At 46.7% G+C, this 121,896-nt stretch overlaps 5 protein-coding genes across 16 annotated transcripts; 1 reads left to right on the top strand and 4 right to left on the bottom strand.

Moving 5' to 3' along the window:
- Nucleotides 1-541: 541 nt before the first annotated feature.
- Nucleotides 542-11,329, bottom strand: VAMP4 (vesicle associated membrane protein 4). The gene is made up of 7 exons (XM_030953308.1): nucleotides 11,066-11,329; nucleotides 9,787-9,833; nucleotides 9,434-9,484; nucleotides 3,003-3,103; nucleotides 2,442-2,521; nucleotides 2,224-2,275; nucleotides 542-1,233 (listed from the first exon to the last, which is right to left on the bottom strand). The coding sequence occupies exons 1-7, from the start codon at nucleotides 11,129-11,131 to the stop codon at nucleotides 1,205-1,207; spliced, it is 426 nt and encodes a 141-aa protein (XP_030809168.1). The 5' UTR covers nucleotides 11,132-11,329; the 3' UTR covers nucleotides 542-1,204.
- Nucleotides 11,330-11,562: 233 nt separating this feature from the next.
- On the top strand, nucleotides 11,563-14,446 carry MYOC (myocilin). Its single transcript, XM_030953456.1, has 3 exons — nucleotides 11,563-12,266; nucleotides 12,688-12,807; nucleotides 12,894-14,446. The coding sequence occupies exons 1-3, from the start codon at nucleotides 11,765-11,767 to the stop codon at nucleotides 13,676-13,678; spliced, it is 1,407 nt and encodes a 468-aa protein (XP_030809316.1). The 5' UTR covers nucleotides 11,563-11,764; the 3' UTR covers nucleotides 13,679-14,446.
- A 3,113-nt stretch (nucleotides 14,447-17,559) lies between these two features.
- PRRC2C (proline rich coiled-coil 2C) lies at nucleotides 17,560-86,975 on the bottom strand. Of its 12 annotated transcripts, none has more exons than XM_030953836.1 (35): nucleotides 86,850-86,975; nucleotides 70,869-71,036; nucleotides 69,597-69,774; nucleotides 66,101-66,204; nucleotides 63,057-63,188; nucleotides 60,970-61,142; nucleotides 60,543-60,622; nucleotides 59,805-59,938; nucleotides 59,636-59,723; nucleotides 59,232-59,373; nucleotides 58,201-58,275; nucleotides 56,878-57,493; nucleotides 55,906-56,075; nucleotides 54,616-54,862; nucleotides 53,342-53,555; nucleotides 50,387-52,750; nucleotides 49,543-49,751; nucleotides 48,798-48,952; nucleotides 47,967-48,300; nucleotides 47,422-47,507; nucleotides 46,353-46,541; nucleotides 43,754-44,005; nucleotides 39,012-39,101; nucleotides 37,191-37,292; nucleotides 33,034-33,241; nucleotides 32,024-32,227; nucleotides 31,191-31,312; nucleotides 30,459-30,595; nucleotides 28,329-28,563; nucleotides 27,832-27,954; nucleotides 26,144-26,362; nucleotides 25,310-25,384; nucleotides 24,055-24,158; nucleotides 22,717-22,843; nucleotides 17,560-19,386 (listed from the first exon to the last, which is right to left on the bottom strand). In XM_030953836.1, exons 2-35 carry the CDS (start codon nucleotides 70,981-70,983, stop codon nucleotides 19,120-19,122), a joined length of 8,070 nt encoding a protein of 2,689 aa, XP_030809696.1. In that variant the 5' UTR covers nucleotides 70,984-71,036; nucleotides 86,850-86,975; the 3' UTR covers nucleotides 17,560-19,119. The 12 variants fall into 12 exon arrangements, with proteins under 12 accessions (XP_030809696.1, XP_030809700.1, XP_030809699.1 ...); XM_030953840.1 differs by having other exon boundaries at nucleotides 27,847-27,954; XM_030953839.1 differs by having other exon boundaries at nucleotides 31,191-31,303.
- A 2,710-nt stretch (nucleotides 86,976-89,685) lies between these two features.
- Nucleotides 89,686-98,888, bottom strand: LOC115906088 (dimethylaniline monooxygenase [N-oxide-forming] 2-like). Its single transcript, XM_030952972.1, has 9 exons — nucleotides 98,550-98,888; nucleotides 97,263-97,432; nucleotides 95,641-95,829; nucleotides 94,535-94,697; nucleotides 94,013-94,158; nucleotides 92,503-92,702; nucleotides 91,971-92,323; nucleotides 91,378-91,447; nucleotides 89,686-90,064 (listed from the first exon to the last, which is right to left on the bottom strand). Exons 1-9 carry the CDS (start codon nucleotides 98,659-98,661, stop codon nucleotides 89,686-89,688), a joined length of 1,782 nt encoding a protein of 593 aa, XP_030808832.1. The 5' UTR covers nucleotides 98,662-98,888.
- An 857-nt stretch (nucleotides 98,889-99,745) lies between these two features.
- FMO1 (flavin containing dimethylaniline monoxygenase 1) lies at nucleotides 99,746-108,433 on the bottom strand. Its single transcript, XM_030953273.1, has 9 exons — nucleotides 108,363-108,433; nucleotides 106,785-106,939; nucleotides 105,358-105,546; nucleotides 104,570-104,732; nucleotides 104,072-104,214; nucleotides 102,584-102,783; nucleotides 101,898-102,253; nucleotides 101,259-101,331; nucleotides 99,746-100,088 (listed from the first exon to the last, which is right to left on the bottom strand). The coding sequence occupies exons 2-9, from the start codon at nucleotides 106,908-106,910 to the stop codon at nucleotides 99,746-99,748; spliced, it is 1,593 nt and encodes a 530-aa protein (XP_030809133.1). The 5' UTR covers nucleotides 106,911-106,939; nucleotides 108,363-108,433.
- Between the last annotated feature and the right edge of the window lie 13,463 nt (nucleotides 108,434-121,896).

Below are 121,896 nucleotides of genomic sequence, written 5' to 3'. Positions count from 1 at the left end.
ATCATTTCAAACACGTGCTCAGCAGGACAACGCCGCTCTCGTCAGAAAAAGAGAACCAGAAGAGCTTGCTCAGCCAAAGGGCCAGGCTCAGGGCTGGAAAGGAGAAGGCTCCCAAAAATAAAGGGCTGACAGAAATGCCACCAGCACTTCTGGTGACACTGAGGCTGAAAATATCAAAACACCACAGTCCCACCCATGGACAGAGGAGCTGAGTTCCTGTTCATTCCAGCACAGGGGTTCCCAGCACAGTGCCCACGTCTGGGAACAACCCCCACCCCACTGGATCACAAGGAAGTGAAACTGGCTGCCATTCAGGACCATGACCACCACATCATGGTGAAGGGCTCTGAATATGAACTGGCCTTCTTCACTGTGGATGGAGTCAGGAGAATTGTTCTCCAGCTGTGTCTTTATATCATGGTACTGCTTGCTGGGTTTTACACACATTTCTTACTTTTGGTTAAGAACACACAGAAACAGGGGCTCCCAGCCTCAGAGAGCCCTGAATGGCCTCCAGAACTTTATGAAGATGTGCAAAAACTCCACGTGTACAGTCAAAAATAGGTTTACTGGAATGTCTTTAGTCACAGCTGTAAGCAGCAATACTGAAAACACTGAGCTTGTGCATTCCCATGGCAGGACCAGAAAGTCTTCTAGATTGTAAAACCTAATTTCACTTTTTCTCTTCTCTTTTTTTTTTGGAACAAGAGAAAAACAACATTCTTGCAGTTGTCCTCAAAAGAATCAGTTCCCTATAATGGTGCATTTCCCTTCAGACATTTATCCCCTCCTTTTCTCTGATTCAGAGTCCCCCCCTGCCTTCCACAGCAGGCAGCAGGGAGCTGCTCAAACCATATTATTATTATTATAATTATTATTATTAATATTACAACTCAACCATATATACAGATAGACCACAGGGGCAAGCAGCCAGCTCCAAACCAGAGACCCAGAATTCCACCAAACAGGTGGTTTGGGACCTGAATCTTGTGTTATAAAAAAAGCCTGACAGCAGGACAGGTACTTGACTGGAAAAGGGCTGTTTGGTAGTTCTTCAAACGCTCCCTTAGAGATGGCTGCTTGCCACCACCTCCTGCTCCCAGGAGAAATAACAACTTCCAGGCTATATACAGACATCTCACTTAAATTACACAGCAGATTGGTTATCCCAGAGGCAGCTCCACCACAGCCTCCAGCTGCCCTGTCAGGAACGGTACTTCAGGACTATGGGCACTGCAAAACATAAAGAAAGAAACTCTCAGCTCTCCCCATCCCTGCCAAGGGGGAGTCCCCCCATTTCTGCAGTGACAAACCCCAGCAGCTGGGAGCTGAAGTGTGTTCCCAGCCCCCAGCTAAAGCAATCTGCTGTCTGCACACATGCTAGACAACACATCCTGCTACCTTCATCTCCTTCCAGCTTCCCCAAACTAAACCAGATGGGATTTTCCATCAGTCTCTCTCTCAACCCTGCTGCCAGCTTTGCCTCTCCCACTGCAGGCTGTGTGTTAGGACAACAGGCCACAAGGGCTTTGCTGAAGGAACAAGAACAGTTACAGAGCTGCCCCTGGACACTTCAGTGGGAGGAAAACCCTCCAGACCCAGTGGCACAGAAGAGCTGCACTGCCATGCTGGACTGCCTGGAGCATGTCCTTCTGCAGGCAGAGGGATCAATTATTCCTGCCTGGAAGAAACATGCTCTGGTCATTCTGAGCTGTTTGGTAGGAAAAGCAGTGACATCCCTGCTCTGGGGAGGCCAGGAAAGGCAGAGAGCATGGGAAAGGACCAATGGCAAAGCCACAACAGCCACTAAATGGAAATTAGGCAGCACATCAACTTTGGGAAGAGCATTTGTACACAGCAGGCTCATTGCAAGGTGCCTGATACAGGTAGAGATGTTTCTGGAAGACACTGCTCTAGCCTGAACCTTTTCCATGTACTCCCACCCACCCTGGGATCAGTCAGTGCCAGCCCTGGGTCAGCACAAGGCTGGCAGGGCACTGCTGGCTTTCTTTGGTCTCAGTCAGCAGGACTTGCTTGGAGCGTGCTCCTGTGTGGAAGAGGAGCACAGAGAGCTCTGCAGGCACCCTTATGGTGACTTAGGGCAGAGGGGAGCCCATGGGGTGGCTCAGGTGCTGTCCCTCAGGGCCAACAGCACCACAGTGTCACTCCCAGCATGGAGGGCCACCAAGATGTCCATGGCTGGGCTGATGTGGAGCTACTCACCGATGATCACCAGCAGGAGAATGACCACCACCATCGCTATGATCGCCTTCATCTGCAAGGGGAGCACACGGGCACCTTACACAGGGAGCCAGGGGCAGCTGCCCTGAAAGGAGCCCTTTGCTCCCAGCTGGGAAGCAGAGCTGCTCCACCTCCTCCCAGGGCAGGCAGCTCAGCACCCTCCCACAACCCCAGCCCTGCCTGCTCCCCTTCCTGCTCACCTTACAGTCTCGCCACCACATCTGTCTCCGGAGATGCTTGGCTCTTTTGCTAAAAGCTGCAGCATTGTCTGACAAACTGTCTGTTAAAGGAAAGAAAAGAGTCAGTTCAGTGGTGCACATACTGTCACAGCACCCACTCACCTCTTCTAACTCAGTTCTATGCAGTAAAAGACCCAACCACAGCATGGTTCACCAAAGCCCCAGCTGGGCCGATGTGACACCCTTCCCCAGAGCACACAAACAAATCCCACCGTGCTCCCTCTGTACTGGCTGCTCTGAGGACAGGAACATGCTCTGCAAGCCAGTGGCCAGTGCCAGAAGACAGACCAATCTACCTTTGCTTGAAGGAACAACTAGATCCCAGCACCTCCAAACTAATGCCTCTGCAAGAGCAGCAGGTGAAGGTGGAGAGAGAGTCAGCAGAAAGTCAGGATCTGCAGCCCGAGGCTGAGCAACACCACTCTCAGGAAGGACAGAAATGTAAGCCCAGGTGTGACATGAGGTGCTTTCAGAACTGAGGCAGGTTAAGCTGGCCCAGCAGAGCTGTGTTTGCCATCACACCTGATTTATCCTGCAGGTCGTCCAGCCGCTCGCCCCTTTCGATCACCTTGGTGATGTTCTCCTGCATGACATCGATGACTTCATCCACCTGGTTCTGGACACTGGGGCAGGCAAAGGCAGCGTGAGAGGCAGAAGTGAGCACCAGAGCTGCCCAGCCTGGCAGGATCTGAGAGCTCACCCACAGAAATGAAAGGGCACAACAGTGCAAAGAGGAACATGGGATGCAGAGAAAGCCAGAGGTGTGGCATGGCATGGGGTGGGGTGGATCTCCAGCACTCCCAGGAAGGGCAAGGGAACACAAGGGGCTCAGAGGGAGCACTGGGAAGTCAGCAGAAGTGGGACACCTTCTCTAACACCTTTAACACACAAATGCAGTATGAAAAGGCACTGATTGTTGTTGGTGGGCACCTCTACAAGCTACAGAAGAGCTCACAAAGGGGAAAGAAGAAGTACAAAAACCATACCTTATCTTTCTACATTTCATAGACCTCCACATCACACCTTTGCTCAATAACTTGTGGTGAAATCAAATCAGTTCCCTCCTCCAGGAACTGAGTTACTAAATTAAACCTACTCTGCCAGGGGCATCGAGAGGATTGCAAAGAAATGGCTGACATGAACTAAACCAAGTTATAATTCATCTTCTCTTAGGTTATGTAACTCTGTGGGTAGTCTTCAGTGAACAGCAGACTAAATCACACCCGTAGGGTTATTAAAAATGCATTTATTCACTCCAGAAAAAAAAAAAATACAGTGGCAAGAGAGAAAAATTTTCCTGGTGGAAAAGTACTGCTCCGTTCTGGTTTGTATTTTGGAGCTAATACACGTTTGTTTTCCTGGAGATAGAAATGAGGATTTTCTTGAGGCCCGGGGGATAACACATTGTTTGAGATATACTGTTCCCAGAAAGGCAACGGCACCAGCAGGATCTTGGAGGCAACAAAACAGAAATAGCTCAGGAGAGAAACAGCGTATCCTCCCCCAAGGCCCAGGAAACTGGAACCAACACAGACTCAAGGCCAGTCAATGGGGCACTGCAGAACCACAAACAGGGCTCTGTCCTCGCCACCATGCCTCTAATTAATTGATTAATTAGAGACATAGGTTCACACTGACCTATTTCTCCTACCAGTGCCTCTCACCTGCAACCAGCAATAGTGGTCACAATACTTGCTCACATTTACTTACTGTTCCAAATACAGGGGAGAATGGTCATTAAAAGGCATTTTCCTTCCCAGAAAGCTCTAGAAAGAGTTCCACATCTCTAAATACGAAGGGGTTTCCCATCTTAGCCTTTCAGGTCGAGCTCTCCAGCACCACTGCACTGTGGCTCCCAGAGCTACAAGAGCCAGGCAACCTCTCTGAAACGTCTGAGTCAACAGCTGTGATAAGGCACATGCTGGACTCCAGCAGCACATGTAAAAATTTGCTTTATTTAGGACAGCATAAGAAAGGAAGCTGCCTTCTCTGCTGCATCGCAGAGTCTGTGGGAGCAGCACCTCTCTGAACCCTCCTACACCATGTGGTGGCAGCTCCTGCCTTCCTTCCACACTGCCAGGAGCTCCTTATCTGGAGGGGAAGGGCACAGACAATGCCCAAAGAGCTCTCAGCAGGAGCTGCCCCGTGCCCAGGATCCTGCTCTGATCCTGTTTGTTTTACACAGCCCGAGGCGAGTGGCAGAGCTGTTGGCAGAGCTCAGAGGGTGGCACTGAGGACAGGGACAGGAACACACAGCAGTGCCCTGGGGAACTGAGTGTCCACCCCACACAGGACACACAGCCCCAGGGCCCGTGCCTGGGCACTGGGGGACAAGCAGGCACGTTCTGCAAGGGGCTTTCCTTACCCTGGCACAACAAATCCCAGTCTGGAGCTGCCAGCAATGCAGCTACAGCTTGGGGCGAGAGGAAAAGCACCAACATCTGCTACCCCAGATGAGCCAACTTGGCAAAACCTCTAAGCCTCAAACATCGACTTCACACACACAAGTCTACATTTGCACTATGTAAATGTTTCTAAAATCATTTTCTGGCTTGAAAATAGAGAGATTTCCTCCCACAACAGATTTGTCACCAAGTTATCCTGGTACAACTAACAAGTGGGAGCACACAAGGTTACAGTGCATCTAGGAACTTGCAGAGCAATGCAACAGCACCTGTAACCCTGCTAGTGCAGGTCAGAGCCCTGAGGGGGCTGCTGCAGTCCTGGGACACCCCAAAGTGCTGCAGGCAGAACAGGCTGGTAACTTCAAGCTGCTGTGGTGGTTAAAAGCATTTGGGGGAGAGCTGTGGAGCACAGACACCCTTACTGCCCAAGCTGCTCTCAGCATCCTGTCTCTTCTCACTTGAGCTGCTGGCAAAATGCTAAGGGCCCTTGTTACCTGCCCAAACCCTGGGCAAGCTGTCAGCTGTCCCCAAGAGAACAAAACATTGCACAGATGAAGAATGGAGGCACAAAGAAATCAAAGCTTATAAACTCCCACAAATGCTGAGGTGTTGACTCCTATGGAACACAAATGCATTTGGGTAGCACAGTTGGCCATCTGGGGGAAAAAAACAACAAAACAAAGCAAAGAACAGGAAGGAAGAGGCCAAGCCAGGGAAATTCAGACCTCCACAGCACTTTAACCAGACTCTAAGCCAGCCCTTTCTTTCTGCTCTCTCCCACCTTTCACTGCTGCCTCTCCAGGAGGGGGCTGAAAAATGCTCAGCCTATGTATTAACCCAGCAGCTTCAGAACAAATTCAAACATTCCCACTAGTCTGGCATGCTTGAGGTAGGAAACTCAAGTCACATCAAGAAGAAAATATTTTCTTGTTTTATTTGGCAAGAGGGAATGAGTCCTCTAATACAAAGTGTATTTCCTCTTGGGGAGCTACAGGCTTTTGACACATACACTTCGTGTGCTTTACTCCTGCCAGATTTCCAAGAGAAATAAAGTGGCATAAATACCTGCCAGGAAAGGGAGCAAGACAAAAACATAAAATATGTCTCCCATGACCTTCTTTCCTACTAATTACTGCAAGTGTGATGCTTTTAACAAGGACAGCAAGTGTACACCACCGAAGCAACGAGATCCAGTGGCACTCAGCTTGCTTTAGACTCCTCTCTTTTGCTGTGCTGTTCCAGAGTGGGAGGAATAAGCCTTTCCATTGTGGCCACTCTGGGTTAGGTACTGAAAACCTGCCTGGGCTGGTCAGGGTGCTGGGCTAACACCAGTGCTGCATTCTCCAGACACTGTAAACAGCCTGTGCACACACATGGGCTGTGCTGCCCAAGGCTGCTGCTTGTCTCCAGGCTGGCTGTTTGCAGCCAGCATGACACTCCATTTTCCACCCCAGTGATATTAACAGTGTGTATTTTGGTGCACATTCCACCCAAACACCCCTGGCTGTGGCAGCCACCCAGGGGAGAGAACAGGAGGAAGAGCCAAGGTAGCTGGAGGGTACAGAGGTAGAGGCCGCACAGCACTCCCCAGCTGTCTGCAGAGAGCCCTGCTGCTCCCAACAATGGGGTAACAGTGCTGAACCCCACCACAAAGCCATGGATTGAGAGGAGAACAGCAGTCTGTGCCTCCCTGAGGCCTTTCAGTCACTGAAAGGATTGTATCCAACAATGATTCCTGTCAGCATGGGCTTGCTATCTCCTTCAGATGAAAGCCTGGACTGTGGCTGGGGTTCACTGCACAACCTGCAAGGAGCCCTGGGAAGCTGCAGTCAGCTCTTGCCTCAAGAGCTCAAACCATTCCCCAAATCTTGCCCCTGCTCAGGGTCTGCAGCCAGCCAGAGCCACTGGGGCTGGCAATGCTGACCCCCCAAAGCTGCACCATGGGGACTCACAGAGACCAAGGGGCTCCTGGGGAACCCCAGCACTGTGCTGAGCCTCAGCAGCAGCATGAACAAGAACCCAATGGCACAGCTCCCTGGAAGCACAAACATCAGCAGTAAAGTGAGTCAAGCAGCGCAGAAAAGGGGCTGATTTTAGCAGAATTTTTGAAAAATATGGTCTGTGATGAGAAGCTCCTTTTCCAAAATAAAGAAATCCAGCTGGAAGATGAACATCCCAGCTTCCCTTGAAAAGACTCTCATGCATACATTCAGCACTTCTTCCAAAGCCTCAGAGCAAAGGCAGAGAAAGGAGAACAGCTCTCCCTTACCTGTTCTTTTGCCTTTGGGGAAAAGGATAAAAGCCCTTTAAAAGCTGTGTCTCAGCTCCAGCCCACCCTGGGCATGGGAGGCCTCAAAGGGACCTCATGTGGCCTCTCAGCTACCAGAGGAGAGTCCACCCCCACCAAGCAGCCTCCAGACACATCAGGACAAAGCTCAGCTTGAAGGGGACTGGCACTTCCTCCTGTCACTGTGGCTGTCACTCATCTCTATCCCCTACAAGGTTTGCAGTGTTCCCCACAGCTGAGCCAGCCTTGAGGGTCTCTGCTGCCAAACTCCACCCTGACCCAATCCATCCCCCTTTCCTGCCAAGGACAATGAGGAAAACTTTCCAGTCTTGCCCCTCACGTTGAACATGTTCCACACCTTTGCTCTCATAATCCCATCACTTTTTCCTCTACCCAATCCTCCACCCAGTTTCCTTTTACGCCCATCTTCACACCTTGTTCCTCCAGCCCCACACTGCCCTGGCCTCTCCAGCTTTGCCCAGCTATCCCTCAGCTCTCCAAATGCTCAAATTCCTCCTTAAAATGTCTTCTCCTTACAGTTTTTCAGCAGCAACTCAACCCTTTCTTTGTTGAAACAAAGAAAACTGAGTCACTATGAGACCAGGCATTGATCCCTACAGCACAGGGGCTGAGCTGATCAGGAACTTCCCAGTGATCTCCATGACAAGAAGTGATGATTGCATGGTGTAAGTGCTCATTAACCAAAGCAATCAACGCTGATGAGAGCAGAAGATAAATTCTGTTTTGTAACAGATGCTCTGGATGCTCCACAGGTGTAGCCCCTTGACAGCCCAAGGGACAATTCCATGCCACATGCACTGTGTCCAGGCAATCTCTGGCAATGGGCAAGCCTGGTGTGTGGGCCATTAGTCACATCACACCTATGGACCCACCAGCTCCTGGCTAAATGCTCCTTTCACTTTTCTTCCTTTTCACAGTGCCATGTCCTCCTCTACCTAATGCACTGCTCCCTTCTGCCAGGCTGAGACAGGGAAGGGAAGAGCTCCTGTTTTCTCCCACCAAGAGGGAGCACAGCAGACACTGCAGGTGCTGTCCAGCAGAGAGGCTGAAGGGATGGACACTACCCCATCTCTACCTTTCTGTGGAGTTGAGACCCCACTCATAAACCCAGCTCTCAGCCTTATCATTCCCTCCAGATCATGCCCTAGAAGGGAGGCTCTATCCACAGTGGCTTACTCCACAGGGCAGCTCCTCTCCACCAGCAGCATCCTCACACTCTGGGGGAACAGAGATGCCCTGAAAACTCAGGGTGCAGCCATCTGCCCTCTGCCTCTTGTGCACCTTGAGCGCCCTTCACCCCTCAAGATAACAAGCACAGCCTAATGCTGATGGTGGCAAGGAGTCATCCCAGAGCTGTGCTGGCTTCTTCCTGCCATGGAAAAAATCCCTAACCAAGAGCCACACACAGGCTGCAAACAATGAACAGCCTGAACAATGCCCAGGCAGCAGTACCCACACAGATCTCTGTCCTGGCTCCACAGACATCAGCAAAGGAGCAGGGCAACACAGACCAGAGCTCTGTGAGTAACCCCACACTTCTGATTAAGTACCACCACCACATCCTTCACAGGAAAAACTGGAGCCCTGAACAAGCTTCATCCAGGAAATGACTCGATGGGAGAATGATCCAGAGTGTTCACTCCTTCCTTCTTGCCCCACTCCTCCTCCAGCTGTAATGGTTTCCTGTTTTCCAGCTGCTTTGACCCCAGTGAGTCACTGCTCATCTCCAGGTGACCTATATCAGGTTTTTATCTGGAGAAGAGGATGCCAGAGCACCAGCTGCTGCCCAAACCCATGGTCCTGGTGTGTTCCTGACCACTCACTTTCTTGAAACGTTAAGGAGCATGTCACAGGATGAGGTAAAAAAAGCTTCAAAAATCAAAAAATAATGCTAGGAAAGGTTAAAATTCAGGGTTAATGCTGTAGAAAAAGAGCCTCACAAAAGCATGGAACAGGTCACCACCAGAACACAGCAAGAGCTTCAGAAACTCCAATAAGCTACTGTGATGTTATCTTATCCCCTTGTCTCTGTCAACACACAATTTCTTGACAGGTTGCATCAGAGCTAAGATCTCCTTTAGCTGTGGACACATGGGGTAGGACAGGTCAGCTAGAAGAACACAGACACAAGGAATGTTCATATGATGAGCTACACAGAAATACTCTGACAAGACAGCAGCAGGAGCTCCCAGTGCCAGAATAAATTATTATCTCTGTGACACTAAGCAACAACAACTTACTGCCTGATCTTGTCATTCCTGGGTCCAAACCTGGTTCCAGAAGGCCCCCTCCTGCAGGCAGAAAAGAGTAATCAGGACAGAAAGTACAATGAAAACATGTTTTTAAACCAGACCCAAAAGGATAGAGAGGAAAGAACCAACGCCTTGTGCACAAAGAATTGTTTTCTGACTCCCATCAGTCCCTCCCACGTCTTAGGATCCATGGGGCATCTCACTCTTACAAAAGGTCACACCTGTTAATTCATGCTCAAGGCCAAGGCTCTGGAAGAACATCCCCAAGGAATCAAAGGTTTTCATTCCCAAGCCCCCAGCCTCAGAGCTGCAGGCAGGTATGACACTGCATTCCAACTCACAAGAAAAAGTCTTCCTCTTCATCCGAGTCTTCCTCCAACAGGTTCCTCTGCAAACACAGAAAAACCATTTCATCAATAAGCACCAATTCACACCCACATTTCCAGCTCTTAGGATTCAGGATTAGCTCTTAGAATTTCAGCTCTGACTGCAGGAAGGCCCTCTCTGCTCAAGGGACAACCCCTAGCCCTGCACCCAAAATCATCAGATCACCCACAGACACGCTGGGCTGTCCCATCCACTCCAGATGTGGAGGATGAGTTTTCTCCACCATCTGATGGCCGCAGGTGTAAGAGGGATGACCCCAAAGGAACCTTGGGCTGGAGGGCAAAGGGGTCTGGCAGCTTCTCTGCTTCACCCCAAAGGGCTCCCCAGGACCCCCCTTTGCTGATCCATTACACTCCATGAGAGGATCCAAAACCTAAATTTAAGGGGAACCCCACAAATCCCACAGAAGCCTGAATGTTCCAGACAAAACCATTTCTGCTTAGGGTCAAAAACAATCAGGAGAAGGAGGTGACACACTAAAGCAGTGGGCCCAGGGACCCAGCAGATGGTGCTTGGGGTACCAACAGTTGCTGCTTTCCCCTGTGTAGCTCTGGGCCCCCACCTGCAAGGCTGATGCTCTGATGGTGCAGCTCACCCACATTTCCATCTACATTTGCTCAACCACCTCAAGCAAGCCTGCAACACCGTGCAATAGTTCCAGCCAGTGCTTCCCACAGGGGAGGAGCAGCCTGCTGTGGCAGCGCGGGCTCTGCTCTCGCTGGCAGCTGTCGGAGCTGCAGCAGCGTTTCCGACCACAGCCCACAGCGAGCTTCAGCACAGCCTGACCCCAGCAGGCTAAATCCACCTCATCCAAGCCAGGCAACTGCTGGGACCTGTACTCAAAGCCTGAAAGTGAGGGGACCGTGGTGACAGGAGAAAAAACCAGCTGTAAAGCACAGGGTGACTTCACTCAGCTCCTTCAGCCAACGTGGGCAGCAGAGCCAGGCCGTGTCCCCGCCCGGCTCTGCGGAAGGGCAGGAGGCTGGGGCGCACCGGCATCTCCTGGCCACGGATGCGGCTCGAAGGAACCGCAACAGGTTCCCAAAGCAGCCGTGCTGAGGCCGGTGTGACACGCACGGACAGCCCTCACCGGCTGAACGGCGCTGTCACGGCGCTCCGGGCCGCTGGGCCCCGCGGCTGAGGCTGCGGCGGCACCGAGACCCGGCCAAGGCCCCCCTGCCGCGGGCACCGAGCCCGGCGAGCCCCGCTCAGTCCCGCAGGAGACGCACTCACCCGCTCGCTCTTCACCGAGCCCGTCACCTCGTCGTCGTTCAGGTGCCGCTTGAATTTGGGAGGCATGGCCGGTCTGTGCCGCGGCTCTGCACCCGCGGAGAGGAGCCTGGAGCGGAGAGCAGGGAGCGCGGGGCAGGCCCAGGACGGGACCCGCCGCCCCCGCGCTCAGCGGGCCGGGCCGGGCCGGGCCGGCGGGAAATGGCCGGTGCCGGAGAGACCGGTCACATCGACCGCTCCGCCCGCCGCGCCGAGCGCCGAGCTGCCGATGGCGGGCGGGCCGGGGCGGAGACACAGAGATACCATCGGGAAACGGGGCGGGACCGGCCCGAGGCGGGGCCGGGCCGTTCTGGGGCGGGGCGGAACCATCCTGCGGTGAGGCGGGGCCGTTCTGGGGCGGGACCGGCCTGAGGCGGGGCCGGGGCGTCCTGGGGCGGGGCCGGGGCCGGGGCCGGCGGGTTCGGTTCAGGCCCCGGCCCCGGCCCCGAGCGGCCCCCGTGGGGTTCGGCCCCGGGCCCGCCCGCCTCGTCACCCCTGGCACACGGCCTCGGCCAGCGGCCCCGGGGAGGCGGCGGGGCAGTGCCGGTGCCCCCGCAGGCATCTGGAAGGTTCCGGCTCGCCCGCCCCCCGCCGCCCCGACCCTCTTGCTCTATAAATGCGGGCGCCGGTGGCCGGCGCGCTCAGAGGGGCGGCACCGGGGCCATGCTGGGGGTCTGGCTGCTGCTCTGGGGTTCCGTGGCCCTGGGCGGCCGGGCGGACACCGCCTTCCTCCGCCGCGCCCATGACAGCTCCGGGCGCTGCACCTACTCCTTCACGGTGGCCAGCCCCGTGGAGGCCGCCTGCCCCGAGGCTGCCGGCGGCGTGCCCGAGCTGCGCGCCGAGCTGGCCGCCCTCGCCGCCCGCCTGAGTCGGCTGGAGAGCCGGGAGCGAGGAGCGGGGGGCTCGGGGCCGCGGGGAGCCGAGCCGGGGGGCGCACGGGACCCCCAGCAAGCGGCCGCGGCCTCCCGCCTGGAGGCTGCGTACGGCGAGCTGCTGCGGGCCAAGTCCCGGCTGGAGGAGGAGAAGGGGCGGCTGGAGCGGGAGAAAGAGGAGCTGGGCAGGCGGCTGGAGAGCAGCGCCCAGGAGATCACCCGGCTGCGGGCCGCCCGCTGCCCCCCCGGCAGAGAGGGGCCCGGCCGGGACACGCTGCGTGCCCCCGCCAAGGGTAAGTGCCGGGGCCGGGAGCCCTGCGCGTCCCTGCCGCCGGCTCCTTCCCTCTGGCCGGGTCCCTGTGCGGCCCCCGTGCTGTGCCCCCACTGCTGCCCCCCGCTCCTGGGGACCCTGGTGGGCTCAGCCTTGCTGGGAGGTCGCAGCCCATTGCCCCGTGCCTCCCTCCCCATCCCGCCCGCCCCGCAGCAGAGGGGGGATGTAGAGTACCGTGCTCATCTGGGCTCTTAGGAATTTCCCCCAAAGAGAACGGTCACAGATGTGCCCTGCTGCAGAGGGAGCGGGCACCGGGCTCCTGCCCAAGGCATCGGCATTTCGGGGGGCAGCAGCGGGGCACGGAGCCCCCGAGGGCGGCAGGGGCAGGCAGGCGCTGCGGGCGCTGGCTGAGCCCGCTCACGCTGTGCCTGGCCCCGCTGCAGCGCCGCGCTGGGAGCCGCAGCCCCTGAGCTACCAGGAGCTGCAGTCGGAGCGGAGCGAGGTTCCCGTGTCCCGGCTGCTGGAGGAGACGGCGCTCGGCCGCCCGGGCAAGGAGGACTCAGGTACGGGCAGCCGGGCCGGCCCCACGCCCCGCCGCTCACGAGGGGCTGGCGGTGACCGCTCCGTGTCCCGTCCTGTCCCCGAGCAGGCTGCGGCCAGCTGCTGTGGGTGGGGGAGCCCGTGGTGTTCGGCCGGGCGGACTCCATCGCGGGCAAGTACGGCGTGTGGATGAAGGACCCCGAGCCCGTGCCGCCCTTCACCCGCGACAACACCTGGCGTGTGGACACCGTGGGCACCGAGGTGCGCCAGCTCTTCCAGTACGAGGAGGCCGAGCAGCTGGCCCGGGGCTACCCCGCCAAGGTGCACATCCTGCCGCGGCCCCTGGAGAGCACGGGGGCCGTCATCTACCGCGGCGGGCTCTTCTTCCAGCCCCGCCAGTCCCGCTCCGTGGCCCGCTACGACCTGCGGGGCGAGAGCATCACGGCCGAGAGGGAGATCCCCGGCGCCGGCTACCACGGGCAGTACCCCTACTCCTGGGGGGGCTACACCGACATCGACCTGGCGGTGGATGAGACGGGGCTCTGGGTCATCTACAGCACCGAGAAGGCCCGGGGAGCTATCGTCCTCTCCAAGCTGGACCCCGAGACGCTGGAGATCCGTCGGACCTGGGAGACCAACATCCGCAAGCGGGGGGTGGCCAACTCCTTCCTCATCTGCGGCACCCTCTACACCGTCAGCAGCTACTCGGCGCCCAACGCCACCATCAACTTTGCCTACGACACCGCCACGGGCACCAGCCGGGCCCTTAGCATCCCCTTCGAGAACCGCTTCCGCTACCTCAGCATGCTGGACTACAACCCTGCCGAGCGGCAGCTCTTCGCCTGGGACAGCTTCAACATGGTCACCTACCCCGTCCGCCTCTCCCGGCCGTGAGCCCAGGCTGGCAGTGCGCCGGCTCAGCCCCCGGGCGCTCGGTGCGTGCCTTGGCACCCCGCTTCCCTCCCCCTTTCCCCGGGAGCGCCGCCTCCCGCAGCCTCGGGGCGTGCTGGGGGCCACACGCTGCCCGGCCACATCGCATTGAGCTCAAGTGCAGCAGAGAGAGACGAGGCGCTCACTGCTCCAGAGCCTGGCAGAGCCAGGGAAGTGCCTCTCACCAGCCTCGGGGTGTTTCGGGTGGTTCCAGCAGTGCCCAGCCCTGAGCTGCTCCAGCACCTCCCTGAGCACCCAGCCCGGCCATGAGTGTGGAGCAGGGAGGGCTCAGGCATGGGAGGGCTGGGCAGAGCAGGTGGTGGAAGGGCTGTGCAGGAGGATCCTGCCTTAAAATAAACGTGTTTCCCCTAGTTGTGAGCAGCGATCCCCTCTGTGGGGTCGGGGTTTGTTGTTTCCAGGCTCCAGCCCTGCAGAGCTCTCATGCAGAGATCCCACAAGCTCCGCTGGCATCCCACACTTCCAGTGCCCAAGGGCATCCTGGACCTCAGCCACCTCCAAAAATCATTGAGTAGGCTCAAAAGCAGCAGAAAACACAGACACACATTGCACAAGCCTTGTTTTATTGAGGGAAAAAAGCAGCCAAGAGAGCAGGGGTGAGGAGTGCTGGCAGAGCACCCTGCAGCCGGGTGGCCTCTCGTACCCAGCCCTCCCCGCCATGTGCTTCAGCTTTGCAGCCATCCCAGGCCAGCAGCTCTCCCCAGGCAGCCCCAACCACACTGTTTTATCTGTTTATTGTAGAAGGCTTCTAGGAGGAGGCTTCTTTCCCCCTCTGGCACCCAGGGCAGCAAGAATCACATTCCCCAGGGGCTGCATGGGGTGCTGGCCCAATAAACACTGCCCAGCACCTCTGCTGCCTCACACCTGGTCTTTCCAAGCCCGTTTTCCAAGGAGTGTGGTGGGCTGGTGCCCCTCTTGATGCAGCTACAGGCTGGAGGTGCTGGGGGGGACCTGCAAAGCCTTGAGCAGGAAAATGCCACAGTTTGGAAGGCAGCTCCTGACAGCAGCACACCAGGTATTGGAGCAGTGGAAAAGGACAGAGAACACAGTGGGACACTTGGGATGCTCACCTGCAGGGATTTTCAGTGAGATGCTTCACCCCTCTGCTGTCCTCCTGACACCAGCACTGTTGTCTTGAGTGTAGCAGCCCTGTATGTTTGCAAATCACAATGAAGCATTTGGTTCATCCATCATCCCCAGGCTTTATTGTGGAAAAACACGAGCTGGATGTAAAAAGTGAGCTGATACATGTGAGGAATGTTTGGTAAGCTGCAGGGGGGAGCCCAGCACGCAGAGGGAGGAGGCTGAAAGACCCATTCCTGCTCCTGGGCAGGCATCTCACCTGAGCCAGGGCCAGTGATGGCCCCAGGAGGGACAGGAACACATCAGCCCTGTCACTGTCACACCAAGAGCTGGGGAGCCCTGGGGCCAGGGCAGGATCTGGTGAGGGCAGGGGAGAGCCAAGCAGGCAGCAGCCAGGGCCAGCAGTGCCCAGCAAACCCACCACCAAGGGTGGAGAGAGGCATTTCTGTCCCAAAGCGGGATGGGAGGCGAGGCTGCAGCCCCGCTTCACCCCGGGATGAAAGGCAGGGCTTGTGCAGAGCCCCGGCAGCGGCAGCGCCTCGCCGGGCCCAGACACCGAGGGCAGACACCGAGGGCAGACACCTCCGCCCCAACCCGGGGCCTTTTCAGGCCGGGAAGTGCATCTCTTAATTGACTGAGAAAATAAAGGAGGACAAGCCAATGTACACAGGATTTCCAGAAAGCTGGGCTGCAGCTGAACAGCGCTGAATGCACTGCTTTACTTAACAGGCTTGGGGAAAACAAGCCCTCCCTGCCCACATCCCAGCAAGAAACCAGCCTGAGCCCGGGGGTTGCTGGATCTGGCCCCAATCACATTTAACCCCCCCTCTGGCTCTCGCCCTGGAGAAAAGTTATGACCTTTTCACAGCCTCAACGTTATTAAGGAAAAAAAAATTTGAATTCCCCAACCAAAATTGTTTCCTAATTTCTGTGAGGTTCAGCACAATCATTTCTGATGACCAGAGTCCTAGAAACGAGATTACAAACCAAATCCCACTCAAATTAAAAAAAAGCAAGAGCTACTCCATTGTAAATAGCCAGGAGCAAAGTTATCTGATTAAACGTCATAAAATATTCAATCAACCGGGGTCAATGACTGAAAGCTCCACCTGGCCTCAAGGCAGCTGGCGTGGTTTGGGGTTTTGGAGAGGCACACACATCAAACCTGGGTTATTTGGAGGCACAAAATGTCCAAGCATTTACTTTAATTAAACTTCTGCAGAAATACTCCCCTTGTTCTGCTCTGAGCACAAAATAGCCCAAAGCCTGGTATATTCCCACAGCCAACTGTGGGAAATTCCTCTGACTTCCCAACGGAATTACTCTTTATTACTACAGAATTGAACATGAATCCTTCCAGCAGCACTTCCTTAAAAATAGAACACTCTGGTGAACGAGTTCCCATTTTTGGGGTCTCCCTTTAAGATGAAACAGGCTGAAGGCAACCTCAAAGCAGGGAAACATCACCACAGCTCAGTTACTTTTATAGCACATTGGTAGATGGAAGCAGTGTTCACATTCACTCGGTGTCCCATGCCCACCCTCCTTCCCAAGCATTTACTGAGCTGTGCTCATACAGATCCTTGTGAAAAAGGTCATTTACCCCGAGTGTGACCTGCCCAGAGGTTCCTTCTGCCCACAGCTCCATTTGTGGATTCCAGCACCTTTGATTTACTCCATATTCCTGCAGGTTTACCCTGAACAAAACCAACCTGGGCAGGAAAGGACTCCAGCTCCTCTGGTGGCCCCAAGCTGCTGCTTCCCAACCCACCCAGGGCTGGCAGCGACACCTCTGAGCAAAGGTGAACCTGCCCCAGGTTGGTGCTTGCAGAGCCAGCCCAACACTCCTGGCTGCAGCCTCCCTTTCTCAGAGGTGCAGAGCCAGCCAGCACCTTCTCCCCAGGCAGGAATTACTTCCCAGAGAGAGACACCAGAAGTTCCTGGTGTTTGTGGGAAGCAAGTTCCCTCTGGTGGCCAGGGCTCCCTGAACTCCTGCCTGTCCCCCGCTGCTGCTGCTGCCTTGGGAGGCTCCCTGGAGCAGAGGCTGGGCAGAGTTAAAGGAATAAAGTAGGGATTTATTAAAGGAATAAAGCAGGGATTTATTAAAGGAATGAAGTAGGGATTTATTAAAGGAATAAAGCAGGGATTTATTAAAGGCCTTCACAGGATACACAAGAGCCCAGCCATGGCTACACCCAAGATGGACCCTGGGTTATGAGTTCTCACACTTTTATAAGTTTTGGTCCATTTCCATCTTGGGGTTCATTGTCCAATTCCAGCTCCAGGTGATGCAGTCCCACCCTCCCAGTTTGCTCTCCTCCATTCCCTGTTGTTTGCACTTTTTCGGCCTGAAGCTGCAGTGGTGCCCTTGGTTCTGGGGCTGGAAAAGGATTGTTCTGTGGGACTGAGCTGTGAGGAGAACCTGCCAGCACTTTATATGGAGTTCAGAGTTATAAACTAACGCAGCACAGAATCTGGAAAATATGAAAGCTCAAATTTAAGGCATCACTGGTCGATGGGACAAGTGGCACACCCCAGCTCCATCAGCTGGAGATGGAATTCCCAGCAAACACCCCCAGGCTCCTGCTGGGGCAAGTGGTGGCCACGTCCTGCGAGCCCCTGGCTGGAGAAGGGCTGGGAAAGTGCCAGGATACACCCAGGAGCTTCTGGGAGCATTTTCCTTCAGGATCCTTTCCCTGGGAGCACTGCTTGCCTCCTGCAGAATCATGAGAGCAGCCAGGGGCTTTATTTAGAGAATACTTTATTAGTTTCTGTAATCAAACCCATGTAAATAAGACCGTACATATTTCATACAGTGCGTTACCCCTGTACAAATGGAAAAAAAATTAAGTTTAACATTTCTAGACCAATATGGCTGTTAATTTCTGTACAATGCCAACTCACACTACAAGTGGGATACTTTTTTCCAAAGTTGACATCACAGCTAGTTTCCAAAAATTCAAATTATATATATATTTATATAAAAAGATAACCAATAGCGATTCACTAGGCATCAATAGCAGCAACAGCCTTTCCAGCTTCTGCAGTCATTTGAACAAAATTATACACATTAGACTTTCAACTCTTCCTTCCAAAAAACGTAAAAAAAAGAAAAAAAATCCCAGAAAAAACCAGCAAATTCTGCTACTGATGTGGTACCTGGTGCTTTTTATTAGCTTTTTCAATCATTGTCTGGAAAAAAACCTCTAGAATAACATTATTAAAAACAGCTCCAGTATAGCACAGTCACTACTACATATCATAAGCAGGTACAGGATATCTTACATTCACAGAAGTATCATACAGTACTGTCCTACAGCTAGAATACTAGAGGATACAATTAAAAAGGCATTTATTTGACTTGATTCTACTTTCCAGCACACTGTGGGCAAGGAGGTGGTGCGACGCAGCTCTGATATAAAGAATGCACCTTTGAGATAAAACTCTCGTTCATCTGATAAGGTTTCTTTTATTCTCGTGGCACAGTTTAAGTGCTCGTTGCTGTGTTACAGACAGAAACTGGAAACCGTTTAGGGACCACTTGCATCATATCAAGACAGCTGGACAGGGGTGAACGGAACAAATCTGACTATTGATGCAACGAACCTTCAACTCCAGGGGTGAGAGCCACTGAGGGGGCAGCGGGTGGAGAGGACACAGGTGGCCAAGTAGCTTTTTCATATGGTGATCTAAATGCAGTAAATTGTCATCCAAGCAGCAGCAGCCAGCAAAGCACTGCCTTCAGAGGGAAATCCAACACTGCCAGTGTTACTCTGTGTTAGGTTAAGCCTCGTGTGGCAAGTGCGTGGATCCCTCTGTTTATACAAGATAGAAGCTTCTTAAGTCACTAAAAACTTAACACACATTACTTGGCCCAGCACCATCTTCAGATCTGCATGTTCTCCTACTCACGGGTTTATAAAAAGATAAATAGCAGCTGAAGATCAGAGCCTGAAGAGAATAAGGGGTCATTGTGTCAGCTAGGAAATGCCTCCCCACCGCCGCTGCTGCTCCGGGCCGTGGCTTTGGGAAGCAGGCGGGTGTGAGCCAAAGGGGGCACACACGTGTGGCACGTGCACACCCCAAAGCAGCCTTCATGCTGTTAGAGCAGGTGTGACCCCAAGAGCCAGGGCTCAGCTGGCACCACAGCAGCTGGCACCACCTCTGCTGCTGGCACCCAGGCCCCATGGGGCCGCCCAGAGCCCGGCAGGGAGGGCAGGCTGCTCTTCATCCTTCGGGCCACCAATTGATGCTGCTGACACCTCGCCCACCCTCCCCTCTCCCCCTCCACGGGAACACAGCCTCTAAGATTTTGTTTCCTCGGTTTTGATTGCCTGAGGTTTGATTGGTCCAGTTCTGACGGGCTTGGGTGTGGCAGCAGGCGCAGGGGCGGCCTTTTCCTCGCCTTTGTCCTGGCACACTCCTGCAGAGTCAGCAATCGCCTCGCTGGGTTTGCTCCCGTTCTCCTCCACTTTGGGGGCTTTGCCTCCTATGGGTTTGTTCTGCTGCTGCTGCTGCTGCTCAGAAAAGAACCTCTGGGTGGACTGAAGGACCTCTGCTCTTTGCTTTGCCTTAAGAGAGGGAGAAAGTAAGTTTACTGCAGAGAGGGCATTGGAACTGCAGTGACTTCACAAGCATTTCACATATGAAAGGGGAAGGACTGACCACAGTGGCCAGGTCTGCCGAGACAGGCAGTGTCCATCCTGCTGCTGCCCTGATGTCACCAGGGCTGGGTGCCTGGCTCCTCAGCAGTAATTTACCATCATGCCTAGGCTTCCCTTGCTCTTCCTAACCCTTCCCCAAAAAAGAGGATCAGGGACAACAGTTTGAAGTACTACCCAAGCTCTTCTCATGCCACTGCTATTGCAGAGCTGTACAAGCAGGAGCACTGCTGACAGCAGCCTGAGCTGCTCACAGGTCACACAGGAGCAGAGCAGCTGTGCCTGCACAACCCCACCTGGGCCAACCCCAGCTGTCCCTGCTGCTGCTGCCCTGCAGAGCACAGGGCTCTCCCTCCCAGCAGCACAGTCTGAGCACCCCCTTCCCTCCCGTGGCTCTGGGCACCGACTGAGCCTGCACTGGGATGAAATGAACCAGGTCAGAGCTGTGCTCTGGGTGAGCTGAAGCCTGATCTGCCTCCTGCTCCGAGCAATCCCAGGCAGCACACACTGCCTGCCTTCCTTCCTTCCTTCCCTCCTCTGAGTCCTGCCAGCACACACTGCCTGCCTTCCTTCCTTCCTTCCCTCCTCTGAGTCCTACCAGCACACACTGCCTGCCTTCCTTCCTTCCCTCCTCTGAGTCCTGCCAGCAACCCTGACCTGCACCTGTGCAATTCCCCCTGTGACACCTTCCAGTTACAGTTTGGGTGCTGATCAGGCACTTCAGAGCAAGCACTTGTCTGTCCTGCCCAGACTGCAGAGATTCCATCAAGAGTTCAATCATTCAGAAGTTGAACAATAAAGCCCAGTGCAGTCAAACACTTTTTTATTTTAAATTAGAAAGGAATACCTTAACACAAGGAACCCCAACTACAATACAGGCACTAAACCTCCCTGTACCTCTCTGAATATTTTCTGCTTTTTTACAAGAAAGAGGGCTGGGACACACACACACAACAACAGGGAGACAAAACAGCAGAAGGCCGGAACAAGAGGCTTTGGCTCTCCTGCTTTGTAGTTGCTCCAAGTAAGTCAAGCAGCAACAGAACAGAAAACAAACCTGTGAACTCTCATTTGCAGGACTGCAGCAACAGCCTGATTTCACTGGAGTCAGATGGACACCTGAAACCTTCTGCCCAAATTTCATCCCCTGAGGTTAAGGCTGGATGACTTGATCACCAGTAACCAAGCATGGCAGATAACTCTCACTGCTCTCAGCAGTGTTTGCAGGAGACTGAAGACACCAGAGCTGTGTCAGTATTTGTCTGACTGGCTACATTCAGTGCACACTCAGGACAATCTGTTAATCATCACCTGTTAAGCATCTACAGGCTGCACGAACTGGTGGTAGGAAACGAACCAACCACCTGGAATTGAAGGGTTAATCACTCCTCCCCCAGCCAGGCACAACCAGAACAACTCTGTCCTGCTCTGACACCTCAGGGCACAGGTTCCAGGAATGGAAGCAGACAAAGGAGCCCCCTGAGCACCATCATTTCAAGCATCTTTTCTGCAGCAGACAGGCTCAGTGTCCAGCAGGGTCCCCACACAGACCTCCCACCCTGCACTCCTGCCTTGGGAGAAGAGTTTGCCTTGAACTGAAGGGTCTCAAAGTGCTGTAACAAGCTAGGGTGACTGTCATCACCTGCTACTGAAATGCAGCCCCCTGTCCTGCAGAGAGCTCCAGGTACTGCATTCTAGCACCGAGAATTCACCACAGGCACTTCAAACCACGGGGAAAGACTCTCCAGAGTGCCCAAGGAGTGGGGCTGGCTGCAACAGGAGGAGCTGGGGGTGAAGGGACAGCCAACAGCCAGCTGTGCAGCCCCACTGCTCATTCCTGACACCTCCCTCTGCCCTGGACAGCAGTGGCTCCTCCACAGCTGCTGAGCACAAGGCTGCTTGAGACAGGAACTCCCTAGAAATATTTCAGTCTAAAACTCTTATTAAAAACCACGAGGGCTCAGAGAAGGTCTGTTAAGAGCCTGGCTGCTGCCTTGGGGTCCAGAGGCACTTTTTAAAGCCATGATTGCAGACCAGGCCTTCACAGACTGACCTTCCCATCTTGCTCAGCCTTCAGCAAGCCTGGGCCTGAGTGCCCCTGGCTCCAGGCACTGATCCACAGGGACCTCTGGCCACACGTGGTGCCTGAGGGGGGCTCATGAGGCCTGTGCTCATCTGAGATGGCATCTGACTATGCAGAACCCCCAGCAGCCCCCGAACAGGCGCTGGGAAGGTGTTAGTAAATGGGGCTCTTACCAATGCAGGGAGCAGGTTAGGCTGAGAGACGATCTAAGTGGGGGAAAAACGACAAAAAGAGACATTTCTCAATTAGAAAACTGCCAACTCCACTGCAGGTTGGTGTTATGTCAAAGGGGGAAAAGCTGCTGCTCTGCTATGAATGAATGTCAGGAGAACAGGCTGGAACTGCAAAAGCAGAACAGCCCTGCAGTGCCTGAAAGCAGCACCAACAACTTCAGCACCCACAACTTCAACCCAGCCTGAGAGCAGGGAGAAGACCTCACCAGGCAGTGGAGCAGCCACTGGTGAAAGGCAGCCCCAGGAAGGTGAGGCAGTTCCTGGCAGTGACAATGCAGAAATCAAAGCTCAAGTGCTGCAGTCAAACACTCCAAATGCTAAAGGAAGACAGAAATGTACTGCACTTTTAGAAAGGGTACATCTCCCTAGCAGCCTGGCTGCAGTCACCTGCAGCAGCCTGGCAAGCTGTGCTCCCTGCAATGCCAGAGCACATCAGCCCCTCTGCCATCAGCCCTGCCTTGTATGGACTGGGTGACCTCAGGGATCCTTTCCAACCCCAACTGCTCCTTCCACACTTCAGGGCTGCAAATCTGCTTTGTCTCTACACGTGTAAAATATGCACTGGGACCCTTGTGAGACACAAAGCTTCTCCCCTTCCCAAGCTGATGACCAGTTTGTGCAGGATGAGGTGCATTACAGCTGCCTGGGGAAGCCACAGCACCATCTGTTCTACATCACTCACAACCTGTGCTGAACTCCTCAGCGTGCACAGAACTCTAAATTAAACACCACAAAATCAGCACTACTTGTAAGCAAGATCAGAGAGGTAATTTTTTGCTTTGATCTTGGTTTCTTATGCCATTTCATTTTAAGGATTCCATTTTGTATCTCCCCATGACAGAGCCTGAGGAGACAGAGCCGAGTCAGAGGCACCAGGTGACACAGAGGAACAGATCTGTCTGCAGGAAGCCACCAATCACCTACCTGTGGTGCAAACTGTGCAGGAAAGGGCTGTGTCATTCTCACAGCTGCAGCTGCTGACTGGAACTGCTTCTGGTACACAATGCTGTTCATTTTATTGGACTGATTGTTAGGACTTGTAGAACTGGCCCTAAAAGAAAGAACTCCAGTTAAAATCAACTGCTTTCATTCAGAGGATGTTTCTGTCCCTAGTTACAACTTAACTAGAAATTCAGTACTGGAGGGGAGGAGAATCAATCTCTGAATTAAAAAAAAAGAAGTGTGAAACTTTTTCTCTATAGAAGCTCAAAAAACCTCAGAACTTCAGAATTCAAAGAGAAAGCATAATCAGAAATATTTAGGCTATGAAGAGGGTCCAGGGCACGTCTGTATGAAAGAGCCCTTTCCCCCAAGCACTCATGACACAAACACTGATGTTAAGATTTGTGATGTTTGTGATGTTAGATGCAGTTTCCATCCCTGCTATCTTATGTTCAGTCCTGCTCCTTTGCAGTCACTCTTTGCTCTCTCATGGCAAGTTCAGAGCTTGTCCCAGCAGGCAGGGAACATGCAGCTGCTTCTACTCTGACCTGCTGCCCTATGTTTCAAAATGCACTTGAACAGATTTCAAGAATTCACACAAAATGCTCTCCCTGTTTTATCTGGCTGAGAACGTGACCCTCCACTAAAACTCCCAAGGTGTTGAATCACCAGGAATTACATGAAGCTTGACTGATTATCTGGGGGAAGGGCAGCAAACAGCCCTCAAAGAGAAAAGAGTGAAGAGAAAAAGAAGAAAGAGTGAGGAGCCTCCTTCAGGAAACAGAGCTTGCCTTGCACAGGGTGTGAGTGATGCACTCCTGAGAAAATGAGCAGAGGGGCACCACTGGCAGGGACGCCAGCTAAGCTCCACACATCAATATTCTGTAAGCTTAAAGGAGTCTGTTTTGTTTATTAATTGCACTTGTGAGCAGCTTACAGACCTGGCAACAACACTTACTCCTCTAACAGAACTGTTGCCACAATTGCTGTCTAAGCCTTTAAGTGTTTTTTTACTTTGAACACCACAATTCAGATGAACTCTTACAGTTTTACCCCAAACCACAACTTCCCTGTCACTTCTTGTTTAGCTTCATTTACCCAAAAAAGTTATTTTCCACCTTTTATTTCAGAGCCATTTCCTTCTGTTTAATACAGCAGCTGTGATGACCTACTGGAATGCTGCTCATGAGCTCAGATCAAGCAGCATCTCATGTATCAGTGGCCCCTCACCTCATACCCTCCAGAAAAGGCTGCTCATGCATGACTAGGTACATTTTCTAGCTCTGGTTTGAAGGAATTTTGAGCTGAAGGGAGATTTACCGGAAGGGACTGGAGGTTGGGGTCGTGCTCCTGCCAGTAACTGGTGGTGTTCCAGGTTTAACATCAATGCCACCTCCAAAGGCCTTCAGGTCCATTTCTGATATCTGAAAAACACAGCAATTGACATGTTAATTCTAATTAAAAAAATTACATTTGCTAAGCAGCTGTTAGCTTACCTCAATGAAAAGAGGTCACTTAAGTGGAGATGAAAGCCTGACTGCAGAACAGCCTCTTATAATTAGGACAGGCCCAGCACCACAAGCACCTCTGTGTACAATTTTCCTGCCCTATCTGGCACTTGCAGCAATGGTACTGGCTTTCTAACTTGCTCCTCCTGCATAATGACAGGGGGTTTGAGAGTCATTTCATCTATTTGGTCCTAAAAAAAAGAAAAAAAAATGTTCTGGAGTTGAGATTTCCTTCTCCAAGACTCCCATCTCAGGTACCACATGAAAATATTTAGAAATAATCCTGAAAAACGCTGAGAAGAAGAATATCACCGAATAGTCCAGGTCTATAAAAATAAACAAACCCAAAGCACAGCAAAAATGGAGCTGTCACTCATGCAAAACAACCTCCAGACTGACTGGAGCAGTGACTCTTGAATGCTATTTTGCAGATACACTCAACAGAATAAATTAGTCTTTGGAACAGTGTATTTCCACACATGGCCATGAAGCATAACAGCAACAATAAATCACTTAGAAATGAGAGGCTGTTTTAAGTTGACTTTCTTTAGCAGCAACATGATGGGAATCTCAGAGCAGGGCAGGAAAGTCATCCAAGGCCAGCATTCCACTGCAGCTCTTCCCTCATTTTTTGCTGAAATGAGCAATCATTTTCCAGTGACAACTGCAGCAACAAACATGCTGCTGTTTGCAAAATGGGCTCCTAACAACTGCCAGGCTGAAAAGATTTGGCCAGATCCCATGAAACTGGAAAACTGCATGGTGCAAAAACCACCATACACACTCTGGGGGTGAGGAGATGCAAGCTTCATCTAAGTGGTCTGAAATTCTGGTTGCCATTACTGTCCAAGACGTGGAATTAACACCTGAGATTTTTCGTATTGCAGCTGTAAATCACTGCGTGGGACTGTGGGGTTATTTTATATTCACAAGCACCCTAAAATGGAGGCCAGAAGCTGCAGGGATTTCAGGTGCAGAGGTGGATCAGTCCCCCAGGTGGGAGGACCTTGCTGTTGCTGCCAGCCAGCTGAGCTGTGTCCATGTCCAGGGTGTCACCCACTGCTCACCTGGAAGCGAACTGCAACTGCCGAGTGCTGCACACTATCCGAAAATCCCCGGTGCCTGTAAAGCTGGGATTCCATCTAAGACAAGAGACCTTGTGATTGGAAGCCAGCTCCACACATCCCCTCATCAGCAATTACCTTAGCAGCTTCACATAAAGGAGAGGAGAGAATGCCCCCCATGATACACGAGTTTCTTGCACTGGTTTAGTGTTATTTCCTTCCTAGACCTGTTGCTGCAAGACCAGACTTTTCTTTTTTCATTACAGAAAGATCCTGTCTTGCAGACAATGCTACATTCTTAATGTGCACCATGCTGTGCTGTTCAGGAAGGCAGATCCCCAGCAATAATTACAGAATTCAATTCTTAAGGTCATGGCTGATACAGAGTCCACTGAAGCCCCTAAAACTCCCCATTTTGTACTGGAAACCCCTGAACCCAAACAGCTTGCCCTGGTTTGAGTCCAGAAGCAAAGCAACCAACTCAGACAAGCCCAGAATCTGCCACCAGCCCTGACAGAGTCCTGCTGCTCCCACAACATCTCAGTACTGTTTTCCACATGGCTTCTGCATGAAATCCCCTACTAGTCCATGGTGTCACTATCAAACCAGGTATTCCTGCAGTGCAAATGGAGCAGCACCAAGTTAGCTACAAAACCTCAGCTAAATGCACAGACCCAGTCACAGGCATTAACTCTGACTGGCTTTTTTATCTTTTAAAGCTGAGGCAGATTTTTAAGATGCAAGAAGTCAGCATGAATTGCTGTGCTGGTTACATAAACCAAAAACCAGCTGTGCTTCACATGAATTTGTGTCCTGTAGCTGCGGCAGTGCTGTTACCTTCCCAGTTGCAGCAATCATGCTGTGCTGAGTTCCTGCTGGGATCAATCCTCTGAAGGGCTGGGTCACCTGGGCAGGTCTGCTCAGGTTCTGAGCCTGAGCTTGTGGTGGGGTGTGCTGTAGTGGAGGCTGCAGGGACTGGGGCAGGGCTATCAGTGGCTGGGCTGTGGATCCAAAGTTGGGCAGGGAAATCTGTGATCCTGGCAAAGGTACTGTCACCTGGAGAGAGAGCACATAATCACCAGTAACAGAGACACAAAGGCCATTATGTCACTGTCATTGCTAGCTCCAGCTCAGCTTTATCCCAGGCAAATGCCTTAATGAGTTCATTTATTTAACCAGAGACCTGCAAGCAACTAAGTGAATTTATTGCCCAGTTTGCCTTTATAATCAGTTGTAATGGCATTTGGGTCTTTGCTTTTCAGAAACAAAGGTGCATGAGATCTCCTGCCTCCAACATCATTCACCATGATTTCACTGTGTGACAGGGAATTTAATTCAACTCAGAAAATAAAAGCAGTTCTGGCACAGGTAGGGACAGGACAGGACTGGCTTATTTGTTTACTTCAAACAATTCTAGTCAAAGGACACTGGGATAAAAATTAGATTTTACATTCCAGGAGTTCAACAACCAGCAGTTTGAGCTTAAAAACAATGACAAAAATACACAGCCTGTCCCTTGCTTGCATTTACCAGGAGTGCTGTGGGCTGAAAACAGCTGAGAGTGGTAAACATGGAAATACAACAGCAGTGACCCAACTGGCAGGAGTTACTGCATACCTTGGTCTGACAATCCACTACCTGCAAAATCATATTCTAAGGGTGACAAGGAGAATGATGAGAGATTCCCAAATGTGAAAGGCTTACAAGGATTCTGCTCTGAAGGGTGACAGATAAAAATCAGAGAGACAACCAGAACTGATCACATTGGAAGTACCAACTCTTCTAAAAGGTCCTTAAAACTGTGCTAGATTTCCAACAGACAACATCCAATCTTTTACAACCCTTCTAGATTTCTGTCTTGGCAGCTTTTCCAGTGTAGGAGGTAGGCTACTATAATAAATCAATCCATCCCAAGTTTGGTTTTGAAAGCCATTTCAATAAAAAGAAAACCAACCAGGAGATGGAAACCACTAGACAGCATCCTGTAACTATGACAGAATGCTTCCACAGAACAGTTTAGCAGTTCTTTCACAAAAGAGTGAAAAAGCCCTCAAATCAGTGGAGTTATTTTACTGACCTGCCTGTCCTGCATGATCTGCTGAGTTCTCAGTTATTTTCTGTGAGCACTCCCGGGTTCCAGCTCAGAGAACTGGTATTAACAATTAAGCTGCACTGAGCACCTGGACTTTGTCCCTCTCTCTCTCTCTCCACCACTCCAGGCATCTGCTTCCATAAAGGCATCATGTGCCTCAGTCAATTAGCAATAGCACTGTGCCAATTAAGTATCTGCCCATTACTGAAAAATGAACTATTCAAGGGAAGGATGCCAGGGACAAATGATCAACGTGACCTGCAGGCCATCCAACCTCTGAGCCACCCAGTTTGTGCAGTGCTCCTTCACTGCTAACATTCCAATTTTATTTTGGAAGGATTAGAGGCTGTCTCAGGCCTCCCCTCTATTCCCACCCCACAGACATCACCAACCACGACATGCTTTTAGGAAGAATACAATGCAGGAAATTTACCATGCCATAGTTTACCTGCTGGAGAGCACTGGGAGACTGTGCAGTGTTGTAGAAATTGCTCTGGCCAGGCTGCTGAACCTGCCCAGAGTAGAGATTTGAAGCCTGAGTGAGGGTAGCTCTGGCCTAGGAAGAGAAGAGACACCTCCCATGAGGAGAGCAGCTCTGGTGCAGCAACCAGTGCCAGAGAAAGCCCAGCAAGGGAAGCTGACAAATGTGAAGGTTTCACTTTGTGATAAAGCTTTCATTTGCAGCTGGTGGAACAGCCCTTTATCACAATTTAGAGAATTTACACCTGAAGCTCTAATTAATGACAGAAGCACAAGGAGCTCTGTAATTTGGGGAACAAGCCTCAATTCATAGATTATGCTAATATACATTTATTAAATTAAAAGAACATTCTCCTCCAAGTGTTTGAAGTTTGCTGCCACCCAAACTGAGCAAGACCTGATGTCCTGTAGCAGCCCAGAGCAGAAGGGCTGCATGGGAGCATTTCTTACCTGCAGGATGTGGGTATCAATGAGCTGAGAGCCTCCCAGCCCTGAAGCCTGCCCAAGCTGATGCTCATACAGGATGGGAATAGGCTGAGTATTGGAGGTCTGCTGGAATGCCAGGCTGGACTGGGCCTTGGCCAGCTCCTGGTGCTGCACTGCTGGGAAGTTGTGTAAGGCTGTGCCAGACAGAACCACTGGTGATGGCTGAGACAAACCACTCTGCATGAAAGCTTGCTGGGATCTGCAAGAGATTCAAGCGGCATTCGTAAAAATTCTGACGGAGCTCAACAGTGAAACACCAAAATGAAGAGCACATCTTATATTCTTTAAACAGAATTAGGATGCTTAGCTCTATTGAACACATTTTCACCTGAGAAAGGTAGATTTTTTTCAATTTACTCTGCACACAACAGAGTAACAGCTGCTATTAAAGGCCACAGGAAAAAACAATGAGGCTTCCTACTAAAATCTTAAACCACAATTGGCTATTTAGATGTTCATGCTGCAGTAATTCTTGGATAATTAACTCTAACACAGAAAAGCTGCCAGTTGTTAGTTCCTGTGCTCCAAAGTGGGATGGGAAAGCACCTGTGAGTAGCCCCACTCAGTCATTAAGGGAAATGCTTTGTTCTCTTGACTCCACAGTCCAACTTCTACTACAGCTTAAATCACTGGATGCTGACCATGGTAGCTTCCAAATGGATGTTCTGATTTCAAAAGACCTCCCAGCCTTTAATTTTAACCAGCTATTCAACTCCTCTGTCAGCAGCATGGGGAAGCTGCAGTTTGTTTAAAGAAGACCAAAGCCAGCACAGCAAAGCACCACACACAGGTTTAGTCCATCAGAAGTGTTTATCTGAACATCCCCACTAGGAACTTGATGAGTGGCCACCTTCAGCCTGAAGAATCAAGAATTTTTAAATAACTGCTCCTCTCAAAGCTTTTGAGCTCAGAGGAGAGTGTTTCTGGTGTGAAAACACCTTTTACTTGGCCTGGTGCTGGCTGTGTGTGAGCACAGCACTGCTCCTGCTCATCTGCTGCTGTGGTGGGGTTTGCTTGTGCCCACACCTGGGTGAGCTTTGCTCTGCATCCTCCCCTCACTGCAGAACACTGGGAAAACTCTTCCAGATGGGATGCAAAGGATGGAGACAAATTTTTTTTTCACAATTTTTTTTTAGCTCACTTTTAACTTTTGGTTGTAATGTTTTAAATCAGCAACCTGTGCATCTCCAAGCTTCTCCTCCTCTGCACATTTTCTATGTGGGAGAAGCACTCCCAATGTTAGAACTCCATTAATGCCATGTTTGTGTGTGATCAGATTTATTTAATCTGGACCACATGCCAGCCTGATTGTGTTTTTGCAATTAGCCAACTGTTTGCAACAGCTTTTGTCAGCTGTAGCAGGACAAGCAATATTTGGTCCCACAAAGTCAGCCAAGCACCAAAGTCAGGATACAAATGTGGTTAATTAAACCTTCTGTGGCCTCAGCCTTCTACATTGCAACAAGCAGATTTAACTACAGCCCATGCAAAACCCTCTAATTAAACTTCCAAAGCAGCTTTCTCAAAGTGGAACTAACAACATTTGTCACAATCACCCTGCTGTGGAGCAGCTTTCCTAGGAAGGGCAAGGGAGCTTTGAGAGGCTTCCAGTGGAAGTTGTCTGGCCATCAGGGCCAGTGCAGAGATACTGGTGCTACCTTCTGCAGCAAACAGAAATATTCTGAAACATACCCTGCATCCCCTCACACATCTGCAATGAGGGTTTTACTACCTAGGAGCTCAAACTGGAACTTCACAGTGTTTCAAGACTCCAGTGTTGGTTTGACTAGAAAAAACAAATTGCTGAACTAAAGGGACAGACATTTTCTGTTCTCTTACTATGACAGACTGAGGCTCTCAGCTCTTTAGCCTGGGTGTCTAAAGATACAAATACCATGCATCAGCTTTTAAGCCAGATTTCACAACTACATCTGTACAAGGCAGACAATTTGCACACAGAGTTCTCAGACAAAAGAGATTTTGGGGAAGACAGCAAGATGAGGCAGCTATGGAGCACATATCACAAGTCTGCAGGGAACCAAATTCAATAATTCTGACACTAAAACCCCAGAGAAATGTGCATATGCTACCTACCTGTAAGGTTGTAAAGAGGAATTGAACAACTCTTGGGCTTGTGAAACAGCTGGTGCTGCTCCTAAACTCAGCTGGGCTTGATGCTGTCCCTGCAGGGGTGCATAGATGGGGATGGGGATCTGCTGAACTGAAGCAGGCTGCACAGAAAAGAAAACATTAAAATTAAGTTAGAAAGAAGAGAAAGCATTAAGTTAGAAAGAAGAGAAAACATTAAAATTAAGTTAGAAAAGCTACAGCTGAATGTGTGTGAGGATTTGTGTAGCATTATGAAAAGTAAAATAAGAATGTCAAATCCCCAAGGCTGCATGCAGAGCTAGCATTGCTGCCCTCATGAAAATTACTTTCTAGTTGAATTTTATACTTTTCCTCACAACCAACCAGCAGAAACTGAGTGAAATAGTCAGATCTGCATATAAAACAATTACTTGAGATTGCACAGGATTTTGTACGACAGAAGTTGAGTAAGCCTGCACTCACAAGGCCACAGAAACATGTCCCAGGAATACAAATTTCCCCATATATTTTTGAGTAAAAGCTTATTCGGTCAACTTCCATGGCAAACAATCAAGCACTGCCTGCATGCACCAGAACAGACAGACATCAAGGGCAGGCATGATCTCATTTTTTGCAGTCTTCAGTCTCACTCTCCCCTGCCCCCATCAAACCATTAGTGGAACTTTAAAGGCAATAAGCACAGGGAGGGAACAAGGTGAATGAGGAATCCCCAGATACCTGAGAAAGGCCTGGCTGAAAGCCTTGCTGCTGGGCCAGGGAAGGTGGTGCCAAACGGGCGTGCTGGGTGTTGAACAGGTGACTTGTATCCATGTAGAATGCTGGGATTTGAGCTGCAGTGCCTCAGGAAGAGCAATACCATTAGTACCTGATTTTAGGACCTGATTCCCAACACCACCCCTCTAGAAAGGTTTTCATCAAGAATTGGAGATGCAGCTGCTGTCAGTCCTTTCCCCTGTAACAGCTACAGAGGGCCTGGGAGAAGGAGCAGCACTGCAGAGCTGGCTGCCTCAAAAGCTTTGGTATCTTTTCCAATTCACCCCCAGAATCTATCAGTCTTGCACAGGTATCATTAACCTCACACCATTTTGGAGGGATGAACAACAGATTCTGGGCAAAAACGGCATTTGGGTGAAGGAAGGGTTAGAATGTGTTACACTGCCATGTAATTTAACTAGATTGTTAATTAGATGTAGGATTTTCCTTAAAGAAAAAATGGCACAACTCTCAACTACTGTAGCATCTTAAGAAAGAAAACTAAATCACTCCTGGTCTTAAACAGCAATTTACAATTCTGCAACAGAAAATTGGTACATTAAGAGACTCAAACTTACTTTCTTCAACAATCTATATAGCACCACCTTTGTAATTCCTGGTAAAAGCAGTGCAGATTTACAGTAAGACAATTAGTGATTCTGAGTACAGAACACTCTTTATCATTCTGTCTTTATTGCAGAGCAAAACCAGAACCAAATTAAACTCTCCAGCTTCAAAATTAAAAAAAAAAAACCCCAAAAGCAGATGTGTGGCTTCTCAGCCACAAACACCATTACCTGCTGCAGACTGAGACACATAGACCTGGGGACTTTGCTGCTGCTGGGCAATGAGGGATGGCATGCAGCTCAGCTGGGAGAAGTGGCTGGCAGAAGCCAGGCTGCTTGTCTGCAGCTGCTGGGGTTTCACTTTGCAGATGTTAGGAGGGTCTGAGGTGCTTGCAGTCTTTGTACTCAGTGAAGAGGTTGTGTATGTTCCAGCTCCTAGGAGGAGAGAAGCCAGGGATGCAACAATCAAAGACATTTCAGAGCCTCCTCATTCACAGGTCAAAGTTTTGGGGCAGCTCTGTGAGCACAGAACTGGTAAAGAACACTGAAACCTAATGCAGCTGCTTCCAGCAACACAAGTAAAACATGGAGCCAATTCTGTGCAGTTCACTGTGGGAAGTGCTGCAACCCTGCTACATCTCCCCTCTCAGGAGCACACAGAGCTACTGAAGGAGGCAGCTGGGTCAGTTATTCAGCAAAATATTGCAACCCACAGTGGTTGTGCCTCTCATGGAAATATCTTTTAATATTCCAAGGGATGAAGACTTAACCAGATTTAGCATCTTTTCTTTGCTGCAAAGAACCAAGGTGACAACCAAGCACTGGTTGTGAAGAGCAGCTGGACATTTGCTCTGCTTTTTGCAAATAGGCTCTGATATGAGTTCCTGAAGCTTTAATTTATAAAGCAAGAGTACAAATAGAAGTAAAACATCAGAATTATCCTCTGCCCCAAAATCTACGTGCTTGCCTCCATTTGGCTGAACAAAATTAAACCAGAGACAAGAGAAGTTTACCTCCTCCTTAGGCAGAGAGTAGTTTAATATTATTTTCAGGTGACTGAAGTGAAACAGGTGAAGCCAGTTACAGATTATTTGGGAAGTTGCTGCTCAGATCTGACATTCCATTTCTAGCACAAACCTTTTGTTAGCTTTGCATTAAACAATTCCAAAAGGAATCCAATCCCTGGAGAAACATAAGCAAGGAACAACACAAGGGGACAGCACTGCTTTGGCATGAGTTACCTGAGAGGGATGTTGTGGGGGTAACTGAGGCCACAGGAATAGGAGGCATTGATGCACTTGAGAAAGAGCTGTAGGTGCCACTGCTTGGCCCAGTGTTGCTGCTGCTGCTGCTGCTGCCACCAGCAATGGGAGATGCTGCTGAGGTCACTGGTGAACTCTTCTCCCCCATGTTTGGGGAATTCTCCCATGCTTTGCGTGCAGACTCCATCTATTTAAAAGAAAACAAAAATGTCCTCATCTATTAGGAAGTTTCAAGCAGTTCCTGTTCCTCTTTTAACAGTTCTTTTTAGTTAAAAGGCAACTGGGGCTTCATGCCAGCCTCTTTTGGAAATCGCTGTCATCGTGCAACTCTGTTCATGCAAAAAGCAAACAGCCTCAAGTTGGAGCTGCTCATCTGCTCCAACTGCACATGTGCACAGTTCATCATCTTACAGCCAATGCTCAGGAGAGAATTCACTCACATTAATTTGGCTTGGTTTTGTTTGACATGAAGAGCAAAGACACAGTGAGCAAAAGAAAGGGAAAACCCCCTCTAAATATTTCCATCAAGTCCTTTACTTCCAGGTTACTTGGGCCATTTCAATGAAGCAGCCCTTTGCTTTCTTGGTCCATCATCCACTTTGAGTGACCAAAGATACCCACTGCACTCTTCAGTGAACATGAAGCAGTCAAGTTTGGATTTCCAAAGCAACTCCTGCTCAAGAAGCAACCACAAGCTCACACAGCTTGTGTGTGCTGCTTTAGGTTAAAGCTAAAAAATGCTTCGTGCTCCTCTATTTCTATAATTATGAGTCTATGTCTTGCACAGCAAGGGAGATGAAACTTTAAATATTATAGACACAGTTACCTTCCCCCAGAAGTGGAAACAACCATTGTTTTACTGCAGCCAGTAAAATCTAATTCTTGCTACATTAGCCACACAACATGAAATCTAAATTGAGACACTTCTGAGGGTCCAATGAACAAGAAATATTAATGTTTATACTGCACTCACTAATTTAAAAGCTTAAACATGGTCCATAGACTTCTGCACAACTTTCAGCTGTCTCCAGTGGAAACACAAGTTTAGCTAGCAGAGCTAAATTGCTCACTGTCAGTTTTTCAAGGCTAGGTGGTGCCTTTAATGGTGGATATTAAGGGGCAGATATATCCTCAGCACACACCTGTCCTCAGTGCCTGTTCCAGAGAGCCCCCCCAGCTCAGTCTCTCAAAGCCACACCTGTCACCCTGCCCTGCTTCACATGAGTTAGGCAGAGTCTGGACAGACCAAACATGGCTCGGGTTATTTGTCTAGATGCTTCAGAAATGATAAAAAAGCAGAGCAGTATCAAAAGAAGTGGGTCACAGGTGATCAACAGCCGCCCATGTGGAAAATGAAGTTCAGGATTCCTGAAGAGAATAAAGGGGGAGGAGGGAAACTTAAGTTACACATTAAGTCCTCTAGGGGCAAGCCACCTATTTTCATTTTTGAGATCATCTTCCCCAGCAATCATTCACTGTTTCCCCTTCACAACATTCTCCTCCAAACTGGTTCTGATTCTTACAGACAAGGCAAGGTTAATTCACCACTGATGTGCTGGAAAGGATTTTGTTTAGGCACTGAGAGAAACTGAGTAAATACCTGTGACTGTCAGGCTACAGAAGGTGTAGAAGGTTCTCTGTTCACTGTTTTTCATGATGTCCTGGAGAAACTACTGATAGCAAAAGCTACACACTGCATTTTGTCACATCTAGAGCATATCACAGAGTCCTCCAGTTTTCTTTTGGAAAGCCTCTTAGCAACCTCTAACTTTTATAAGCTAGAGAAAGAGATGCAAGAGAGATTGATACTCTAGGAATGCCTATTCAGCACCAACTACAGACCAGATATGGAGGAATAAGAGGCTCTAAATGAAGTGAGACTGGGGACAGTGTTGTAGTTTCACTGCTCACTTAGGGAGAAAGGAGGGCAACAAGGAGATCATGGCTGCCTGAGGCTTCTCTTCATCACTGATCCATTGGGGCCCTCACACTGCAGAACAGCCCTGCCCATGTTACCCAAACCTCCACTGGAGACAAACCCCAGTGTGCCTCTCCTTAAATACACCAAAGTCTCAATGGTTAGAAAAACAAAGTTCAAACGTGTCAGTCTCTTGACCAGATGCCTACAGAGGAATTTTAGATGAAATCTCAGACATGCAGAGGGCCAAGCAGCTCAGTTTGAGATTGCTTTGGACTTTATTCTGCTCAGCTCCTTACCTACAACATCCCTATGAGCAAAGTCCTTCAGAGGATGACTGAGTAAAGGTGTCTTTAGCAAAGTTACTCCAAGGAAACAAGACCTCAACAAGGAGCACCTTATATCCCACTGAAGAATGATGCCAAGCAGTGGGAGCAACTGTGGCCAAGTGCCCTACAAGTCTCTTACAGACAGCTTTCTGTGACAGGGGATGGAGGGAAGAGCAGGTGAAAGGACTGATCCTTTACGCAGGCAGAACCTGGACATTTTGTTCTTTTAAGAAAATGAAGGAAATGTTTTCCTCTCTCCTGCTGCAGAAGTATCCTTTGAGAGATGCAAGGGCTGTACTGGAAGAGGATGACAAAGAGCAGAGCTGTGCCTGCTGGGACACTGACAGTCTCAGAGTGTGCTTCAGAACAAGCCTGCTGCCTTCTGTGTTTGTGAAAAGGAGGTAGAGCTCCAGTGGCTGGAATGAAGAAATCAGGGACAAAGCTGCTTCCAAATAGTTTTCCATCCAGATTTCAGTCAGAGGGTTCTTCAAGACAGCCTCAAAACATGGATCTTTGACCTACTTTGTTACCACACATCCAAAAATCTATCACCCACTGAGAAATCACTGACACCACAAGAGCAGGAAAAGAAATGCAGGCTGAATGACACAGACACCACAGTTTGCTCTGTAACTGGGCACTGTCCCACACTTTGAGGTAACTTTCAGGTAACTGAGCCCTACCTGTGTGACACAGGACTGCATTTCCAGTCAGAGACTATTTCAGAACACTTTCAGACGCCAGAAAGTCACATTGGGATAACTCATTACACAAGAATGTACCAGAAACTCAGTTTTTCTTAAACTACTTGTCCCTCCACAGTGCTCTCCCCGTTTCTGTAGATCTACTGTTTGAAAGAGGTGTTATACTCTTTTTAGGAAATAAAAGTGTTAACAAAAGAAAAGCAGAGATTCAAAGAGAACATGAATATTTCTCATCTGTAGAGAACACAAGCAAGCAGCTGTCAAACCAAGCCAGTGAGACAAGTCTCACTGGGATTGACAAGCAAGTTCCTCCAAAGCATTAGCTCTGCATCCAATCAAGTTTCATTTCTTCTTTTAAAAACTTAGACAAACCAAGGTCAAACACCACTATTCCTTAATACGAGAAGCAGCAACAACACTTCTACTGGCTCAGTCACCTGCAGTCACAATGACAAAGCAGATCTAGGATACCAAAAGAAGAAAAAACCCAACAACTTCTAAAAATACAGCAGCAAAGCTAGAGCCCAACTCTGTGTTAGTGAGTTATACAATGCACACAGTCCAAAATCCATCAAAATGGGAAAACAGCACTCAAAATATTCTCCACACTTGCTCTGCACTGGAAAGCAGGAAACAACAAAACATTTACAACACTACAGAACATATTCTAACTTGCTGATCTAACTGCATTTCAGAGACACCAACACACCACTACATGTCACTACTTGGAACCTCAGCCATCCAACTCAAAACCACATTATCACTGCACCTAAGTCTTAGAACTAAGAAGAAATCAAGCTTGGCTTATCAAGCAAATCCCTCAAGCCTTTCCACCAAACCAGGCAACTTATTTTAAGCTCAACACTCAAAAAACCTCAGCCAGATTCTGATGGTTTGCCATGAGCACTGTGGTCCAATGCTAAAACTCTAGGATCTTGGTTTTTCAGGGCAGTGGGAGCCAAGATTGGTTGAGATGCCAAGTGTTAATGCAAAACGGGGTTAGAAATTTATGGTTTAAATGCATCCTTTGACAGAGTCTGTGTTTCAGCCATCCATTTATATGCAAAAGCAGTTCAGCAGAGGAAACAAAGGAAGGCTCTAAAAAAAGGTTCACCAGCAAGTTCTCCAATAACTTTTTTTCCCCTGCATGCAAGAAAACGACCCTTAGAGGGATGTGGTACATACCTTGAGGGTGAGGTCGACGGTAGCGGGAGAAACTGGAGTTAGGCTGGAGCTCTGTTGTAAAGTCTCCCTCCTAGGGAGGGGAAGGGTGTGGGGCAGGGGCACCTGAAAGGCAGGCAACACACATCACATTCTAACTAAGTCTACTAGAAAAGCCCCAGAAAGCAAAGCTCAAGCTTTATCAAGTGAGCTACAATTTCTTCAAGGCTTGAGCATTTGGCAGGGAGACTGATAAAATAAGGTGAAAATTTGGTAGGCAAGGAAAGGCCACTCAGCAGGTGCCAAGATGCTTCTCATCTCTCAAAGAGGCTGAAGATTAAGGTTTTAAGGTGTCCATGTCCTCTGCATAAACAAACACCATTTGTCTGTTTGGGGATTTAATTTCAAGTACCATTTCACTTTACTGATATGCAAAAATTCTTCCCAAGCCAGGTTTGTTCCTTTTTGTACCAATACAGTACAGGGGGCTTCATGAACCTTGAGTTCTGAGATGCAGTTTCTGAAAAGAGGAAGCTTTTATAGACCTGCAAAATCACAGGACCATGAAACAAACGACAACAGATTTGCCATCCAATAATTGAATTCAGTTATTTTCTCTTTCAAAAGATGAAAGATGTGATACTTGGGGAAATAAATCTGACATAATGCTATTGCTGTCTTTGCCTATGAAAACTCCAATGGATTTCCTAGAAGTTTTAAAGGAAATGAATCAAAAATACTGCAGTGCCCAGTCTGTTACTCCTAACTATTCCTTTCTCTATCCATAGCTTAACTAATGGACTTCCACTGGATGAGATAAGGCTAATCCACAAGACAGATCCTGAAGCTTTGAAGCAGGGGATGGCACAGATCCTTTGTGGCCAGGAACCCCTAATTCCCGTGTTAGAAATTCAACTCTAACATCCACAAGGATTGGACTTCATTAACACAAAAGAATTCAGTCTTCCACACTAACCACCAAAGTCAAAAACCACAACACTACCAGGAAAGCCAGCAGAAGAGTAAGAAGTTCAATCAGTACTGCTTCAAAACAGTGCTGCAGTAAGTTGAAAAGTGTTTTTAGATGGAATTCACAAGACATCTTCATAAAAAACTGAGATCCTACTGCATGATTCTACCTTCCCACACCAACAAGTGACTCAACCCTGAGCTAATTCTGTTACTCAAACAACAAGAATCACAAGATCCAAGCTCCCTGATGCCCCAGCACACTCAAGACAAACTTGATTTTGCTACAAGTCACAACCCAGCTGGTTCTCTCAATCACTGTGCCACGCTCACAAGTCAGGACCACTGCACTAGCTTTGAGGGCTGCAAACATCTCCTCTCCATGGCAACTGAACACCTGGAGCCTGCTGTCTGCTCTCACAACCATTCAGCTGCTCCCTCTGCATGCAGTTGCTGTGATTTCAGGCTACAGCTCAAAACTCCTTTGTTTGCAAGAGCCTTTCTTCAAACTCAGCCTCCAGAGCTTTGCTCCTGGTACCAGGCTCAAGTGCCAACTGCTGCCAAGAACACACTCCCTCATTATTAAAAAAGCCTATCCTTGCTTTTTTTAGAATTGTCCCTACAAACATCTCCACTTTCTGTGCTCTTTAGCTCACTGTGATTGTTCAAAAGACAAGAAAACACCTGAAGAATTCCAGAGCAGGTACTAATCAAACCAAATGTCCTTCAGAGTAAGATTACTGGAAAAAGCCCAGCTAGTTCACATGAAAGGAACCCTGTGGACTTGCCCACTGAAGGCATTATTTGCTGCTTTAAAAGAAGTGTGAAAATATTTTCTTGTCTTCAAAGTCAAGACGATCACTGCAATGGACTTACGTTCGTCACCAAAGTCTCCTCCATTTTTGTACTGCTAGTAGCCACTGTGTTAGGATGAGAAGAAGGTGTAGTGTAGTCTGTTACAGACTCCTGTGAAGAAAAACAATTCCATTAAAATATCTCCCTTACCTAAATTCCATTTCAATTTCTTGGACAGATGTCAGCCTTTCTACAGGAGGAGTTCAGCACGCGACAGAAGATTAGAATTTCACACAGCTTTTTTCTTACAAGTCATGTCTAGCAATCCTTGCTGCAGAATTGCTACTGAGGTCAGGAGGATTCTGAGAAGATTACAGTTTGCCTCATGACCTCACAATGAACATCTGGAGAAAAGTCAAAATACTTTGTAATACTTGCATAAGGCAAGAACATACAGAGCAATGTATCTCCTGGGCACTGTAAAACTGGACTGTGGTGGTGCAGCCAATTATCATTTGTCACCCTAGGTGCTTCAGCCACCTGCAGGCCCTTTCACTCTGCTTAAAAAGTAAAATACCTTAGCTGAAAGCTTTCTGTAGCTTGAAATCAATACAGAAATTTCTTAGTATGACAAGAAAGGCCCTCCAGATTAAAAAGAACACAAAGGGATGGTTGCAATTTGCAAAATTATTTTCTTTCCTGTAAATTTTGTCTCTGAAAATCACAAGACTCAGATTCTCTGGATGGTGCAGGCTACCTTCTGATTTCTGCACTGCTTAATGACTTCAAGGAAGAAAAGGACTGAGGTTTCCAGTGTGCTCAGAGGCTTTCCTTGAAGCTTTTTTGTCACAGTTAAGTGGCCCTTCATGTGCTCAGCAAACAAGGTCCTTTCAGTGCTGGCTGTAGGCAGTGACTCCTGCAGCTGTAGAAGTTGAAATGTCTGAAGTTTTACATCCCTGAAGCCCAGGAAAGGCTCCACCATCTAGACAGAACCAAACACCACAAAAGAACTGAAGGACAAATCAGCAGCAGAACTGTTACTGAGCGTCTGGACTTGCCAACCCATAATGATTTTGAAGACACAAGCCATATAATGCTTGTTTAATTGCATCCAACCAGTAGGATGATAAGCTACTAAAAAAAATGCACACTTGATTTACTCCTTAGGCCTGTGGCAATGCCTCTAGAAAAGCAATTAGAGCACTGAGATAGTAATTGACAAATGACACAGACTCCTCCTTAAAAGGATGAGCTCATTTTGGTCAAAGACCAGAACAAGCTAAACCCTAACAGGGTGTGAGAACAATGTGCACAGTGATTTGTTTCTATAATTTACTAAGAAAATAAAGAACTCTTTTCTCCATTTATTTACTTCCTTTACTTGTTAAACTGGTGAAATACAAGATATATGGTGCTTCCCACAATGCCAACCACCTAACTGCAAGTTGCACATTTGCGCTGGATTCCAACAGGCAAATTAAATCTGGGTGAAACAAGGCAAGCACGCAAAGCTGCTTTAATCACAAAAGCCTTCTAATGAATAAATTAAATGGCTCCATATTTTTTTAAGGATGCATCACTGCATAAGAAAGAGGAAGTGTTTTTATTAAATTTCCTTCAAGGTCTAGATGTCATTTTTTCAGGGTTTGAGCAGTGAAATTCTTTATGAAAGAAGATGGATCAAGACTACTGCCAACTTTCTTACTTTGCAAACCCACAGCACAAAAAGAGCTTTTTCACTAGAATTAAACCCAAACCACTGTACCAGCTCTGGTGCCCTTACAAGTGCATGTGCAATGCTGAAGCACAAGGGTGGTTTACAGGCTGAACATGCAGACAAGACAGAGCTTTAACCACATGAACACCACCCCATAAACTGCCGATTAATCTCCATCTTTCATTTCCTAGTACATTAAATCCAGGATTCTGTTAGATGTGGTTTAGCACCATAAGCTTTTGCAATTCAGTTCAAGTGATTCTCCTGTACAACTCTTTGACTGAAGAAACCAACTGATTACTTTATTAATAACTAGCTAGAGCAAAAAGCTCATATTTATGCTTTTTCTGGAGTTCTCCACAAATTGTTTGCACCTGAAGTAAAAGAACAGGCAGACTTCTTGTGACTACCTCCTTGAAAAGAAGAGATCACAAAACCTCCAGTGACTGATGAACAAAGCACAAGGCAGACCTCAGAGCTGACCCTGCTGTAAAGGATCAGGGTACTTTATGGGATGAATTAGCTATTTGATTGGTTCCTGATATACATAAATCTCCCAAATTAGAGCTTGAAAGAGACTCAAAATCTTCTGAAAACCAGTCTGTGTGTCCTTTTAGCCATGATCTGTAAGACACAGCTGTTGCTGCCTGTACAAATACTTGACTGGCATCCACAGCCAGGTATTGATCTTGCTGGGATTTGACAGGTTCAAGTGGAAGGCTGGGAAAGGCAAGGGCTAAGATGTTTTACCCAATTCAGAAAGTTACACATCAGACTGCCTTTACTATAAAAATACTGCCAAATCCAAGAGAAACAGCTGCAATGGCTTCTGAGCATCATACTTATGTACTAAACTTAAACATCTCACTGTAGGAGTTCATTTATATTTATACAGTTTCTAAGCAGTCTTGCATGATTAAAAGCACACGCTCTTATCAAGATGTTTGTTTTGGAATGGATGGGGTACTCTCACAAAGCTTCTGAAGGAGGACAGCTGGCTTTTACAGACATTTAAATCAAATACACCACAAGTGTGCATTCCTAGAAGCTGAGCAGGAATCTCTGAGAGGGATGTTTAAGATTTTCAAAAGAAAAGACATTTAGGTTTGCCAAAACTTCAACATTTGACATTGAAACAACAGGCTAAAGATGTCAACACCTCTTCCCTCATGAACAAGCAACAGAAAGAATACCAAGACAAGAAAAAGCAATTGCAATGTACATCAGTACAAGAACTCCAAGGCTGGAGCAGTATTTGAACCCTTTTTAAAAGCCTCTTAAGAAAGAAGGGACATTTATTGTACGTTTATTCCTGTAAAACCTACATGAAGGTTATCTTATCCAGTAAATTTGCAGGTTGTTGGTTTAACTTCCACTTCTTTCCTAGAAAAAACAACTTACTATTGCCTCAGGAACCATTCCTAACAAAGGAATTTAAAAGCAAACCTGGTGCTGTTAAGGCAGGAGTATTTAGCCTATTATTAAAGGCTTCTTTAAGCAACCACTCAGTAAAGAATTTCATATGCAGCACAAACTGGAAAGCCTCTTCCCACTCTGGTTTTCCTTCCAGAAGACAGAACCTCAGTGCTTTAGTACTGTGGTAGTTCAAAGAACCTTTGCAACCCCAGTTAAACTAAACCTAGACTGGCACGAAGTCCAGACTCCCCTTCTGAAAAACTGATACTTCAAAAATACAATTGCAGAGAGGAAATGTTGCTGATTTTAGCAGAGCTACTTAACTGCACTGAGTCAGGTTGCAGTAATCAAAGCTCTGTTTCCTATTCTGTTTGTAGCTCAGAAGAAGTCTCTTCTCCTCTCTTGAGTTCTGGCCACAGGAGTTTGTGGGAAGCACAGGATCCAAACAGGCTCACCAAACACCTGAGCAAGGTATTTACTGCTCTGCACTTCTGATCCTTATACAAGGACTCTTTACCAATTTCTGGTAGGAACACAAACCACTCACACCTACCTACAAGATGGAAAATGTCAGGAAGGATGAGAAATCCCTGCACTGAATTTTCTTAAGCCTGCAGCTTCCATGTTGGACACAAACACCCTTCCACTTGTTCTGTAGCAACACTTCATTGAGATAGTATCTTTTATGGCAAAAAGCTGCCTAAAAAGTTTGTTTTGGGGTTCTTTCCCTAGTTGTGGGTGACAAAGATGAATTGGGATCCACACTCCATATTCTTCAACTATTAATGGAACTCTTAAAGAGAACCAGTTTTCCTAAATGGCATCAGAAGATTTCTGTTTAAAACCAGGATGGTTGAGACAGCAGGCAACCAACCTGGGTCTGTGCTTAGCAAACTGCTTTTCAAACCTACAAGGAGAATTTTTCCTGTACCAAAGCAGGTGTAACTACTAAGCAGTAGCTACTCAAACTGAGAGAGCTACTCAAACATTTGAGAGATGACAACCAGAGTACCTGCTCAAGACATAGGCAGAAAGGAGATGCCTCTGGGGATGTTTTTTAGCCCCATCTAAGAACTGACCTGTGGAACACAATGAATCCCAACACCAGATCACCATCTCACCACAGAGCAGTTATAAAGAAAACAGGGGACTTTGATGAGTCCTAAATATTGTGAAGTTCTGCAAGGAATATCTAGACAATATCCAAGCCAAGAGGATACACATGACCATCTAGGGACACAGAACAAGCCTTATCTAAAGTTTTAGCACATTCCCAGTATAGAGATCTTTTTTTCACAGAACAAGCACTTAACTCACAGCTTGAGGTCATCCATACACTCATCCAGCAATCATGCACGACTTCACTTCTCTGCTGGAAGTCATCCTGCATTCATCACATTGACCTGAGTCTACAGACTCTGCCTACACCAGGCTCCAGTGCCACTCTCCACAGCAGTGCTCAGGAATGAGTTTTGCCATTCAGCAGAACAGATTTCCAAGCTAATCTGTGCTCAGGGACAAGACAGCACATCTCTGCAGCACTTTTTAATTCAAGCAGCACCAATGTTTCCTATCAGCCACTCAGTGGGCTCTGCTGCCAAGCACCACTAGCAGGCAACCAAGTGTCAACCACTTCACTGTAATCACATTTTACATCCAGTGCTCAGTAATCTGGCAGGATTTTTCTTACCTTTGTGCTTGTCCCAAACTCTGGAGCAGACACAGATATCATGGTTCCTATCTCGGTGCTCAGCTCGCTTGCTGCTTTGGTCTCCTTTGCAGTGACAGGCTCTGGGCTTCTGACAGAGGTGGGAGATGGCTTCTCCTGTCCCTCAGGCTCTCCCTGCTGGGCATCCTTCACCTTCCTGTTCTTTAAAGAACGCTCTTTCCCAATAGGGCCGGGTTTGTACTCTTTGTTTTCTACCGGGCTCAAGTCTGGAAGCTAAGTTATTGTTAACTTGTCAGTCATGCCTTCCTCTCTGGGTCCTATCCAACAAAAATACTTAAACATGCTAAAAGTCATTGTTTAAACAGAACAAAGCTTTTTCTAGCAGGTAAAGAATTTGAGACTAAGTCATAAATGCATTGATTTTGAATATCAGGAATCTAAACCATTGTTTTCAAGCAATGAATTTTTTATGTGAAGTGGCAGAGTTCAAATAAAATACAAAATAATGTCAGTTTGATTGTCTTTACAAGAAAAGCACAAAAAAATACAGAAACCCCATGACTTTGTATAGCTACAGGTTATTGTAATTTTCAGTGATTCAAGATTTTATGGGAGCCCAGGAAACTACAACAGAATTATTTGAAATTATCTTGACATGTGGATGTTGGCAGCATTTTTCATGGAAACTGATCACTAAAGGGATCCAGAAAAAATAAAACACCTACACACAAGTGTTGCCTTATACTGCAGACACCATGGCTGGATCCCTGCTGCAATTCAGCAGTTCCTTTCTGTGCAGCTGAATTACAGCAGCATGAAGGGCCCTAGGGAACCTGAATGCTCTGCTGTTTCAACAGCCATGTCCTTCCTGGCTGAGACTCTCAGTCCACTTCACTGCTGAGCAGCACTAAAATCCCTTCAAGGCAGTCCTGAAAATCCAATTCCTTAAGCTTTGATAGCAGAAAGACAGAAGCTGCTGGTAATTGTTTTTCTCAATACAAACCAGGTATTTTGGGAGTGGATGAAGACTCTCTAAAATACTCCAAATAATTTTTTTCTCTTAATAGTTTAGAGAGGCTGAAATTCCTCCAGACACTTTAAGGTCACTTAAACCTTCACACTTCACCTTGGAAAGGAAAATTGCTTTGTTTCAAGTATGGTCCTCTTACATTGTCCATATTAATTCAACAATACCAACCTCCAATCTTGAATGTAAGCTTGCATTTAGGCTCCACAGCAAACAATATCACCACAGGGGTGGGTGAGGGTATAAGAATTGTTTGTTTGTTTGTTGGGATTTATTTTTTGTCATCAAGGCAGTTAGATTTACAGCTGCCTCACTCAAAGGAGTGTAAACAATATTACTCTCCAATGCATTTAGTATTTAGTCACATATGTGTCTTTCAATAAAATCTGCAGCAGTCTTGAGAGCTCTAACCAAGCAGAAAAAAGGAATTTTCTACACAGTGTCAAGTCGACTGTCTCTCTATATATTTAACTTTGGAGTTGAGTATCTGAAAGTGATTTTACTGGGCAGTTTTAGGCATGCTGCAGTGTATCTGAGACATGGAGTACTGCAATTCACCAGCAGTTTTAATCAGTGCATATTGCTCTGCTGAACAGCTTTTATATTCTGCAGTGAAAGCCATGAACTGCAACACATCCACTCAGTGTCTCATACAGCAGAAGTTAAATTCATTCTGTGACTGAACTTCCAGATTTCAGCTCTTTTTTTGGGGGGATCCCAACAAACAACCAAAACTTAAACAACCAACACAAAGAAACACCCAGTCTTCCAGAAAGACAAAAGGGCTTTAAGTACATCAGGACTGCTGCCAAATCTCAGCCATCTAGAGGGACTGGAATAGCTGATGCTCTAAGTCACCAGACAAGTTTATCTGCTATAACCTTTTCTTTCTGAGAATTAGAAGCTGGTGCTGAGTGCTAGTGATGCACAGATTAGTGCGCACTGGAGGTGGAAATAACAGAAAATCTCTGGAAGGCAACACACTTATTTTTTTAAGCTGATGTAAGTTTAATTAACTGTTTAGTATTAGTTGGAAAAAAATTAATTATTCAGACATCTGAATTCCCCAGTTCATCCATTTGAACTGGAGACCTCCAACTAATGTCCTTAACATTCCTCCCCTCCCTCAGAACACTTCTTTTTCTGCAACTTCATGTACTGATCAGTTATAACCTGGTTACAAAACTATGCAGGGCACCATTCATCACTTTAGGGGGCAGGAAGAACCAACTGCCAGGGCAGCACTGCAATGCTGCTTCCAAACAGCTCTCAAGGCCTGAGCGAGTCAAGCTCAAGAAAAACCAGAAAACTCAAACTACAAACAAAACCAGAGCACTCCAGCACATCCACAGCTTCCCAACAAAGCCCCCACAAATCCATACTGCCATCCTTGGCTCCCAACACAGAACCAACGTGCAGAGGTGCTGTTTAATTACCTTGCACATCTTCTCTGCAACAATCACCTTGCTGATTGTATTAGAAATATAAAAAGGGATACAATTTTCATGGGTCTAGTCCTAACCCAGTGTATTCTATTCTGCTATTTGTAACCCTTTTTTGATTGAACTTTGTACTGCAATTATGACCTTTTACCTTTTGTGCTTTGATGGGTCCAGCCCGAGGCTGTTTCTGTCTCTGCTCTTTGGGTTCTGGTAATTTGTCAGCGGACTTCTCAGACAGCACAGGACCAACTTCATTGTCACTGCCACTGGAAGCTGGGGCTCCAAACTGAATGGTTTCTATACCAAGATCGACTCCACCTTCTTGTCCAGGCTTTGTCCCCTGGTTAAAAAGCAAACATTTAACCCATTCTGAAAAATTTCTGTGTCAGTACAATGACAATTCAAAAAAGAGAAAAGAACACACAACATGCTCAGCTGAAAACCACCAGAAGGGTACTTTTATCTTTTGCACTGCAACAGATTTGCAAGAATAAACAATATCTGAACGTACACTTCCTCCTCCTCAAGTCTCTATTGTTAAAGGAGCTCAAAAGAAAAGCAGTGAAGAAATATGTAAACATCACCAAGATCAAGAGGAACAAGTGCAATTCGGGTTCACAACATTCTCTGGGAAGTTCAAAACTTAATGCTCAATTCAAGAGAAGCAGTAAGAAATGTAAAAGTATTTCCAGATCTCTTGTGCAGTTCAAATGGTCTCCTACATTCTTGCTGTTTAAAACAATTAAGACCAAAAAAATACCAAGGAAGTAAGACCACAACATTTTAAATGTAAAATTTAAGGCTATGCAAACTCCATGGGAATACCCACAGATAATAATGTCATAAAGCACTGACTGCTTTTCTATCTTCAACTGAAGGAACACAAAACCCCTTTAGTTCCTTGGAGACATCCTGTTTCTGCCTACATTACTGAACCCTACACAAACAGGGCAATATTTTTCCTTTGGAAATGCAATAACAGCTATCAATAGAATCTGTGAATAGATGAGTTATTATCAAGAGAACAGCTTTTCCCTGCTGCAACTATAAAACCACCAGCCTATATCCCATGCTTCTGTACTATCTCCTGACTTCATGGAATTCTACACATTAGCTTAAGTATTTGCACTCCTGGATAAATGGATAATCTGCACCCAACCCCAGTGAGATATAATTTGGGTGACTTCACACACGGCTTCTCTTCTTCCCCTCACTCTTACCTCTGGAGATGGAGCTGAACCAAAAGATGTCAGAGGCTTGTTCCAGGCACTGACTGAAGGTGGCTGAGGTGGGCTAATGGGTCCCACTGGTAATTAAGAAAAGAAAGAGAGTTCAAAAACCCCTCAGTGTTGCTAGAGGTATTCAAATCAATGTATCAACTGAGAAGTAAATTACAGATGTCTGGAGTAAATAAGCTTTAATTAACCTATTCACTGGTTAAAAATGTGCTACCTGCTCAGTTGCTTTCAAGTGGGGCAACTAACATGGAACAACGACCAAGTCTGACAAAACAGACTCCTCAAGGGAGTGACAGTTGCTCATTTTCTGCGAGTGAAGAACACAGTAACATAAAATATTGACTAATACTCCACTGCAACTCCCTCTTTTTGGAGGTTACTATGCTGCACTTGGGTATGCTGCCCTCATTCCCTGTGCAGAATCCATCTGCAGGTAAAAACACAACCAGAGAGCCAGCTGGCCCATCAGCCTTCTCTAAATACAATGCTTGCTTGCCCCCACTTTAAATCCAGAAGCCAGCACTTACATTTTTTGGAGATGTCATTCAGAACTGCTGTAGGAGGCACTTTGTTGTCCCATAATTCAGCTCCCAGGCCGTTGTGAGGCTGGGTGTTCTGCAGGACTTTGCCTGACACGCTGTAGTCTGTGCTGGCTGTCCCTCCTGCAGCCTGGCTCTGTGCTGCAACAGGAGCCTGGGGCTGGGCTGGAGACTGGGCTGGGCACGGAGGCTGAGCCTGAGCTTGAGCCTGAGCCTGCTGTGCAGCTGCAGCTGCTGCCTGCTGCTGCTTTTTGGCAAATCTGGGGGGCAGCTTGGAATTCTGACCTCGGCCTTTTTCGCTGGATCCTTTTTTGGTCCAAACCTGTAAGGAGAAGGCAGTTTTATTCTTCCAGGTGACAACGTGTACAGACAGCAATTGCAGAGTGCAAAATGCAAAAAGCAAACTGATTAACCCAGCCTTACAGGAAATTTTATTTTTTTTTTTGGGGGCGGTATTTAACCACAAGAGCAATGATTTCTCATCCATTTTCTTCTTGGAATCAACTGATATACAAGCAACAGGGTAAATCTTTATCACAGTATGAAAACATGGTGTTTTCATCAGTTGGCCAATTCCACCTGCCTGACAGTGCCCAATTGAGAACTACAGAATCCCAAGGTGACTAAATAAAAATTAATTTTATTTACTAAATAGGAACAACTTTAAATACAACTAAGTAGTTGTTTATTTATTTAGAGGGAGTTGTTTATTTATTTGGAGGGAGAAAATACAGCTTTTTTGGGAGGAAGTTTCTGCACCCCTGACAATCCCAGTACTGCAAGCAGCTTTTTCCCCCACTATAAATGCTGGTCTTGTACCTGCACTGTTTGTTCTTCCTTCTTTCTGCGCTCTTCATCTTGCAAACGTTTTTGCTGCTTCTTAGACACCACTTCTGTGAAACCATCATCATTCAAGTTAGATTGGGAGTCTTCAACTACTGTCACTTCAGGGTGATCATCAATGATCACAACACCTATAGGAAAAGGAAAGGTATAGATGCTGCTGTTTCAACAGCTTCAGGTGCAATGCACCAAGCCAAAATTGGCTTTGGAGTGGAAGTTACTTCCCCACAGACACAGATGGGGGCCCTGATCAATGGCAAGCTTCTGCTTGCCAAGTGCTTTGCTGCTGAGCTCAAAGGCAAGGAGTTCATATTTAAGAATTTTAAAACTGGAGCTCCCTGTACTAGATTCTCCAGGAAATTACTGAAACACAGTAATGACTAATGAACAGCCCTCCCTGATATCAAGTCTAAGCCTAGCAGTGATAACCACTGCCCTTACTTTTGAAAATTAACTAAATTATGGGAATGTGATGGAGAATGGTAGGAATGAATTATGATTATACAGAATTGTTCTCATCTACACATAACACACAATTAGGTTTGCCACCTTTTAGAGGCACCTACATTATTAGGTATCACAAAGATAGCCATGCTCAAGCGCACAGTTATTCTGGTGTTTTAAAAAAATCCCCTTCTCTTAAAGTTTTCAAACATCTAGCTCTATATGCAACAAAACTAGCAGAACTATCAAAAATTATTAGGATGTTATCAATACATACTTGCATAATTATTAAGATCAAATTGAGACAAGGCATCCACTTTTTCCTTAGGCTTCTTTGGACCAGCCTTTGGTTCTTCTCTCTTTTTGCCACTTGCATCCTTGGTTGTCTTCTGTCCTGCAGCAGTGACACCTCCATCCTCCTGATGTACAGTGGTGCCATTGGCAGGATCAACCCCAGGCACAGGTGCTGCCTGCTCTTCAAATGGCCTGTGTTAGAAAAAAACATTTGAAAATTAAGCCACAGAGAATGCTCAGGAGGGAGCCAGCAACCTAATCCAGATCCCACTGTAGGGCTGTACATGTTTACTGACTTCTTAGTAGGGTCCAGACTTTTTACTTTCAGCTCCTAATGAGAAGCTCAACAGCAAAAGCTGTTTTGGGGAAAGATCATGTGCCCTGCTAAATCTTCCATCAAATTAAGCATATGGAAAAATGAATTTCAGTCTAAATGGTAAGCATCTCTCAACCTGCTTGTCTGTGTTAGGTGACTGATCTAAAATTCAATGTAGTGATTTAGAGAGATTAACTGCAAAACTGCTCACATGAACATTTCTGCTTGCACCCAAATCTTGAGAAACATGGCTCAACTCAGAAACAGCAAAACCATTTTTTAAATTAGGCTTTTTTAGCATTGTGCATACAAGAACACCTCACTCTCAGCTTCAGGTTCCAGGTGTCTGTACATAAACAGAAAAAACAGAAAGTACAGAGACACGGCTGCACACATCAGTGTCTTTTCTACAGCTCTACAGATCTAAACTAGCTGCTTATGGTTTCAAACCACAAGAGGACAACAGAAGGCCATCACTCCGTGTGCATCCTCACAGAGGCTGGGTACTCACCCTCTTTTTCCACTTCTGGGGGGAGGACCACTCCGCCTTTCACTCCGGGGCCCTGAGAAGTTCCTCCCTGGCTTAGCTGGCCCGTTGTTGCCACGTCGGTTCTGACGGTCTATGCCAGGCCGCTGACTAGAGAAGCTTCTCTTGGCTATTTCCCTTTTTGGAGCTCCAGCATTTTCTCCTGCCTTTGCAGCAACCTGTGCTGCTGCATCTGCTGTTTTCTTCTCATCCCTTTCCCGTCTCTCATTGAAGTCGCTGCTTTCTGAGGCTGTTTCCCACTCTTCATTTGCCTGGTCTGAAGAATTCTGGTTGGACAAGTCTGGTGTCTTACTTCCTGATACATCCAGAGCAGGGTTGGAGGGCTCATTAACTGCATTATTAACTGTGGCACTCGTTGTGGAGCTGGTCACCACCTCACTGATCTTGGATGCAGCCTCTCTCTCCTTTAGGCGCCTGAAGCGTGGTGGCTTGTCCTGCCTTGGAGGCCGGGCAGGCCTCTGTCTTCGTGGCCTCTCTCTGTTTGGATCAAACTTTCTCTCAAACTTTGGAGGTCTTTTATCAATTGGTATAGGACCATAATGCTCATTTCTTCTTGGAGGCTCTCCATCTTCTGGTTTAATGATCTCTGTTTGCCTGGGGTTCCACTGATTGTCCCTGTAGGCTGGTCTCCTTATTGTGGATGGACGTGGAGGACGTCCCCCGGGATCCCGGCCACCACGCCTGTACATTCCCCCTCTGCCTCGTCTGGAAGGCTCTCCTTTAGGAAGAAATCCTGGTTTGGGCTTGTTCTCATAATCTCTGATGTAGGTTTTTTCTAGGGATCTGTTGTCTACTCTGATATTATTCTCAGGTTTGAATGACAGGGGCTTTGGAGGCTTCTTGCCATCAGCTCTTTCTTCTCTTTTCGGGTGCTTGCCCTTGATGATGCTGTCTTTGTCTGAGAGCAGGGTGTCGCTGGCGCTCTCGTGCACTTCGCTGTCAGAATCTGTCTCCGAGCCATGCTGGCGCCGCCGCTTCGGGATCACTTCAAAGTCAGAACTCTCACTACGAGTTTCACTCTCTTCTCTTTGCCTAACAGGCCCTGAAGGCACATGCTCTGATCTAGGCTTAGGGTCTCTGTAGTGTGGGTACTCTCTGTTATGGCCTCTACTGCCCCGACCACGTCCTCCGTAAGAACCCCTGTAGCTACGGCCCCTAGAATAATACTCACCCCGACCTCTGCCTCTGTACCCCTGATCTGGGAACCAGTCCCTATCCCTGGCCTCCTTCCAGTATGTCCTAGGTGGTAAGCCAGGCTCTCTTTTCACTGGCCTGGTTTCTAGGCGTGGTTTCTCCACCACCTCCTTGCTCACCACCTTCTCAGCCTGTTTGTCCTCCTTGCTGGGGGGCACGGGGGGCTGTGTGTGGGGCGGGGGCTGAGCGGCCGGCGGGGCGGCCGGGGGCTGTGGGAGGGCTGGGGGCAGCTGGGCAGTGGCAGGCTGGGCAGCTGGGAGCTGCTGCTGGACTGCAGGGGCTGAGGGCTGCACCACAGCTTTAGCTGCTGCCTCGGGCTGACTGCTCTCCTGGCTTGCTGGTGCTGGGGCAGCATCCTGGGTTATCTTCTTAGCCAGAGGAGCGCTGCTGGAGGCAGATCTCTCGGGCTCAGCCTGAGACAGTGGCACTTGAGGTGATTCCTTTTTGTCACTTTTTTCAGGTTTGCTTGGTTTTTCATTAGCTGTCTTTTCTCCTTCCTTCTCCTTTCTCTGCTCACGCTCTTCTCTCTGCTCACGCTCTTCCTTCATGTCCCTAAGCACAGGTTTCTTAATAGGACCCGATCTTCTCACTGGTCTGTCACCACCTTCGTCTCGCCTGCCATAACCTGGCCTAGGACCCCATCTTGTTTCAGACTTAGGTTTGAAAGTTTTCTCAGGTTTTGGTCCTTCTGATGTTCTATTAGTGATCAAAATTTCTTTTTTCGGTTTAATCTCAAGTCTCTCAATTGTCTCCTTTGTCTCAATGGGTCTGTTACTTAATTTAGGGATATTTGCTGCTGTTTCACTCCTCTGGTCTTCTGATTTTAGAGAGTGGCTTGAACCATGGGAAATGCTTCTCTTTAATGAAGAGTGACTTTCCCCCATAGGCACCAATTCTTCTGGAGAACTACGTGTAACCTTCTCACTCACTCCTTCAAAATTAACTGCTGTGTTAGATGTGTCAGTTTGGAGAGGTTGTACATCTTCCAAAGGCCTGCTTGGGAACTTCTGTATCTCTACCTCTCCCGATTCTCTGAAAAATTCTGTCTTTGGATGAGAGTCCAACTGGTTGTGTTCTACAGGATAAGCACTGGCAGGGACAGCAACTCGTTCTTGCTCCAAGTGTGCCTCAGACCTAAGCAGAAAGCCATTAAGAGTATTAGAATATGGGGGAAAAGTTTATTCATACATAATTACTCAAATCAAATAATTTTCTATTAAGGATCCATGTTGCCTCTAAGAAGTAACAGGAAATAATTTTTAATGGAGCCACCAACTATTATCCAGATAGCAGCAGAACAAAAAGAATTTCTGAATACTTCTAAGAATCAAAGGAAAATCCTGACCATTCACCATGGATCAAAGGCCAAAAAGGACTTTTGCTTTATACCACTTGTACTTAACACACCACTTCTGAAACAAGTACACTTTGGACAAAAGTTCTCTAAAACGGGGAGAACTGAGCGAAAATGGAGGAGAACATTATTCTGCAAAATTGCAACTTCAAAATATTCTGGCAAATACCATTCATCTAGGCTAAACAAGGACTAAAATGTCTTTCTAGACTCTGCCACAGAGTGGGGTCTTCTGTTTTGTACAACAGCACCAAGGACTCTGCATCCCCCAGTCACAACTTCTCCTTTCAAGTTCTGAGTGAAGCTACAACCCAGTCAGTCCAAACTGGATTTTACAACCTGTGTGACTTGGAGAATGGCACAAGGCTTACCTCAAATCATCAGGCTCTTCTAAGACCTTGGGAGGAGAAGTGGACTGCTGAGATTCTGTGTGGGGATAGGGCTCTGAGCCCCACATCATGCGTGGCTCTGACAGAGGCACACTGTGCTCCCTCGCAGAGCGAGCCATGTGCTCAAAGGAATCTGAACCAGCTGCTGAGCCCTCCAGCTGCTCTCTTCTCATCAGTGGCTTGGGAGGCATAATTCCTGTGGCAGAGAGAAGTTCAACAATTGAAACACATTTAACACTAGCAAAGAAACCAACCTCAATACAAACAAAGCCTGTCAGGAGGTACCAAGAAATGCTGTTCTCTCCCCTCCAGTCTCCTTCCCTTTGAAACCAAATGTCTATTCCCTGCCTGCCGACCTCAGACTGACTAAATCACACTCAACACTTGTATCCCATGTCCCAACAAAAGGAAAAAGCTGTCTGCTTTCACTATAATGGGAAGAACCAAGCCTGTGGACCTGTAAACTGATGGATGAAGATCGTGCTGTAACACCTGAATGGCAAAAGGCAAGATGAGTGTACAAACAGGCAGTTTTTTATACCCTATTATTCCAGCTTTTTCCTTTGTACCATTTCAAAGAAATTCTACAGTTTTCACTATCTCTGCTAATTCCTCCATTCCTGCCATCTCCTCCATTCATTCCTTGCACTCACTGAGGATACCCTTTCACTTGCTCTTTAGTTGGGCAGGTATCTTCATTACATTACATGACAGACTTCTATTATTTATGCCCAACAGCTTTCCTAACTGCAAATCAGATGGCCATTCCACAAATTAAAAAGGACTTTTTAGGGTCAAGAATCTGAAACCACATATTTATTAAAATTCTGAAGCTGTTAATATGTAATGTAAAAATAGCGAAGTTTCATGGATTTTTTAGGAAGCAATGTAGTGCCAAGTGCTAAGAAGTAATGAAACACAAATGGTAATTACACTTTTTCTCAGTTCAACCCAACTCTTGCCAGCTTTCTGTCTATAACAAAGAAAGGCTTATGCTGACATTCTCAATCATCTTAACTGTCACTCACATGCCTGCAGTGTGACAGCTGGGATTTTACTTTATAGTCAAAGGTATACATTCTCATCGGACTACAATTTTAGTCACATATGACTACACTCTGTTTTGTCTCAAACAATAATATAATGTAGATTTCTTCTTAAAAACCCACCCATTCACTAAACAAAGAGTGGCCAAGGAAAGACTTCTAGCTCAAAATCAAAGAAGTTCAACAGCAAAAAAACGTTTCCAGGTTTACCTGGATGAATAGGAGGCATATCCATGGCAGGTCTTCCTGACATCATCCGTGGGTCCATGTAGGATTGCATCATGAGCCAGCGGGGGTCGAAGCCCATGGAAGCCAAATGCTGGGGATGGGGCTGCATGGGCTGGTAGAGGGGTCTGTGCTGGGGGGGTGGGACAGGGCCACTGGAAGGCTGGGAGGGAGCAGACTGTGGAAGGACACCTTGCTGCTGCTGCTGCCACTGCTGCTGTTTCATTTGCTCCTGCAGATGAAAAACCAGTATTACAAAAAAAACAGCTTCTTGTTGATGAAGTGACATAACTATTTTTTGTCGTCTTAAAAAGGAAAGAAGCTTAGAAGTTTTTCTTTTCGGTTAGGTGAAAAAGATATCTCATAGGCCTAAAGGACTTTACCTCAAACTTAAGGATAGTTAATTGGACAGAAGCCAAAAAATCTTGCTTAGGCAATTGTCTAGAAAAAGAAGTGAATAAAAGAAACTAATAATTTTTGTGAGGTATTTTACTAAGAGTAAAGACCTCTTACACTTAGCTTAGTTTTTCTCTGTTTGTTATTTTGCCTTTTATTAAACTTTTGTGTTTCCAACACTGTAACAGAAGCCATCCTGCTGATTTTTATCATCCTGCCTTCAAAAGTAGCTGAGCTATCTTGGGTGTGTTATAGGCCTCTGAGAGCTTATTAGACCTAGCTTGAGGAGGCTACTATAACATCACAGGACTTTTTGATAAGATGAAGACTTGAGCACAGCTCTAATAATCCTTGGGAACAACAAGTACAATTATCTCCAGGACAGCAAGTATTCTGAAAGTTAATTGTGAACATGCCTCAGGATGATGTAGGAGAAAAGGGAGAAAACCAGACTGGACAATTTACAATAGCTACAGCTTCACTGGTGTGCAGCTGAGACACAGAATAACCAATACTTTGTACATGTCATTAATGCAAAGTGCTCCTCAGACCACAGTACCCAAGTTAAATGTGAGTGTCACACCCTTTTAGGATAGGCTGCAGAAATAATCAAGCATCAGACTTCAGGTTTCACAGGCAAGCCCAGGGCAATGCCAGTGTGGGCCAGTTTCAAAGCCTCTCCAGCCTTCTGCTCACTTACAGACCTTACAAGTGACAAGAAGTGTTTCAGGCAGAGCAAGTCCTGCCAATATGATTTTCTAGAAGCTGGGAAGCAAAAACTCAGGATTTCTGAAACTCCTTTGGTCACCTTCTTCTTCAGAATGAAGCAGAACACAGCATTTTTTAAAAGAGCCTCCTTTTAATGAGCTGGTTTGTTACCTGCTGCCTCTGAAATCTTGGTGGTAATGACTTCTGGAACTGCTTAGAATAGCCTGAGGAAACAGCAGGACGAGGCTGGGATCCTGAGTCTGGCTCATTCTCATGAGTCACCTGTGAAACCTCCTTCTCATTCCGACCACTGTCTTGGCGAGTAAAGACTGCTTGATCTTCTGAAAAAAACCCAACAAAACCCCCACCTATGTGAGACAACAGTCAATCTTAAAACTGACAATTTCACTAGAATATCAGCTAAAGAATGTTCTAAAATGCCTGATTTCTCTGACTTGACAGTTACCAAAACCAGTAAAGGCACAAAAAGTCAAGGACAACCCCTCAAAACAGAAGAACTGCTGTTAATACACCTGTGTCTTTTTAAAACTTAGATACATTGGGAAATCAACCACTGGCATTCAGGTTGCAGCTATTATATGATTTAAGAAGTGCTGTATCAATGACACCATATTGCACTTGGATCAACTTTTTTTCACTATGTAAGGTTTGGTTTTACAATCAATTTTATCCACTTAAATTTATATAACCTTACCAAGCACAGTCTAACAGTTTTCTCATGGCATTCAAGTTTCAGTACAAAAAAGGCACCACATTTAAATACGTGCCCTTTGTGTCTACTTCTCTAGGCTTGGTGAAAGAACAGAATAGCTGAAATAATTTGCACTGCTTTTTAAACAACATGGGTGGCTGACCCTTCTTTAGGAAGAGAAGAAAGCCTGCTTTTCTTTCTGTATTCCTCAAAGTCCAGCCTAAATCACAGAAGCCATTTTCCCCCTAATCTTTTGATGAGCTGGGCAAACAGGCTTAGCTCAAAGGACAGTTATCAGCTGTAATGCGCCATGAAAATAATTGGTCTAGATGCACTAGGTTAATTAGGTATGCAAATGAGACTTCTAGACAACAGCTATGCTCTGTGACTCAGCTTTAAGAAGGACAACTCCTACTTGTGTGCAAGCATACCTTTTTCTTCCTTGTTATTCTTGGTTTCACTTTCTTGTTTTTCTACTACAGGTGTTGCCACAGGTTCTACAGGCTCAGGAACCTCATGTGCTGGTTTCTCTTCTTCTTTCTCTTTCTCATTCTCCTTCTCTTCTTTTTCCACCTCTTTTTCTTTCTCTTTCTCCACTTCTTGTTCTTTTGCCTTCTCCAGTTTTTCTTTTTCTTCTTTTTCCTTTTCCTTCTCCTTTTCCCTCTCTTTCTCCTTTTCCTTCTCCCTCTCTTTTTCTCGCTCCCTCTCCCGCTCCCTCTCCTTTTCCCTCTCCCGTTCCCTCTCTCTCTCCCTCTCCCTTTCTCTCTCTCTCTCCCTCTCCCTTTCTTTCAGAGGGTCTTCCCGGGAGGGTTTTGTCATGCAGCCGAATTTCTCGTTTAACCGTTTGAGCTTCTCAGCACAAGCTGCTTTTCGCTGCTCTTCCATTCTCCTCTCTTCCTCCTCTCGCCGCTTACGGGCTCGCTCCACTGCAGCTGAGATCTCTGACTGCTGCCTCCTCCTCTGCTTCCAAATTTCATCTTCATCTGGCACTGGTTTAGGGGGAAAGGGTCCCTGCCTTCCCATCTGCCGGTCAGGGGGAGGAGGGTGCTGCAGGAAGAAAATCAGTCAGGTTGTACACGTGTTTATAAGCAGCCAGCTGAAATACTACACTTTAACTACTTGTCAATACATGTGTATCTGCATCTCTAAAAAGCAAGACTTGGAAGAAAAAGCCAGCCCCTATCTTCCTGATCTGGTTCAGACTCTCACAACCTCAGCTCAGAAAGGAGAGGTAGAGAAGCACTTGGGATCCTGTCTGCTCTCCTCCCCACCACCATCAAGGCAAAGTGACAGCAAAGATAACAAACATATTTTAGATTTGGTTAGAGGTTGCTCTAAATCTCAGACAGAAGTCCCTCAAGGAGCTAAGAATTTCAAGGTAGCTCAGGATAAGAGAGATTTTAGCTCACATTTCATATGGTACTCCGTATCTCCTCATCTGTGTTGGCAGCCATCCCTCCAGCACTGCTCCACTGCTCCTGTCCTCTCCAGTTCCTAAGTGGGGCTGGATAACTGAAAGCTCCTGAAATTCTTGTGCATTTCACATGGCACTTACAAGATGGGGCAGCCTTACACAACTGCAGAGTGGCTGTGTTGGGGTCTCATTCCTACCAGCCCTAGGCACTATTTTACTTGTTAAAGGAAAGTTTTATCATTATGTGAAGCATATTTTTACTTTTCTTAGTCTAAATCCCTCCACCACAGCATTAAAGAATTTAACTCAAAGAAATAAGGACAATTCTAATCTTTCTTACCGGTGGTAGAATAGATTTTGGAGGAAGAGCAGGGCCACCTCTTTCATGTATAGAAGGCTGTGGTGGACCTCGATCCTGTTGGATCAAACACAGTGCCAAGGTTAAGCAAGCTTCTAGCCACAGCCAAGCTGAAAAATTTTAGATTTACTCTTTTCTACTGCATTAACATACTCCATCTAACAAGGATCTGCATTCAACACAAATCTACAGTGAAACAAGGGCAAAAACATTTTCACTTTTATGTACAGAGAGCTGAACAATTTATGTTCCTGCACCATTTTTCCTTAGATTCAATGTAGCATCAAACCTTAAAGAATAGTGTGATCTTTAATACAGAGAGAAAGTGCAAGTAAAACTACTCTCAGACTTCCCATCTTCATTATTACTGGTGTCAAAAGAAAATACTTCTGGGAAATTTTCAAAACCAACAGCAGCTTTTCCTGGGGAGGGGAGGGGGGAAAATAGGGCTGTAGTAGGCATAAATTGAGGTGGATGGCAATATTCCTCTACTAGAGGAAACAAAAAATGGCTAAGTTGATGAATTCTACGTGGTCTGTATAAAATCCATTAGTGTGAGAAGTGAACTCACATTACAGCTAAGCTGCACTGCACAAAGTGGACTGTGAAACTAAAAAAAAATCCCCACATCCATGAAAAATCTGTGGGCTATTTATCCACTGGAAAACCTGATAAACAGCAGAATGGCTTCATCCAGTTCCAGGGATGGACACACAAGAGTATGGAGCCTGTGAGCTGAGCCCCAGTACCTGATGAAGAGCTCTGCCCCCTCAGGGCTGTGGGGCAGGACAAACTGCATATAAAGCCAGGCTATTTTTGTGCTGCGACCAGAGGCAGCTAAGTTGTCTGAGCAGCACCTGATCAGTTAGCAGAGCTCAGATAATGCTTTCAGCAGCTAATGCCTTCCCTCATGTTCATAACCTTAATTGACCTGACAGTTTGGAAAGACACCTGAGTCGGAGCTCTCCTGACAAGGCTGCTGTCACAGGAGCTGAGGAGAAGAGCACACAAACCTGATCAAGCTGAGAGCTTTTGCTGTAAGACCCTTTGGCTGCTGCTGTGGAAACCTGGGTGGTAGACTTGGCATTTGTCTGTTCTTCAGTTTCCTTCTGGCCATCAGGACTCTGGGAATCTTTTGACGGTGTTTGTTCATCACTATGTGCAAAGAAATAAGAAAAACAGAATGCATACTCCACACAGGTATTTGGTGATTTATCTCCTAGCCTCAGCATTTCTTAGTCAGGGTAATTTCTACTCCACACCCAGCTGACTGGAGTCTGCAGGCAGTTATGCAGTTAAATACAGTATTAAATTACTGGAATTAGTGCTACTGGAATGAGTACTTGCACTCATTTCATGAATCTTTCCAAAATCTAGTTAAGTGACATTTCCCATCTAATTGGCAGCACCAACTCACCCACTTTCCTTCTCTTTCTGACTGCTTCCTTGCTCATCATCATCACTGAAATTCAACTGCTCAGTGTAATCCACTTCACTCTGAGCACCTGATGCATAAACAAATGTTCAATTAACCTTTCAGAAACATTCAGCATACAAATAACAGACCATTAATCTGATGTTCTTACCTGCCCAGCCTTCATCAGCCTCAGCATCCAGATTATCAAATTTATCAAGCTCTTTGAGTTCACTAGCACTGAGGATGGATGGGCGTTCAATAGGTTCTGAGCACCATGAGGGTGGGCCCCTTCCCCTTGGGCCTCTAAAAAATGAGAGAAACAAAAGCAACTGTCACTACTTATCCACAAGTGACAGAGAAAAGGTCAACTTGTATGATCATTATTTGAAATATACAGCACTGTTGTTTCAAGCACAGTGAACTCTCATGCACTGAGTGTCTACCAGGATTCAAATAATTACTCTTCCATGTGCACAGCTATCCTACACTATGGAAAAATACACAGAAAAGTGGAAAATTAGTTTTATAGTACATTAGAGCTCAACTTGAATTGGAAAGCATCAAAGCTGACAACCAGGAGTTGACTACTTTCACTGTAACAATGGAAGTCTTTATGGGCAAAATACTGGTTTAAGTTTCAAAGATGTTCCTGCAAATGACTCCTGCTCTTCACAATCAAAATCCCTGTAATATGCACAACTGCCTCAAGTTTTCCAGCTGAGCTCTCCAACTCCAGACACCCCATGACACTGCTCCACACAAGCAAAACCTGGGGGGCTGACCACTGTCAGTTCTTATAAAGTGTATAATCATCGTTGAGATACTCAGTGCAAATGATTTCTTTTTTTAAATTAAGTCACAGAGTTCATATCAAGACAGAAACCACAATCATTTTTAAGTTTCTTACCTGCTAGGCTCAGAATTAGGAAATCTTGTTGGACCTTGCATGGAGGGAGGATATGCCATTCTGGGATACTGATTAAACATCTAAAAAGGGATTAAAAACAGGAGCCACTCATTAAAAAGTATTACTGCATTAAGTACACTGAGACCATCAAAAGAAGTAATGGAAATAAAGTGAAACTCTCCACTCAAGTTTGCTTAGTATCTCAAGTGGGTGACATCAAGTCCCCAAGGGGAAGTGACTGGAAGAGTTGATCAACCCCTGACAAGTTCAAACTCCATGAGCCACATCCTGTGCTGGATCTCAGTCCTGCCCTTCGAGCAGAACTGATAAGAATTCCATGGAGGGGACAGAAAGGGGCCTAAGAAAATCCCACTAGCCAAAAACCAATCCCTGCTGCTTAAAAAGGGTTCATGCAACCATCACTCACATAAGGAGGCATCATTGCTCTGTACTGGGATGAGATGGGTGGCTGCTGCTGGCCATTCAGCTTGGGCTGAGGGACCTGGGGCAACCTCACATCCCTCTTGTCTCCTGCCTTCTGGCCATCATTCTGTTCTGCTGATGTAGCACTGCCATCTTCTTGTCCCTTAGCTTCTTGATCTGTTGGAGAAGGAGAGTTGTTGTTATTACCCCCATCCCTCCAACCAGTAGCATCTGCATGGACAGAACCAGCACACAAAAAGCCAGAAATAGACTTGAAATTGCAGATTTCCAGCCAGGGATGGTGAGGAACACGTTGTTCCCACGCAGCCCTCGGTGACGCAGCAGATGCACGTTCCTATCTGCTACTGCAACAAGCACTGGCCACTCGAGAATCAACAGAAGTTGCTTCCTGATCCTCTTCAGCCCACAGGTCCAGCTGTGTTCCTCAAGGGTCACAGCTAAATTGATGGACTGCTCTAGTTGTCCCATTCTACCTTCCAAAACACAGTGCAATTTTGGAAGGATACTGATTATAGCACAAGAAAGAAAACAGATTCAGCTGTGCTAAGTGGGCCACTGCTGACTCAGTGTGAAGATGCTGTCAATGCAAAGATCAAGGTTCCTAAGCAGCAAAGGCCTATAAGGAAATTCTCAAGCAGCTCAAAAAGAAAGGTAATGCACAGAATGTGTCCAAGTGAAGACAGGTACAGTCTGGTTTGCATCTCTGCCTGATAAGGATGGAATAGAAGTGATAAGGGCTGTACTTCTGGTGTGAATGTCTAGCAAATTGTCCAGGTGAAGTCAGGGATTTTAATGACTTATTTGTGCCAGGCACTCCACTCTTTTAGGAGTTTCTGCCTGCAGAGCACGGGTTAAGGCAAAAAAACCCACCAGGGTAAACTTAGCAGCAGTGCTCAGATTAATGGAGACAAAAATTCAGATACATTCTGTAAATGATGTTCCTTTAGGGACACAAACCTTTAAGCAGAGTTAAACTCTGCTCCTAAGTATCCATTACAGTTCTTGCACTTATCTCTGCTGGGAAGCACAGCTGCTAAAGGGGGACTGACTACGTGCCAAGTTCATTTAGCTTTCTGCTGTCAGACAGGAAAGAAGGGCTTAATATAGCATGTACAGTGCTGAGCAAAACTGTAACTGCCTGCAGGAGGCTGGGCAGACATGTAGCTGCTCTCATTTGGGGCTGGACACCTCTCCCTTTCCTGACAATTTATTCTTTAGATCAAAACCAAGACAACACATGAACAGGCACATGGCCTTGGTCTGCAGGACCTGACAAACAAATCAAGGAAAACCAAGACCTGTAACAAGGAGTTACAGATTGCTTTCTAAAGTGCCTATCAGTGGCACGGGACAGTGCCAGCCACCGTGCAGGACAGGACCTCTAGTCCATCAAACCTCATCAAAACCCAACTTTTGAGGGAGAAAGGAACTGTGTTTTCCACTGGTAACAAGACAAGTCCCAAAGACCTTCCCATTAAAGTGATCTGGGGAAGAAATACACATTTCTTTCCTGAGAGATGTAAACCCAGCACTGTTACAGTTGTTTTCACCAGATCTAATCCCCCACTGCTGAAACAGATCCAGCTGGTCAGAGCACTGCATCCAGGAGCTGAAGATGCCAATGCCTTCAAAGGCACAACCCACTCTTTTGGCATGCTGTAGACTGAACTTCCTCTTCAGGAATTTTCAGGCTCCACTCTTAGGTGTATGAACAACTTAAGGCCAGCCCTGATCACCATTTGTGTAATTAGTTAATTCCAGGAGAGTTCTTTAAAGAGGTATCCCCACCTGCTGTGACATCAGCAGCTGAAGCAAGAAAATGCCAGTATTGTGCAACTAAAAATGTTCCTTAGAGCACAACTACATGGGAAAATGGGAAGTGACAGGATTAAACACACTATTTTCCACACACCATGAACACAGAAAAGCAGAATAAAGCCCCAAATATCCACTTCTTCCATGTATGAGTGTGCTGATTGAAACAACATATTCATCTATTTCTTTTGTACAGGGCATAAGCAGTAAGTTCCACACAAACCAATTTCATGACAATTTGTAGCTCACACTCACTCTGTGGTCGTAGGTTGGCTCCTGATCCATCTTCAGCTGCATCCTTATCCTTGCCTGACTTTTCCTGATCCCCAGCTGCCGGCAGACTGGGGAATTCTTGCTGGAAATAACTATTGATTGGAATAGGTGGACCTGCACAGCAAAATATTCACAGAGTCACAACTTGCTGAAGTCAAAACAGTTCAGAAAGCAACAGAAGCCTGATCATCCTTTAGGAGTGAACACATAAAGCTTTAAAATAAAAACCATTAAGTGTTAAAGTCGCAGTCATTTACTGGCAATATAAAGGGTTCCAAAGTTGTTAAATTTACTGGACCAACTATGACAGCTGCTGAGGCTGAGAAAAATCCAGAAACACTAGAGAGCAACAATGGACAATGGAACAAGACTTAGCCCAGGGAGTACCTGGAGTTCTTCAGCTCTGTAACATTTTTCCCCACTCCTTCCAGACAAAGATTTCCTTCTTTTCACTTTAAAACTACAGTCCACCCAAGAATGGACAACTACGTAATTGCAAACACATTTATGATTAATTATTGTTCTAGTAAGAAATCGCCATGACTTTAAAAGGTCACAGCTTTTACACTATGAAAAAAATACCAGAACAACATTCTTTGATTTCAAAAAGCCTTGACATCATACTCAATACTGGAATTTAAGACTTCTGTTGTACATAGTATGGAAGCCACATATATAGGTTGTTTTCCTCGTTAGAAGGTTCTGTTGGCATCTGCTTTGCATCAGTTTCCTCCCCATACACATAATGTATAGTGACTTATTAGATCAGCAGCATTCCTGTGCCAAATCACCAATAATCTGAGTGCAGATTTCCATTCCAACAGCCTGAATAACAGCCTGTTTCTGTACCTGTCTCTGCTACCGACCACTGTAAGGGATGTGGTACTAGGCCACATGGATTATGGGAGAGGGCAAACTCACAAACAAGGATCTGAATATATGGTGTCCAAAACCTCCCAATCCTGACAACTGGCTTTTTTTTTACCAACTACAAGAACTTCTGTTCTCTCCAGTCTCTGACAGAATCATTCACAAAGATAAAATGCAGGGATCCCAGTGGGCTTTCATTTGGTTGGGATTTTTTTAAGAGTTAAACACAGGATAAACCCCTTTGTGCTGTGTAAAGGCATGTTAGCAAATACCAGTATTTATCCCTGTGTCTACAAATTTCCTTGAACTCCTTCAATTTTCATTCTGACTTCACATACTACAGACCACATTCATCTGTTTTTTCTTTAAGGACACTGGACTGTTGCTGTTCCTAAACAGCTACATGCAGTGACTTACTCAATGGGAAAGAAAAGCAGCCCCACTAACCAGGTGACCTGCCAGGCAAGGGAGCCCTTTCTGAGATCCTGTGGCATGCAACATTCATGAGTTTCATGAATCTGGAAAAATCCTTTCTGCTCAAGCCTATGCAGTGAACAATGTTTTAATGGCAAAGTAACAGCACCAGAGATCTCCTTGACTGTGTTTAAGCTAGAAACCTGAAAAAGTCAGACTGGCAACCAGCAGTTCAGAAAGAAGTTAAAAGATATTTTAGTAGTAATTTACTCCAAACTTCAGCTGAAGCTGAAAAATACATGTTGCTGTTACATTTCTAAGTCTTTCCCTTCTCCAAGAGGATCAGAGCAAGGTTTAGCCTTTCTCACTCAAGTTTTACAAGAGCATGAGGCTGAGGGAGTGCTGGAAGGCTCACGAGGCAGCTGGAGAAAGAGCAAGGTCTGAGAGCCAACTGCAGCTCAGGAGAGCAGGAGCACAACAGGTGGAGCCTGGGTTTTAAACCCAGGACAGCAAACAGCTGCTGCCAATTCACATCCAGCGCTGCTTCCTGAAAGCCTGAAACTGCAAACCCAGTGCTGCATTAATTGAATGAAATGAGGGTGCCATCTGGGCTTGGCACACGAGCTGCCATGGTAACTATGAAATAATTAGCTAAATGCATTTTGAAGCTACTGAGCCCAATCACTATTTCCTGTGTCATGGAGATGATCTTATCAGCTTCTGCAGGAAGGCTGCTATGCAGATCACTTTGCATCAGTGTTCATTCTTGGTTTTTAATTCCACAGAAATCCTGTAAAAGCTTAAAGGAGAAAAGTTTCTATATTTGACAGCACAGCACTGAACATTAAGCAGCATAAATGGAGTATTTAGAATTGTCACTTCTAATTCTCAGTGCAAAAAAATAATTAGATATGTGATGTTAACAAACTCCATATAATAGGTAAGAAATTACCCCCATGCCATTAATATTTTATTATTTTAAGAATTCTTCAGCTGGAAAGCCTAAACTCCATTTTATAGACATAGAAAGCTCACAAGTCTCAAACTTAAGGAATCAAACACATTGCAGGTTATTTATCATAATGGAGACAGAGGAATTTTAAGTAACCTCTCACTCTACAAGCATTTTAAAAGAAGATTTAGTTCTGAACTTACATCTGTAATGAAAACACCCAAGCTAAGAGTCACACTGATGGAAACAATTTTCCATCCTTTCATCCAATTATATTAAATAACCCTTGAAACACACCTTTAATGTTTTTCCCAGAAAGAAAACTACTTAAACACTATCATTTTGATACTAAAATAACCAAGGAATTTATAAAATGAAGGGAAAAGTATTGCTGTTTCACATGTTTCAACAGAAGCAAAACTACACATATTTTGCACAAAATGATGATCAGAATGACCACCAACTGTTTACACCTCTGTTTCCCATGCCAGAATTGTTTGTATTAGAAGAACTGACTGTGATCTGCCCTTCTCACCACAGCCACACTGAAGATTTTATGCTGCCACCATCACTTCTTTGGCAATTCAAAAGAGGTGACTACACCAAGCTTGTAGAAGTCAGCCAGCCCTGCTGATAAATGCAGTGGCTGGGATGGGCTCATTTCCCAGCCTGGAATGTTGCTTCCACAACCTTCCCCTGTCCCAACTGGCCTGGCCAAGCCTGAAGGGACTGCTGAGTGTGGGGGTCTCTCCCAGCCTGGTGTGCAGTGCAGAACCTGAGCAGCACTCACCATCTTGTCCTGGCTTGGTGTTGGCCCAGGATTTGGCAACAGGAGCTGCTTCTGGAGGAGCAGGAACAGCAGGTTTTGGCTGGGTCTGCGGCACGTCTGGCTGTCTGCAATGAGAGGAAAAGCACTTGTGAATACAAGAGGGTGAGCACACAATAACAGGGTCAGGATGGCTGCTGCAAACAAGGGAATAAAATAGGGGAGCTGTGCAGCTGAAGAACCAATAACTACTTTTCTTCAGAAAAGGCATTTTCTTACATAAAAGGAGTTGTTATAGTAACAGTTAAAAATTTGAATAAATTAACTAATTATTTCAAGATTCCATTTCCTGAAGAGGAGAGGAATGAATGAAAATGGCTGGGCAGAAAATGCAGCCAGGCATGAACTGGATTACACTTTTTAAAGAATTGTATTGGACAATCAAAAAAACCAATCCATCTACAACCATCAAAGGGAATAACCTGGATTAATGTTCTCTTGCCTTGGGAGTTAACAGAGGAAAGCACTTCAAGACCACCATGAACTGAGAGAAAGAAGGCAAATACATATCAGGAATTCCCAAATAAAAGGAACTGATAAGGAAAGCTAAAGATATCATGAAAAACTATATGGGTACCATAAACCGAAGCTTAGAACATTAAGTCTTAAGAAATGGGCTCAGTCCCACCATCTTAACAATGAAGAGGCACATGCACTCTTTTTGTCCAGTGTAAAAAACCCAGACACAAGCCCTTTCTAATCTGCAGATTCAGTCAATTGTTCAACCTCCTTCAGTAAAGGCTATTTCTGAAACCTGCATATTCAGTAACTTAAGACTCAAAGCATTAGTGTCTAAAACCAACTAAAACTAACCCTCCAGCTCCTTAGTGGGACCTTTTGATAAAACAGGAACTATGGGGCAAATCCCACAGTCTAGAATCACTTCATTACACCAGTGAAGAGAGAAGCAGTGTGCTATCATGTCACTTCACTGACAAGAAACAAGTGTAAAGCTTCAAGCAGATCCTAAAGTGATCCTAAATTTCTGAGCACTACCACTAAGAAATCGGTTCCATTTGGGTTCTGTTGTGATCAACCCAAAGCACTCCACAGGACTCCCAGAGCTGCCAGAGAGGCAAATATCAAAAAGATCACTGCTGGGCAGAAACACACAAGCGTCTCACAGGGATAACAAAATGCAATTTTCATGTTCCACGAGGGTATTACAATCTAGGGGGAAAACTCCAGTTCTCATTTTTTTCTGTTTTTCGCTTGCATTTCTTACAGCTGCACATTTTCTAAGCAGGCTTTGGGGAATTTATGACTTACATGGCTGAACTTTGTGACACAAGTCAAAGAAGGAACAAGAGTGCTAAAGAAGCTACTCCTTGCATTTCTCAGGTTACATATACAAGCCCATTTAGAATTTCAGTTATCTAAGCACTGCTCTGCAAATATGGATGAGTGAAAGAACTCAGCAGAATTTATCAAATCACTACACAACAGCCTGCACTATCCATGAAAGAGACTGAAGCAATACTCACAGGAATGAGTGGCAACTCAAGAAAGCAGTAAAGTAATTAATTTTCATAATTACAGGGAATAACACATTCATGTGAACTCCAATTAAATGATACAACAGAAAATGCAATAAACTAATGCAAGCTGTTATCAAGATGTAACCTTTATCTGCAACACTCCTGAGAGGAACAATAAAACACTTCACATGTAAACTGCAGCATTTCAAGTTGAAATATCACAAACACAGCAGCAGTCAAACAAATGATCTTGAGATCTGAGCAAACACATTAGATGGTCCAAATTCTGGAGAATTTCCTCATGGCCTGGGCATACACACCTGTTCCTGGGAACAGTTCTCTCCCCCTCACTAGTTTTATCTGGATTCTGAGGCCTTTATCAGAGTAATACATATGAGAATACAAACAACTTCCAGCTGCAGATAAGGGACAGTTACTCATTGGTTTGTAAACAGAACAACTCCTGGTATCTCCTAACACATGGCCATGCAAAGGCCTGCTTTAGTCAAACAAGCTACCAGCTCAACACAGATTTAACAGGGCACAGTGTAAGTGACCTTGAAGCACAGGGAGATGTTGTTAAAATACCAAACAAAACCCAGGGCAGAAAACTGTGACTCTGCAGTTTCAAAAGCTTAAAATAAAAGGCTAAACACAACACTATTATTCTTGAAGTCTATCAGCTTTTTAGGGAGATGTCTAAAATTGGTATTGAAATGTAGGAACGTATACAAAGAAAAATAAAGGGAGAGAAAGGATGAGGAAGGAAACCTTTAAACCTCATCTTTTGCCTTCACAAGCACTAGGAACATACAACCATTGTCCCTAAATGCCAGTGTTTTCCAGAGCAATTTAAATGAAAAGAATTAATGCTTAAACCTTGCTTCTACTTAAGCAGTGAGAATCACATCCTATTTTAGGCTTACATGGCAAAAAAGAACTGCTTTAAAATACTTTCCAAATAGAAATTGATAAGTTTCAGTTTCTATTTAATTTCTTCCTGTGCAGGACCAGGAGTTGGACTCCATGACCCTGATGGGTCTCTCCCAACTCAGCATATTGTAAGATTCTATGATCCTTTCATCCTGTTTTCTTTAGCTGTACAAGTGTGAAACAAATCATGCACCGAGCATGGGAAATTTGTATCATACAAGGTATACAACAGTGCACCAACATTGCCACAACTTCTGTCTTGCTTATTTCTCATACTGGAGGAGTCTGGAACAGTAGTGCAGAGGTTAAGATAAAAAAATTTGCAAGTCTTTAGAATTTATGGCATTCTAGCAAAAAAAATGAAATGCAAATATTAAAAACTATTAGGAAAATAAAGCAGAGACTTAAACATATGCAAACCAAGAATTTTTGAGTTTCCTCTGCCATACATCAGCACAAGCACAATTAAGCTGATTTTTACAAACTCATGAACTTGCAAGTTATTCTCTAATTTTCCTGCTGTGTTCCTTGGGGTTTCAAGAGAATTTTATTTAAGGTGATGACACTGATCTTAAAAAACATGCTGTAGTATTTCCTGTCAGCAGACATCAAAACTTACACGTCCAAGGAAATATTCTTCCCCTCATATGGAATTTATAAGCAGACCATTTTCAACTTAAATGTGAGGAGGTTGTTTTTTTGTGCAAGGTTTTTTTTTTAAACTATCCCTCTACTAGCAAGATTTTGCCTCACAGAAATTAATAATGGTGCTATTTCTTCTCTGATAGCTACACTGAGAACACTCAGTGTAGCAAATTTCTTCCCAGGTCCTGCCAATCCCAAGTTTTGGGCAAACCTGAGAGAAATGGCCCTACAAACTAAGCCAGTGTTAATTCTTTTTTTTTTTGATTCCACAGAAATCCTATAAAAGCTTAAAGGAGAAAAGTTTCTGTATTTGACTGCAGAACACTGAACATTAAGCAGCAAGAAATGGAGGAACTAGAATTGTCACTTCTAACTCTCAGTGCAAAAAGACGGTGAAAACTCACTTCTCTTCTTCATGCTGTTCTTGTTTTGAAGCCCATCCTGTGCCATCCTTAGGCACAATGTTCACATTGGGGTCGTTGCCTTTGTTCTCTGCTTTGAGGCTGGGCAGATTAGCTGGGGGAGGCATCCTCCTGGAAATAGCAACTTTTCCAAGACTCTGCAATCCATGGCGTGCAGCAACTGTGTGCCAGAACAGAAAGTGCAACTTAACAACTCTGTTTAGGCAGAGCTACTTGAAAATGTTTTGTAAGAAAGTCAGAAAAATTTAAGAGTGTTAAGAATTAAAAATTTTAAATGCTTCAGAATTTAGTATTTAAAAAAGGGAATGGAAAATATGTGATTTGGGAAGACCTGAGTACTTTTTGAGCAGTGAGCCATTATGGTTAGCCTATTCCAGAAATTAAAAAGGATATATGGCCCCACCTCTATATACAACATTCAGTGACAGAAAGCTAAAGAAGCCATTTACAACATGATGTTAATGTCAAGCATTATTCTCTTGCTCTCCTGGAGCTTAATGTACATTGATGAGTCCAGGAATACCTCTATGGGTCTGGCCCATTTCTTTATTGCTGCAAATTTCAGCTGGCAGATGCTGCCCTTGCAAAAACATTCCTACAAATTGTATTTACTCCAGACCACAAGTACAAAGCTAATGCACCCCACAGGACATTCAACCTACCAAGTACCCAACTCAGGGAACAAGCACAAGTTACTGCCCTGGGTAAAAAACAATATTGTGGCAACCTTCAACAAGCTTGGGCACTCTTTTTCTCTTTTACAAACAATTTAGGCAACTTTGTCAAGTTCAAAACCTTCAGAGCATCATTTCCCCCTGGTTCTCCATTCAATGACTCATGAAAAAGCAGGCTCACAGTCACCTTTTTCAAGATATCAGTGTGTAAGTTTTATCTAGTGTTTATCAAAAAATCGAAGTCCCTGAGCTGTAAGTGAGCATTGCCTTTTCCTTAATTAAACACTACCAGCATGGCAAATGTAAATGCAGTAAAATGCACAGCTGGGGAATGGCACATCTTTATTTACCCACATTCCTACTAGGCTGCAAATGCTGTCTCTCTGAACTGACAATCCTGTTTACAGCTAAGCAGAAGCTCTAATGAATGTTGCCTTCCACAATCCTTCCACTTCACTGCTGCACCAAGCAGTTATGAAAAACCATGCTGTGGTTAAGTGCTCATATACTCTGCACTCTTAATTAGCATTGCAGTAATGATGAAACTGCAAGAATGCAACTCTAAAGAGAGCTTACTCACCTGTGGTTTTCTGAGTTTCCAGTGACTTTCCCTTGTAAGTATTAAACAGACTGAGTGTTGCATACTTTGTTTTTCCATCCTTTGCTTTTGTACTCTGGCCTGACTTTTCCGACATTTCGCTGGAAACTCATCGAGTCCGGTACCTTCCGTTCGCTCCTCAAAATCTGCCTGCGGAGAAAAACAACAGAGAAGTGAAACAACCTGAACAGGAGCCAAGACTGAAGTCAGAGTTCACAGGGCAGAAGTGGACAGCATATTTAACACCATTAGCACTGTTTCATTTAAGCATTCTGCAGGATGCCAAGGAATGCATTAACTCCAGAAAACTTATCCTTATGTAACATCAGGAATTTTTAAGTATTTCTGTCTCTTCAATAAGAATGTCACAAAATCAGGAGGGTCAGCATTTAATTAACATCAAACACTGTTAAAATGGTAAATACCATCCATGATTTCACTAGAAAATGAATAATAAAGACCCTATCTCAAAGCCCACAAACACACAGAATTTCCACCAGCAGCTCCTTCCCCAGTGGGGAAGCTCAATGACCTCACCCACTCCCAAAGCCAAGTACTGAGACAATTAACAGTTACTGCAGTACAGTATTTCTGGAATCTGCTTCTTTTTTCTCCAATTAAAACCATCATGAACAGAGCAGCCAGAGACACTAAATACACAGAGTAAGAATTTTTTGTTTGTCAAAACCAGAACACAGTCTGCTCAGAGGAGGAGAGTGAGAATTCCTTAAACCAAGAGTTACACTATTCTTCCTGCAGCAGTAAATTACAGGGCTCTTGGAGCAGGTGAATGACTCTCCTCCCTCCTTCCCCCAGAATAACAGGCCTTGAGAGAAAGAACCCAGTAATTAACTGTGAAACTTCTCTAGAAGTTCTTGGAAGGAACTTGCAGAGTTGCTGCTCATCACCAGGCAGGAACACAAGTGAGCATTCACTCAAACAGAACATTATAATACACGTTGATTTCTCGTCACAGTCAAAAATCCTGCCACCCTCTTTACAACAACAATTTTTAATCTGTTCCTATATGAATTCCAGAAGAGTTATATATGCTCAAAGACTTGTGTTTCAATCTAAAAGAAGGCAGCAAGAAGCAAGTCATGCTGCTCAAACCCTTCAGTGATCAAACTCCCATGTCAAACCCAGAGCTGCAGATCTTCAAAGGGAACGTGATTCCCATGCAAGGTGCTCATGGATTAAGAGTCTGCAAGGACAAGCAATCTAAAGAACAAAGCACCTACTTGGTCATGACAGACATTTAGCAATGTCAAATACCATGGAAATTTAATTTATACAAGTATGACAACATTCCCATCCTCCTCTGCCTTCTACCTCAATTTACAAGCCATGATTGAAAAGAAATTAAGATGGCAAATAACCTTGGGGTGGCTCAGCTTCAGCACAACTTGGGCCAGAAGCTATTCTATCACAATCCACGCAGCCTGCTGCAAAGGGGACAATCTCCAGCCTCGTATGGGGCCAAGAAAATATTCTCCCCTCAGAAAAAGACAGCAACTCCCAGATTCTTCCAGATTAGTCAGCACTTGGCTATTTCAACAGCAACTGTTACACCAACAGTTATTTTATGTGTCATCCAAAAATACGAATTGCAGGACGGGAGCAGGGTGAACCCAGCCCACCGAGTGAAACAGGGCTGGGAATCAGAACTCTGGATGAGCTGTTTGCACTTGAAAGAACGTGTGAGCACAGTGACTGCAGTTAAAACATCGCCTGAAAGCTGGTTTGCCACCCTGTGCTCCTGGCAGTTACTGCCCAGCACCTTCTGCGGTGCTCCAGGATGACTGTGGTGGGTTCTTTTCCATAAATACGAGGCTGGGAACAGAGAGAAACAGAGGAGTGGAAGGGCCAGAGCCTGCCAGGCTCTTTCACAGAGCTCCTTCTGGTGAACTGAATCTCCTTCCAGAAGCAAAGGCCAATGCAGAGCCTCATGTCTGATGCAGACCCAGCCTGATAAACGAGTCTGCCTGGATTCAGGTCTGCAGACAGGCTGAAAGCAGAAGTCTGGCCATGAATAACACTGATGGGCAAAGCCTGACATGCTGGATTGCAAGTAACTACTGGGGCAGCCTGAAGAGTGAAAGGCTGCTTGATAACTCCAAAGATAAGCTTGTCTAAATTCAGGTTTCAGACTCCAAAGATAAGCTTGTCTAAATTCAGGTTTCAGACTGGATGGGTTTTTTCCTGTAAAGATATTTGAGTGTTGAGCTTTGGCTCCCAGTGGAACCTTGCAGTGCAGTTTTTTTGGATAGATGAGGGACAGCCTAGCAGCCAAGTCTGTGGCTGGAATCTAGATTTTGTATTTATGATAAAGACTCCACCAGAATCATCCTGGAGCATCACAGAAGGTCCTGGGCAGTAATTGCCCAGTGCAGAGGGGGGCAAACCAGCTTTCAGGTGAGCCTCCAACTGTAACAAGTCCTACACTCCAATCACTGTGCTCACACATTCTTTCAAGTGCAAACAGTTCATCCAGAGTTTTAATTTTTGGCCCAAGACTCATCCCAGACAAGGAGCTTGTAAACAAAAAGTAGCTTCACAATGGTGAAGAATCTAGAAACTGGCAAACAAAACAAATAAATTTAAAAAAGACAACTTGGGTAATTTTTTTACCCCCAAAATTGTCAACAGCAGCAAAGCGCTAACAGATACAGACAAAGCAAACAGAAAGCAGTTTGAGGGTGGTTTAAGATAATCTTCTGTCATATTCTTCCAAAGCCTGCACCTCTGGTAGAGATGAAATATGGAAAATCTTAATCATAATAACACTCTTTTTACAGAGCAATACACATTTCATACTCAGGCAGACCTTCACTGTAACAACTGCTCTTTCTAGAACGTTTGACAGCTTCAAGAACAGGGCAGTGAACACGTTCTCTGAATACCCCTTTTTATGTTTAATTTAGAAAAATTAGTCTGCTCATTACAACTGAGCTCTAAGCCTTTTATACTATTAAAATTCATACTGTTTGACAAGTTTTTCCCAACTTATACTACATAGAAAAACAAACTGTTTTACAATGATTAAAACTGCATACTCCTCAGTTATCTGACTTGCACAAAATAAAGAATTAGGCAGGTCAATATATTCAATAATATACAATATATATATATATTTAAGTACATTTAGACCTGATAGTGGTTGCCAAAGAAGATATTCTTACAAAATTAGACTTTCGACCAGGTACTGAAGCCAGGGGTGACAAACCCTCCCTCTGAAGAGCTTTGAACAAACATCCTGCCGAGTCACACATTAAACAAGCACTCAGTGCCACCTGACATCAGCTATGAAGAGACAAATGCCTGAATCTGAGCCATGTGCAACCATCCAGCTCCAAGACTTCAGCTCTGTGTGCCACATTCCTGTACCTGAGCACTGGAATCACTCCCTCTGCATAGAACACCTGAGGTGTTTCAACACAGGACACATCAAGCACTTTGCTCCCCAGGTGATTCCCAATTTGCCCAACATTTCCATGTTTTGTTATTATTAGTCAAACCCTCACAGTGAAGTGTTGCTGTGCACTAGGTTTAGGCTGTGTGCTGTAGCAGAGGCAGCTGTGAGCACCCCTGAGAACACACACAAGGTGTCAGGAGCACTTTCCAAGCTAAGGAAGCACAGTGACAGCCACCAGAAGGACAGGAACAGCACCAGCCACAATGGCACTTGGCAGGGTTCACTGCACCATCAAGAAATTTAAGCAAGTCAGCTGTTCACTGTGAATGATTACAGTTACTATTACACACAGCACAGTGCTCCCAAAATTCTGGAGCAAACATTTACCTTTCTGCTGCTCTGCAATGTTATTAATTAAGTTAACTGAACTTCACTGTGCCTTGAAGATTTTAGGGTAAAAATTATTACTCTAATTTCTGTACCAAGCTATTTTTTCAGACTCCAACTGGTTGACTGTTTTAAATCCTGCAAGGAACTCAGAAGCTTGTGTACAGAAAATAGCACACAAAGGAGCTGCCACAAATTCTAAATATCCTGGTCTCTGTTAAGGAACATTTACTTGTGCTTTCTTAGACATTTAGAGCTGGTACAAGAACAAACTGAATGCAGTGGATTCCAGACTGCAAAAACATGTTTTTAATAGTAAAACCCCAGCAAACAAAACCCCACACATATCCCACTAAATTCCTAGCTCTCCTGATCATTTTAGAACTCATCTCTATGACTTATTTAGAATTTAATGATACAATTTAATACTCCTGAAAACTTTGGATAGTGTTCCATTAGGAACAACTGCAGCCTTGAAAAGGTGTCACCTCTGCTTCAGAATAAAGTTTTACTTAAACAAGGTAAAAATCTTACATATTTTGAGGACTGAGTTGCAAGAAGTAGAAAACATTTAACAACTTGACTCCTAAATTCTTGTCAGACCAAATGACAAACCATATTTTATACACTGTATTTTTAAACCCTTAGACAAAAAAGGTCTGGTTTTTGGTGCAACATGTCAAGAGATTTCTTCAGCAGTATTACAGTTAGATTTAATACAGTAAGATTTAATAGTCCTTCCATCTCAACCCCCAGCCCACACCTCTTCAGCCTACAAGCTCAATCAGAACAGGTAACCTGGACAGGAGATTCCCAGGATTAAAAGCATTAAAAATACTGGAATAATTCTCACAATTCCTATTCAACACAGCAAGGATCTCTAGTCCCTGCCACCTCTACTCCAAGGGCTGAGTTTTGGCCACATTTGGAGAAAGATGCACTGGAATGATTTAAGGCAAAGAGCAACACTGAAGACTCAAACCAGCTGAAGATTTGAACTCTCAGTGCCTCAAATGCCCATCTGTGAATTGGGAAACATCACAAAAACACTACATGAAAGTTTATTCATAACTGGGACACATTAGCACCTCTCTCAAAACAGAAACCAATACAGAAAGAATTTCCATACACTATTTTAAGCACACTAAAAGTAGTGAAAGGGTAAAAATCATCTTATACAAATCTGTTATTTGTATCCAGCCATTCACTTTTCTAAGAATAGCCTTGTTTCTGGGACACTGAACAATATGGTTCTGGTAAATCCTGGAACCAAATACAACTACTACTAAAAAAAAAAAATCATATATACATATATTTATATATACATATATATTATATACATATAATATATATATATACACACACACACATACATAATATTATATTAAACTTTTTTACCACATATGCCATTGGTTTTAGAGGCAGATGCTCCCAAATCAGTGTTAGTAATCTAATAAAAAAAATATTTCACTGCACACAAAAATGCAGCATTAAAAATTTCAATCAAAGTTTTCATTTCAACTCTAAGTCTGGCATATTTAGATTCTAGAACTGAACAAACTGCCCACTACTGTAAAATCTAAGCATAATCTGCAGCTAGATACTAATTTTTGAAAAATAACTGTGTGATCTTCAGAAAAGAGACCAGTTTAAATAAATTACAGAAAGAGAATGCCAATTTAAAACAAAGAAACAGAGGATACTGGAGTCAAAGCACTTGGAACCCAAGAAAGCCTTTTTTTTTGTGCTTTTTGTAGCCCAGTCTATGGAATCCTATTATTTTAAAAGGATACTCCAAAATACCATGCAATTACTGAATACATGGGGTTTGGATGTGGCTTTGAAGAGGGAAGGTTGCACACAGATAAAAAATAGAATTGCAATTAAACACTTCTCTGACATGGATGTTTATCAACAATCTCTTCTTGGTGGTTTTATACTTTCACCTCCGGAACCAGCATTTTTAGCCCAATTTTTATCTACAAAAACATAACAACATAACAAATACACAGAAGTTCTGGCCATTTATCCCACTATTAAGAACTCTTAAGAACTGCAGCACTATCAGCTTAATATGACACAAAAACAAGCTTGGAGAACCTCTGGTAACACTTGGGTAGCAAAGAAGTCTAATAAAGCCTCTCAAATCAGGATTTCCCTTCCTTCCAAGAGCCACTTGCAGCAAGGTTCATTATCAAACAGATTGCTGCTAAGCAGGCTGAAAACTGCAGAAGATTTTGGGGATTCCAAGCTTTTCCTTCATGCACCTCCATCAAGGCTTTTTCTTCATGTACCTCCATCAAGGCTCTATGACCTACAAGAGGAGAAACTCCTCAAATCTTTGAAGAGTTTTGGGTAGATCTCAGTACAGTTCATTCTTGAACAAGACCTACACAAGTTTAATATCCTTAGAAAGTCTCACTAAAACACTCTTCCATCTCTAGATGTTGGGCTCAGTAGTTTCCAGCACAGCTTGAAAGAGGGTGCAAAGCACTGATTGCATGGACTCTGTAAAATCCATGGAGATTGGCAGCCAAGTTGGACAAAAAAAACCCTTTAATAACCATCTCCATGTATTCTCAGTGGGAGAACTGTGGGATGGGCACAATCTACAGAGGAGTTAACAGCCACCAAATGGAAAAAAATCAAAATTAATTTGGCTCTTCAGAACCAAGGCACTCCATCCTGAGACAAAGCTGGAGCAAAGCACACTTTGCTAGTTCAATCATTCTTCAAATAGCTCCTCTTTAAAGCCTAAGAAAGTCTTTCCAAAACAGCACCAAAACTGAGTGTGCCAGGTGGGAAACACACCATGACACAAGACAGCCATTTTAGGGCATCATCCCCACAGATGCATCTATAAAAATGGAGTTTGGGGATGCCAGAAATGGGCACGCACAAATATGTCAGCATCAATTCTAACAGACATGCAACAACAGTCTAAATAGAGCTAAGCAATGAAAAACAACCCAAATTAGCCACCCACAAAAAAACTCTACTCAGAAAGTACTTCAAAGCATATGTTACTTTGAACCAGCAATCTACAGAGCAAGCAAATCTGCTGCCTCAGAAAGGTTGCAAGGCAGCTTGTGGAACCCATTTTTTGGGAGATATACTGATCACCTAAACCCTGGCTTTCCAACAGGAAAACCAGCAACAAACCACAACAGCTCAGGGAATTTTTGTTGGGAGCATTTTAAGGCTAACATGGCACTAACCAAACTTTTAGGATGATTATTGCAGAAAAAAAATTATGTGAGTTCTATTCTTTTTTTTTTCTTGAGCACAAAAGAAAAAAATAATTAAAAACCCCACAGATTCAAGTACAGCAAACCTTAAATTTGTCTCTATCCATAGATTTAAATATCTATTTAACTGTATGTGCATGAGTATTTCAATGCAACCATATTCCTGTGGAACAGCCCTGACAGAAGAAGAAGCTTGATCAGCAGGCTCAATCAGAATCAGCATGACTTAAAATGTGTCCACATAACAAGGGATTAAAAAGCCACAGACAGGTTAAACTCACACTGGCAATAAAGCTGCACTCAATACTTCCATGTGTCACACAGCTGCTTTCTTTCAGCTAAGATCATTTCTGGTGTTTCTAGTGCTTAGGAAATCTTCTCCTTGTTAAGTGACCTCAGGTAACTGAGAGATTCTGGTCCCATCCCCTCCCCTCACAGGCAGAAATGATGCCAGTGCAGTTATTTAAGAACTCTGGGGGGAAATAAAGCAGTTTTCATTTCATTTAGTGGAATTTTTTTGCATGTTTATATTCAGAGCATCAAATAAAGCTGTTCAATATCCTCACAAATACTATCTAAATATTACCTACAACAATGCAGTTATCCAAGAATTCAATGCTTTCAATGTTTGCCTCTTTCTTCCATATTTTACACCAATGGCCCAAGTCTGGTCTTCAGCTTTCTAAAGAATAAGGGAAGCTGTTCATCAAGACACCCCTCACACTGACTTCTGCCTTTTACAAGGAGCTAAGGAGATCATTTAGAGATGCACTCAAGCATAAATACAGCTATTCTTAAAATAAAATGCTCAAATTAGGAAGTTCCTCCCTAAAAATTTCATTCAGTTCTCAACTACTGCATGTGCAGAAGATATAATATCCCTGTCTGCTGTGGCTTTCTAATGAAATATTGTTATTTCTATTGTAATGATAACTTTAAAATTAAAATAGAAATTGATTTTTTAAAAATATTGATTTTCAAAGTGGAGTATCAAACAAGGTCAAATTAAGAAATTCCCTTCAGTGAATTTTGTGTCTGGTAATTCTTTGCATTTCCAGAGGTTAGATAATGAAAAATGGTACAAGAATCACCAGAGAGTTTTAACAAAAGCTCTTCTGCCATTCTGGACTGAAAGCCCAACATCTGCCACCTCAAGCAGCAGCACTTTTAAGCAAGTAAGACTCCTACAGAAATCCTCCTCTGGTGGTCAAGTACCCTGAAGAAGTGAAATACATGATGTCCAAACTCAGCCTTAAGGCTCAAATCCTTAGCCAAAAAAAAAAAAATTGATAACTGGTTTAAAAGATCTAGATAGAAGGGATTTTAATTTGGTTTCTGAGTTCAGAAAATTTACTTTGGTCATTTTTTTCAAACTTCTTTGCAATATGAGGAATAGTTCTTTAGGCTAACAGACTGATGGAATTTGCATACAAATAGTAAAGAGAGGGGACTTAAAGGTTGAAGTTGTGAACCTGATTGCACAAAGTCAGTCTGTCTGTCTGTCTGTGCAGTCACAGGTTTGTAAGGCTGCACTTGTCCCAGAGAGCTGCCCACTGCTGATGGAGGTGATGTGGAATTGTGTTTAATGAAACAGCTCTCCACATGTCTGCTTGCAGATTCCAAGAGTAATCACACTTGTCCAGTTCTTTTTAGAGCAGTTCCCAGTTTGGGTTGAGGCACAGCAAGGCAGCAACGCCAAACAAACCTTATTGCTCACTGACACATGAATAAAAAAGCCAAAAAGCCTCCTAAACTGTAGGAAGGGAACAGCACAGTGGAATATGGTGACCAGGTAAACACAGCACAGCCTTCACTGGTACTGCAAGTGTTCAGCTCATTTTCCCATTTGTTCTACACAAACCAGACCAGTGGAGAGAAACTCAACACCACAAGCACAGCTCAAGTGCAAATGAGGAGTTAACCACCAATACCTGTACTAGAAGCACTCCTTCAATGTCAGCCCTTTGCAAATTATCCCAGTTTCTCTGCCAGAAAGGATTTTTCAAGACATTCCAGTAAAGAGACTGCCAGTGAGTGTCCCACCTAGGTCAGAACCAAACTGGACAAGGCAATGCACCAACCCAGCACAGCTACTCTGGCCATGTGCTGGCAATCCTCAGACACAAATTCCAGTGTTTACATGTTTCAGTAGGTTTTTTTCCCCAAAAATCTACTCTTTTCTGAAAACCTGACATGCCAGATTTCTCTGCAGGTCGCTTTTACAGCAGGCTATTTCATTTCTTCTTAGCCTGACAAAGTGTTTACAAGTCTTTTCCTGTTTCTTTGACACCAAGTATTAAACAAATTTTTTGCAACACAGATTTTTGATTTTCCAGTTTCATGCAGCTGGTTAAGAAACTTTCATAAATTGTAAATTTTTAATTGAGGCAAGAGTTTTGAAGTTCTGGAAGAAAGCCAGGGCCAGAAAAAAACCCCAAACAGTTTCTACAGAATTAAAGAGAGCATCATAATGATAAGCATTCTCATTATTTCTGGGAACAGAACAATGCAAGTGCTTTTGCCCAATTAGCTTTTCAACTTGCAGATGCCAAATGAGACTTATTTTTAAGATTTGCAAAACCATTTATTAAAGAAATTTCCATTATTTGGAAGAATGAGAAAACTTCAAAGCTCACAAAACTGAATCGCTGCCTATTTTTGAGCACAAGATAAGGGAATAAATTAAGGCAAATTCTTGCAGAAACAAGCTGTGTACCTGCTATCAAAGTGCAGGATTCAGACAGCAGCCTGGGAGGCAGCATTTTCTCTGAATACAAAACACTACCATGACCTGTCTTACCTGTCAGAATTTTTAACTGAAAAAATTACAACTATTCACCAAGTTTCTTCATAGCTAATTTAGATCAGTTTATCCAGACCCCAGCAGCTCTCTGTAAAGGCATCTGTTAATGGTTAGGATCACAAACAATCCCATAAAAAATTACAAACACACTCAGCAGACTGTCACAAGCACCACTTTGTTTCTTGCTCAACTGAACCACACCACCCAGCAGAAGCCTGGAAAAGCAAAAATATCAGCAAACCCTTCTCCCCACACACGAAGTGACATGGAGAGCATCCTCCTTGGTGGCATCCTGAGTAGTGACTGCTGTGTCAGCCTGAGAAAAGGGGGACAAAAGACAAATCCACTGGGGCTACAGCAGCAGCCTCACCCCTCTGCTCTGTGCCGATCTGGGTCTGCTCCTCTGCAGGTGCTGCCTGGGGGAAGGTACCAGAACAACAGCTGAGTTGAGCAGGATTCCCCTCCTGAGGCTGGCCCCAGTGATAAGCTGGTGCAAAACACTTCCTTCTAGGAAGCTGATGAAAGAAAATCAATAAATACATGAAAAAAGACCAGATGCCCAACAGATGAGCAGAAGCTGCAGCCATTTACAGCCAATGCCCATGCTTCCACTGTTTCAGTTTTCCCTTTCACTTTAATACTTATGCAAAAACTTCTTTATTACCAATCCTCACTGAGCTGGTGGCACATTTTCAACCCTTCCCACCCACCCCATGCAGACCTGGGCAGTGGACAGAGAGCAGGACAGATTAGGAGAAAAAAGTTAAATCACTCCTTTGCTGGGAGTAACTCAAGGAATCTCTTTCAAAACTTCCATTTCCTGCTCCTTTACCACAATTTCCAAGCCCCAGTGAAATAATTAATGTTTTTTCACAGAGGAAGTGAGATCTTTTTTCAGCATTCTTCCCCTGGAACAACAACACTGAGCAGATTTCTCATCATGCTTTTCTGTATCTTTAAAGTATCCCTGACCTCAACTGCAAATAAGTAAAAATTTTTATAATTAACTTGTTTTTCCAAAGCCCCTATTCATAAGTTAATCCTTAAATAAGAAATAATTACATCTCAAGGGTTTTATTTTGGAAATTTGGTATTAGTTGCTTGGAAATAATGTTCAGGCAAGCTCCTCTGCTCATGAGCTCCTACAGAATATTTTGACAGTGCACAGGAAGCACTCTAGGGCTACATCCTTAAGGATTTCCCCCTTTCTTTAGAACACACGTGCCAGAATTATTGCCCTCTTTGCCAGCTTTCTCCCCTAATTATTTTCTGTTCATCTTCTCAAGGTATTTTTGCTGTGAAGGGTCCAACCTGAAGATGAAAGCACTCAACAATAAGAACCTACAGAAAAAAGTTTTGAACTCTTGTACAACCTCACCATTATATAAAAAAGTTTAAAACAGTTACTCTAATCACTTATGTAATGACTTAAGCTACTTGTCACCACATTTAAAACTTCCCACCTTGCCCAAATTCTTTGCAGCACGTTACTCCTATCATATTCCTAACCTTACTCATGCACATCAAAAATAAACATAATTCCTTCCCTGTATTAAAGAGATGCTACAGCATGTTTTGAAGGTTTTTAAGATACTCCCACTGTGATAGTGAGAGCCAGGGTTGCCAAATGCTCCAGCTTGTAACACACTGTCAGCAGCAGTAAAAAAATCTCACTGCAATGCAAATAAAGGCGGTAGAATTTTGTTGCTCGGTCTGGTCCAGCTTGGAGAGAGCTCAGAGCCACTCACAGGCTCTTCTACCTGCTGCCCATTATCCTCTGGAGCTCTGGTTACATGCTTCTCCCTGTGACTCACTCAGTTCTTGGAACAGACACATCTCCTTGTTCACTGAGGAATGCTCAGCATGGAAGAGATGCAGCTGCCAACACCACACTGACAACAGCTCTGGACAACACCAGTTAATTACAGTAAGGGTTCACTCCAGACCTCTGCTTTAGACTCAGTTTGACCGCAAAAAAAAAGGGAAAAAAGAAGATGAGAAGCTAAATTGAAAAAGCCTTATCAGCATAGGCAGCTTTATGCATCTGTCTCTCAGCACTACAGAATCCATTTTCCATGGAAGTTAACTTGCATCTGCCAAATGGCTGCAGAGCAGCTTTAACATCTTCACTTGCTCTTGGTTCTGTGTTTATTCTGCTCAGAAAAAAATCCAACCCACACAACCCTTGACACTTTGCTTTCAAAATGCAGTAAATAATTCAGGCTCAAGACATTATTAAAAAACTTATCAAGGAACTTTTTGTTATCCAAAGCTCTGTGTGTCCCACAAAGCTCTGTCCATGCTGGTGGCTTCATCTGTGGCATGAAAAACATCTCTTGACCAAGGTGACTCCAGCAAAGCAACCACTCAGAAATGCCACAAGCCAAAGGCAAGCTTTTCTTGCTAAAATACATCTTTCTTATTTGCATTGTCAAGAAAAAATGTTCTTGTTCCTTTTCATTAGAGGACTTCTGTTGCGCACCTGACTGTCCTACACACAACTAAAAAACAAGCCCTGTAAATCAGTATTTTTTTTTTTTTCAAAATGAAAGCATCAATTCATTGATATTAAGACTGAGGACCTTCAGTGGAATATCTGGTGAGTTTGAAACAGAAGTCCTAAAGCAGTATCAGGTCTTTAACTGAGAGGAAATCATTGGGTTCTCAAACAAAAAGCAAATGTTGCTGCACTTCCACCTTAGCTGAAGGTACAAATCATTTTAAATACATCTTAAATCATTACTGCTGCAAGCATTCCTTAAAATTATAACTGTAGTTTGAAATTGTAAGTTAAAATTTACAAACAATAAAATCTAGCAACAGTCACTTGCTTACAAAATATGAATTTTAAATCAAGTGATGCATTTTGTAGTGATTTATTTGATTTCATGAGGACAGCCTGAGAAGGAATGCTCAGAAAGTTTGGTTTGCTGACTTAAGCAAGCAGTGCAGCAAAAAAGGGCAGCGTAGTCATTACCAAACTACAATTTACAATTTACAGCCCAACTAGGCAAAACCCCAGTAAGGCTGCCATTTCACTTAGGAATCAGCTGTACATGGATTAAACTGGTATTTAAGAGACCCCTCTTCTCTCAGTCACCCAGGACTGGGTGATGCCCCAGCACTTGTGCATTTGCTGTAGCTGAACACAAAGTGCAGCCATTCCTGTCTCTGATGCTGGAAGACCCTGGAAATGCAGCCCACATTATTTTCAAATAAACATCAGTTAAAATTTATCACCATCATCCTCCAGACTGAAGACATGTAAGGCTGATTCTGCACTCTCATTTCCCCGTTAATCAAGGCAGTGTCAGATAATTTAAACCATGAACAATGGGAATGTTAAACAGTTTCTCTCTCTAGTTTGTGTTTGCAATCTGTAACAGACGAGCTCGTTAGCATTGACTTAGAATGTTATGTAATGGCTGAGGTATTTGTAATAAAAACAGTCTATTTCTGTTAGCCTGCTCTTCATAGACATAAAAGCTGTCTTCATCTGATTTTTATTAGGACTTCATCTTCCTCTGCTCTTGATGCATTTTCTAAGACTCCTGTGCACTCCATTTTCATTTCACCAATACTCAGGGTTATTTTCTCCCACGTCCTCACACGAATTTCAGCTTTTTATTTTCACACTACTTTCACCCCTAAGCTTCCAGTGGGTTTTGTAAAACCCAAACAACAATGAGAGCATGAAGCTGAGCAAAAGAAAAATTTCCTACAGAGGATGAACTGGTTCTACCAGTAAAACACCACCAGCAGTGCTGTCATTACAAGCCCAGCATCCATCTCAGCCAGTGGGAAGGTGCTGCATTTTCATGTGGTGGAGTTTTCCCCCTCAAACCCTCCACTACTGCAGGAATCTCTGAAGTGTTTTTCCTTTTCTCCCATCCCAATCCACTACACAAGGGTTTACTCCTCTGCAAGAGCACATTGTGCAAGGCTTGAACTCTTGTGTGAGATTTTCATCTCCTCATTTTATCCACAGCACCCCTTATATGGTATTTATCCTACCCTCTCTCCACTCTCACATCCCTGCTGTTCCTTAGCCTGGAAATCAGCCTGCAACAAAGCAATTCCCAGTCCTGCAGGACACCTGGCTGAAATGGGCCTCACAGACCAGAATCCTGCTCTGACTTCCATTCTTTCTGTTAACTGCCACCCAGCATTCATCCAGACAGCCCCAAACCCACAGGGAGCTCCCTCTGGAATTGCATGATCTCTGCCCTGCTCACTGGGACCTGTTTCCCTTTCCCAGGGACACAGGACCTATGGAAGGTGCATCCCATAAACCTCCAGCACTGGTTCAGGAGCCCAACTTAAAACTGGAGACTGATGTAACATTCTGCTCTACAAAAAAAAAAACCAAAACAGGGCTCCCATTATGCAAAGCCTAAATGAGAGCAAAGTTATTATAAATTGCTACTAAACTGCCAAGACACAGAATATTTATATTACCAAGACTCACAGAAGCAAGTGTAGATTGAGTTATACATATTTCATGGCCTATTATCTCCAAAAGCCAAGAACTTCATACAAGCAATGTGTCCACCCAGCAAGGCAGAGCTTGAGGTAGCAGACAGAGACTCAATCCTGGTCTCCAAGTGGCCTAAGAGAGAACCAAGCTCTCACTTCAGTTTAAAGAGTGACCTCTCAAGCTCACATCACCAAACCACCTTTCCACTGATCATTTATCTAACTCCCAAAACTTTGAGATTCTTTAATCTCAACAAAATGGTTGCAGAGCTGCACCCAAACACCACAAAATTAATGCAGAAGCAAAATTCTCTAGACTATAGAATTAAAAAAAAAAACCTGACAAGCACACAGAGCTCCTGGCAATCAGTATTTAAGGTCAATCCTTTTGTTTCTCATACATGGACAAATGAGATCATGTCCTGTTTCCTGCCCCTTCAGAAGCAGTTTCTAGTCTGAGCAGAGCTCTCTAAGATGAGACACCAAGTAGTCCAGGTGCCCCACCGCAGAAGAAATAAAACTGTTAAAAAATCACAGCCCCGCTCCTTCTGCTGGAAATATTGCTGCAATATACCTATTTAGCCCCAATAATCAGGGTAACAAGGACAAAAATACTTGAAAATACTGACTTCAAGACATTTCACCAAAGAATATATTTAGAGAACACCCACGTGAAACACAAAAAGGAAGAAAACCCACGATGCTCCATTCAGGGCCCAGCACCACGCTCTGGTGCACGTCCCCTTCCTCAGGAAGAGGGCCCAACCTACTATCTTCTAGCCTGAAAATCATGTTTTAGCCTGAAAATCTTCAATCCCTGCATCCCTGGCTGATGCCCACTGCAGATCAGCTGCCTGAATTTCAGCCGTGTCATCTCAGCACGCTCACCCATCCTTTGAGCGCTATCCATGAGCGCACCCCCGGCTCTGCCCACCCCGACCCCGGGAGCACAAACAATGCCTTCCTTCACTCAGCCCCGCACCAAAGCACCCAAGAACCGCCTTTTACCGTAGGCGAGGAGTCAACGAGCCCCGGATGCGGATTGCAAGTTGGAAAAGCGAGGCGCTCTGCCTCCAGCACCCCCAGGACAAGGCTGCGCTTCCCCCGCGCTCCTGCAGAGGAATCAGAGCCGCGGAGTGAGCGCGAACGCGCGCAGGGCTCGGCGCCTTCCTGCGGGAACCCCCAGAGAGAGAAAGGGAGGGAGGGAGAGGAGGGGAAGGGAGGAAGGAGCAGATCAAGAGCCGCTAAAAAAAAGGAGAAAAGCGGGGGGCAAAAAGGAGAGCGGGAGAAGGAAGCAGCAGCCCCGCAGGAGCGGTCCCGGCACCGCCGCCTCTCCCGCCGGCCCCGGGCGCGGCCCGGGCTGTGCCCGGCGGGGCGCGGCCGGCCCCGAGCGCCAATGCGGGCCGGCCCGGCGAACCCCGGCCCGGCCGCCCGGCGCCGCCGCCCGCCCCGCTCCGCCCGGCGGCGGTGCCGGCCCGGGGCGCCCCTCACCCGCCGGCCGCGGGCCCGCCCGGGCGGAAGCCGCCCCCGCCCGGGGCCATGCGGCGCAGGCCGCCCGCCCGCTCCTGCCGGCGCCGTGCCGCCACGCGAGCCCGCGCTCCGCCGCGGTGAAGCGGAGGAGCCCCGCCGCTTACCGGGCGCGCAGGGCGGCGCTCGGCTGCCCGCGGGTCCCGGTGCCGGCGGGGCCGCTGCCTCTCCCGGCGCCGCCGCCTCGGCCGCTCGCACACAGGGGCCAAGATGGCGGGCGGCCAAGCCGGGCGCCAACGACGTCTGACGTCACCGCGCACAGCGCGAGCCGCGGCCCCGCCCCCGCGCCGTCGGTCACGTGACAGCGCCGTGCCGCAGTCGCGCGGACTCCCGGGGACAGGAGCGCCCCCTGGCGGAGCGCGGGGCGGAGGGCGGGGCCGAGCGGAACCGGCCCCGTCCGGGTTCTGTCACGGTTCTGTCCTGGTTCCTGTCTCTGTTCCCATCCCGGCCCCATCCCGGTTCTGTCCCGGCCCCATCCCGGTCCTGTCCTGGTCCTATCCTGCTCTATCCCGGTCCTGTTCCGGCCCCATCCCGGTTCTATCCTGGCCCCGTCCCGGTTCTGTCCTGGCCCCATCCTGGTTCTATCCCGGTCCCATCCCAGCCCTATCCCGGTCCTATCCTGGCCCCATTCTGGTTTCCATCTCGGCCCTATCCTGGTCCCATCCCTGTTCCCATCTCAGCCCTATCCCAGTTACTATCTCAGCCCCATCCCAGCTCCATCGCAGTTCCCATCCCAGTACTATCCCTGTTCCCATCAGGCCCCATCCCAGTCCCATCCTGGCCCCATCCCTGTTCCTATCCTGTCCCCATCCCAGTTCCTATCCCTGCCCCATCCCCATTCCCATCCCTGTTCCTATCCTGGTCCCATGCTGGTTCCCATCTTGGCCCTATCCTGGCCCTTTCCCGGTCTCATCCCTCTTCCCATCCCCGTTCTCATCCCAGTCCTATCCCTGCTCCCATCCCAGGTCCCATCCCTGTTTCCATCCTGGCTCCATCTTGGTTCCCATCCTGCTCCCCATCCCAGGAATTGAGGGTTCCCTATAATCCTCAGGCTGCTGGGGCAATGTCAGCGATGCCTGCTTGTTTGCCTTTGTCACTGTACGTGTAATTTATTATTGTAGATCAATATATGAACGTATATAACACTTCTCATATACCTTATTTGTTGATATTTCTATCTATACAATGGATTGTACATACACAAGGGCAAGAGTCTCCCCTCTGCCACAGCTTGGGATCCACCCTGATAATGAACCATTAATAAATCCATCAGCAAACAGCAGATCTGTGAGGGTTATTTGTGGCTCCCTCCTTCACGTCCCAAAAGTTACCGGACACAGAAGTAGCTCTCTTCAGACAGTTCATGTTTCATGAAATCTCAGGGTGGTGTGGGTCTTGCCCACATTTCAGGGAGCAGGGGGAGGAAGGCTGGCCTCATGCTCAGAATGGCTCAGGGTGAGCTCTCTGTGTCACCTTTGGTGGAATGTCACAAGGAACTTTGTCACTATAGAGCGTGACACAGTGCAGAGCACCAAGACTCCATCAGAGGGGTGCATAACAGAGATTTATTACAGCAACATGTTGCCTTTATAGTTTTTCAAGATATTTACTTAGCAGACACATTCACTGCCCATTGGTCATAAGAAAGAAACAAAGTTCTCAGTAGGTGACCAAGGAGCCACATCACTCTGTGAGCCAGCTCGAGTCTGTATCTTTTAACTTTCTCTCTTCCATCGCGCTGTCATGGGGACAGCCTTGGTGTCTTCCTCGAGAGAGATACGGGGCTTTCCTTATCTTCAGGAAGCCTTTGCTGGCTCACAAGAGCAGCACAAAATGCCTTTCGTACAGGACATCAGCAGGAGGTGGCTGGACCCATGTCGCCCTGATTTTCTTAAGATTTTCTAAGCCTTCTGATGTTTACATTCTTGTAACAAACTTTCTCACACACTTTCTGTAAATAACTTATTGTTTTGCATTCTTTTACTGGGGAGGAAAAATTTGATGGACTGTTGGTTTGTCCAGTGTCATTGGAGAGGTGGCACTGTCATCCTCCAACTGTCACTTTTAGAAAACTATAAATGTTGGAGTCAGAAAATAAACTTCCCTTTTCTTCACCTTGAGAGCAGCAGTGTGTGTGCTTGTGTTGTTTCGTGTCCTATAGTGACAGACACAGACAGCCCCAGGCTCCTGCTGGTGCCAGCTCCATCCCTCTGGCAGCACCTGGCTGTTGCAATGCAAGATGGATTCTATTACCATCTGTATGGCAGATTATCTTTGGTCAAGTGGGCAGTTTGCCTCATCTCTCTGTGAGTGACCACATTCACACCTCCCTGGGAGGGGACATTGCTGATAACAGCTATTGAATGTCACTGCATGACTGATAAGAACTGTAACATCCCATTGGGAGATGTGAGCCCAGAGGGAGGAGCCAAGCATTGCTACCCAGATATAATCCAGAGGTTTTGAGACACCAGCACAGCTTTCTCCATGGGATTCTCCAGAGGAACAGCAGCTGCCTCTTCTTCCACTTCAGAGGAAGAATCCATCCTTCTCTACAGGACTCCCTGCTCCAGCAGAACCACACCTGATACTCCAGGAGGGCTGCAGCCACATTTTCAATGGGACTGCCACCAACTCCCTGACCCACAGGGTGTCAGGCTGGGTTCTGACTCTGTCAGTGTTGTTCTAGTGGACTGCATTGTTTATTTTATTCTTTTATTTTCTTGCCTAGTAAAGAACTGTTATTTCCTGCTCCCATATCCTTGCCAGAGAGCCCCTTAATTTAAAATTATAGCAATTCAGAGGAGTAGGGAGGGTTTACATTCTCCATTTCAGGGGAGGCTCCTGCCTTCCTTAGCAGACTCCTGCCTTCCCAAACCAAGACACTGGCACAGCTTCGCACCGTGCCCACATCACCTGGCATCGCATCTCCCCATGTTCCTCCTACAGCCGGGGGCTCCAGCCTGCCTGGGGGTGTTTGGAGCAGAGCCAAGCTGCAGTGAGAGCTGCTGGCAGAGCCAGGAGGCACATCCAGCTCCAGCCCCAGGAGCTGCTGGAGCTGTCACCCAGGAGCATTCGCGTCCTCAGGGGCCGCAGGGAGCGCTGCCGCTGGGTGAGGATGGCAGCTCTGGCCCCGCTCCAGCTGCCCCTGCCCTCCAGCCGGTACTGGTAGGGGGAGCAGGGCCCAAAGAAGATGGCCAGGCCCAGCTGGGGGTCTGTCAGCAGCAGCCTCCACACGCTGGGCTTGACGCCGGCGCACGCAGAGATTTTGTCCACGTAGCTGATGAAACTCATCTTCAGGTTCTCCCTCTCGGACGGGTTCCTTCGATGGGATGTGAGAAATAAAAGTCAGGTGGCATCATCCTGCCTCAGGTCCCAGATGCATGGGCAGCAAAGGCTCAGACACCAGGTGAGCCCCAGGCTCTGGGGCAGAGCCCTCTGAGCCCCAAACAAAGCCAAAAACACTGAAGGAGCCTCTCTGGGGCTGGTGCCAGCAGTTCCCCGGGGCAGGGGATAAGCTGAAGCTTGTTTTGTCTCTGCAGCAATAGTTGTGGCTTCAAAATCGGCTCTAACTTAACAGTAGCATCATTGTAATGCCACAAGCAGCCTGCTATGTCCTTCCCTCGGGTTCAGGGGTGTGGATTTGGCAGATTTTGAGAAGTAGAGATATAGACTTTCAGAGATAAGAATGCCAAGGGGAAATCTGGGAAATGCAGAAAGCTTCCCATGCTGGGAGGGACCTCCAGGATTTCTCTGCTTGAAACCTTATCTCCCTCACAGAAGGAAGGACATGCTGATCTGCTTCAGGAAAGTTTGAGACAGCCTCAAGTTTGTTTCCCTTGCGTCTCAAGCCTCAATAATTCTGTGTAACAAAAATTTCCATATTTCTGTGTAACAGCACCATGGTGCAGTCATTGGGGCTCCTGGTCACAACCCCTGTGGCTCTGTTTTGTCCCAGCTTTTCCCCAGTGTCCCATGAGCCAGCCCTGCCCTGCTGGCAGACCCAACCCCGAGGTCCCTTCCTTGCCCCATCATCATCCATCCCACATCCCTGTGGACACATCTCCAGCTCCTGTAAAATCCCAGTGCCAAGGAGGCAGGCTGCCAGCTCCCACACTCACAGCAGCCTGGTGGGACACTCACCTTAACCTGCCAAAAAGTGACACAAACTGTCCCCCACCCTCACTGCCCGGCTCCAGGGGGCTTCTGGATGGAATCTGGATGGAACCCAGCTCTCCCCAGTGCCTGGATTTGGGAGGGAGAAGCCACGAGATGGCACCCTCAGTCTGGAGGAAACCAAACCTTCATCTGGACGTGCTGGGAACGAGGACATGGCTGGGAGGCCTGGCAGGGGGGTATCTCCAGAGGAGGAGAGAGAAAGGGAGGGAGCAAAGGAGATGGGAAGAGAGGGAAGGGGAGCTGCAGGCCCTGGTCTTGTCATAAACTGCTCCAGAGAAGCTTATGGTGTCTTGTTCCATAAAGGGGCCACAGGAGCATTTTCCCAGCTCACTGTGCGTGGTGAGGTAATAAATGCAGAGTTGGGTGTGCTGAGCAGGTCCCTGCCATGTCTGCCATCCCCGAGCTTGTCCTGGCACACAGAACCCGTCTCATCCTCACTGCAGGAGCATCACACACCTTTTGACTGCTGGCTTCCTCTTCAAAACCTCAGCCATCATCCTGCTGGGGGGAGGCAGCTTGTTCCAGCCTGAGAACAGAGAAACCAGCAACTGCCCATGCCATCAAAATAAATCAGAGTCTTGGGATTTTAACTCTTGGTACACTATGTGGTCTTTTCTATTTTGTATGAGGAGGAGATACCACGGATGCAAATAAAAATGTTTTCCAAATGCCTCAATTGAATTTCAACCTGTACTTTATATGAGCCAATTTGTTAAGTCTAGAAGGGGTCTCATTAACTGATTTGAAGCTGGGTTAGAGCTTTATAGTATCTTTTCACTCTCTGAAAGCTTGAAGTCTCATTCAATTATGTCAGAGTTTTTAATTCTAGCAGGGGCAAACCTAGACAATATTCATAAGTATATAATAGTTCCAGCAGCACCTTAAGAGAACATTCAGCCCCTTCCCAAGGTCCCAGCACCTTTCCTGAGGTGTGAGATGCAGCTGGTGGACAGAGGCTACCCATGGAGCTGAAATATGTCCTAAGCTGTGTGGGCAGCAGCTCAGGCTGCCCCAAACCTCCCAGCCAGAAGATCTCCCGCATCTCCTACCTGCAAAGACCCCTGTGACCCAGCGAGCCTGCATCTCTGAGGCCACCATAATGGAGCCTGTCAGCTGGATCAGGCCAATGATGGCCAGCGTGGGCTGCTCCAGCTGGGGAGGGAAGATGCAGTTGTAGAGGGAACGGTTGTCGTGGATGGTGCCCCCAACAGACTCCTCCAGGAAGGGGAAGGAGAAGTTGTAGCCCGTGGCAAAGAGCACCACGTCAATGTTTCCTTCGGTTGTGCCATCTTCAAAAACAGCAGAGCTTTCAGTGAACTCCTTCACGTTGGGCTTCAACACCACAGTCCCAGAGAGGAGGCAGAAGGGCAGCTCTTCATTAATAATCACCTTAAATTTGGAGCTTGCAGCAGAGAAAAGAGCAGTATTAGTATCTGGGAGAGACCTAAAATGACTTTTTTAATGGTCAGAATTCCCCTCCAATGGTTTGCTATTCCACAAATATCCCCCAAAACCGAGAATTAAGCATTTCATATTATAAAGACCCCCTGAGCGCCCAACAAAAGAACCAGAAAAAAACACCTTTTGCTGGAGGCCAAGCCATAGTTTGTGTGGTTGAACCGTGAATTGAACTTCCGAAACGTGATCCTCCTTGTGAGGGCTGATGGGAGAAGCCAGTCCAGGAGGGAGTTGAAGCGAGTGGTGCTGACCATGTCCAAGGGGAAACCATGGTCTGAGACCCGGCTGACGACCCACGTGTGGCTCCTGGTGCTGAGGAACACCTGGGGGGAAGACAGGTCTCAGCCTCCTGCCCAGGCATCTCCTTGGTTTTGCCCTGAGTGGCAAATCCCATCTCCTGCACTTGAGCTGACACAGAGTCACCCCAAGGGAAGGAGATGACATCCAGATGAACCAAACAGCTTGGGTGGTTTTGATAAAGTTCCCACAGCTGTTCAATTGACAGTCCTCAGGTGGGCCAAACTCTTCAGGAATTGAAAAGCTTCTTCAACTGCCCTCAGTGAGAAGTGGAATTTATAGAGGAGCCTGGGGGCAAAGCTCCCTGAGGTACCTTGAGCTGATGCCTCAGGTTTTAACTTTTATATTTTTCAGACTCTGTGCTGCTTTAGTGTGTGGGTCTGGGCTTCATATGAGGGCATGGTGAGCTCTGTGCACAGAGCAGGGAGACAAAACAATTCCTTCTCTAGCTGGGCACCAAGGACAAATGATCCAAATCTCAGGCCCAAGAGTACAAACAATGTGGGCTGAAGAGAGAAAAACAAGAAGGATGGGACTGCATGGGCTAAAGCTGGAATTGGACAATGAACTCCAATATGCAAAAGGAACAGAACTTGTAAAAGTGTGAGACCCTGTCGTGCATTTTGTGACCATTTTGGGTTGTGCTGCCCAAGGTGGATCTATTGACACCTCTTAATAAATCCCTGCTTTATTCTTTAACTCTGCCTAGCCTCTGTTCTAGGTCAGCTTTCACAAGGCATCAGAGCCACTGGCTCTCAGAGGCCCTGTCTGGAGCACCATGAAGCTGTACCTTGGGGGAAGCCCTGTCTGGGGCACCATGGAGCTGTACCTTGGCAGAGGCTCTGTCTGGGGCACCATGGAGCTGTACCTTGGCAGAGGCTCTGTCTGGGGCACCATGGAGCTGTACCTTGGGGGAGGCCCTCTCTGGGGCACCATGGAGCTGTACCTTGGCAGAGGCTCTGTCTGGGGCACCATGGAGCTGTACCTTGGGGGAGGCCCTCTCTGGGGCACCATGGAGCTGTACCTTGGGGGAGGCTGTGTCTGAGGCACCATGGAGCTGTACCTTGGGGGAGGCCCTCTCTGGGGCACCATGGAGCTGTACCTTGGGGGAGGCTCTGTCTGGGGCACCATGGAGCTGTACCTTGGGGGAGGCCCTCTCTGGGGCACCATGGAGCTGTACTTTGGCAGAGTCTCTGTCGGGGGCACCATGGAGCTGTACTTTGGCAGAGTCTCTGTCGGGGGCACCATGGAGCTGTACCTTGGCAGAGGCTCTGTCTGGGGCACCATGGAGCTGTACCTTGGGGGAGGCTGTGTCTGAGGCACCATGGAGCTGTACCTTGGCAGCCACTCGGCTCAGCTCCACGGACAGGTCCCCGCCGGTGTTGCCGATGCCAAGCACCAGGACACGCTTCCCTCGGAAAGCCTGCACGTCCCTGTACTCCCAGCTGTGCAGGTACTGCCCTTTGAAGCGACTTTCAATGCCTAGGCAGAGAGCAGGGAGCATTTCCTACTGCCAGATACATTTACTCACCCCAGCCTCGTGCCCAGATCCTCTGCAGCCCCCAATTCTCCCTGCTCCCACCTCCCCTGGCAGCTGAGATGCCCATGGAAGTCCCCTGTACATCCTCAGCTCAGTCTTGCTTTGCAAATCCTAAGGGAAAAGCCTGGTTGCACCTTTACAAGATTTTTTTCCCGTTCCCTGCAATGCCCCCCACCATTTCCACAGGGTCAGGGTCCTGCTTGCTCCATTGTGGGGGCTTCATGGAGCAGGCAGGCTCACAGAGGCAAATCCAGGGATTGGGAGAACCAAATCCAGCCATGGGTGCTGGGGGAACCCCACTGCTGGGACAGGCCTTACCTGGGAAAGAAGCCAATGGCAAGTGGGGCTCCTGGTAATGGCCGGTGCACACCATGACAGCGTCGAAGACGTGGGACTCACGGACACCGCGGCTCTCGGTGACCACCTCCCACTGGCCTGAGGTGCTGAAATCCGGGCGTTTCCTCACGCTGAGAACTGTTGTCTTGCACAGAAGCCCAACAGAGCAGCAGTCAGGGATCATGGAGACGTGCCTATGAAAGGCTGGGTCCCTGGGGAGCTGTGTGCCACTTCTGAAGCTGTTAAAGCCCACCCTGCATGTCCCCTGGTGATGGCACTGGGGGGCAAGCCTGTGTTAAACCAGACTTAGTTAAAATGTGGGGCTTAAAGTCTGCATTCAGGACTCAAAAAGCCCTTGAGGGCTGGCACCCAGCCTTGTCCCATCCCACCTCCACTCTGCAGCTGCCCATGGCTCTTCTCCCCATGGGTTTGGGGTCCCTGCTTGTGGGAACCCAGGACACTCCTCTGGCTGCCCTGGATGGTTGGAGACCCTGGCAAGGGGCTCAAGAGACCTTGTCACGGAGTCAAAGACACCTGTGCCTTTGATTTTAGCCCATGGAAACAATTACCAACTTTGTGTGAAGATTTACAAGCCACAGGAGTTTGAGGAGAATGGTAGTTAATTTGTCACAGGGTGAAAAAGTAGAATTTTGGGGATTTAGAATGGGGGTTCAGGAGGCAAGATGGAGGAATCTGGGCTTGTCCTGTCCTTCTTCTCCTTCTTCTCACCCTCCATCTTCTGCTGCAATGGTGGCACTTTTTGATAGGTTTAGAGTAGAGATAGGTTTAGCGTAGAGTCTAACATAGGTGATAGGTATTGGAAAATTATTGTAAATAAAATACATGTAGTTCATAGTATCAAATGTTAACACCACCCCAAGGGCAGGGACTGTGCCACAACCCGACCTGCTGGACAGATCTGAGCAGGTCAGAGAAAGAATGGAACAGATCAGATAAAATAAACAACCATGAAAAGCAGAACTGAAGAATCTCAACTTCTTCCTCGATCGATCGTGGGGCTGGAAAAAAAAGATTTTTTAATACCTTGTGTTGCCATTCCAGCAACACAAAACCCGAGAGCTGCTCACCTGGAGGCGAATGTGCCGCAGGAGGTCGAAGTGCCGGGCGTACATCCTGAGGTATTCCAGGACCAGGCTGTGGGGCAGGTAGTTGGGAAAATCCTCGGGGAAGGGGAAGTCACTGAAACAGGACATCTCCTTGGAGGTGTTGGTGATGACTGAGCGGTACACAGTGGTCCTCCTGCTGTCTGTGGAGTCCTGTGTGAAGCCAGTGCTGATGTTTCCAGGTGTGCAGGGGAACATTTTCTCCCCATCAAGTATATGAGTATTTTTCTTCCTCACATTTTGGTACAAGGAATAAGCCAGGTCTAGCACCTGGAGACAATCACTACTGCTCCCTCTATCGCATTAAGCTCTTTTCTGACCCAGAGACGGGGCAACTGAGAGGCGTTCTCAAACTTTTATTCCATCTTCAGTCTCATTTGGAGGGTGAGACAGTGCAGATGTTATAATTCACACCATCACAATCAGAAGCCAACTAATTCTTAATTACAATACACTATAAGCATTTCTTGGCCTATCAGTTTTTGCTACGCCACGCTGTAAATGCCTTAAAGCCAATCATCTAAAATTACCCCTCGTGGGTCCTACTACAATGTATCTTTCATAGTTCTATTTCTCCAAAGTATTTAGTCTTATTGGCAAGGCCATCCTTTGAAACTTATTTCTAGTTCCATTTCTCTCTCAGCACTGTCTGTCCCATTCCATGGCATTTCTAAGTCAGCATTTCTTATCTCAAGGTTTACCATACAGATGCACACTATGTGAACCTTCTGCCAGGTTTTGAGAATTCTCCACAAATCCATTTCCCACATTTCTCCCTCTCTCTTGAATGGAAAAAACTTCCTTGATGGTTTTGTTTATCGTTTGCAAGTGAAGTACACAAGGCACAATCACCAACATTGTCACTACAACAGTCAATGCATATAGACCTATTTTGCAAAGCTCCTTTAGCCAAGGTGCAAAACTCCATTCATTTCCCACACCCTCCATTTCCTTCTCCATCTTGGAGTCAGGAGGAGCCCCACGAGTGGGACAGGGACAGTCCCTGAGGGCGAGGCCACCCTTTCCTCTTTGCTGCAGTCCCAGAGCATCCAAGGAAGGGGATGAGAGGAATAGTGGATTTGTCTTTACAAACAAGCTGTGGGTCTGCTGGTAGATAAAACCAGCACTGGGAGAGAAAAGAAACAATGGGAAGGATTCCACTGATTGATGAATGGAAAAAGATATTTGATTTTACAAATAAACTTTAGGTTTGCTGATAAATTAAGTTAGACATTGAAAGATGAAAGAAACAATGGAGAAGAAAAACCCCTAAATTCCATAAGAATTAAAAATGAAAAGGGAGGGTTATATATTAGAGGGAAATCTTTGGGATCAGGTGTTTTGGGAAGTCTGTACCTCTCAAGTACCTCAGAAATGGGGAAAGAGAGAAGGGAAATGTGGCCGGGAAATTGGGATAAAAAGGGAGGCTGTGTCCTCCAAAAATTGGAGAGACCCCAGGGGATGCCCCATGGCCTCTCCCTTTATTGGAATAAAGTAAAAGGGCTCCTCTGTCTCCTTTTTGGACATAAACCTCTGGTGTTTGTGGGTTAATTTTCCCGAGAGGGACAGACGCAGGGGGCACTGACCGTGTAGCGCCAGATGCCGCCGATGTCCTCGCTGCTCTCGAAGCACGTGGGCTCCAGCCCCTCATCCAGGCAGCACTTGACAGAGGCCAAGCCCCCAGCCCCAGCTCCAATCACAGCCACACGCTGGACCATGGTGGCCTGCAGCAGGTGACAGGCTGGTGTGAGAGCAGCTGGAAGCACAACAGCCCAGGGATCAGCAGAAATGCCATTTCCTTCTTCCCATCCCCACCAAAACACCCCTGGTCTTCTCTGCTGCAGGTGTCCTGGGAGAAAGCCACAGCTGATGCAAGTGCTGTGCACAGATCCTGCTCTTTACCCTCCCAAACCCACTCTGGGGGTCCAGGAATCTCCCTCCTCCATGGGATGAAAAAGGAGGTGCTTCAAACCTCACTGTCCCGCTGCTTCAATTTATTCTCTTTCCCAGCCCAAACGAGAGCATGCAAAGAAGTTGCAGCTATCTTCTTCTGCCTGATCATCCTGAAACCTTTGGGAAAAGCAACTCCAGCTAAGCTGGCTTGTTTTCACGCTTTCCTTTTAAACTTCCCATTAAAGAGCAATCTCTTGAAAACAAAAAGGGTTTAAAAAGAGGGAAAAAAGCAAAGCAATGCCTGACTGAGCAGGAGCAGGGCGCAGCCATTCAGCAGTTAGACAGCTCTGTGAAAGCAAGGCTGGGATTACAGGATATACAAAAGGTAAGGAACCCGGGAAACGCTGGGGATCAATGGGAGGAACTCGAAGCTGGGGTGTGTAAACTGAGCTGCACCGAGCTTGACTGGAAAGCAAAGAAACTAGGAAAAAATGAACCCACATGAACTTTGATTAGATAAGAAATACTGCTGCTGCAGGGTCTGCAGAAAGAGTAATTTATAACTTGCTCTATCGGTTTTGTGTCAAAAAGTAAATTAACATAAATAGAAACTGGAGGAAACTGAAGAGAGCCAGGGGAAAAAAAATGAAAGAGGTGCAAAACAACCCCTTTGGCATCCACAAGCCTGGCCTGAGCCACTCCTTGATCTGCAGGAACAGGGCAGGACATGCCCACAGCTGCCTGCCTCATTTCTGGAGCCTCCCTTGACTTCAGGAAAGGGCAGGCAAGCCCAGGGTGTTCAAGCCACCCCCCTTTTCCAGCGCTGCCTGCAGATGGATTTACTCCAGAGGGTCGCTGCAACACCCCTCTCTCCCCCCCAGCAGCAAGACAAAGCCAGCACTGAACGCCCAAAACCCTGGAGAGCTGTCTGCCCACTTTTACACCCTGCCAAGCCCACCCAAGAGAATTGAGGAGCAAACCTTGCAGGACAGTGCTGTGCCTTCGCTGCTCTGCCCTCTCTGAACTTCCCTTGAGTTCCTCTGTGGATTGGAAGGGAAGGCTGAAGTCCAGGCACAGCCACAGCTCTTGCATCACTGACCTTTACACCTGCATTCCCCCGCCCTGTGGGCTTAAATGCACTGGAAGAAAGTTCTCAGCCTCCCTGTGGCAGTGCCAGGTGAAAATGCAGAGATAATCCCAAAGGGAACATGCTTGCCAGGACTCCCACGCTGTAACTCGTCCCTGCTCCAGCCCAGGCAGCGGCGTGGGGCTGTCCTGATCCTTTCGTGGTGCTTGTGCTGGGCTCGTGCTCCCTTGGCATCCCCAGGAGATCAGCAGAACACGCTCCCTTGGCCAGCAGACAGCGTGGATGTGGGACAGGGAGCACTGTGCAGCCTCAGTTTGGGCAGTCAGGGGGAGCCCTGAGAGCCCCAGCCTTGTGAGCTGCCCGCAGCAGTTGGTGGCACAGCCCCCACTCAGACACAGCTCTCCCCCCATGCACACAAGGAAAGCACAGGGAGGCATCTGCAGCGCACTGCTGCCACAGCCACTGAGATTTTATTCATTTAAAGTCTCTCCACGCACAAAACAAAGCCTCAGGATTGTCCAGTGGTGGGGCACGCAGGGAAGCAAAGGCAGGAGTGCTCAGCCCCACAGGCTCCTGTGGGACAAACCTGGAATCTTTCCAAACAACTGGAAAGATGCACCAATTCAACCCCAGCTGGGATTTTGGGGTTGCAGAGTTTAGGTTTGGAGAAGAGGACAGCGTGACCTGTGTACACAGCCCAGGCAATTCCTGTGATTGATAATCAGGAATATTTTCCCAGATAATTCTTGCTCCTGGGACACACCACCACTTTTGCTGCTCTTGTCCTTTCTGAGTCCTGTCTCATGTGATCCAGGCACAATTGTGGGACCAATCCCTGCTCTGCTCCTGGCAGCAGGCAGGGGAGCAGAGGGGCAAAATACACTTGGGCAAGGCTGCCATCCCTGGTTAATGAGGCCTGCAAAGCTGGGCTTGGGGCTGAGCTGGAGCAGAGGGAGGTTTATGCTGCAGGTTGCAGATTAAAGTTTGTTGCCATCTACTGAAATCCTTTTCCCCAGTCCCGTGGGGCTCTCTGACCTGAGATAAAATCCCTCAGGACAAAAAAAAAAACCAAACAACACATTCTAAAAGCTATAAGAAACCAAAAATCACAGCAGCCAGGAGCAGAAGGAATCCCACCACAGTCAGGAGAGACAGGAAAGAGCTGGAGGAGCCAGCAGGGACTCGTGTTCTGGTGGGCTTCAGGACGCGGTCCCACTGGGTGAGGATGGCCTGCCGTGCCCCCTGCCAGCGCCCAGGACCCCCCAGCCTGTACTGGTAGGGGGAGCAGGGCCCAAAGAAGATGGTGAGAGCCAGCCTTGGGTCTGTGCAGAGCAGCCCCAGCACGCTGGGCTTGGCACCAATGAAGGAGGCCAGGGTGTCCAGGTAGACCAACCACTCGGTTTTGAGCACTTCGTCAAAGGTCAGACCAAACCTGAATGATCAGAGAAGAGGCAGCAGGAATGTTGTATTGCACTAAAGAGGGAGTTTGGTGTCAGCAGGGCTTAGAGGAACTGGGGTGGACATCCTCTGCATCCTTGGTGTAATTGCATCTGGAATGCAGCTGGGTTCTCTAGGAAAGGACTGGATGTAGGTGCAGTGGGAACCTGGGACACAAATCCTGGCCCCCACACAGCTCCTGTAAAGTGATGCTGCCTCCAGTCAATCTTTCTGTCCCTCACTCACAAGTTGCACCTGCTCCTCCCCTTCCCCTTGGTGCATCTTTGTTAGCAGACTTTGATTAACAGTTTGGGGTCTTTTTCAAAGCAAGCCAACAAAAAGCCCCTCCAACCCAAATCCCTTTTGCCTTTTGCAGAAAAGTCATGTGCAGCATGAGAAAGGTGGCACCCTTTAGTATCCCTCACGTTCATTTCCACCAAATACTGCAAGAATACACAGTGGCTTGGAGAATTGCTCCCAGTTCACCTTCTCTGCAGAATCCACAGCTTCATGTCCCACCTTCAGAGCTCTGCAAAAGCCCATACCCACTTAGCCTGGTATTGTATTCTGTACTTCACCTTGTACTGTATTCTGTGCAATTCTCTACTTCGCTCTCCCATACCTTTTCTCCTGTAGCTGTTTAAGTGAGCCATGGATTTATCTATCACCCTGTTTCGTGGGATTGGCTCATTCATTCCCTAATCCTTTTCAGCCTTTTTCCTGCCTGTGAACCACACACCAGTGTGCTCAGACACCTGTTCACAGCGAGTCAGGTCTCCATGCTGTGAGATGAGACAATCTGTGCGTACACCTCGCTGGTTATGGGTTGGCTTTTCCTCCCCAAGCTGAATTACTTTGCATTTATTACCATTAATTTCTCTGCCATTTTATCTCTCAGTCCCTGGGGATCCTGGTGTTCTTCCCCAACTCCCATAGCCTTGAGTACCCTGAATTAATTTATTGCTGTCACCAACAGGCAAAATATCAGTGTTCAATCAAAGGTTACATTGGCTCTTTGCAAGTGAGTAAAGGGGAAGCTGGATCCAGGAATTCTCCCCTCTCCTCTGCCATGCCTGCAGAGAACAGGCATAGAGTGAGAGCCCCAAAAACTCCAGAGGTTTTTCAATCCACCAAAAAACCTTTGGGGCTCTGGGGAATGACTTACCATTGGATTTGGTTTTTCTTCTTCTCATTTACTTCCTTCTCCATGACAGCCTGGGGAGGCAACTGACACAAGCCTGGTAGAGAGAGGAGAGTGTTCTGCAGAGTTTAACTCCTGGGGGGGGGGGAAACTGTGAACTCACTCAGTGATGCAAAATGTGGGAATCCCTTCCCTGGGAGGGCAGGAAACTCTCACTGCAGGCAGTTTATTTGGCAGTGCTGCAGTCCTGCCCAAAACCAGCCCTCCAGTGTTCCAAATTCACCCACACCTCCTCCTGCTCTTACAGATGTGTGCTGCCAGGGCACAGGCAGGTGATGTGGGGGCAGATGGGCTGTGCAAGCCCCAGAGAGGGTCATCCCAAAGAGAAACCCCAGAGCTTCTCATCTCTGTGGACTACTCCTGATCCAGCCCTCCTTTTTTTATTAAAAACCCCCCAAAAACACCAGTAGGTTTCTTTCCTCACTCATGTTGCTGTAGCTTAGCTGAAGCGAAATAATTTGGGAAGTCTGAGCCTGGGGAATGCTCCCTTGTCCACTCTGAACTTCTCAGCTCTGGGATCTCCCTGGGTGAAGGGACAAACTGTGTCCAGTTTTGTCTGAGCTGCATTTTGGGGCACAGGAGGACTCACATGTGCTCCCCTACCTTTGAAGACACGGCTCACCCAGCGTGCCTGCATCTCTGCTATGGGCATGATGGCTCCAAGGGGCTTAATCAGCCCAAGGACAGCCAGGGTGGGCTTCTGCAGCTGGGGTGGGAACACATATTTGTAGAGGGACGCGTGCTTGTTCTCCACCCTGACGACGGATTCTTCCAGGAAGGGGAAGGAGATGGTGTAGCCCGTGCAGAAGACAACGATATCGATGGGCTCCTCCTCAGGGCAGTTGTGGAAAAGGACTGAGTTGTCCTTGAACTCCTTCACACCTGGCTTGATGGTGATCCTGCCTGTCAGGATGTAGCTCGGCAGCTCGTCGTTCAGCACGGGCTCCCGCACCCGCCAGCTGTGGAGAGCCAGGGCTCTGAGAGTGGGGCATCCCAAACAAGCCTTGCTGCCCCCCTGCTCCTCCTCCCACCCCCTCACACCTCCTGGTGTGATTTTCTCTGAGCAAACAGCCTTGCCTCCCACCTCCAGGCAATGACACGTGTCACCAATGTCACCCTGGCTTTTCCAGCATGCCCAATCTTTCACCACTTAAGGGAGCTACAACTTATTTTCTCCTCCCCATTGGAGATCACCTCATTCTGGGCATTGGTTGATGCTGGTTGCTGAACATCTTCCCCTGCCCACACCACAAGCCCATCAGCATGGGATAGGGACCACCAAGAAGTACCTGTTCTCTGGCTGCAGGCCATAGTTTTCATGGTTGAACCATTGGTTCACCTTATAATTAATCAACCACCATGAAAGGGGTCCGGGGAGGTTGGTTTTGATCAGGCTCATCAGGCGAGTGTTTAAAATCATATCCCAGGGGTAGCCGTGCTCAAACACACGGCTGAGCAGCCAGGCTCCTCGAGTGGTGCTAATCATCACCTGCAAGAGAAGAACCAATGCTTCAGGTGATGAATATTCTGCTTTTCCTTTGTGAAGAAACAGAGGGGCACGGCGCAGACAGCCGTGGATGGAAAAGCACCAACAGCATCTTTAATTTCTCCTGGCTGCTGGTGATGCAGGTGAAACAGGAGACAAGAAGAAAACCAGCTTGCTTTCAAAGTAGCTTTGACCAAAAAATTCAGGCTCAGAAAGACTGTTTGTGATGACAGCACACTGAGCTACTGTCCCCTGTTACTGTGATATTTTATGAAAAATCCCTTCACCAGGATTTCTTCTCCTGGGAAGCTGGGAAGCTTCAGCTTCTCCATGATTTGCTCCTCTACAATGTGATTTAGAGAATTGTTTACCCAGCATGAGAATTGTGTTTAATTAATGGCCAATCACAACCAGCTGTGTCGGACTCTCTGAGTCTGTCACGAGTTTTTATTATTCATTCTTGTCTAGCCTTCTGATGTCTCCTTTCTCTTTCTTTAGTATAGTTTGTCACAGACATCTTTTATGAAAAATCCTTTCCTTAGGATTTTTCCTCCTGAGAAGCTGAGAGGCCTCAGGAACAAAATGTAAACAATGGTTATCTGCTGCTGTGGAATGCAACAGGTGCATCTGTGATTGGCCCATGTTGGATGTTTGTAATTAATGGCCAATCACAGCCCAGCTGGCTCGGACAGAGAGCTGAGCCACAAACCTTTGTTATCATTCTTTCTTTGCTATTCTATTCTTAGCTAGCCTGCTGAGAAAACCTTTTCTTCTATTCTTTTAGTATAGTTTTAATGTTATATATATGGTAAAATAATAAATCAGCCTTCTGAAACATGGAGTCAGATCCTCGTCTCATCCCTCATCCGAAAACCCCTGTGAACATGGTCACAGATGGCATTGTCAAAATAGTTTTAGAATATAATATAATGTAATGTAATGTAATGTAATATAATATAATATAATATAATATAATATAATATAATATAATATAATATAATATAATATAATATAATATAATATATTATAATATATAATATAATATAATGTAATGTAATGTAATGTAATGTAATGTAATGTAATGTAATGTAATGTAATGTAATGTAATGTAATGTAATATAATATAATATAATATAATATAATATAATATAATCTATCAGCCTTCTGAGAACTTGGAGTCAATTCTCTTCTCTCACCTCATCCTGAAACCCACAACGACACTGCAACAATGAATAACTACAGTCCCCAGTGTCCCTGTCCCCAGAGGCCCGGGGTGGCAGGGTGGTGGCACCTTTGCAGCGACACGGCTGGCCTCCACGGCGATGTCCACTCCCGAGTTGCCCATGCCCACCACGAGGACACGCTTGCCCTGGAACACGTCAGGATGCTTGTACTGCCTGCTGTGGAAGTACTGCCCTCGGAACCTCTCGATGCCTCGGGGGGAAAAAACAAACAGAGCTTTGGAGCACTCCAGCATTTGTGGATTTTGTTGGGAGAAGGGGTGTAAAAAAGCAATCCAGATGGTGAAAGCAAAGAAGTGCAATCTCTGGCCACCAGGGTCTCAGAGGTCCAGCTCTCTATCCCATGCACACAGAATTAATTGATGCTTCCTCTCCAAAATGGGGTCTCAAAGACAAAGCTGCTGAAGCACGGGAAGGTATTGCTGTTGATGCCAGCAGGTTTGGAAAGCAGAAGCAAGAAAAGAAAGGGAGGATTTTCCCCAAATAACCCCTAAATCTTCCCTCCCCAGCCCCTGAAGCAGGTAACCACAGACAGCCCTATACCATACCAGGAAAACACTGCAGGGGGAGGGATGGCTCCGAGAAATTGCCGCTGCAAACCATAACAGCATCAAAGACATGTGATGTCTGCTTCCCCCCTGCCTCCGTGACCACATCCCACTGGCCCGTGGTGGCAAAGTCAGGGTGCTTATGGATGCTGACAACAGTGCTCTGAAACGTGGGAGTGAAGCAAAGTCACTGTCACCATCATGTTTTCTGGAAAAATCCCTTCGCCACGATTTTTTCTCCTAGGAAGCTGAGAAGCCTCAGAGAAAAAGGAGAACAATAATTATCTGATTGCTTCTCCTGTGTTTTGCTGCTTTGGAATGTGGTTTGGAGATTGTTTATCCAACAGGTGTATGTTTGATTGGTTTCATGTGAATTGTTTTGACTTAATGACCAATCACAGGCAGCTGTGTCAAGACTCTGGAAGAGAGAGCCATGGGTTTTCATTATCATTCTTTGTACCCTTCTGTCTGTATCCTTTCTCTATTCTTTAGAATAGTTTAGTATAGCTAATATAATATAATATAATATAATATAATATAATATAATATAATATAATATAATATAATATAATATAATATAATATAATATAATATAATATAATATAATATAATATAATATAATATAATATAATATAATATAATATAATATAATATAATATAATATATATCAGCCTTCTGAGGACATGGAGTCAGATTCATCAATTCCTCCTCTGATGGGGGACCCCAAAAATACCACAAGTCCCCACGGGCACCCAGGGTGGGTGGAGAGCAGGGCACCCATCACTCACCCCAAACCTGATGTGCTCCCGCAGGCTGAAGTGCTCGGTGTAGCGCCGGAGGTAGTCCAGGAGCAGGGCATTGGGCAGGAACACAGGGAAGTGCTCGGGGAAGGGGAAGTCAGAGAAGGCAGACATCTCCTTGGAGGTGTTGCTGATGACTGATGGGTAAAGGCTGGGCCGGCCGGCCTCGATGAGCTCCTGCCACGGCACCCCGGGTGCATCAGCCCTGTGCCCGGGCTGGGCACTGTGCCCTGCTGCCCTGGCCTCAGGGGTGCAGCTCAGCACCCAGCAAACCCTCACAGCCTCTCCAGCCACCCCAGAACCCTGCAAAGCTGCAGCTGCCAGGGCAGGGGAGGATGGGCTTAGCAGCTCGTCTGCCAGACAAACGACTGAGCTAACAGAAGAAGAGATGTCACCGTCATATTTTGTGAGAAATCCTCTTTGCCCAGGATTTCTTCTCCTGGGAAGCTGAGAAGCCTCAGAGAAAAATGTAAAGAATAACTATCTGATTAGCTTCTCCTGTGTTTGCTGCTTTGGAATGTGGTCTGGACATTGTTTACCAACAGGTGCATCTTTGATTGGTTCATGTGAATTGTTTTTACTTAATGACCAATCACAGCCAGCTGTGTCGGACTCTGAGGAGTCAGTCACGAGTTTTTATTACTCATTCTTGTTAAGCCTTCTGTCTGTATCCTTTCTCTTTCTTTAGTATAGATAGAATAGAATAGAATAGAATAGAATAGAATAGAATAGAATAGAATAGAATAGAATAGAATAGAATAGAATAGAATAGAATAGAATAGAATAGAAGCCTTCTGAGAACATGGAGCCAGATTCCTCATCTCTCACCTCATCCTGGGGACCCTCACAAACACAACAAAGAAATTGATGAAATATGAGTTTATCCATAGCAAGGAAGAAAGCAAGGCTGTTAGCATGGAAACCAATAAAATGGACACAAAAGGGATATTTACAGCTAGAGTATCCACGCCTTAGTGAGCAGCCTATGTTTAATAATAATTTATTGCAAATAATAATAAATAATAATTTGTTGTAAACTTAAACTTACTAATTTGTTATAAACTCTTACCAATTAATTATTGACGTTAATTCATATAATATAATATAATATAATATAATATAATATAATATAATATAATATAATATAATATAATATAATATAATATAATATAATATAATATAATATAATATAATATAATATAATATAATATGTACATGCTTTGTACCAATTAAATATAATAAGCTATTGCTTTGTCCAATGAATATAACGAGCTGCTTTGATGTAACTAATGACTTTAGGGGTATAAAACTTGAGAACCACTTGTAATAAAGAAGCTGTTGCTGTCACCGCACAAATGTGTGTGTGGTGTCCCCATGTCTCAGTGGCAGGGAGGAGGACAGGTCCCCTGGCTCACCGTGTAGCGCCAGAGCCCCCCGATGTCCTGGCTCTGCTCGAAGCAGGTGGGCTCCAGCCCCTCGTCCAGGCAGCACTTGGTGGCTGCCAGCCCGCTGACCCCCGCGCCCACCACGGCCACTCTCATCCCTGCGGGCTCTGCTGGGCTTCCAGGAGCTGGAAAAAAAACCCCACAGATGATCATCACTCTCTCAGGGGGCAGCTCCTGGCATGCCCCCCATAGGGAACTTCTCTATCTGCTTTTTTCCAATTTCTCTTTCCCCAAACGCCATTCCATTCCCCGGCATTCTGGGCTCTTTGTTTACAAGTTAGATTAAATGTCTTAATTAAAAATTTTCTCCTTTTTCCCTGTTTATTTTAAAAATAATCTCCCCACTTTTAAAATGTACTCCCTAGGCTGCTTTCAAACTCCTGCAGCTGCCCTGGAAAACTGGCTTTGAAAGAATGTAGTTGAGCCACAATTCACTGCCACTTTGTATTTACAAGCTGGGTTTAAACTATCCTGCCTTATCAGACTAGCAAATATTTGTATTTTATCTTTGGATATCTGCCCCTGCCTCTCTCAGAAGAAAAAAAAAAAAAAAAATGCACTGGAATTGAAAATGCACTGTATTTTATCTTTGGATATCTGCCCCTGCCTCTCTCAGAAGATAAAAATAAAATAAAAATGCACTGGAACTGTTCAGTTGGTGCCTCTCTGGCAGGGTCCTGTCCCTGGTGGCTGGCTTTGACACGGCCACTGGGGCTGACAGAGGGGCTGCAGGTGTGGCACACCTTGGGTTGAAGATGATTTTGTGTCTCCTGCAGGGCTTGAAAGGCAACAGCCCCTGGGTTCACATCCAGCCCTACAAAACTCCCAGTGGAGACGATGGATCCTAATCCCATAGGCAATAAAACAAGGGATGAAGGCTCTGTGGCTTGGGCTGGACAATTCCAGAGGCAGGACCCCCACCCAGGTGCCCTGGGGGTGCTGCTGCCATCTGTGGTCTAACCCCAGGGCTGGAGGGAGCCCTCTGCTCAGGTGAGATATTCATTCAGCACAATGTCACCAGGGGTGGCACCAGTCCCTCTGCTCTGGCCTGGAAGGGCTTTCAGCTCCCACCAGACACAGAGGGTGGTGTAATCATCAGGAAAAAGAAAAAAAACCAAAAAACCAACAGTCTTCAGTAAAAAAATGGGGTTGGACACAGTATTTTCTAAACCCCACCAAATTCTCCAGAACTATTTCAACTTTCAGCCACAAAGCAGCACCTAATGAATATTCTGCTTTCCTAGCATGGAATAAAACCTGGCCTTTTTCCTTTGTAAATCAAGAAAGCACTAGCAAGAACTGCTCACTGTTAGCTGTTTTGGGGGAGGTTTTTTTTTTTTTGTTTTTGCACGGTGGGAACTAATATCACAAACACCTCCCAGCTACATTTGCTATTTGATTCCCTCGAGGAGAACCTACAAATGACACCAAGCAATACCAATCTGCCACACTTCCCACACTAACCCTGCAAGCAGCCAAACTCAGAAGAGCCCAGGTGTGGCACAGGGAGGGAAGGAAAGGCTTCTCAGCCCTCTGGAGCACACTTACCTCCAGCCCCAGGCAGCTCAGTGTCACCTCTGCTGTGGGAAGGGAGGGTCGCTCTCGCTGGGATTTATAGCCAGACGTGGAGCTGGGCAGGGGCAGGGAGGGCAGGGAGCCACCCCACTGCCAGAGCATTGCACAACTGCTGGGGGAGGAGTGGCTGCAGTGTCCTGCTGTCCCTGCACGGCCCAGATGTGGCTCCCTGCAGGGCTGGCAGGGAGTGGGGTCATCCAGCTGTGCCCCATGGTCATGCCAGGGGCAGCTCCAGCTGGGGGATGGTTTCTCTTGCCCCATGTTTTCTCTTGCCCCATGTTTTCACTTGCCCCCCGTTTTCATTTGCCAAATGTTTTCATTTGCCAAGAAGGGGCTGAAGCTGCAGACAGACAGCAGGGGTTTGTCAGGGCTTTGCCCCCAAGGCACCTCTGAGGACAGAGCTGGGTTGGTGTCACTGCTCATGGGGCACAGAGGCCACACCAGCGGTGCCAGGGCTGGGCAGGAGGCTCTGAGAGAGCAGGGAATGGCCACAAAACCAGTGTACCAATGTGCCAGGCACACAGGGAGGGCTGAAACATCAGTGCAGGAGCCCATCCAGGATTAAATGACCATGGAAATGATAAGGGTGGCTTTGGATAGTCAGATATTCAACATATTTAGGGGCGGCTGGGGAGAAAGTATGAAATCCCTGCAAATGAATCCAGCTGGGCATGGACAATATAGAAGCCATGGAGAGACAGTTCATGGAGGACTGGGTCTTTAGGAAAACCAGTGTTTAGAAAAAGACAAAGGTATTTGTGCCATGGGGGTGACAGCCAAACTCACAGAGTGAGAGCAGGGGACACAGCCACAGCTGCCAGCCCCACTGAGGCCTCACCTGGTCACTGACAGAGACACTGCCAGGGCAATGGCCCCAGATTTGGTACCAGCTCTTTCAGCAGCTTGAAGAACCAAGGAGTCCACGAGGGAGGAGGAGAAAAACCCATCCAAGGTCTGCAGAACAGAGGGTGGTAAATGAAATATCCAACAGAAGTGTCTGCTCTGGCCCTGTAGTTTGATTTGCAGAGGCTGAAGGGATGTGCTTACCAAAAACTGGACCCTTCCCCAGGTGCACAGGACCTGCAAAGTCAAGAGTCCACTAAGGCAAATATTCTGCTCTTTGTGTGCTTCTGCTTTTTTTTGAATTCCTCAGCAGGGGTTCAAGTGACTTGCACTTAGAGGGATACCATGGCAGCACTCCAGGAGTGGTGTTAGTGCTTTCAGGAGGGCAGCTCAGGGAAGCTTTCTGAAAGAACAAGTTGTTTTTGGCAAAGAGGAGCTGCTGGTTCAGAAATGGGACCAGGTGCCTTTGCTGCAGCTGCTGCCAGCAAGGCTGGCCCTGGCTCTGGGGAGGTGCAGGGCTGGATACAGTGAGTGATACCATGTGAGTACAGGGTAGAAATACCTCCAAAACCTCAATAATCTGCCTTAGGGCTGTGGTGTTCCCCTCCACACATAGCCCAGGCCAGGATCTGGGCCAGATGTGCAGAACAAAGTCTTAAAAGAGATGGAGATGAGATAGCAGAGTGCAATTACTGTAATTATGCACACACATGCCCAGGGCACTGCAAAGCTCTTGTCAGAAAGCACAGAGACGTTCTTACTCCTTTACTCACCTCTGCTGGGCATGGCAGCCCTGGCACAGCTCAGGAAGAGCCAGGAGCAGTGAATATCCAGAGGTGGCTGAGGAGGAGAACCAGGAATGGGAAATTCATGTGCCTGTCCACTGGTGAGCCCCTGATCCCCTTGAGAAGCTCCCCAGCACTGTGGCACAAACCTGGGCTCTGTAACAGCCTTTTCAATCCTTAAAGCAGGAGGAAAGAGAAACTAAACATATCCATTTAATCTGAATTAGATGGGAAACTCGCCTTCTCTGGGAAACACCTTCTCTGCAAAACTCTGGCACCAGTTTTACAGTTTCTGTTGAAAATGACACTTCAGGCCAAGGAGGGGCAAATCTCTGCACAAACAAGTCTCAGCACAGCCCACTTTGCTGTTTTCTGGGTTCGTTTCAGCAGCTTCTGGCGTGTGCCATGCTGCAGGGGGAAAAGAAAAAGGAAAACAAAAAGTGGAGCTTCTTGTTAAGCCGCTCTCAGAGCAAGGCAGCTGCTCAGGACCTGGTGGGATGTGAGCTCTGGGCTCATCACTGAAGCACTTCACTGTCCCCTCTGCGATGCTCTCAGTGCCTCCCCCACTGTCCAGAGGCTTTAATTGACATTGCTGCCCCAAAGGTGGCTGCTGCTGCCTGCCCTGCTTGCTGCAGAGCTGCAGCACAGAGCGAGGGAAGAAGCTGGAAAAATGAAAAATGTATTTCCCACTCCCCCCCATTTCTTGGAGCCTGGATTTTGATCTTAAAAAAAAAGCTTTTCCTTCACTTCCAAGGCCAAAATGCTTTTTCCTGCTCAAAACCAAAGCAAACCCCTCCCCAAGCAGGCTGTTGTCCTGTTTACTATTCCCAGCACACAGAGGATAATTCCAGTGACAAACTCTTCTGTTTCTGCCTAAACTGAGCTGGATGTGTTCAATATCTTGAACTCTTCCTGAAACTTCTCCAAAGATACCATTTTTAAGGAGATACAAAGGATGCACTGGAGCAGACACGGGCAGTACAGTGACTTTGGGAGAGGGGTCTGCTCGTTAAGCATGGAGGTTTCTGAAGTGTTTTACTCCAACATTCTTGGCAAAATTCACCCTGATTTAATAAGTCACCATGTTTTCCAAGCATGTAACCTGTGGAATTTCTCAAGAGAAGGCCACTGCTGTTGTTAAACCTATTGTTTTAATAAATCCTGCGGAGCTGCAGGTTTTAACTTCTTGGCTTTGGAGTTTTTCAAATGTACATTTTACATCTTCCCAAACCCATGGACATTTACAGCCTCCCTTCAGCACCACATCCCTGAGCCAGGACTCGGAGTGGATAAACACACAGAGGGACCTCAGGCCCTCCTCAGCTCTCCTGAGCCATTCCTCAGTGTCAGGAGGTCTGTGCCTGCCATTCCCCAGGCCATGAAGCACAGCTGCTGGGGAGACTGGCACAGCAAACAGGACTTTTGGTAACTCCAAAGCAGAACAATCCTAAGGAGGAGCTGTGTTGAAGATTGCATGTAAGATATTTTCCATTACCATCTCTATAGCAGATAATCTTTTGTCAAGCAAGCAGTTTGCCTTATCTCTCTGTGAGTGACCACATTCACACCTCCCTGGGAGGGGACATTACTGATAACAGCTATTGAATATCAGTGCATGACTGATAAGAACTGTAACATCCCATTGGGAGATGCTCCGCCCAGAGGGAGGAGCCAAGCATTGCTACCTAGATATAATCCAGAGGTTTTGAGACACCAGCACGGATTTCTCCACGGGATTCCCCAGAGGAACAGCAGCTGCCTCTTCCTCCACTGCATCTTCAGAGGAAAGAATACATCCTTCTCTACAGGATCCTCCTTGCTCCAACAGAACCACCCCTGACACTCCAGGACGGCTGCAGCCACATTTCCAATGGGACGGCCACCAACACCCTGACCCACAGGGTGTCAGGTTGGGTTCTGACTCTGTCAGTGTTGTTCTAATGGACTGCGTTGTTTATTTTATTTGTTTTCTTCCCTATTAAAGAACTGTTATTTCCTGCTCCCATATTTTTGCCTGAGAGCCCCTTAATTTAAAATTACAGCAATTCAGAGGGGTGGGGAGGGTTCACATTCTCCATTTCAGGGGAGGCTCCTGCCTTCCTTAGCAGACTCCTGTCTTTTCCAAACCAAGACAAGCTGTCTGGGGAGCACAAGGTTAAGGCAGCACAGCCTGAGCAGGAGGTGCCTTCCTATCGCCAGCAGAAGCCATTCATCGGCCCTTGAGTGCTTTCAAAAATTCCGCTCAGTGCTGAGCCTCAAAAATTCCACTCAGCTGAGCCTCAAAAATTCCACTCAGTGCTGAGCCTCAAAAATTCCACTCAGTGCTGACCCTTCCCTTTAAATATTGACTGAGCTGCCAGGCCAGGCACTTTGGATGCTTCCAATTCCTGCTGCCTCTCCCAGAGCGTCTCCTGAGGCTGGTCACTCCTGCCCCAGCACAGGGACACAGCAGGACTCCTAATTCAGGCAGAAATGTGCCCCTGCACCCCCCCCAGCCAGGGGCAATTCTGTGCATTTATTGCCCAAAATGAGGGGTTTTAGGAGGACAAACCCCCAGCACAGCAGGGCAGTGCTCTCAGAGCCCTCAGTGGAGCCAGCCCAGGCACTGTGGGGCTGCAGGAGCCCCCAGCAGCCTGCACACCTCCCACACCTCCCACTGCTTCACCAGCCCCCAGATGGGGGGGCACCTCAGGGATGTCTGCATGTCTGACCCATCTCCTCCCAATGCAGCTCCAGCTGACCTGGACCACCTTGTCTCCATCACCTGTTTTAAAAACCTCTGGTTTTGGAGACTCCCATACAACTCCAGGCTGCCCTTTTTTTTTTTTTTTTTTTTTTGGGGGGGGGGTTTTTTTGGTATGTTAGTTTGTTTGTGAATTTTTTTTGCTTGTTTTTTTTTTTGTTGGCTTTTTTTGTTGGTTTTGTTTTGTTTTGGTTTGGTTTTTTGGTGGTTTTTCGTTTGTTTTGTTTTGTTTTGTTGGGGTTTTTTTGGTTGTTTTTTGGGTTTTTGTTTTTGTGGTTTTTTGTTTTGTTGGTTTTTGTTGTTGTTGTTGTTGTTGGTTTTTTTGGTTTCTTTTTTTTTTTTTTTTTTTTAATTGAGTTATCTTTTCTCTGCACATCCAATCCAAGCCGGGCTGACATTTGAGGATAACTGAGAGCATTTTGCAGCCTCACCCCTCCCTCAGTTTAAATAAGAACTGATTAATGGGATGGAGGAGCTCTGACTGGCTCATGCCTTGGGTTGCTAATTAATCTGAGAAGATGCTGGGCACCCATAGGTGATCCTGGAACCACTGAAAATTCCTGGATTCCTCAGCACCACTGGAAATGAACCCCACTGGCTGCTGTTTCCTATTTGCAACCTGCAGGAGGACTTCTATGAAATAAAAAAGATTTGTCAGGAAAAACCACCCAGGAGTGATGCACAGCATGAGAACACTGTCTCATTGCCTCATTGCTCCTGGCATGGGGACAGGAAAGGTCATCCCAGGGCAGAGGGAGGGGAGGGAAGCTGCAGGAAGAGTTAATCATTTACCTGGATTGACACAGATGTCAAGCAGCTGAAACAGGAAAAGGCCATGGACCTCTTCACTTGTCATTTCCCAACTGCAGTTTCCCTCAAAAGAGAAAAAAACTTCATTGTGGATGTTCTTCTCTCCTCTCTAAGAAGGAGAAACAAAGGAAAGAAGAACTGCAGGTGTGGGGAGGCAGAGAAGAGAAGAAAAGGTGGTCAAACATCCCCAGAGAGAGAGAAAAATAAAATTAAAGGCTTCAGCCTTTCTAATGGCAATGGTTCTGCTCAATAGCTGCAAAACTTTTGATGGAATTTTTGTCACATGGTGGAAGAAAACAAGAAGAGAGCACTCCCAGCATCCAAAAGAGCACAGATAGTTGGGAAAAGGGATGGAAATCTCACCTACAAAATCCTGCCACCCTCCAGGCTGCCCCACAGCCGTGGCTGGAGGTGCCTCCTGAGGGGCTCGGGGGTGTCACAACAGGACCGGGGATCCTGCTGGGGATGGAGCCTTGGAATGGCCACCCAGAACAGAGGCTAGACCAGATTAAGAGAGTAAAAGTGGGTATTTATTAAAGGTGTTCAATAGGCACAGCTTGGGCAGCCGGGAGCCTCCAAGGGGCTATACCCAGGATGGACAATGGTCATGAGATTTTCAGGCAATTATAAGTTTGGTCCATTTACATATCAGGGGTTAATCCTCCAATTACAGCTTCAATGAAATCATATTCCCCCAGTTTGCTCCTCCCCAACTCATTTTTTGTTCATACTTTTCAGGGCCTGAGGCTGTAGGGTGTCCTTGAGTTTCAGCCCCAGGAGGATCATTTGCCTGACCAAAATGTGAAGACAGCAGCTGACACTCTCTGTGGAGTTCAGAGTTATCCACTAAAGCAGTACAGGATCTGAAAAATATAGAAGTTAAAATCCTGAGGCATCAGGGACAAGCTGCAGCGGCAGGAGCTGCAGGAGTCAGTGGCACAGCGTGACCCTGGGCCATGCACCATGCACAGCTGCTGCTCCAGGACACGTTATTCCTTCCCAGCGGGCAGATGCACATCTGGGCTGGCCATTCCCAACCTTCCCACTGGGAGCAGCAGCAAAGCAGAGAGGAAAACCCGTCCAGCTTTGATGCTTTGGCTGCCTGCAGAGGCTGCCTGGGGCAGGAGCTGCAGGGATCCCCAGCGCTGTGCTCCTCATGCCCCAACAGCCTCTGATGCTCCCACAAGGAGCATTCCAGTGGGAACAGAAGGATTCCTCACTGTACCCCAAAGGAAAAACCTCATGTTGAAGATTGCAGTGCAAGATGTTTTCCATTACCATCTGTATGGCAGATCATCTTCTGTCAAGTGGGCAGTTTGCCTTATCTCTCTCTGAGTGACCACATTCACACCTCCCTCGGGAGGGGACATTGTTGATAACAGACTATTGAATGTCACTGCATGACTGATAAGAACTGTAACATCCCATTGGGAGATGTGAGCCCAGAGGGAGGAGCCAAGCATTGCTACCCAGATATAACCTGAGATTCTGAAACACCAGTACGGCTTTCTCCACTGGATTCCCCAGAGGAACAGCAGCTGCCTCTTCTTCCACTGGATCTTCAGAAGAAGAATACATCCTTCTCTACAGATCCCCCTTGCTCCAGCAGAACCACACCTGACACTGCAGGAGGGCTGCAGCCACATTTCCAATGGGACTGCCACCAACACCCTGCCCAACAGGGTGTCAGGTTGGGTTCTGACTCTGGCAGTGTTGGTTTAGTTCACTGCATTGTTTATTTTATTCTTTCATTTTCTTCCCTATTGAAGAACTGTTATTTCCTGCTCACATATCTTTGCCTGAGAGCCCCTTAATTTAAAATTTATAGCCATTCAGAAGAGTGGGGAGGGTTTACATTCTCCATTTCAGGGGAGGCTCCTGCCTTCCTTAGCAGACTCCTGCCTTTCCAAACTGACACACCTCAGCACGGTGCCTTGGCCAGAGAGCTGCAGCTGGGCTCCCAACTCATCAGCCAGGGATGCTCCAAACTGGGAGCACTGGGACTCTGTGCCACACTCATGCCCACAGCTCCTGTGGATCCTGCTGTGCTCCCTGATCCCTCGGGCTCCCCTCAGCCCTTTGATGTGCAGCTGCATTGTTCCAGCAGCTCTGAAGCCCCAAATGAGGAACAGCCTGGGTGGAGCTCCGGGAGCTGCCAGCACCACCAGCCAAGGCTGCTCAGGGGACAATAAATCTGCAGCTGGAGCAGCACAAAGCCAGGCACAAAGCATTCCCCTGGCCTTGGCTCTGCTCTAATTGCATCCCCAGCCAGCTCTTGTTTTCTTTGAGCACTGCTAAAGGTCCCTATTTCATTTGCTTTTCCACACCCTTCTCCCCCTTTTTTTGTTGGTCAGCAAAATCCTTCCAAGATTTTCCAATCCTTCCAAAGGGCTGCAGGGCTGCTCCCAGTAGGTCTGGGGTGCATGAACGGAGCACCCCAAGGGGAAGCTAATGCTTTGTGATAGGGAAGGAAATGTTACAGTGTCTCTTCATCCTCCTCAAGGCTTCCCTCTGCCCTGGAAGTTGGTTTTTGCCATTCCCTAGTGTGAAAAACACCAATTGCTTGTTTTTAAATTTTTAAAAGTTTAATAGCAATAAAATGATTATAAAAATAGTAATGTAATTAGAGTAATAATTATTTGGACAATTGGGATTAGGACAATATGAAACAACAGAAACAAAGAGTTACAGACAGTCTGGGTACCTCTATCTGGGCAGCATAAGCCTGGAAAAGGACCCACGTTAACAGAGGATTAACCCTTAAAAGCAACAGCTTGTTGCATATTCATACACCTCATACACGATGCATAAATTCCATTCAAACACAGGATTCTGTCTGGGCAGTGTCAGCTTCTTCCTCTGAATCCTGACGGCATCTTCAGAGCTGAGTGAAGTGGGAAGAAGTTCATTTCTTCTGATAATGGAGCAATAAATTCTCTTTCTCTGAAACATTCAGGTGTCCCGTGGCTGCTATCTCACTGTGAGTCCTTTCTTTAGAAAAAGTATCCTACACAGCACAGTTTCTATTTTAACATTTTCTTATAACCTAAGACTATATTTAACACACTACTTAAGGTAATTAATACAGCATCACTTTCTAACACAACACATATAATATTCATTTGAATATTTGCCAAAAGCCAATCATAAAATACACATTTGTCACACCTAGGGAGCTGTTCTGACCCTTTCAGTGGAGGTGGGAGCTCAGAGGGCATCACTCACAAGGACAAATCAAACAAAAACCCCACCCTGCCCCTTATGGACTCTCTGTGCACACAGCAGCTGCAGCAGGATAACACATCTCCCTGCATCTATCCCAGAGACATCTCTCTCTTAACCCCCTTCCCCTCCACTGCCCCCCAGCCTTGGAGCTTGGTGTCCTGCAGACCTCCACACCATTTCCACTCCTTCTCTGGGGTCTGTCCTTAGGCAGATCCTCTCTCTGCCCTCCCTGTTTTTTTTCCTTTTCCCTGCCTATGTGTTGTTTTCTAGAGGCAGGAGCAGCAGAAACTGCTGAGAGCATTGGGTGAAGCCACAACCACTCTGTCACAGCACAAACTCTTGAGGGTACCCGGCTTGGAGGATCCCAGAATAACCCTTCCCTGGGCAATCCCCAGGCACAAAGGTGCTCAGCTGGCTCAGGCTGTGCTCCCAGCCTTACAGAACCCAGCTGGGAGGAGCACAGAGCACAAGGACTCTGTCTGAGCCGCCTTTGCTGGAGCCCAGCTCTGTCCAGCAATCCGTGTGCCATGCAGGGGCTGCTCCCAGTTCTCCTGGGGGGCTGCAGGCATGGAGAGGCCATGGGATCTGCTCCCAAACACAGGAAATCCTGCCAAGGGTTACTCTCCCTTCAAAAAGATACCTTTCCTCCCCTGGCTGCTTCTCCAACCCATGCCCTGCCAGTGATGCCTTAGGTTATATTTTTCATATATTTGCAACCCTGCAGTTCTTTAGTGTATAGCTCTAAACTCCACATCCAGTTCTGTTCTCCCATTTTGGTCAGACACAACAATTCCTCTCCAGGCCTGGCAATCAAGGACACCTCACTGCCTCAGGCCCCATGAAATGTAAAACCAAAGTGAGCTGGGGGGAGAAAACTTGGGGTAAATAACTTCATTACCTGAAGCTGTAATTGGAAGATAAACCCCCAATATGGAAATGGACCAAACTTATAAAAGTGTGCAAACCCATGACCCATCGTCCATTTTTGGGTGCAACAAAGCCCTGGGGGGCTTTGTGTGCCCTAAAGGTACCTGAAGGTAAATAAATATAATATATTTTATAAATATAATAAATATTAAAAAATATAAAAATGAATAAATAGAAAAGCTTTTTATTCCCTGAATTTTGTCTGCCCTCTGTTTTTGGGTAAGCCCAAAAAGGCATCAGCAGGATTTTGTCAGCCCCAGGGAAAGGGCTGTCCTGTGTCACCCATGTGCCAGCCTTGCTTGGTGCCCCAGGCCTTGGTGAGGCTGGGATTTCAAGGTGTGACCTGTTTTTCTGCAGGAGGAACAAGCACAGCCTTTGCTCAGCAGCAGGACACCAGCAGCTCGAGTTTTAGCACCCAGCTGCTCCAGGACGCTCTGCGGCCCCGCCTGCCCGAACAGGCTTGGTGGATTTGACACTCCCAGATTTCCTGGTGATTATTTGTGCTTCCTCTACCTCGGGGAGAGGTGCCCAGCAGGAGGGGTCTGGTTGAACCCCCCGGGGCTAAGCAGGGACTAACCCAGAGCAAAGCCCTCACCTGCTGCCTCCCAGCCCCTGGGGCACAGAGCAGTTGCCATCCATGGCTTGAGCCATTTAACTCAAGGCTCAAAGGAAGGGATCCCCTCCTTGCTTCAGCAGAGAAGTTCTCCAGGGGTTTGGGACACTCAGTGGGGTGAGGGCTGCGCAAGAAGGCAGCCCAGCACCTCCAGGGCTGATGGGGGCAGCTCTGGTCCCAGCTCCTCCAGTGGAGATGAGACCCAGTGTGGTAGTCACATTTTTCTGGAAAAATCCCTTCACCCAGGATTTCTCTCCTGGGAAGCTGGGAGGCCTCAGAGAAAATGAAAGCAATAATTATCTGATTTGCTTCTCCTGTGTTGTGCTCACGTGGAATGTGTTTGGAGATTGTTTACCCACAGGTGATTGTTTCATTGGATTCTGCTGTGAGTTGCTTTGACTTAATGACCAATCAGTGCCAAGCTGTGTCTGGACTCTGAAGAGAGTCAGGAGTTTTCATTATTATCTTTTTAACCTTCTGTCTGTATCCTTTCTGTATTCTTTAGCATAGTATAGTATATCATTCTTTAATATAATACAGTATCATAAAATAATAAATTAGCCTTCTGAGAACATGGAGTCAGATTCATCATTCCTCCCTACCATGAGGCTCCCTGCCAATACAATAACCCAAGGTGCAGGTTGGTGCAAACCCAGAATTCCCAAGCTTTCCCCATTACAGAATTTCTGAGGGCTGCCAGGATGATGGGCTCTTGCAAGCTGGACACCTTCAGTGCTTTCCTGGCTGCTTCCTCTGAGGCAGGGGCACAATGTCCAGCCTGGTCCTCACACTTTGGGGGAAAAACTGTTAAAAAAGAGCATCACCTTTCTTTACACCAGGAATTTCTGGCCTGCTTGCATACTGTAAAGGGAAAAAAAAAAAAGTTATGCCTTAGAAAAACCCCTAAAGTTCACCTCGAGCTCCCTCTTGTGACTCCTATCCTAACCAACCCCAGTCTCTAATCTGGGTTTGGAAAAAGCTTTCCTACTGTCACTGGGGGAATATTTATAGCTCCCAGTCATGTATTCGCATTACTTACCACACAATTAAAGTAAAATGGGTCCAGATGCTTAAACGGGCCTTGAGATCACACACAGGACCCAGTTTGTCCTGCTGCTGTGCCAGGAGAGCTGGGAGAAGCTCGGCATCAGCAGGTGAAGCACCACTGCCTTTCCTCTCCAAAGCCACATCTCATCACCCAAAGTGCGCCTTGCCTTTGGGTTTTCACACCCGCACTCTCCTTCCAGCCTGTCCTCTCAGGATGTTCAATCCCTGCTGCCCCAGGGAGGGCAGCCCAGAGGAGCTTCCCCAGCACACATTTCATTTGCCCTGCAGGCTGCTTGCTCCAACCTGTGTTTGGGTGCTTACCCCATAACTCTGTGAGCTGGTTTATGTAATGATAACCTTCCCTTAATCACATACTCAGTAGGAATATCCCTATAATATCCCAAAACTCTGTGAGCTGATTTATGTAATTATGTATCTACAACCTCCCCTAATCACACACTCAATAGGAATATCCCTACTGTTAGGATGTTTTTGTGTTATTTGTTCTGCTCACCTCAACAGCCACAGCCTGTTTATATTCCCCATTCCCAGATGGTCCCAATGAGCAGATGGGGGTTGAGGCAAAACCACCAGATTCCTGGTGGCACAAAGAGAACACTCTGACCAGCACTGGGTGCAACACAGATCCCTTGGCTCTGGGACCTGCACTTCCACACACCTACAGATTTCTGCTCAGTTTTTTGTCTCCTGCTGAGCAGGAGCTGGCAGCTTTTGGGTGGGGAGGACTTGTGGCTGTCACCCCTCCCTGATTCCCCTCCCTGCTCTGTGAACAGCCCCTGGAAGCTGGAGAGAAACATCTCTGCATGGGAAAGCACTGCTGGGGCTGTTCCTCTGCGGTTTGCAGCCCCAGGAGCTGTGGATGAGCAATTCTCTTGGCTGAGCCCATCCCAAGCCCCACAAGAGTGGGACTGATTTCCTCCCATGCCAGTGCCCTTTCCCATTGTCTCCTTGCCATTGCTCTGCCTGTTGTGCAAAGCTTGCAGAAATAACCTCAGAACAGTTCCTGGCCCTTTTTTTTGCTGCAGGGATATTGCTAAATCATATTATTCTTGCTGTCATGCTAGAAAAAAAATGATCCACTTCAGCACAGCCATTAACCATAATTAGTGCTCAGTTGCACACACAATCTGGAATGAAGGGATCTGATCTTCTGCTACCAGTCAATAAATCTCTCCAAGTGCTCAGGGAGCAGACAGCAAAGTGAGCAATCACTCATTTCTGCTCCTGTAACTGCTTTTAAATGCCCTGCCAACAAGCTCACAAGAATATTCTCCCCCCCATTTTCTGTGCCAGTGGTTTCTATTCACAGCCAGTGTCTCCTGCTGATGGATTTGCCTGGATCACCAGCCTGGGAAACGAAGAGCCAGGGACTCACAGGGCTGCTACAGCACCTTCTGCTCCCTTCCAGCAGATCCTTTACATCCCTGGATGCTCGACAACCATTGGAATTAAAAACCAACCAACCCACCAAACAAAAAACAAAAAAAACTCACAAAACAAAAAAAATCCCAAAACAAAAACAACAAAAAACCCCCCACAAACAAACAAACAAACAAAAACAAAACAAAAAACCCCCCAAAAAACCCCCAAAAAATACCCTCAAAACCCCCCCAGAAACCAAACCAAAACCAACCAAAAACCCCAAAACCAAACAAACAACCCCCCTCGCAGAAAATTACTCACACTGGACTGGGGAGGCACCCTGTCCTTGAGAAGAAAATAAAAACATACCCCTAGCAGTAGAAAGTCTGTCAAACTGAACCCTTCCACTCAAAATTAAGTGCAGAATTGAATTTTTGGGCTTAAGAAAATTCTCAGGAAAGAGACAAATTCCTGAGCCTCGGCTCCAATCAGACTCCCAGCGCTGCGTGTTGTTTCGGAGGGCCCAGCTGAGTCTCCCTGGGGCAATTGAAGCCCAGCAGCCCCTCAGAAGCTCCATGGATGAGCTCAGTTCTTCCCTGGGGCTCGGGGGTGCGGGCAGCAGGAGCAGGGAGGTCGCTGTGGCCCTGTCCTTGTGCTGGGGGCACACCCTGAGAGCTGTGCCCAGCTCTGCGCCCTCAGTTGGGAAGGACTTGGAGACGCTCAGAGGAGGCAACGGGGCTGGAGAGGGAACACAAACCCTGTGAGGAACCCCTGAGGGAGCTGGGGGTGCTCAGCCTGGAGAAAAGGAGACTCAGGGGTGCCCTCATCACTCTGCACAGCTCCTGAAAGGTGCCTGTGCTCAGCTGGGGCTGGGCTCCTTCTCCAGCAGCACTGACACAACCAGAGCACACAGCCTCAAGCTGCACCAAGGGAAATACAGGTTGGATATAAAGAAAAATTTTTAACTTTTTCCTAATATCCAACCTGTATTCCCCTTGGTGAGAAAGTTCTGGAATGGCTGCCCAGGGTGTGTTTGACAAGCCTGGGTGTGGCACTGGGTGCCAGGGTTTAGCTGAGCTGTTGGGGCTGGGTTGGACTCCATGATCTTGGAGGTCTCTCCCAACCTGGTCA

This window comes from Camarhynchus parvulus, chromosome 8 (genome assembly GCF_901933205.1).
Source record: "Camarhynchus parvulus chromosome 8, STF_HiC, whole genome shotgun sequence".
NCBI lineage: Eukaryota > Metazoa > Chordata > Aves > Passeriformes > Thraupidae > Camarhynchus > Camarhynchus parvulus.
This window is presented reverse-complemented; position numbering and strand designations above follow the sequence as displayed.

Coding starts and splice junctions, on each gene's coding strand:
- LOC115906088 (XM_030952972.1), bottom strand. CDS start 98,661: ATGCAAGAGCTGTGGCTGTGCCTGGACTTCAGCCTTCCCTTCCAATCC. Junction 97,433..98,549: donor GCACAGCACTGTCCTGCAAG/GTTTGCTCCTCA, acceptor TTGTGCTTCCAG/CTGCTCTCACACCAGCCTGT. Junction 92,703..94,012: donor TGAGCCGAGTGGCTGCCAAG/GTACAGCTCCAT, acceptor TCTTCCCCCCAG/GTGTTCCTCAGCACCAGGAG.
- FMO1 (XM_030953273.1), bottom strand. CDS start 106,910: ATGAGAGTGGCCGTGGTGGGCGCGGGGGTCAGCGGGCTGGCAGCCACC. Junction 104,733..105,357: donor GGGAGCACATCAGGTTTGGG/GTGAGTGATGGG, acceptor CCCACGTTTCAG/AGCACTGTTGTCAGCATCCA. Junction 101,332..101,897: donor GGTGAGCCGTGTCTTCAAAG/GTAGGGGAGCAC, acceptor TCTCTCTACCAG/GCTTGTGTCAGTTGCCTCCC.
- MYOC (XM_030953456.1), top strand. CDS start 11,765: ATGCTGGGGGTCTGGCTGCTGCTCTGGGGTTCCGTGGCCCTGGGCGGC. Junction 12,267..12,687: donor GCTGCGTGCCCCCGCCAAGG/GTAAGTGCCGGG, acceptor GCCCCGCTGCAG/CGCCGCGCTGGGAGCCGCAG. Junction 12,808..12,893: donor CCCGGGCAAGGAGGACTCAG/GTACGGGCAGCC, acceptor GTCCCCGAGCAG/GCTGCGGCCAGCTGCTGTGG.
- VAMP4 (XM_030953308.1), bottom strand. CDS start 11,131: ATGCCTCCCAAATTCAAGCGGCACCTGAACGACGACGAGGTGACGGGC. Junction 3,104..9,433: donor AGGAATGACAAGATCAGGCA/GTAAGTTGTTGT, acceptor TGCCTGCCCCAG/TGTCCAGAACCAGGTGGATG. Junction 2,276..2,441: donor TGTGGTGGCGAGACTGTAAG/GTGAGCAGGAAG, acceptor CTCCCCTTGCAG/ATGAAGGCGATCATAGCGAT.
- PRRC2C (XM_030953836.1), bottom strand. CDS start 70,983: ATGTCGGAAAAGTCAGGCCAGAGTACAAAAGCAAAGGATGGAAAAACA. Junction 32,228..33,033: donor CCCCACAACATCCCTCTCAG/GTAACTCATGCC, acceptor CTCTCCTCCTAG/GAGCTGGAACATACACAACC. Junction 28,564..30,458: donor TCCTCTTTACAACCTTACAG/GTAGGTAGCATA, acceptor AATCTCTTGCAG/ATCCCAGCAAGCTTTCATGC.